Source organism: Callithrix jacchus, chromosome 3 (assembly GCF_049354715.1).
Source record: "Callithrix jacchus isolate 240 chromosome 3, calJac240_pri, whole genome shotgun sequence".
NCBI lineage: Eukaryota > Metazoa > Chordata > Mammalia > Primates > Cebidae > Callithrix > Callithrix jacchus.
Window position 1 is genome coordinate 7,872,433 of NC_133504.1, and position 142,138 is coordinate 8,014,570.

A 142,138-nucleotide genomic window follows, 5' to 3' on the forward strand; every position below is an offset into this window, starting at 1 on the left:
AGCCACAATTCCCATTGTCTAACGGTTAGTTCTCTGTGCTCATCTTCCCTGAACTGCACCTGAATGAGCTGACGACTCCCTTCTGGAAACACTGTCTCACAATACCGAGAGCTCTCAGGTTCCTTTGCTAGCTCCTCCCCGTTTTAGATGTCAGAGTGACACAGGGCTGACCTCTTCCAGATCTACTTGGTTGCTCTTCAAGTGATGCTGATGCCGCTGGGCCAGGACACTGAGCAGCTTGCTAGAAGTGCAGACGCTCAGCCAGGCGCGGTGGCTCACACTTGTAATCCCAGCACTTTGAGAGGCCAAGGCAGGTGGATCAGGAGGTCAGGAGTTCCAGACCAGCCTGGCCAACACAGTGAAACTGTTTCTACTAAAAATACAAAAATTAGCTGGCGTGGTGGCAGGCGCCTGCAATCCCAGCTACTCAGGCAGCTGAGATAAGAGAATGGCTTGAACTGGGAGGCAGAGGTTGCAGTGAGCCGAGATCACGCCACTGCGCTCCAGGCTGGGTGACAGAGCTAGACTGTCTCAAAAAAAAAATGAAATGCAGACCCTCAGGCCCCACACCAGATCTCCCGAAGCAGAATCTGTATTTTAACCCGATGTATTAACACATGCTTATTAACATTTGAGAAGCTCTAATTTCCTAATTGCAGTCACATGGCTTCAACCTGCGTAGACTGATGCCCCCAAATGTTTACCTCCTATTACCCTAATGGCCATATGCAGGGCTCCATGCTGGATTCTACTAGAAATCTACTAGGCATCTCAAAGCCAAGTGCAAAACACAAATCTTGATTTTTTTCCCCCTCAGGCCAACAACTCGAGTCACCCTTGTCATCTCCTTGACTTCCAACCAAGCCCTGGGCCCAAGTTCTGTTGGCTGTAGCTTTAGAACACCGAGTCCCACCACCAGACGCTGCTGCTGTTGCCAACATCCTAGGCTAAGCCACCGACGCTCGACGTGAAGGTTTCTGAGTTGCTTCTCCTAAATCTCCCTGTTTTCACCTGTAATACTGTGTACACAGTATCCAGAGTGATCTTTAAATATGTCAGACCATGGCTCAAAACCCTTCAATGGCTTCCCAAATTCCCTGCCATGGCTTCCAACAGTCCCCAGTTCCTAGCCCATCGAACACTGTGCTCTAATGCTCTGCTTTCGTCAAATTGCCAAGCGTGTTCCTCTTTTCTCCTCAAATCTTTGTCTGCTTGCTTATTTCTGCTCTTAGCGCTACGAATTACTTCCTTAGAGACACCTTTTAAAATCACCATAATTAAAAGACTCACCACCCCATTACCATTCATTTCCAGCCCTTTACCTGGCTTTCATTTTAGCATTTACCTGACATTATATTTATCTGACTCCTCCACTAGAACGTATTGTTCACAGGCAGGGATATTTTTCTACCACAACTGCTTAAAACAGTGCCGGCACATGAAGAAGCGCTAAGATGCTGATTATTCGAGCACTGGTGGTGGAGCCACTGGGGGCAGGGGACACACTCTCGAGTGTGTATAAGCATCTATACATGCTTCAGATTTGCATAAATCTGGATGTAGAGAATCCACAGCAGCTTTCAGTAAGTTGAAAACTGTGAAACGTGACAGCGGTTCCAAAGCATTTCTTTACATTAGAATAAAGATCTTTAAAAAAATTCTAATGCTTAAGCGACCTTCCAAATGAATTCGATCACAGTTGCTGAGGGTAGGGCACAGGTATCAGTATTTGTTGAAACTCCCAGGTAATTCCAATGTGAGGTAAGTCTGAGAACCACGGGTATATGAGTTGGTAACTAGGATATGAGATGGTGCATGAGATCCAGAATATTCAACAGAAGGAATTCCCATCATAATGCTATGCCTGCTTAAGACTTCTATTTCCAAGAGGCATAGAGAACAAAACAAAAAAGTCATAAACTTAAAACTGTTTCAGATATTAGGCCTTCAAGAGAGCACAACTTCCAGGATTTTCCAGGTTCATTTTCCTGTCACTTCTAATCCAAACTTGGGCATTTCTATGAGGAAGTTTATTCTTTTCTCCCATCTGCCGAGGCAGATTTATGCATGAAAAAGAGAAGGCTCTGGGGGTTTTGTTCCTACTGCTGTTTGTAATGGTGTCAAGTAAAAAGCTCCATTCTGGTAACAAGGTTGTAATCACAAAAACATAATGTCATATTCTCATGAGAGAGAAAGGATTTCCTTATAACTCAAATAAGTGATTACGATGAGAAAGGAGCTCCTGGATTCTTAATCATGCCACCCAACGTTTCTCACCCAAAAGGCAATAGAACCAACTAGCTCCAGTTATGAATCAAAATAGCCACAGAGCAGAAGCTAACAAACACTGCGCATTTACCCATCTCCAAACTCACCTTTAAACTATCTTTACACCTCAGAATGAAGGACAAAATCAATGAAAGAGAAGTCATGTCATTATTAAAATCCTCACTGCAGTGCAAATGCTGGACATTTCTGAGGAATCTTGGAGATAGTTAAGCCAACTCATTTTACAGGTCAATGACCTGACACAGGATAAGGTGAAATGACAGGCCTCAAAGTCACACAGGAGAGCTAGAAGAGAAAAAGCTTTTTTTTTCCCCCCCAAAACAAGCATACAGGATTTTTCATGTTAATCAAAAAGAGATCAAGATCATCAGATCAGGAAGAAATGAGGAATACAACATATGCTACACACAGATTTAGAGAACTACTCAATTTGCTGCCCCCCAACCAAAAACTTCTCTAAACATATGGACATATATCCATCAAGCAGCTTACCCTTAAAATATCAGAATCTTGGAAAAATTCAATTTACAAATACATGATTAATTGCATTGCTATGAAGAGTTCATTAAAGTGAAAATGTCAAACAGCACCAATAGCAGAAGTTAATATTTAAAATAATGTATAGTCACTGATTGGGACAGAAATAAACTATAACCACTAGCAAAACCATTTAAAACAACTCTCTGACATAAAGGCAATATGTAAAGACCACTATCTGCCCTTTTCCACTGATAGCCTGTGGCTAAGCATCCTGGCAGTGGGTCACATGGAAAACACTATTAAGATGCATTTTTAAATTGTTCAACTTTGAACCGTAACCCAAAGTTTGCCAATGTAAGCCAATGGCTGCTAACTACTCTTACCTGTCCCAATTAAAACAAAACACAAAACAACTCCCTTATTAAGCACTAGATTAAATATATCTACAAAGTAGCAGCAAGGCATTTACAAACGGGCTACTGACAGAGTATCAAAATACTATGAAGGAAAAGACAGCAGCAAGTCCTCTCACAGAGCGCATTATTCCACATGGAATCCCAAATTACTTTTATTTCCAGTTCCTTAAAGTCCTGGAAGACTAGAGAGGAACAAGCTCTATAGAAACAGGGCTAGGGAAAAAGAAGCTCAAATGGCAGAGTATTTGTATTTTAAAGTACCCAAGATCATTTGATGCTTACAGAGAAATCCTACTGTATCTAAAATTTTTTAAAGCATGTAGAACCAAAATGCTAGTGAAACTTTTGTTTACCCAAAAAATCACACTGCAGTTTTAAGTGAAATGAAATAAGCATGGTTTGTGAAGTTTTTTAGAATGTTTATACCACCCTCTTCTTCCTGTTCCCTACTCCTTTCATCAGGTGATCCAAAGACTACCTGGTTTAAAATATTTGGTAATTCAGTGCAGAAAATTAAGGTCACAGACAAAGTACAACAACTTTTAATACACCGTTAATACTAATGATCAAAAATTATTGCATAGTCTTATGCGTTTACCCTAAAACATTTTCTCAAAGTAAACGAATTATAGAAAAGACAAATAATCCTGATGTGGATGGCCTTTACTACCTCGATCTTCTGTCCTTTTTTGTCTTTTCAGTACTTTTGTCCATTGTTTTCTCATTATCTCCCCTGCACTTTGGGCAATACCATTTCCCCTTTGGTTTATAGGTAAGTGAAACACATGAAAAGTGAAACCATTCAATTGGACACTGTTCGTTGTCACATCCTATCATCTCCCCATAAGACACTTGGTTGCATAAGCAGTATGTAGGTTCATTAGGATCTATGGCAAACTCAACAGGTGAAGCTTCCCTTTCCTGCTTGGCCTTGGAGCGTTTCTTTTTCTTTGCTGATTTGGATTTCTTTTCTTTAGGTGGCTGATCATCACAGTCTTCAATCCCGTTTGTCATGTGACATAAATCACGGCTTTCGCTGGTCCGCTGCCTGCGGGGTCTTCTTGAAGATCTTTCTGGTTGGCTGGAATCCACCTTTGCTTTATCTGAGGCCCTTTCACTTTCAGCTGGATCTTGGAAACACTGTGAGTGTAGCTCCATTTGTCTTGCCCGGTTTTCCACCAGTTCGAGCATTTGTGTAACAATCTGGATTTTTTCGTCTCCTAATTCTTGACTATTAATGAGTGCTCTCTGGAGAAGCTGCTGCAGACGTTTTTTCTGGTTTAAATCATCTTCTTTCTTATATTTTTCATAGACATCATCAATTTCCTTTAACGTTTCTAAAAAAGGAAAAGAAAAATGAGAATGTTATCATGGGTTAGCATACATAACATTTACAAGTTAGTTATTTTTTACAGAATTGAAGTCAGAACCCAAACCACACTCCTCTTTGGTATGTATACAATAAAAACTACTTCCCATACAAATACCACATTATCTAATATGAAACTATACTTAGAAATAAGGTAATAACAAGAAAGAGCACAAAACTAATACTCATTAATCCATATTAAAAAGAATAAGAGATGTGTGGCTAATTAACGATCAAAAATATTTCTCATGGGCAGGAACACTGTATGCCACTTGAGTCTACTTAGTGCTAGAACCCCTTCAAGATAACCGTAGATATAAAATTTGCAGGCTGGGGTCCAGCTCTACAACTTGAAAAGGTTATAGGACTAGGCTACAGATTACTGCCCAGCTGTGTTTACAGAATTTACAGTCCAGTCGATGACTTGTGACATGGCTCCAGAGATGCTACAGCTTCACTTTCACACCAAACAGTCTGAACACTCTTAGCTTCCCATCATCTTAGTTTTAATGGCTCTATTTTAGCCTCATATGGGAAACTCAGAAAATGAAACTATTTCCAGAGTAGGTTCTAGTTCTGACATCAACTGACCAAACCACTAACGAAATTACAGTAAAGCCAGCACTGGACCATTCTGCCTTTGTAGATAAATTGTAATTGATTCTAAGCTTTCTGAACTGCTGATTTAGTCACACGGCACATGGAACACACTTATTTAAATCAAATAAAAATAGCTGAGACACTAGAAGGTATCCAAAAATCTCAAAATATAATTTCATATGTCACCAGAAATTTACTTAAGATTAGTTTTGTTCAAATCTGCTTAATTTCTTATTCTTACAAGATGTAATTCTATCTGAAAGAGTTCTGTCTGCATGGTATTTTTCATGCCACATGGCATACCAGTTTTATATTCCAGTATTATAATTACTAAAAACAGAAATGTTAGAGGAGTAAATATATACATTGGGGCTGTCTGCAAGTAAGGCACACAAAAGCAAATATCGAACACAACTCACTAATTAAAGTACTCAGACTTGAGGTACAACTGTCTAACCTGGAATACATAACAAAGTGCCACCACACAATTGAGAGTACTTATACCTGCATAGCATATTTCTGAACAAAGTTCGTAACTATTCCATTTGCTTAGCTAGGCATCTAGGCAGATTTCTTAAGAACCTAATTTCCCTACAAGAAAAATAAGGAAACTGGTTCATTCAGACACACAAAAAAAACAAGGATTAAAAATGAAGAGGTAATTCTCATTTCAAATATTCTGTACCTAATAATCAGGTGCTAGAGCTAAGTATAGTATATATCATACCAGCACACTAATACCATACGTGAGATAAAAAAGTTTTCAAGACATCTTATTATATAGTGAAATAAGACAAGAAATTAACATTTACTCAGTGCTTTCTATGCAGTAAAGATTTTCCCAGTTAATCCCCACAGCAACCCCACAAGGAAGCCATCATCACTTCTGCATGTGAAAAAACTGCAACTGAAGAGATAAGAACACCAGACTTTGAACTGTGCCAGATCTGTAAGTCTGACCCTGCAGTGTAAGCCCTTTTCTATCAATTACATGAACAGCACTTGAAATTAAGTATCAAATTTTAGTTTGAAGGTTATTTAAGAAACTAGATAAATAATTTCTTTGTTCTAGAACAAAAAAGTTCTCTAATAACACTATCTCATGATAAGTACTTCAATTGTTAAATTGTTTTCTTCATTTATCTTCTTTATAGGTTTTTCAGCAGCTCTTAAAATAGCTCAAGTAGATGGGAAATTTCTTTGACTGCCTATATAATTTATATCACTAAATATTGCTAGAAATACTAGATCCAAAACCAAAGAATACTTATTAGCTAGTGAAGAAATAAAAAAACATGAAATCAGCCGGGCGCAGTGGCTCACCCCTGTAATCCCAGCACTTTGGGAGGCCGAGGTGGGTGGATCACGAGGTCAAGAGATCAAGACCATCCTGGTCAACAAGGTGAAACCCCGTCTCTACTAAAAATACAAAAATTAGCTGGGCATGGTGGTGTGCGCCTGTAGTCCCAGCTACTTGGTAGGCTGAGGCAGGAGAATTGCTTGAACCCAGGAGGCGGAGGTTGCGGTGAGCCGAGATTGTGCCATTGCACTCCAGCCTGGGTAACAAAAGCGAAACTCCACCTCAAAAAAAAAAAAAAAAACATGAAATCTGAACCCAGAACACAAAATATATATAAACATAACACCGTGAAAGCTGAGCTCAGTAACCACGCGCAGAGTCTCAAAATTGGATGAGTTAGTATTATTAATTATTAAATTAATCAGTCTTCATAGAGCTAAGAATTTTTATAATGTCTCAATCTTGTAAAGCATACTATATTGTTACCAGAACTATTAATACAGGACAATTATAGATGATCCGGAAGCAGATTTCCCTGTCAACAAATTATAGCATCCCTCACCAACTTCAAACAGCTTAACTCTCGTGAAAGGAAACATGTGCCTTCAAACAATGTAAAAACCTGCAAGCTTTACAAACTTAAGAGTTATTTGAAAAACTAGAAAGGTTCAATGTACAATTATTAAACATATATCACGTTTAGGTTACCATTCATGTATGTACTCCATACCTCTAGAAATCCCCTTGGGCAGTTCCAATGTTTTTTTTGTTTGTTTGTTTGTTTGTTTTTGAGACAGAGTTTCGCTCTTGTTACCCAGGCTGGAGTGCAATGGCGCGATCTCGGCTCACCGCAACCTCCGCCTCCTGGGTTCAGGCAATTCTCCTGCCTCAGCCTCCTGAGTAGCTGGGATTACAGGCACGCGCCACCATGCCCAGCTAATTTTTTGTATTTTTAGTAGAGACGGGATTTCACCATGTTTACCAGGATGGTCTCGATCTCTTGACCTCGTGATCCACCCGCCTCGGCCTCCCAAAGTGCTGAAATTACACACCTGAGCCACCGCGCCCGGCCCCTATTTTTTAAAGTTTAAATTGTTTGAAAACAAGGATGTGCATCTAAAGTAGCAGGCTTTGGAGCCATATAGTCTACATCTAATTAACTGGACGAGTTACTTAAACTCTCTGTAAATATTATCTGTAAAAGAAATACTTATATGATGGTCTGTTCCTGGCGTATCAGTATTAATTCCCTTCCCCGCCCCCTGCAACACAGGATTCGGGCCTTACGAATCCTACGGATTCAGAAAACAGATAAATTTATAAACTAAAAAATCAGAGACACTTAAATTTCTAACATGCTACAGGTCAGAAAATGTCACCCAAGAAGCTGATTCCTCAGAGACTTTTAAACTATAGGATTACTGACGTGTCTACAAAAATAGAGAATGGGTTCAGAAAGTTATCTTTAAAGTCCATATGGCTGTTTCCATACTATGTTCAAGGTCTGTTCCTCGACTCAGGGTTATTAGGCGCAACACATTTCCCCTTTTAAACTGCCCTTCTAGGGGCACAACCGATAGTAGATGATAAGGCTATAAGGAAGGTCGATTCTGTCCCGGCTTCCCGGGTCGGCCCGCAAAGGGTGGTTTCGCCTCATCACTGAAGTACAAGGAGGAGGGGCTCGGGGACGCCAGGCGGTTGCCCAGTCAACCAACCCACATCCTCCAGAGGCCCGGAAGTGACACATGTCCCGGAACTTACGCGGAGCCAGGATCCGCGACCGTCCGAGCTGCCGATCCCCGTCCTGACTCACGGGTTGGAAGAGCCTGGAAATATCGCCGCAAACATGCTACAACCCCCGACTCGGACGCTGCTAGGGCCGAACCAACGCCCCGCACCGCCCCGATTCCCTCCTCAGCAGCCGGCACGCTACTGCCCTTCTCGCTACCAGCCAAGTTCCAGGCCCGCGAGAATCCGCGCCGCGCCCCTCCCACGCCTACGTCACGCCCGCAGGCCCCGCCCCCGGCGCGGGCCCTCCCCGCCACACACGCCCCTCTCTTCCTCCCGGGCGGGGGACCCCTCCCCTCTTAACCATTGGCCGGAGGAGCTGGGCCAGGGCTGCGGCGCTAGGCGATCCGGAACTTTCCCGGGGCGGGAGAGCGGAACGGACCGCGCTCCTCCGGGCCGGGGCTGGGGCGCCGAGGGAGGCCCCCTCAGTCCGCCTCCACGGCCTCTCGCCCCCTCCCCCGGCACGTTCCAAAGCACCCGCGCTCCCGGGTGGGGGCGAGTCGGGTGGGGAAGCGCGCCCGGCAGATCAGCGGGAGCCCGGCCGCTCACTCCCTCTGGCCCCTGCCCGGCTGCACAATCCCGGGCCGGGGCGGCAAGGTCTGCGGCACGGGGCGGGCGAGCGCCAGAACAAATGCTTGCTGCTTAAAATGGCTGATTCCCCTCCCCGGCAGCTGCAGCCGCTGGGTCTGCAGCGGGGGCTGACGAGCGGCCCCCACCCCCAATCCGGGGACCCCAGAGAAGTCTTAGCCCACCGCGGGGCAGGGGAGGGCCCGAACCCGGTCTCCAGTCCTCCCCGTCCCGCTCAGCAGACCCTCGGTGCGCTCGGCGAGACTGTCACGGGAGAAAGGGAGGTGGCACTCCCCCGGGCAGGCTCCCCGCCACCGGCTCCGAGGCCGGTAGCCCCGCGGCCCCTACCTTGATATTTGTTGTCCAGCTCTCGCAGCACAGACACGTTCCTCTGCATGTCGTGGGGCAGCGACTCCACGCACTCAAGGTAGTCCTGCACGTAGCAGGTGAGCAGCCGGCTCCGCTCCCCGGTCAGGAGGGCGGCCGACGAGTACAGTTGCTGCTGCTGCCCTAACATCCTGCCGCTCAGCGCCGCCGCCGCCGCCTCCGCATCCAGCAGCCGTACATGCACCGGCCGCGGCCGCCGCGGGCCCTTCGCTCCGCAGCCCGGCGCCGCGGGGACCCCGCAGCCGCTCGAGAGGGCACGGCCGCGCTCCCCGACCTCCGCTCCCCCCCAAAGCAGCCCTCACTCTCCGCCCCCGCGGCACCAGCCCAGGGGCGGGGCGAAACTCCAGGCTCGGAGCAGCCGGGATCCCCTCGGCGGGGCCGGCGCCGGAGTCACGGGCGCTGACACTTCCTGTCCCTCTCGGAGTCCCCAGATGCTACCAGTGCCGTCTCGCAGCCCGGATCCCCATGACAAGCCCGTCGCCGCCCGCCAGTCCCCAGGCACCCTCCGTGCCTGACGGGGAGCCTCCCGCTGGCCTGCCCCCGCCCCTCCGCCCGCGGCCGCCTCTGCGCCTGCGCACGGCTCGCTCCAAATGAGGCGGGGCCCCGCCCCTACCGCCTACCGAAGGGTTCGCATTCTCCCGCCTTCGCTCCGCCGCCCGGGCGATTGGTCTGCTGGCTCAAGGCTAGCGGGGAGGGCGCGAGGGGGGCGGCCAAACGGCAGGCCGCGCCCCGCCTCCCTTAAAGGGGAAGCCCGGGGAGCCCGCCTCTGCGCCCCAAGTCTGAATGGGACCCGACAGGGGAGGTGGCTTGGTCCTTCTTGCGGTCCTCCCCAAAGGGAGGGGCAGCTCTTCCCGGCTCGCTCCGCCTGGCCTCACGGGCTTTTTCCCCATCCGGCGGTCCGAGCGCGGGTCCGAGCGAGCCTGCAAAGGAGCAGCAAGCGGCCCCTTTTCTGACTACCCGGAGCGAGGCCTGCGGGACTGCGCGCCCCGGCGGGCGGCTCCCAGCATGCGCGGCGGCTGCGTTCCCGCCGCCTCTGAGCTCGCCTGGGGCTGCCGCCCGCCTCCTGCCGGGCCCTCGGGCTCGCCCGGCCCTGCGGAGCTGATCGGAGAGGTAGACCGTGCTCCCTCCGGCCCCGGCGGCGTCGTGTGCCCTGCGGGTTTCCTGGCCCTTGCCCTGCGCGGGAATCTACTGTGTCATTTAGGGGGAAGAGACGCGGGGCGGCCTCTGCCTGCCAACGCATTGGTCCCTAAAAACAACTACGTTTGGGGGTGTCAGATCATGTAAGCATGGGACGTCGGCGAGGCTTCCAGGGGCACACGGCAGCTTTACGGGAGTCTTTGCTCAATCCTGTCCCGTGACTACAACCGGAGGGGACCGGGGCGGTGGAGACGCTAGTAGATACCTAGTCAGCGGGCGGGCCCTCGGCCCCGCGATCTGCGGGGTCTAGTGGGGTTTCACTTCGGTGTAGTGTAAACCAGATGCCCGGCGGAGGAGCTGATTTTACTTAGATAGACTTTTTTGAGAGAAATGGTGTCAGTAGAACGAATGCCTGGAGAATTTTGATGGATGCCGATGTAAACAAGCCCTATTGTGAGTACTACCTTGGAGTTAAAAAGAAAATGTGAGTGAGTGGCGACAAATTTGGATCTTAGATGCAGTTTGCAGCGTGGGTGCACCGGAATGGTGACCTATTTAGAGCACTTTTGAAACAGCTGGGAATAGTAACTAGCCTTCGGCTTGCAAGAGAAATCTAGCTCTTTATCGAGAGGAAATTTTACATGTCAAACAGAAATAAAGCACTCCAGGCATCTTGACGTCTTGGGACGTCAACTATTGCAAAGGACTGGGAAATTGTCTTGGGTTATTATCCTGGGACACTGAGCTTTGGGCCAGTATTAATTCAACCCAGACAGTACAATATATTGTATTTCTGAGAACGTTTGGGAATGTTATAGTTCTTTAAACTTTTCGGCCGTGTCTCGTCAAAAAAACGGCCTCTGGAGAACTGAATTGTACTGGTTTTTACTTGAACCCTACAATTTTTGTTTTCTCACAAATTTGAATAAGCTAGTGTTTTTCAAAGGCCCAAAATAATGCATGGTGCCTTATTACAGGTCAAACACAGAATGCACCTATGGATTTTATTTAGCCTGATAAGTGATCTGCAGGTATCTCTGTGTTTAGAAACTGGAAGGGAGGGCCGGGCGCGGTGGTTCACGCCTGTAATCCCAGCACTTTGGGAGGCCGAGGCGGGTGGATCACGAGGTCAAGAGATCAAGACCATCCTGGTCAACATGGTGAAACCCCATTTCTACTAAAAATACAAAAAATTAGCTGGGCATCGTGGCGCGTGCCTGTAATCCCAGCTACTCAGGAGGCTGAGGCAGGAGAATTGCCTGAACCCAGGAGGCGGAGGTTGTGGTGAGCCGAGATCGCGCCATTGCACTCCAACCTGGGTAACGAGCGAAACTCCGACTCAAAAAAAAAAAAAAAATTTATATATATACACACCAAAAAAAATTAGCGGGGTGTGGTGGCGGGGGCTGAGGCAGGAGAATCGCTTGAACCCGGGAGGCGGAGGTTGCAGTGAGCGAGATCATGCCGTTGCACTCCAGCCTGGGTGAAAGTGGGAGACTATATCTCAAAAAAAGAAAGTAACTAGAAGGAGAAAACAAAGATGCGGAATACCTAGAGCACTCCCTCTAGAAGCAGAGCAAGGTGAGAGGAGGGATGAGCATGGGCCAGAAGGCATTTTAGGGCATTGTTTTCACCCTTTATAATTGTGTTGAACAGGCTGGAAAAAAGCAAAAACATCCAAAGAATATTTGAGCTGATACGGCCCTAAAACTATAAAACACTGTAACATGATAATATATGTATACGCATGAATTATTGCAGACATGCTTTTCTTGCTGTGTTTATTTTAAAAGGTTAATCTAAGGCTTATTCTTGCCACCCTGTGAAAGCAGCCTGTCGGGAGAGCACTTCAGTGGAAAAAAAATTAAAAATCACCACAATCCCTAAACCCAACTCTTGACATTGGTTGTTCAGTGCTGTCCTTCCCTTCTGAGTGGTCACTTAACTGGAAATATGGGGCCTCTTCAGATTGAATTTCTTGTCTTCCAAACGCAAAATTAAAAATCTCCCATTCTTAGCGACTGAAGTTAATTGATGATAGTTAATCCTGTGAGTAAAGCAAAAAGGAATTTTATTTGCTCCACAGTGTATTATAAGCAGCCCTAAGAAAAAGATAAGTCACTGGTCTCCCCAAATTAGTCTGAAATTACCTTGAATTTCTAAGTCGGTGACTTGAAGAGGTCCCTGGCAGGAAACACATATGCCTCCATACCTGTCTCTTGGGAAGAGCAACAACTTCCAAATGATGGAAGAAAACTGGCAAGTCAGTGTGAGAGAGTCATAAAGATGGCTGCTGAGAAAATTCAGCTTCTGTCGAGTCAGACCAAATACATTTGAAATCCTTTTCTTTTTTCCACTTTTTAATATTTTTAAACTTCATTATGGAAATTTTCAGACAAAGGCAAAAGTAAAAGTAATAGCATAATAATTCCTTAATATACCATTTACCCAGTTTCAACAGTTAGCAACATATGGCTAAGATTATTTAATACATATCCCTTCACACTCCCTCACCCTTGCTGGACTTTTATCATTTTATCTGTAAATACTTTAATATGAACAGGTAAAAGTAACAGTTATTTGTCGCTGCTGTTGTTGTTTTTGAGACAGTTTTGCTTTTGCCACCCAGGCTGGAGTACAATGGTGCAGTGATCTCGTCTCACTGTAAACTCCACCTCCCAGGTTCACGCGATTCTCCTGCCTCAGCTTCCCAAGTAGCTGGGATTAAAGGTGTGCGCCACCACTCCCAGCTAATTTTTGTATTTTTAGTAGAGACAGGGTTTCACCATGTTGGTCAGGCCAGTGTCAAACTCTTGACCTCCAGTGATCAGCCTGCCTCAGCCTCCCAAACTACTGTGATTACAGGCGTGAGCTACTGCACCCAGCCAAGGTAACAGTTTTTTAAACATATCCATAATACCATTTATTCTACCTCCCCAAATTTTCTTACTATCATTAAATACTACACAATTCAGATTTTCCTATTGTCTCATTAAATCTTTTACATTTGGTTTAACATCCCTTGCTTTTTATTTGGTTAACAAGGTCTTTTCCAAACCAGTAAGAGGCAGTTAATTCCCTGTTTAGTTCAGTGAAGCAGAGAGCAGTGTTTTCCTGAGGAAGAAATTTGAGTAGTTGAAAATCACTGCTATAAAGATGGAGACATTCAAGAAGTCTTCATATGAAAAGGTCACCAATTGATAGCATGTCGTAAGAAATGTCATTGTACCTGATGCAAAGAAATAAATCCTTACTAGTTGTCAGGGCTCTATATGCAAGCCTGAAGCCTGAAGCCTGAAAGGCTGAAGTCCTGCTTGTCTCCGGTGAAGTCTCCCACCCCCCGCCTGCGTTTGCCGTTGTCCTGATCACCCACCGGAGCTTCCCACAAGCCCCTCACCCAACCCTGCCACCTTAACTGTTTTTATGATAATCTAAATACCGCTTACCCAACTTGCCATTGTAACTGAACTTGTATACTCCTTGCTCCTACCCCCCACCACTATAACAACTTACTCTGCAACACCCCTGCCCCCGAAAAACTACCTAAACCTATAAAACCAACTCCTATCACACTGCCCTTTGCCAATGCCCTTTTCGGCCTTAGCCCACCTGCACTGAGGTGAATAAACAGCCCTGTTGCTCACACAAAGCCTGTTTGGAAGGTCTCTTCATTCAAAGCCCATGTTTTTCAACATTTGGTGCCGAAACCCGGGATGGGGGAACTTCCATGGGAGACCAAACCCCTGTTCCTGTTCTTGTGCGCCCTCCATGAAGAGATCTACCTACCGACCGGGCTCATCAGACTGGCCCATAGACACACACCACTGGCTGTTGTGGTAAGCAGTCTCTCTTTTTTGCTTTCCCATCCTTTTGTCTTTTCCACTTCCTCCCCCTTTCTGTTTCATCCTTTTTCCACCACAAAGACAAGGAAAATCAGGTAAACCAGGTTCTTCTGTGAGGTTCATGACCAGAAAATCCTACATAGGTCACAGATCCCAGGACCCAGTATCCTCAGAGGTCTGACTGTTGTGGAGACGTTCACCCTAGTCACTCGCCCACCAGCCTCATGGCCGATACTGGTGGCAGGTCAACAGAGAGGATGCGCTCTGACCGCCCACTGACAATGAGGTTCAACCCAGGCTCAGCTGGGGACGCCTTTTGAGCAGCTGGGTTTGCGTGCCTATTTTCCTTGTCTCTGCTGCCTTTGCAGAACCGTGGGCAATCGTCCCTCCTCTATCCCTCCCTCCTCTCGGCTGGCCTGTGTTCTAAAAAACCTCAAACCTCTTCAACTGTCTCCGGACCTAAAACCCAAACGTCTCATCTTCTTCTGTAACTCTACATGGCTACAATACAAGTTAAACAACGGCTCCAATTGGCCAAAAATGGTACTGTCAACCTCTCTATTTTACAAAATTTAGACAATTTTTGTGGCAACATGGGCAAATGGTCTGAAATTCCCTACGTCCAGGCTTTTTTTACACACCAATCCCTCCCTAATCTCTACTGCCAGTTTACAGTTTAGTTCCTCAGCTACCTCCTATGCCCCTCCCCAGTGATCCCCCCTTCCAGAGGTGGCTGCAGCCAAAGGCATAGTTAGGGCACACATTCCTTTTCCTTTACCCAACCTTCCCAAATTGGTCACCGGTTAGGCTCCTTTCCATCAAATCCTCCAGTACATAACCCAGTCCTATAATCTCACCTGGAGTGACTTAAGCGTCACCCTTACTTCTACTCTCACCCCTAAAAAACGCTTAATATGCATTTTATCAGCCAATCAGCCTGACATTACAAAGAGGTACAGAAATTAAGATCTGGCCCTCAAACCCCACACCGGAATTAAGCAACCTCACCTTCAAGGTGTTCAATAATAGGGGAAAATCTGCCCGGCGACAGTGCATCTCAGAACTACAAATGCTTGCCTGTTCTGTAAGACAAACCCCAGCCACACCACCGGCTCACAAAGACTTCAAAGCACCCAGACTGCAGCGCTTCCAGCCGCCCCTCCTGGACCTTGCTTCAAGTGTTGGAAACCTGGCCACTGGACTAAGGAATGCCCGTAGCCCAGGACTTCTCTTAAGCCCTGCCCTGTCTGTTTGGGCGCCCCCACAGAAAGTCAACTGTCTGACTCAGGTCACTGCTCCCAGAGCTCCTGAAGCTCTCATCCTCGGCTTGGCGGGTAAAGACTGACGCTGAGGCCTGGCGCGGTGGCTCAAGCCTGTAATCCCAGCACTTTGGGAGGCCGAGACAGGTGGATCACGAGGTCAAGAGATCGAGACCATCCTGGTCAACATGGTGAAACCCCATCTCTATTAAAAATACAAAAAATTAGCTGGGCATGGTGGCACGTGCCTGTAATCCCACCTAATCAGGAGGCTGAGGCAGGAGAATTGCCTGAACCCAGGAGGCAGAGGTTGCGGTGAGCCGAGATGGCGCCATTGCACTCCAGCCTGGGTAACAAGAGCGAAACTCTGTCTCAAAAAAAAAAAAAAAAAGACTGACACTGCCTGAGCATCTCAGAAGACTCTGGACCATCATGGACAGCAAACTTTGGGTAACTCCTATGTGGAGGGTAAGTCCATCCGCTTCTTAATCAACATGGGGGCCACCCACCCCACGCTGCCTTCTTTTCAAGGACCTGACTCCTTGGCCTCCATAACTGTTGTGGGAATTGACAGCAAGGCAAATCTTGTGTCAATTAGGCCAGCACCCCTTTCCACATGCTTTCCTAATCATCCCCACTTGTCCAGTTCCCTTGTGAGGCCAAGATATCCTAGCAAAATTGTCTGCCTCCTTCACTATTCCTGGGCTACACTTCATTGCCACCCTCCTCCGGGAACCGTACCTCCCTCAATAGTCCCCCTTCGTCTCTTCATTCAAAGCGCACGCTTTTCAACACTAATCTAGGAGTTTGTGTTAATTTAGAGTGTAATTTGTTCTAGAAGGTCCAGTGAAGCATCTGAAATTATAGTGAAGAAAATCTAAAACTTTAAATCAATTCATGAGTACAAAAGGCAACTAAAAACTAATAGTTTGCATCGCCACTGAATTCAGTTTTAAAGCATTTTAATTATTACATAAGTAATACACACTATTGTAGAAAAATATTTTAGTAGAGAGAAAAAGAAGATATATAAAAGGCACCACAAACTGGTGATAACTCTTCTCAATATCTAAATATACTCCAAGATGTAATTCAATTTTAGCAGTTCTTTTGCTTTAAGAAAACACTTTGACTAGGATTAAAAGACAAAGTTAAGAAACTATCAGATTCTCCAGAAGGAATATTAGAAATCTGAGCAATGTTATCCTGTACGTGGAGTTTATGTGATAGACCGCACAGATGTAACTGGTGTATACAGTCAATCCTATTGCTTTAGGTTATAGTACTATTCAGCATTCAGGATGACTACCGAAAGCAAAAAAATGATTCTAAAACATTTTAACGAAGGGACTGTGAATGACTGGGACTGTAGTGAGGAGGAAATCCGGTCTAATAAAGTATCATATTTTCCATAACCAAGAAAAAAGGCAAACATAATCTCGCCTGAGCTATGCCAAAGAGAAAAAAATAACGCATATGGTATACTTTGCATATTGCTGACCAGAAAAACGTTCAGTTTTCCCTAGATGGGTTACCATAGTTACATGAGCCCTTTATAACATCAAGAGGGGGAACTAGGTCACAGTATTGAAGGAGTTTGAATTATGCAGTTATGTTTTCCAAAAACAGGGGAAAGGGTTTTTAATTTAGAGAAGAGAGATTTATATTCTGTTCAAAATTGAAATTTTGGTCTAATTTTGCCAGTGAAACCTAAAAATTTGTCCAAAATTAAATAGTGGATATAGTACATATAAATTATTCAGCCTATACAGTTAATGTAATAGCTGGGTCCAAGACGCCAACATGCTCTGTCTTTGTAGAGATGCCTTTTTCTTAGTGAGCTGTGTTACGCTAAAATGTTTTTGCAGGTGATCAGTAAACACGACAATTGCCTAGCATCTGAGAGCAGCCAGACCACATGTAAACCAAAGCCTTGAACTCTTCCAGTCTTTGAAAGTGTGGGGTGAAGGCTGGCACAGTGCCTGTCAGATGCCACTCTTTGTTGTACAGTAATATTCCTGTGAATTTCATCAAATGGAAGTGAATGGTAGGAAGGGAATATATTGAAAGTTGTAGCATAGCCTTCACCTTTCCCTTATATGTATTATTATTATAATTATTTTTACTAAGAAACTTACGGAAAAGGTGTTTTTATTAAAAAAGAAAAAATAAAGGCCCTCCCTTGTGGCTCACCTGTAACCCCACCTCTTTGGGAGGCCAAGGTAGGAGGATCACTTAAGGATAGGAATGTGAGAGGAGCCTGAGCAGCATAGGGAGATGCTGTCTTTACAAAAACTTTAAAAATTAGCCTGGTACAGTGGTGTGTACCTATAGTCCAAGCTACTTGGGAGGCTGAGGCAGGAGGATCCCTTGAGCCCATGAGTTTGAGGCTGCAGTGAGCTAGGATCGCACCACTGCACTCCAGCCTGGGCAACAGAGTGAGACACTGTCTCAAAAAGAAAATGCATCTCAAGGTTGCATGATTTCAAATGGTTGTTTTCAATCTCATGATAATTGTATACTTGTAAATTTTTTAATGCCGATGTAATCTTGGAGAAATCAATGATTTCTCCAAAGTAAGGAAGAGCAGGCAACAGGTAGCCCCACTGAGTAGCTGGAGGAGCCAGTGCTGCTGATGGTAGTTTATCCTAACCATCATCTATGTAGGGATGGGGAAGAGGATGGAGATCACTATTATAGGTCACCTACAGACTAGCTTTTTTACAAGTGACAATATTGGAACCCAGAGAAGTTAACTTGCCCAGTGTCATAGAACAATCCATAAAATAAGTATACACCTACAAGTTTTAAGAGTAAAACAAATAATTATCCTTTTTTTCTGGCTAATTGTTGTTGAAGGGAGGAGAGGGCCCATGGGAAAAAATTAAGAACTCGGGATATCATAAAATATTTTTCTGTGAAGTCTTGCAGCAAATTTAACAACGTCTCCTCTGAAGGAAAATTAGAATTTCCTGAAGAATAATGTTTGAGGTAATTACTAAGTCAAAGGTACTAGAAACTGTGTATCCTTTAGACTTACTTGAAAGGATCAATCCCTTATGCCTTTAGCACTAGCTAAAGAATGGTGTTTTAAAAATGAAACTAATGCTATTGGCTAGGTGCTTTTTGCTAAGTCTGTTGTTTCTTTGAAGTACTCGATTATTTAATGAGGTCATATTGGAGCTAATGTTACATTAATTGCTCTTAGCATGGTTAATTTAATCTAACATTTGGTAAGTATTGATTATCTTTTATGGGTAACAGATTTTTAAAAATTATTTATTTCCTTAAATCAACATTCTCTGACTCTTTTATACATGAAACCAGTGTATCTCGCTTTACAATTGTGTATTGACATGTTTCTGGAAAGTTGTATTTAAACTATCTGATTTTCTTTCTTTTTCTCCATTGTTACCTTGAGAAAACATAGGTGGTGTTTATCATGTGAGCACAGTCTAGGCGTAGTTTCGTGTTCCTGTCCTAACTGTAGTTTACATTGCAGACATTCTAGTACAACGTCTTTTCAGCGTAGAAATGATATCTTCAGGGAAAAGACTTTGAAAAAGTGCCTGAGGTGACAGAACACACGTTTTTTTCTGGTATCTGGCTAAAGTAAGTACCAGATTTAAAAAGACAGATATAAAAGATATGGGGGAAAATTATATGGAAAGTATTAGAAGTTAAAAAGCTATATATTAAGAGAAAATAGAAGAATCAGAAAAAGAAATGATTATTTGAGCCCTTACTGACGGTGGTAGAGTATTAAAATTAAAATTTAGTGACTGAGATAAAGTTTATTTATGGAGACTATTTGTGAGACTTTTTTGTAATAACAAAAAATATAGTTGCTGGCCAGGTGCAGTGGCTCATGCCTGTAATCCCAGCACTTTGAGAGGTCAAGGTGGGCCGATCACTTGAAGTTAGGAGTTTGAGACCAGCCTGGACAACATGACCAAACCTCGTCTCTATTAAAATACAAAAAGTAGCTGGGTGTGGTGGCGGGCTCCTCTAATCCCAGCTACTCAGGAGGCTGAGGCAGGAGAATTGCTTGAGCCCAGGAGGCAGAGGTTGCCATGAGCTGAGATCACACCACTGCACTCCAGCCTGGGCAACAGAGTGAGACCCTGTCTCAAAAAACAAAACAAAACAAAACAAAAAAGATGTGCGCGTGTGTGTGTGTGTGTGTGTGTGTGTAGATATGTGTGTGTATACGTGTGTGAGTATATATGTGTGTGTATATAGATGTGTGTGTATAGATATATGTGTATATGTGTGTGTGTATAGATGTGTGTGTGTGTGTGTTGTAATGCAGGATTAGAGCAATAGCATATCTAACCTAGTTTTGATAATTGGCATGTCGATTCAAAAATAGTTTCAAAAAGCCAAGTGACTTCCTTATATGACATCTGTAGGAATCCTAAATAATGTTAACTTCACATTCAGGTTAAGTATCTCTGGAAAAATAGTCCAGCAATATCTAGAGGCTTCATTTATCCTTTTGCACATTTGGCTGTTGTTTTTTTTCTTTTTTTTGGTATGTGTATTATTTTAACAAAATTGTATGCTTCATCTTATGTATGAAAGAAACAAAGAACTGGCCGGGCGGTGGCTCATGCCTGTAATCCCAGCACTTTGCGAGGCCAAGGCAGGTGGATCACAAGGTCGGGAGATTAAGACAATCCTGGCCAAAACGGTGAAACCCCATTTCTACTAAAAAAAAAAAAATACAGAAGATTAGCCGGGCATGGTGGCACGCACCTGTAGTCCCAGCTACTTGGGAGGCTGAGGCAGGGCAATTGCTTAAACCCGGGAGGCAGAGGTTGCAGTGAGCTAAGATCATGCTACTGCACTCCAGCCTGGATGACAGAACAAGCCTCTGTCTCAAAAAAAAAAAAAAAAAGAAAGAAAAGAAAAAAGAAACAAAAAACTTTATGCACCTTCTGGAATAACAAGATGCAAATGTTATATTATCTACCAGGAAAAGAGTAAATAAGTAGATACACTAAATATTTAGATTTAGTTCACTTTTATGATAACTTTTTTTTTATTTTTTATTTTTTTAATTGCATTTTAGGTTTTGGGGTACATGTGCAGAACATGCAAGACAGTTGCTTAGGTACACACATGGCAGTGTGTTTTGCTGCCTTCCTCCCCTTCACCCACATTTGGCATTTCTCCCCAGGCTATCCCTCCCCGCTGTCCCTCCCCTATTCCCCCAATAGACCCCAGTGTTTAGTACTCCCTTCCCTGTGTCCATGTGTTCGCATTTTTCATCACCCGCCTATGAGTAAGACTATGCAGTATTTCATTTTCTGTTCTTGTGTCAGTTTGCTGAGAATGATGTTCTCCAGATTCATCCATGTCCCTACAAATGACATGAACTCATCATTTTTGATGGCTGCATAATATTCCATGGTGTATATGTGCCACATTTTCCCAATCCAGGCTATCATCGATGGGCATTTGGGTTGATTCCAGGTCTTTGCTATTGTAAACAGTGCTGCAGTGAACATTCATGTGCATGTGTCCTTATAGTAGAATGATTTATAGTCCTTTGGATATATACCCAGTAATGGGATTGCTGGGTCAAATGGAATTTCTATTTCTAAGGCCTTGAGGAATCGCCACACTGTCTTCCACAATGGTTGAACTAATTTACACTCCCACCAACAGTGTAAAAGAGTTCCTTTTTCTCCACATCCTCTCCAGCATCTGTTGTCTCCAGATTTTTTAATGATCACCATTCTAACTGGCCTGAGATGGTATTTCAATGTGGTTTTGATTTGCATTTCTCTAATGACCAGTGATGATGAGCATGTTTCATATGTTTGTTGGCCTCATGTATGTCTTCTTTTGTAAAGTGTCTGTTCATGTCCTTTGCCCATTTTTGAATGGGCTTGTTTGTTTTTTTCCTGTAAATCTGTTTGAGTTCTTTGTAAATTCTGGATATCAGCCCTTTGTCAGATGGGTAAACTGCAAAAATTTTTTCCCATTCTGTTGGTTGCCGATCCACTCTGGTGACTGTTTCTTTTGCCATGCAGAAGCTGTGGAGTTTGATTAGGTCCCATTTGTCTATTTTGGCTTTTGCTGCCAATGCTTTTGGTGTTTTGGTAATGAAGTCCTTGCCTACTCCTATGTCCTAAATGGTTTTGCCTAGATTTTCTTCTAGGGTTTTTATGGTGCCAGGTCTTATGTTTAAGTCTTTAATCCATCTGGAGTTAATTTTAGTGTAAGGTGTCAGGAAGGGGTCCAGTTTCTGCTTTCTGCACATGGCTAGCCAGTTTTCCCAACACCATTTATTAAACAGGGAATCCTTTCCCCATTGCTTGTTTTTGTCAGGTTTATCAAAGATTGTATGGTTGTAGATATGTTGTGTTGCCTCCAATGCCTCTGTTTTGTTCCATTGGTCTATAGCTCTGTTTTGGTACCAGTACCATGCTGTTTTGATTACTGTAGCCTTGTAGTATAGTTTGAAATCTGGTAGTGTGATGCCCCCCGCTGTGTTCTTTTTGCTTAGAATTGACTTGGCTATGCGGGCTCTCTTTTGGTTCCATATGAAGTTCATGGTGGTTTTTTCCAGTTCTGTGAAGAAAGTCAATGGTAGCTTGATGGGAATAGCATTGATTCTGTAAATTACTTTGGGCAGTATCGCCATTTTCATGATATTAATTCTTCCTAACCATGAACATGGAATGTTTCTCCATCTGTTTGTGTCCTCTCTTTTTTCAATGAGCAGTGGTTTGTAGTTTTCCTTGAAGAGGTCCCTTATGTTCCTTGTGAGTTGTATTCCTCGGTATTTTATTCTTTTTGTAGCAATTGTGAATGGCAGTTTGTTCTTGATTTGGCTCTCTTTAAGTCTGTTATTGGTGTATAGGAATGCTTTTGATTTTTGCACATTGATTTTATATCCTGAGACTTTGCTGAAGTTGCTTATCAGTTTCAGGAGGTTTTGGGCTGAGGCGATGGGGTCTTCGAGGTATACTATCATGCCGTCTGCAAATAGAGACAATTTGGCTTCCACCTTTCCTATTTGAATATCCTTTATTTCTTTTTCTTGCCTGATTGCTCTGGCTAGAACTTCCAGTACTATATTGAATAGGAGTGGTGAAAGAGGGCATGCTTGTCTAGTGCCAGATTTCAAAGGGAATGCTTCCAGTTTTTGTCCATTCAGTATGATATTGGCTATAGGTTTGTCATAAATAGCTTTTATTATTTTGTGATATGTTCCATCAATACCGAGTTTATTGAGGGTTTTTAGCATAAAGGGCTGTTGAATTTTGTCAAATGCCTTCTCTGCATCAATTGAGATAATCCTGTGGTTTTTGTTTTTGGTTCTGTTTATGTGGTGAATTACGTTTATAGACTCATATATGTTGAACCAGCCTTGCATCCCTGGGATGAATCCTACTTGATCATGATGGGTAAGTTTTTTGATGTGCTGTTGCAATCAGCTTGCCAGTATTTTATTGAAGATTTTTGCATCTATGTTCATCATGGATATTGGCCTGAAGTTTTCTTTTCTTGTTGGGTCTCTGCCGGGTTTTGGTAACAGGATGATGTTGGTCTCATAAAATGATTTGGGAAGGATTCCCTCTTTTTGGATTATTTGGAATAGTTTCAGAAGGAATGGTACCAGCTCCTCTTTGCGTGTCTGGTAGAATTCGGCTGTGAACCCATCTGGACCTGGGCTTTTTTTGTGTGGTAGGCTCTTAATTGCTGCCTCGACTTCAGACCTTGTATTGGTCTATTCATAGTTTCAGCTTCCTCCTGGTTTAGGCTTGGGAGGACACAGGTGTCCAGGAATTTATCCATTTCTTCCAGGTTTACTAGTTTATGTGCATAGAGTTGTTTGTAATATTCTCTGATGATGGTCTGAATTTCTGTGGAATCTGTGGTGATTTCCCCTTTATCATTTTTTATTGCATCTATTTGGTTGTTCTCTCTTTTCTTTTTTATCAGTCTGGCTAGTGGTCTGTCTATTTTGTTGATCTTTCAAAAAAACCAGCTCTTGGATTTATTAATTTTTTGAAGGGTTTTTTGTGTCTCTATCTCCTTCAGTTCTGCTCTGATCTTAGTTATTTCTTGTCTTCTGCTAGGTTTTGAGTTTTTTTTTTATCTTGCTCCTCTAGCTCTTTCAATTTTGACTATAAGGTGTCAATTTTGGATCTCTCCATTCTTCTCATATGGGCACTTATTGCTATATATTTTCCTCTAGAGACTGCTTTAAACGTGTCCCAGAGATTCCGGCATGTTGTGTCTTCGTTCTCATTGCTTTCGAAGAACTTCTTTATTTCTGCCTTCATTTCATTGTTTATCCAGTCAACATTCAAGAGCCAGTTGTTCAGTTTCCATGAAGCTGTGCGGTTCTGGGTTAGTTTCTGAATTTTGAGTTCTAACTTGATTGCACTATGGTTTGAGAGACTGTTTGTTATGATTTCAGTTGTTTTGCATTTGCTAAGGAGTGCTTTACTTCCAATTATGTGGTCAATTTTAGAGTAGGTGTGATGTGGTGCTGAGAAGAATGTATATTCTGTGGATTTGGGGTGGAGAGTTCTGTAAATGTCTATCAGGTTTGCTTGTTCCAGGTCTGAGTTCAAGCCCTGAATATCCTTGTTAATTTTCTGTCTGTTTGATCTGTCTAATATTGACAGTGGAGTGTTAAAGTCTCCCACTATTATTGTGTGGGAGTCTAAGTCTCTTTGTAAGTCATTAAGAACTTGCCTTATATATCTGGGTGCTCCTGTATTGGGTCCATATATATTTAGGATCGTTAGCTCTTCTTGTTGTATAGATCATTTTACCATTATGTAATGACCTTCTTTGTCTCTTTTGATCTTTGTTGCTTTAAAGTCTATTTTATCAGAGATGAGAATTGCAACTCCTGCTTTTTTTTGCTCTCCATTTGCTTGGTAAATCTTCCTCCACCCCTTTATTTTGAGCCTTTGTGTATCCTTGCATGTGAGATGGGTTTCCTGGATACAGCACACCAATGGGTTTTGGTTTTTTATCCAATTTGCCAGTCTGTGTCTTTTGATTGGTGCATTTAGCTCATTTACATTTAGGGTTAATATTGTTATGTGTGAATTTGATACTGCCATTTTGATGCTAGCTGGCTGTTTTGCCCATTAGTTGATGTAGATTCTTCATTTTGTTGATGTTTTTTAGCATTTAGTGTGTTTTTGGAATGGCTGGTACTGTTGTTCCTTTCAATGTGTAGTGCCTCTTTCCAGAGCTCTTGTAAAGCAGGCCTGGTGGTGACAAAATCTCTGAGTACTTGCTTGTTCGCAAAGGATTTTATTTTTCCTTCACTTATGAAGCTCAGTTTGGCTGGATATGTAATTCTGGGTTGAAAGTTCTTTTCTTTAAGGATGTTGAATATTCGCCCCCACTCTCCTCTGGCTTGTAGAGTTTCTGCCGAGAGATCTGCTGTGAGTCTGATGGGCTTCCCTTTGTGGGTGACCCGACCTTTCTCTCTGGCTGCCTTTAGTATTTTCTCCTTCTTTTCAACCCTGGTGAATCTGATGATTATGTGCCTTGGGGTTGCTCTTCTTGTGGAGTATCTTTGTGGTGTTCTCTGTATTTTCTGGATTTGAGTGTTGGCCTCCCTTGCTAGGTTGGGGAAATTTTCCTGGATAATATCCTGAAGAGTATTTTCCAGCTTGAATTCGTTTTCTTCATCCCCTTCTGGTACACCTATCAAATGTAGGTTAGGTCTCTTCACATAGTCCCACATTTCTTGGAGACTTTGTTCATTCCTTTTTGCGTTTATTTCTCTAATCTTGGTTTCTCGTTTTATTTCATTGAGTTGATCTTCGACTTCTGATATTCTTTCTTCTGCTTGGTCAATTCGGCTGTTGAAACTTGTGCATGCTTCGCGAAGTTCTCGTGTTGTGTTTTTCAGCTCCTTCAGTTCATTCATATTCCTCTCTAAGTTATCCATTCCTGTTATCATTTCCTCGAATCTTTTTTCAAATCCTTTTTCAAGGTTCTTAGTTTCTTTGCATTGATTTAGAACATCTTCTTTTAGCTCACAGAAGTTTCTCATTACCCACCTTCTGAAGTCTAATTCCATCATTTTGTCACAGTCATTCTCCATCCAGCTTTGTTCCCTTGCTGGTGAGAGTTTTGGTCCTTTGTAGGAGGTGAGGTGTTCTTGTTTCGGGTGTTTTCCTCCTTTTTGCACTGGTTTCTTCCCATCTTTGTGGATTTATCCACCTGTTGTCTGTGTAGTTGCTGACTTTTCGATTGGGTCTCTGAGTGGATGCCCAGATTGTTGATGATGAGGTATTTCTGTTACTTGGTTTTCCTTCTACCAGTCTAGCCCCTCTGCTGTATGACTGCTGAGGTCCACTCCAGGCCCTGCTTGTCTGGGGTACACCTATAGCAGCTGTGGAACAGTAAGGGATGCTACCAGTTTCTTCTGCTGCTATCTTTGTCCCAGGGTGATGCCCGCCAAATGTCAGTCTGATCAGTCCTTTTTGAGGTGACTCTTTGGATATACAGGGGTCAGGGAGCTGCTTTATAGGAGCTCAAGTGCTGAGCTGTGAGCTCCGTTGTTCATTCAGGGCTGTTAGCCTGCTGCGTTTAAGTCTGCTGCAGCAGAACTCATAAATCCCCTTTTTTTCCCCAGATGCTCTGTCTCCGGGAGTTAGGGCTTACTTTATGAGTGTCCATTGCTCTATCCTGCCCAGCTAGGAGGCAGTCTAGTCACTATTTGCCTGCCGAGGCTCCACCCTGCTGGCATGGGGTCCGCCCTGCTGCCATGGGCTCCACCCTGCAGCAGAGTCTCTTTGTTACAGCGGGTTGCCTTAGCAACAGCAGGCTGCGTCAGCAATAGCAGTGTACCTCAGTAGGGGCAGATTGCCTCGGTAATGGCGGACACTTCTCCCCCACCGAGCTGCACTGTCCTGGGTTCAGCTGTGCCCGCAGTGAAACTCTCCACCTGGAGTGTTTTGAATTGCTGTTTTGTTTGTCCCTGTGGGGGTGAAACCCACCGAGCCTGCTCACCTGGCTCCCTGCCTCAGAGTGCCTTTTTTTTTTTTTTTTTAAGTTGAACGGTTGGCTCTCTCCCAGGTGTTTCAGTCACCTGCTGTTAGGGCACCGGGATCTGTGTGATTTCCCATGCAGCGAGTCACTGTGCTGGCTCAAACGCCACTTCCCAGGAATCTCCTGGTCTGGCTCACTGTCCAAGTCCCATTTAATCAGATGGATATGCTAACCTGCCCTCCCAAATCTCAGATTGCCGGTTTAACAGGGCACCCGGACCAGCGTGTTTTGTGCGGAGTGTTGCGGAGTGCCGCTGCGCTGCAGCGCTGGCCAAAGTGGCCAAAACAGCTGCGCTGGCATCCCGTGTCTCTCCTACACCTGGAGATTTCCCCATTCTGTGGGCAACAAAGATCCATCTGGAAATGCAGCTTTGACTCACCCTCTGTGTGTTCACTGAGAGCTGCAATCCTGAGTTGTTCTTATCGCGCCATCTTGAATCCCCCTCCGTATGACTTTTTTTACTTCTCTTATTAGTAATGTCTGTTCTTTGTATACCAGCATTCTAATACCACATAAATTATTACACAAATTAAAGCCAAGAAGTACCACAATTGGTAAATTTGAAGCTTTTTATGACTTCTCACTTAACAATTAATCTTGGCAGTTTTGGCTTAGAAACACATTTTTTGTGAAAAATTTTTAGCACTATAAGAGAAGTTTTCTCATTCCATATAGCCCTCAACTTGCTGCTAAGAGCTTTTAACAATTTTTCCAGGATCTCACTTGAGATCAGGTGGAATACTTCTTGTCATTTTTATAAATCAGTTAGAATTCATATTTAGATCAATGTTATATGTTAACACCATCTGTAACGTCTGCCTACAACCTCAGAAGGGACCTATGAAATATTAACTAGCCGAGGAATCCTTTTCTGAAGTCTTCTATTGCACTGTGGTCTTTTCCATAGGAATGAAATTTGGCAGAAATGTTTAATGAGGAATCTGAAGACTCCAGATGTCATAAAGCAGAGAGGACGAGGCACAGGAAGCAGCGCTTACTATTCCTGCTGCGTGGCTCAGAGAACACCAAGAGGTTGAGTCTATCTTAAGGATATATAGTTTTTTTCAATTTGTGATGTAATTAATTTGTTTTCCAGTAAAACAGATGTTAGTAGATCTATAACATACAGGAAACAATTGAAAATAGAGACAAGTAATTATAATACCTCATTACATAAGACAGAAACCCTTTTCAGAAAATTATTCTTCAGTGTGTGGTGCTTGCCTTCCAGGAAAGAATAGGAGGGAGAACCCTGCTGAAATGCCTAACGGCCTGCATGGAGAGCGAAAGAGAAGCAAAAAAGGAGTAATTAGCAGGAAAATGAGGTCACATGGAAAGAAGGAAATAGATCAGGGCATTTTTAGGAGGTAATATCAATTGGGTTTACTGACTGTATTTAGAGGATGAGAGAGAAAAGGTATCATGTAGGGTTTGGCTTGGGCCACAGGTAGATCTTGTTAAGGCTGTATGAAATCAAAAATCCAGGAGGTAACTCAGGTTTGTGGGGAAATGATACAAATTTAAATCATATAAGGATATGAACCCTGTAGATTTTACAACTTACAGCCATATCCTTCTTAGGCCTCCTCTTCTGAGCAGCACAAACTACTGCTTCCTAAGTTTCCTGTTCATAAAGAACAGCTAGCTATAGAAATTGGAGGTTAGAGTATGTTGGGTAGGGAAGAGAAACTAGAGGGAATGATTTAGTAATAAAACAGGTCTAACTATCTTCTCACATTCCCAGACTCCATAGCTTTGTGTTATTCCTATTAGTAAGCCAGGAATTGGGACTAGGTGATGAGCAAGGATTCGCAGGGCCTTGTGAGGAAAAGTTACTGTAGCTCTTCTGGTGGCTTACCCCTTGCATGTCTCCAGGGCACCCCTGGAATGCAGCTCTCAAAGTCTTCTTTATGTTCCTGATGATGACTTTGTTATATATGCCTGGAGCAATGGACCATTCCACACTGGCTCGCCAAGCTGCATTGTACAAATAACAAGATTGATAATATGCTTCTGGCTTTGTTCTTGGGCCCCTGAGTTTTGGTTGCCATAGCCAGTTCCATAGCAGAGTATGCATACATGGACAGCCTCCCGCAAAAGCCTTAGAGCCTGAGACTCAAGTGGGCTTCTGTGGGCAGAGACATTCCATACATGTCTATAGTTTGCTGAGAAAGAGAGAGAGGGGGAGAGAGGGAGAAAAATTCCTGTGTAGTTATAGAAAAGGACAACAGAATCCTATGTTGGACCTCTCTGGACTCCACTGATACATCTTTTTTTTTTTTTTTTTTTTGAGACGGAGTTTCGCTCTTGTTACCCAGGCTGGAGTGCAATGGCGCGATCTCGGCTCACCGCAACCTCCGCCTCCTGGGTTCAGGCAATTCTCCTGCCTCAGCCTACCAAGTAGCTGGGATTACAGGCACGCGCCACCATGCCCAGCTAATTTTTTGTATTTTTAGTAGAGACGGGGTTTCACCATGTTGACCCGGATGGTCTCGATCTCTTGACCTCGTGATCCACCCGCCTCAGCCTCCCAAAGTGCTGGGATTACAGGTGTGAGCCACCGTGCCCGGCCCTGATACATCTTTTCATGTCGCTTTTGCTCTGTATCCTTTGCTGTCATAAATCTTAGCCATGCATTACTATAAAACCTGCCATTGAGTCTTGTGAGGCCTTCGGGGACCACCAACGGAAACAACCACATACCTCGTTCTCAAGAGATTTAAAACCCAATTTGTTTATCTGAGTCTTGATAGGATTCACTAGAAGAGAATAATCAACATGTGAGTATCTGCTGCGTGGGGGTTTAAACGAAATGAAGGCTTCGGTCTTTGTCCATAAGACATCTACCGTCTTTATAGGGACATGACACATGTTAGGGAAGTGCTTATGGGTTATGAGTATAAATAAAGGCAAATTGGCAATGATGGCAGAATGAAAGAGGTTCAATTGTAAAAGCCCAGCAAGGGTAATGAAACACGGTGGGTATTTAAGGAGGGACACAGGACTGCATTATCAAATGATAGCCATACTTTTTCCCCATATGTACTTTAGCAGTATGTAAAAACTATAAAATGGCTGGGCGCGGTGGCTCAAGCCTGTAATCCCAGCACTTTGGGAGGCCGAGGCGGGTGGATCATGAGGTCAACAGATCGAGACCATCCTGGTCAACATGGTGAAACCCCGTCTCTACTAAAATTACAAAAAATTAGCTGGGCACGGTGGTGCGTGCCTGTAATCCCAGCTGCTCAGGAGGCTGAGGCAGGAGAATTGCCTGAACCCAGGAGGCGGAGGTTGCGGTGAGCCGAGATCGCGCCATTGCACTCCAGCCTGGGTAGCAAGAGCGAAACTCCGTCTCAAAAAAAAAAAAAAAAAACTATAAAATAAAAAAACCTTTTTCCATAGATTTTATCCAATATATTCCAAGCTCAAGTTTGATGAATTATTTGTATGGAATCAAAATTTGTACTAAACCAGCATATAAGTGTTTTATGTAACACTTGTTAATGAGCCTGCCAGTTCTGGCTTTCAGCTGTGAGATAATGTTCTCATGTGTTATTATCCCAAAGACTCCACACCCGTTCCTGTTACAATTAGTCACACCTGGTAATTCCTTCTGCTGTGTGGTTAAGCTGCTTGTGTCCAAAGCAGTTCACCTGAACTACCCATGTGTGGGGCAGACCCTCAGCAGCCCAGATTAAGAGGGAACTTTGGAAGTTCTGCTTCCTGTAATGGCCAGATAGCTCCTATCAGATCAGCGTTCCTGCAAATAACAGCTCTAAATTCTTAACAGAATTTAAAAATCCACCAAAAGGCAATGGAGAACAAGAAACAGAAGGCAAATCCTGGACAGGAGTTTGTAGGGGGGAGACCCCATAAGTGCCGAGGCAGGAGTCAGAAGCCTCAGCCTGTTTCCATATAAATAATGAAGAAGAAAACAACTAGAGATACAGCTGTAATAGTTATTCACAGGTAATCTTTGTTATTCATAGTTCTATGCCTTTCAGGTCTGGAAGTGTGAACCTGGGGTGACCTTAAGGTCATTCCTTTAAACCCTCTGTCACACCTCTGTAAGGGCTGCCGGAGGGTGTGCGGCAGTGCCAGAGCTGGGAAAGCACCTGCTGTTTAGCCAGCTAGGGAAGGAGACGTCCAAGATGGCCGAGACGTCTCCTTCCTCGGGGGATTTAGGAGAAAACTCCACTCCTCCAAGCTCTTGCGGTAGGCCTGATGCTGTCAGGATGGCCTGCAGCCGTCTGGGGGCTTAATTGTCTCTATGTGATGCTGTGCTTCAGTGGTCATGTTCCATGTCTACTCTCATGTTCCGCTTCTGCACCTGGTTTCTTTTTTCTTAGAAGAGATAATCAGTAAAGGTAATATAAATCTTAATGTCTTTGTTCTTTCTTGACAAGTATGGAAAAGTGCTCCTTACCTCATCTCGGCTATCTGAAAGTCTTGGGCCCCTACCTATATGACATGTGATGTACTTGACCCAATCACTGACCATCAATGCCACACTCTACCTACCCTGCCCCCAGCTTTGCACCATGCCCTACCTACCCAGCCCCCAGCTTTGCACCATGCCCTACCTACCCAGCCCCCAGCTTTGCACCACGCCCTACCTACCCAGCCCCCAGCTTTGCACCACGCCCTACCTACCCAGCCCCCAGCTTTGCACCATGCCCTACCCACCCTGCCCCTAGCTTGTTACTCAGTAAAAGAGCGTCCAGGCACTCGGGGCCACTGCCGGACTCTGAGCTTCGGTTGGCGGGGGATCCCTGGGCCCAGACTCTCTTCTCTTTTTTTTTTTTTTTTGAGGCCTCACTCTATCACCCAGTCTGGAGAACTGTGCTAAGATCATAGCTCACTGTAACCTTAAAATATTTCTTTTTTTTTTTTTTTGAGTAGAGGTGAGGAACTAGGATGTTGAAAAGTAAAAAAAGGAGAGAAGGAGAGGAAGAAAGAGGAAGAAAAAGAGGGAGAGAGAACAGGAATATTGCTTCATTCTAAAAATGGGTATTAATAATGGCCGATCAATATTTTGTGTATTTAAAATGGAGAACTCTATAAATATTTATTGAGTTTACTTGTTCCAGATCTGAGTTGAAGTCCTGAATATCCTTATTAGTTTTCTGTCTCGTTGAGTCTAAATCTCGTTATGGGTCTTATGTATCTGGGTATTAAGATCTCTTATTGTTGCATTGATCCTTTTACCACTGTATCTTTGTTGCTTTGAAATCTATTTTATCAAATGTGAGAATTGCAACTCCTGCTTTTTGTTTATTTATTTATTTTTGCTCTCCATTTGGTTGGTAAATTTTTCTCTAACCCTTTGTTTTGAGTCTTTGTGTATCTTTGGATATACCGTTAGGTTTTGGCTGTATCTTTTGATTGGGGGATTTAGTTGATTTAAATTTAGGGTTACTGCCATTTGATGTTAACTGGCTATTTTATCCATTCATTGATGTAAACTCTTCTTTATGTTGATACTCTTTACTTTTTGTATATTTTTAGAAAGGCTCATACTGGTTGTTCCTTTCTATGTATAATGCTTCTTTCAGAAGTTCTTGTAAAGCAGGCCTGGTGGTAATAAAATCTCTGAGTACTTGCTTGTTCATAAAATATTTTATTTGTCCTTCAATTGTGAAGCTTAGTTTGGCAGGATATGAGATTCTAGGCTGAAAGTTCTGTTCTTTAAGTATGTTGAATATTCGCCCCCACTCTCTTCTGGCTTGTAGGGTTTCCGCTGAGAGATCTCCTGTAAGTCTAATAGGCTTCCCTTTATGGGTAAGCTGGCCTTTCTCTCTGGCTGCCCTTAGTATTTTCTCCTTCGTTTCGATCCTGGTGAATCTAACGATTATGTGCCTTGGGGTTTCTCTTCTTGAGGAATATCTTTGTGGTGTTCTCTGTATTACCTGGGGTTGAATAGTGTCCTGCTTTGCTAGATTGGGAAAATTTTCCTGGATAATATCCTGAAGAGTATTTTCCAGCTTGGATTCATTCTCTCCATCACATTCAGGTACACCTATCAAACGTAGATTGGGTCTTTTCACATAGTCCCACATTTCTTGGAGACTTTGCTCATTCCTTTTCATCCTTTTTTTCTCTATTCTTGTCTTGTCGTTTTATTTCATTAAGTTGGTCTTTGACCTCTGATATCCTTTCTTCTGCTTGATCCATTCTGCTATTTAAACTTGTGCATATTTCACTAAGTTCTCGTGTTGTATTTTTCAACTCCGTTAGTGCATTTATATTCCTCTCTATATTGTCTATTTTTTTCAGCATTTCGTCAAACCTTTTTTCAAAGTTCTTAGTTTCTTTACATTGGGTTAGAACAAGTTCTTTTAATTCCCAGAAGTTTCTTATCATCCACCTTCTGAAGCCTACTTCTGTTAATGGAACACAGTCCTTTTCCATCAGGGCTTGTTCCGTTGCTGATGAGGAACTGCAATCCCCTGTAGAGGGAGAGGGGGTCTGATTTTGGGTATGCTCGGCCTTAGGCTGGTTTTTTTCCCTTTATTATAAATTTATCCATCTGTTGTCAACCCACTGCGCCAGCCAAAACAGCAGCGATAAGACTGATGGTGCTCTTCTGCCCGGGAATCTCTGGTCTGGCTTCCTTCTTGAGTCTGCAACAAGCGGCTCTGCCTTCCCGGAGCTCCAAACACCGGTCAGTAAGGGAACCAGTCCCGTTTTCTCTGCATGAAGAGCTGCCGCGCCAAGGCGCCGACAAAACCGCTGCACTGGCCACAAGAGTCGCGCTGGTGACCCGTGGGGCTCCTCCACTAGAAATCTGCTGGTCCGTGAGCGACAAAAATTCGTCTGAAAGTGTGGTGTCCTCTCGTTCTCTGAGCTTTCACTGGGAGCTACAATCCTGAGCTGTTAGTGATCAGCCATCTTGGATCAACTCTCTTCTCTTTATCTCTGTGTCTTGTACCTTATTTCTACAGTTTCTCATCTCCACACGAGCAGAGAGGGGCTCAAGGGACCCTGTAGGGCTGGACCCTACAAGAGTTCACACTTGGAAGAAGGGAATGGCAGTTCATGAGTTTCATATAAAAATGTCATTTAGCCTTTGGGCAGGCCCTCATCAGTACCATGTAGAATGACTATAACTTTCAAACCTGCAGACTTACTGGCTTGAAGAGCCAGAGATTGTAGTCCAGGCCAACCACAGGGTGGTGCATGCTCTAAAGTTAATACCATGTATTGCCTTAATATCTGGTAGAGTCAGGAGGCCCCTGAATGGCCTAACTACAAGTTCCTGTCCATACTCTGCTCCTTAACTCAGGGATCAGGCACATTTCCTGCTTATTTCTGAGTCACAGGGTTTTGTTCCCTGACAGCTCATGGAATTATTCATCCACACCAGTCATGTCCTGCCTCAGGAACCAGAAGTGACCTCATCCTCTTGATACTACAAAGCCTGTGCCTGTGGTGGTTCACTACTTCCAAGCGCAGGCTCCACCTGGACCTGCGTGAAGTGGGTGTTCTCCTCTGCTAGCCTGTGAGTATATATGACTAGTACCGGGCTGTCAGTCCCATCTGTGTAGTGTCTAGTGTCATGTTTAGCCTATTCCCATAACCTTATAGTAGAAATCCCTCCCTCACCAAAGACGCGAGGAGGAAGGATGCAAACACATAGCAACGTGAAGTAGAGGGGAAATCACAGAAAACAGAGATCCACAAAGGAGGAAACTTAAAGACTATATAGAAACCTCCAGAGGGGCGGGCGCAGTGGCTCACACCTGTAATCCCGGCACTCTGGGAGGCCGAGGCGGGTGGATCACGAGGTCAAGAGATTGAGACCATCCTGGTCAACAAAGTGAAACCCCATCTCTACTAAAAATACAAATATTAGCTGGGCATGGTGGCACATTCCTGTAATCCCAGCTACTCAGGAGGCTGAGGCAGGAGAATTGCCTGAACCCAGGAGGTGGAGGTTGTGGTGAGCCGAGATCGTGCCATTGCACTCCAGCCTGGGTAACGAGTGAAACTCCATCTCACACACAAAAAAAAGAAACCGCCAGAATCTCTTGCTGAACCTACACAACACATATGGAGAGCAGACCCCCAAGCAGCCCACATAAGGCTTAAATAACTGAACTGAGAAGTTTGAGTTCATCAAAGTGTTCAGGATAGATTCTAAAATTTCCAGGCATGTGGAAAAATAAGAAAATGTGCCTCAAAGTCAATCAGTTACCCCAGGATGAACCAGATGGGAGAATTAGAGACAAAAATTTTAAAGCAGCTGCAAAACTATGCCCAAGGATTTAGAGGAAAATATACTCATAATGAATGAAAAGATAGAAAATCACAGAAGAGAAAAAGAAACCATAAAAAGGAACCACAGGTTAATACTAACATTGAAAATATAATATTTGAAATGAAGTTTTGCTGGGCAGCCTTAAGATCAGAATAGAGGCCAGGCGCAGTGGCTCACACCTGTAATCCCAGCACTTTGTGAGGGCGAGGTGGGCAAATCACCTGAGGTCAGGAGTTTGAGACCAGGCTGACCAACATGGAGAAACCCATCTCTACTAAAAATAGCCAGGCATGGCAGTGCACATCTGTAATCCCAACTATTCAGGACGCTGAGGCAGGAGAATTGCTTGATCCCAGGAGGTGGAGGTTGCAGTGAGCCAAAAATCACACCATTGCACTCTAGCCTGGGCAACAGAGCAAAACTCCATCTCAAAAAAAAAAAAAAAATCAGAATAGAATAACAGAAGAAAGTATCTGTGAATTTGAAGGTAAAGTAATAGAAATTATTCAATCTGAAGATCAGAGAGGAAAATAAAATAAGAAACAGTGCCTAAGAGACAGCAGGACAATGCAAAAAGATCTAATATGTGTAGGGTTCCAGAAAGGAGAGAGAAAATAGATGCTTATTATTTGCTGCTGACATGACATGGGGGTACCCCTGTCCCCAGACAAATTGTGCCCAAAAGGCAACATAGAGGAGACTGAGGAGGAGCTGGAAGAGGACAGCCACAAAGAGCTACATGAGACCCGTCATGACAATGGCGTCTAATGGAGATGATCCCAGAGAGGTCTGATCTGTAGCTGGATCCATTTGTGATCTCTCCCTCTTCATGGCTCGAAAGATACCCAGATTTTCCAGAGCAGCCTTGTGGATTGCAACCACTTTTTTTATACTCCTGGTTCTTCTGTTGTCTTTGAGACTAGCTCACAAATGGAACAACAGCAGCAACCAAAGCAGCAGGAGATACTTTCCAGGGCCTGCCAGGCCTGCCACAGGCCCTCCCTTCAGTCGTGGAGAGGTCTAGATTCTTCCTGCCATATATGAGCCATCTTGGTGGGAGGTGTTTGAAATTCAAGTCTCTAGATTGCTGATTATTTGGATTTTTTGTTTTGTTTTGTTTTCTTTGGCACATTAATCTATCTAAAACAGGTGAGGAGAATCCCCCCGCAGTGTTTCACAGAGAGATTCCCAACCTGCAACTGTGCCCCCCATGCCTCTCTGCCTTATTTTGTGTCTCCTCACTCAGATCCCACGTGCATCAGTGCAGAGGGTCACTCCACCCCCAGCCACCCTACTCCTTTTCTAGATTCTTCCTAACTGGTTGACCTCCTCACTGTCCCATTGCAGGGCGGGAACTGATGCTGGTGGAGGGATGTACCCTTGACCATCAGTCAGAATGAAGAAGGATGTGCACACAGCATGAAGCAGACGAAATGCATTCCAGCTGTCATGTAAAGTGGGTGCTGTGGATTCCTGTGTGTGTTGTAAAGGAGGAAGGTCAGCAGCAGCTGCAACCACAGAATGGGAACCTTGGAGGACAGAGTAGGAAGCAGCTCATTTCCTCTGCGCATTTTGGCTGTTAGACTTGTGTGTGTTTTATTTGTTTGTTTTTTGAGATGGAGTCTCACTCTCTCACCCATGCTGGAGTACAGTGGTGCAGTCTTGGCTCACTGCAACCTCCACCTCCCAAGTTCAAGCAATTCTCCTGCCTCAGCCTCCCAAGTAACTGGGATTACAGGCACCCGCCACCATGCTCAGCTAATTTTTTGCATTTTTAATAAAGATGGGGTTTTGCTTCCTTGACATGTACAGAGAAAGAGAGAGAGAGAGACACAGAGGAGAGAGAGAGAGAGAGAGAGAGAGAGAGAGAGAGAGAGGAGAGAGAGAGAGAGAGAGAAAGAAAGGAAAGAAAGAAAGGAAAGAAAAGAAAAATGGGGTTTTACAGTGGCATGCCCCTGTAGTCCCAGGTACTCAGGAGACTGAGGTAGGAGGGTCACTTGAGCCCAGGAGTTTGAGACCAGCCTGGCTAATATAGCAAGACTTCATCTCAGAAACAAAAACAAAATCAAAACAGAGCCAAACTATTGACAAGAAAACATAAAAATAACATGTTTAGAGTAGCCAAAGGAAAATGACATATGAGGGGAACAAAGATTTGAAATGCCTTTGACTTCTCATCAGAATACAAGTGAGATGACATATTTAAAGTTCTGAAAAAAAGGAAACGTCAACCCTTTGCCTGGAAATAACCTTACAGGTGAAATGAAAATATCATGCAATAGTGAAGGCAAGTTAAAGACATTTTTACTTAAAACATAGACTGTCACTAGCAGACCTGTGCTACAAGAAATGCTAAATGAAGTTCTTTAAACAGAGGGAAATAATACCGGATGGAAACCTGGATGTTCAGGAAGGAAGGAGGAGCCTCAGAAAGGTAAATATGTGGGTAAATATAAAAGACTCCTTTTCCTCATAATTTCTTTAAAACATATGACTATTCAAAGGAAAAATTATAGCACTCTGTAATGAAATTTATAACATGAAAATGTGATGCATTTGACAACTATAGCTTAAAGTACAAGTAGAGTGCAAGGTTCTTGTATTTTATGTAATGTGGCACGATACTAACTTTAAAAACACTATGAAACACCAGGCATGGTGGCTCACGGCTGTAATACCAGCACTTTGGGAGGCCGAGGCGGATGGATCACGAGGTCAGGAGTTCGAGACCAATCTGGCCAACTTAGTGAAATCCTGTCTCTACTAAAAATACAAAAATTAGCCAGGTGTGGTGGCACGTGCCTATAGTCCCAGCTACTTGGGAGGCTGAGGTGGAAAGATCACTTGAGCCCAGGAGATCGAGGCTGCAATGAGCTATGAGAGTACCACTGCCCCCCAGTATGGGTGACAGAGTGAGACTGTCTCAAAAACCAGACTAACAATAGTCCTCGAGGTCCAAGCCAGGGTTCTCTCTACCACGCTATAAGGTACAGAATTTTTCTTTTTTTATCTTTTAGAGAGAGGGTCTCTTTCTGATGCCCAGGCTGGAGTGCAATGGCACAATCATAGCTCAGAGCAGCCTCCGATTCCTGGGCTCAAGCCATCCTTCTGCCTCAGCCTTCCAAAAACACAGGCCACCACGCCTGGCTAATTTTTAAATATTTTATAGAGATGGGGGCCTCACTATGTTACCCAGGCCGGTCTCAAACTCCTAACCTCAATCCATCCTCTCTCTTTGGCTTACCAAAGTGCTGGGATTACAGGTGTGAGCCACCACCCCTGTTAGGTACAAAAGGTTGAGGGCTGTAGTCAAGAACTTTTTTTGCTCAATACAGTAGATCTAAACCTATTATTGAAAGCACGGCTGGGTGCAGTGGCTCACGCCTGTAACATCAGTACTTTGGGAGGCCAAGGCAGCAGATCCCTTGAGCCCAGGAGTTCAAGACCAGCCTGGGCAACATGGAGAAACCCCATATCTAATAAAAATACAAAAATTAGCCAGGTGTGGCACATGCCCATAATCCCAGTTACTTGGGAGGCAGAGGTATGAGAGCCACTTGAACCCAAGAAGTGGAGGTTGCTGTGAGCCAAGATCGTGCTGCATTCCAGCCTGAGAGACAAAGTGAGACTATCTCAAAAAAAAAAAAAAAAAAAAAAAAGGCCGTTTTGTCTCTTTTGCAATCCCTCTGCAGTCTTCTTCCATGTGGAGCCATGCAGGCCTTCCACCCAGCAGGAAACACAAATTTCAAGCCCTTTAATTTACATAAAGAAATTTCCTGCCAGGCGCAGTGGCTCATGCCTGTAATCCCAGCACTTAGGGAGGCTGAGGCAAGTGGATCACCTGAGGTCAGCAGTTCGAGATAAGATTGGCCAACATGGTAAAAACCCCATCTCCACTAAAAATTACCTGGGCACGGTGGCAGGTACCTGTAGTCCCAGCTACTCAGGAGGCACTGGAGAATCTCTTGAACCCAGGAGGAGGAGGCTGCAGTTAGCCAAGATTATGCCACTGCACTCCAGCCTGGGAGACGAGAACGAAACTCCATCTCAAAAAAAAAAAAGAAAGAAATTTCCATCTTGCCACCTACAAATCTGAAACCTGAAATGATTAGATCTCCTTTTAATCAATTCAGATATTTTCCATGCATTTATTTTTTAATGACTTTTTGTTATGTTGATCTTTTTTGTCAGTATTTTTTTTTTTTTTAAAGATGGGGTTTCACCATAATGGCCAGGCTGGTTTTGAACTCCTGACCTCAGGTGATCCACCCACCTTGGACTCCCAAAGTGCTAGGATTACAGGCATGAGCCACCACGCCCAGCTGATTTTTTTTGGGGGGGGGGGTGGGTAGAGAGATCATAAAAATGGTATTGGTTATGGGTAGAAATCTTCAAAATAGGAACTAAAATGAATATTGAAATTCCACAGTTATAATTCATCACGCAAAAATTAAGTACTTGTAATGCTGTTTTGTATTTCTTTCTAGTCTTTTTTCATCTGTATCCTTTTTAAAAAACATAATTGAGTTGATAATGTATATACTAAGTTGTATTATTTATAATGGCTAAATAATATCTCATGGCCACCTATGTGCTTGTTTTTATGTATTTAGGATTATTTCCTTAGCATAGGCCCCTTAACGCAGAGTTATTGGGTAGAAGCTCTTGCTACATATTAAGAATCAGCCAGGGCTGGGCACGGTGGCTCACACCTGTAATCCAGCACTTTGGGAGGCTGGGGCAGGCAGATCACGAGATCAAGAGCTTGAGACCATTCTGGCCACACGGTGAAATCCTGTCTCTACTAAAATTACAAAAATTAAGTGGGTGTGGTGGCGCAGGCCTGTAATCTCAGTTACTCGGAAGGCTAAGGCAGGAGAATCGCTTGAACCTAGGAGGTGGAGGTCGCAGTGAGCGGAGATACCGCCACTGCACTACAGCCTGGTGACAGAGTGAGACTCCGTCTCAAAAGAAAAAGTATCAGGCAGATTCTGCTCCTTCCCTTCCCGCTTTCTGCCCTCTGAATCCTTCAGCAACATCCACAATGCTAATTGCCTCCTTCTGTGCTTTTATTTTATACTGATTGGGATCTTATATTTTTCTCAAATTCCTCTTTTGGCTGCAAAATCTTGTGCAAAGCCTGCCAGCTAGCACGATGGGACCCCTGGATACACCTATGGCACCACCACCTAAAGGAAAAGAGAAAAACGCAAGACTTACGTTTTGTCCATCCAGCTTTCTAAGTGCATCTCTTTCTAACAGTCTTAGCCACAGAGATATGCATCACAATTCAGGAACTAAATGTTACTGATCTTCAACTTTGTGCTAAGTATTTTACATGTTTCATTTTACTGAACCTTCAATAGCTGTTAAAATAAATGGGCCTCATCTTTGTTTTACAGATGCAGAAATTGAGGCACAGATTTAAATAACTTGCATTAAATAATACATTTGAGATTTCATTCCAGGTTTGTCTAACTTCAGAGTCCTTTCTCCTACACCAGTATCCCTTTATAGTTAAAAGAAACTGTGGTTGGGTGCAATAGTTCATGCTTGTAGTCCCAGCACTTTGGGAGGCCGAGGCTGGAGGATTGCTTGAGCTCAGGAGTTTGAGATCAGCCTGGACAATACAATGGGACCCCATCTCTACAAAAAAATTAAATAAAAATAAATTAGACAGGCATGGTGGCATGCACATGTAGTCCCAGCTACTCAGGAGGCTGAGGCAGAAGGATTGCTTAAGCCTGGGAGATTGAGGCTGCGGTGAGCTATGATTGCACTGGACTGCAGGGCAGCCTGGGTGACACAGCAAGATCTTGGGGGAAAAAAAGAAAAGAAAAGAAAAAGGGAGAGGAGAGGAGAGAGAAAGGAGGGAGGGAGATAGGGAAGGAAGGAAGAAAGGAAGGAAGGAAGGAAGGAAGGAAGGAAGGAAGGAAGGAAGGAAGGAAGGAAGGAAGGAAGGGACAGAGGGAGGGAAAGAAGGAAGGAAGGGACGGAGGGAGGGAAGGAAAGACTGAGCAAATGCCCAGTGGATTAAGTTCTCAAACAATATTGTAGGGGAGGAAAAACTTTTCCTGTGTCCTCTTAAGTTCGGTAACTGGCCTGTGAAATAAACTGGCAAAAGACACAGGCATACGAACTTATTTGATGTTAATATTTCAGTTGGTTTTTATGTGCTCAAAAGCATTCATACAAAGTAAAGACCCAAAGAAGTGGTTAAACTCGGGGCACTTCAGTACCATCTTTAAAAGGGCAGTAAGATGTGGAGAAATGGTAAGACAAAGGAAAGGGGAGCTGAGCTTCTAGGGTGACAAATTATGGGAAGGTAAAATGTGGGGGAAACTCATGGGAAGATAAGGTTAATTCATGCAGCTGCGTCTCGGGACAGCTCCATCTCCAGAGATAAAGGCTGTTTTTTCCCTTCCCGGTACAATGGCGGGGGATACTTTCACAAGGGAAAACTTGTGCCCTGCCTTTAGGTAAAAAGGGGGAGGACAGAGCGGATTTCCTGTACCTGCTGCATCACAGTGCTGTCAGTTCAAGATGATGCTTTCACCAAGCGGCGTATCTTGGGATGCCAATTCTGCGCTTCTTAAATTTATGGCTTTTGCGGGGGGGGGTTATGGGGTGATTTTTGTTTGTTCGTTTTTGTTTTTTTTTTTTTTTTTTGAGACAGAGTTTTCTCTTGTCACCTAGGCTAGAGAGCAATGGTGCTATCCTGGCTCACTGCAACCTCCACCTCCCAGGTTCAAGTGATTCTCCTGCCTCAGCCTCCTGAATAGCTGGGATTACAGGTACGTGGGACCACGGCCAGCTAATTTTTGTATTTTTAGCAGAGACGGGGTTTCGCCATGTTGGCCAGGCAGGTCTGGAACTCCTGATCTCAGGTGATCCACCCACCTTGGCCTCCCAAAGTGCTGGGATTACAGGCGTGAGCCACCCCGCCTGGCCTATCGCTGTTCTTTAATGTGCTTCAATAAAGAACTCAGATCCGGCTTCCTCTTATTCTTTGCTTTCTTGTATTACATTTTCCTCATATTCAGGTCACTTATTCTTGAGGTTGTCCCTTTAGCTTTAGCTCTATCACTGTGAAATTGAAGCTTGAATTGATAGCATAAAATAATTTTCTAAGAAGATTGCTGTTAATTGCTGTTAATTAATAAAAAGCATTGCTGAGGTAGGTGCTGTTTTTAAATTAAGAAGCCGCAGGCAAATTGTGTTTGTGTCCCAGCAGTAAACAAGCTGATGCAAAAGAAATGACTCTTACCAAGACGGATCATATTTTCTCACATTTTCTTCATCCTCAGTAGTATCAAATAGTCACTGTATCATTATAAACTGCTCAGGCCGATGCCATCTGATTTTAATGATACCATTCATTGCTCCTGGAAACCGACAAAGGAATCAGAATCTACAAAGACCATGAAAACAGATCATAACCACAAGTGAGACAACAGAACAACATATGATAACGAAAGCGCCTGGGGAGAGTGTGTATCATCAAGGCCTAGAACGAAAAGAAAGGCCGTGTGGGGTGATGGTGTATTTATCTGGTTGGTACATGAAAATCTTTACTGAAGAAAGGCCAAATGTTAAATGGCCACATCCAGGGAGCAAATTACGGCCAAACTTAGAAAAAGGGTTTTCAGCCAGTGCTGCCCCCAGTGGGGTCTCAGACCACCTGCATCAATCAGAGTCACCATCAGCACTTACTAGAAGTGCATGTTCCTGAACCTCAGCCCAGACCTAGCCTGAAATCTCCACAAATGAGGCCCAGGAACCTACTTTTTAAACAAGCTTATTCTGGGCCTGGCATGGTGGCTCGTGCCTGTAATCCCAGCACTTTGGGAGGCTGAGGCAGGAAGATCACTTAAACCCAGGAGTTCGAGACCAGCCTGGGCAACATGGTGAAACCCCGTCTCTACAAAAAATCAAAAAATTAGCCTTGTGTGGTGTGCACCTGTAGTCCAAGCTACTCAGGAGGCTGAGGTGGGAGAATCGTTTGAGCCCAGAAAGTGGAGCCACTGCACTCCAGCCTGGGTGACAGAGGGAGACCCTGTCTCAAAAACTAACAGAGTTCCTTGCGATTCTTTCACCAACTGGAGAACCATGGGCACAGTCCCTGCGTCGCTACCAGTTACTGAAAGAAGTATAGTCACCTCCTAGCCCAACAGTTTTTATCTTGTTAGTGGCTAAATCTTGACAAATATTTTCCTTCAAACTTTGCATTCTTGAAATAATCAGACATTTAAAAATCCTTCTAAAATATTTAATTTAAAATTTGTATTATTAATGAAATGCTTTCTACCATATTATATGACAGATTTGCAGATATGAATCTGATACCAAAGTCAGCTAAGAAAATTCTTCCTCATAAAATGTTAAGACATTCAAACCATTTACTGATCTGTTGGGAAGACATTTGAAATACAGACAACATGATATTCTTTCTTCACAATGAACTGACCATTGCTAAGCTGGGTGATGATTATACAGGGGTATGATGTATCGTATTATATATATATATATATATATATATTTGATATACTCCATAATTTAAAAGTAAAAAAAAACAAGCTGTCCACCGGAAAGCATAAAGACTCTCTCATTAAGAAATACAATGTACCTGGTATTTGTTATTACTCCCTTTGTTTTGCTAGTTAGTAGGTATTTTGGCTAGAAAATTAAGCACATACTAACTGAACATTGATTGTAATTGTTAAGTTCAGTTAAGCCAAATGGCATTTAAAAGCCCCAGTGAATGTTTACAATTGATAAGATTGTAATTATTATTATTTTGAGACAGGGTTTTATTCCATCACCCAGGCCAGAGCACAGTGGCGTCATCATGGCTTAGACATGTAGCCTCCGTCCCTGGACTCAGGCAATCCTCCCTCCTCAGCCTCCTGAGTAGCTGGGACCACAGGTGCACAACGCTGCGCCCAGCTAATTTACGTATTGATTTTACTTTATGTATTCTTCATTTTCTATTGTTGTTGGTACATCCTTGTAGAACACTGGCTAATTTTGTTTTTAACTTTTTTTGTGGAGAGAGGGTCCCATTATATTGCCCCAGCTGGTCTCACACTCCTGGGCTCACACAACCTCCAATGTCAGCCTCCCCGAGTGCTAATCCTGAAGTGAGATTACTGGTGTGAGCCATTGCATATGGTCAATTTGTTTTTTGGGGTGGGGACAGGGTCTCACTCTATTGCCCAGGCTGGAGTGCAGTGGCATGATCTCAGCTTATTGCAACCTCCACCTCCAGTTCAAATGATTCTCCTGCCTCCCAAGTAGCTGGGATTACAGGCGTGCGCCACTATGCCCAGCTAATTTTTGCATTTGTAGTAGAGACAGTGTTTCACCATGTTGGGCAGGCTGGTCTCAAACTCCTGACCTCAAATAATCCACCCACCTCGGCCTCCCAAAGTGCTGGGATTACAGGCATGAGCCACCACACCCAGCCCAAGATTATTTTTTAATACTAAGAAAGTCTTACAGTGTCCACTGACAGATGAATGGATAAACCAAATGTCGTATGTACATAAAAAGGAATATTACTCAGTCTTAAAGAGAGAGTAAAGTCTGATACATGCTATAACACAGATAAACCTTGAGGATATGATGCTAAGGAAAATAGGCCAGTTGCAAAAGGACATCTATTGTATGACTTCACCTGCGTGAGGGACATAAAGTAGCCAAATTCATAGAGTGTAGAATGATGGTCACCCGGGTAGGTTGGGAAGGATGCAATTGGAAGTTATTGTTTAATAGATTGAGAGCTTTAGTTCGGAAAGATGAAAAGTTCTGGAGACGGGCCAGGCATGGTGGCTCACACCTGTGATCCTAGCACTTTGGAGGCTGAGACAGGCAGATCACCAGGTCAGCAGTTCCAGACCAGCCCGACCAACATGGTGAAACCGCATCTCCACTAAAACTACAAAAATTAGCCGGGAATGGTGGCACGTGCCTGTAATCCCAGCTACTCAGGAGGCTGAAGCAGGAGAAACACTTGAACCCAGGAGGTGGATGGAGGTTGCAGTGAGCCGAGATTGTGCCATTGCACTCCAGCCTGGGTGACAGAGCAAGACTCTGTCTCAAAAAACAAAAACAAAAAACTTCGGGAGATGAATGGTGGTGACAGTTGCATAACAACTTGAAAGTACATAATGCCACTCGCTGAATCATACGCTTAAAATAGTAACTTTTGTTATGTACATTTCACCACAATTTAAAAAATATGTCGAGCACCTGTTAATGCGCCAGTCACTGTTGAAAAAGACAGTGAGGTGCCTGAGCTCATGGATCTTCCATTCTGATGAAGGAAATAGATAAGGGTTAAGTAAAAGATAAATAAATGAGATAATTATGAAGGAAATAAAGAGGGCGATTTTGCGACAGAGTAAGTAGAGAGGGGGATATTTACTCTAGATAGCCGTGTTTGAGATGAGATTTAAGGGATGAGAATGAGCCTCTAGAGGCATTCCAGATAAAGGATGCAGCAAGTATAAAAGTCCCGAGGAGGCCGGGCTCGGTGGCTCATGCCTGTAATCCCAGCACTTTGGGAGGCCGAGGCAGGTGGATCACGAGGTCAAGAGATCGAGACCATCCTGGTCAACATGGTGAAACCCCGTCTCTACTAAAAATACAAAAATTAGCTGGGCATGATGGCGCGCGCCTGTAATACCAGCTACTCAGGAGGCTGAGGCAGGAGAATTGCCTGAACCCAGGAGGTGGAGGTTGCGGAGAGCTGGGATCGCGCCATTGCACTCCAGCCTGGGTAACAAGAGCGAAACTCCGTCTCAAAAAAAAAAAAAAAAAAAGTCCCGAGGAAGGGAAAGGCTGTATCTTAGGGTGAGAAAAGAGGCCAGGAGGTTGAAGAAGCAGACACAGCGTCTCGAATCTTCTCCTGTGCAAAGAAGAGAAGATGGTGGGGCAGATCAAGGGGTGGGCAAGCTTTTTCTGTAAAGGACCAGATGGTAAATAATTTAGGTTTTGCAGGCCAAGAGAAAAAAAAAAAAAAAAAGGAAATTTCCATAATGACATCGGTAGGAAAAAAGTCTGCCAAGTGTCTATCATTTTGAGAAAGGAGTGGCCAGGAGTGACAGTTATTTGCTCCACTTAGGAAATGATCAGAGCCTCACTTGAACTATTATCTATCCAAAAGTGGGATTAATAACAGGGAGAGGGACTAGACGTGAGAAAGAAGTTAAAAATATGTTTGTTGGAAGACTACCATAAGTATTAGGAAAAGGTAATGCTACTGAGGTATTCGTAAAATTGGAGGTGCGCAACTTTGCTTTTGATACCAGTTATCCATGCCCCCGTAAATGTAAATTCCTTAAGGGTTTGGCACATAAGACATCCAATACATATTTGTTGAATAAGATGCTATCTTTTTTCCTTCTTTTTGTTTATTTCCTGAGAAATAAGTGCCCTGGTGCTGCCCCCTGGTGGCTAAAAGATCCCTTCATTGGCCCTTGCTCCTGAGCCTAAACCCTCCTTGGCAACGCTGGGCTGGGGAACCGTGGCTCTGTTTCACAGTGTAGTTCCCCTTCCCCACAAAGGATATTAAGGATGTTAAAGGTTATCAGTAGTATATATAAGAGAGTACGATTTTCCTTCTTTTAAAGTTTATATTTGACTTTAAAAAACTTTATCCAAGTGGGTCTGAAAGTCTGAATAAAAATTTCTACTAACAAAAGCGTTAATGGATATGTACAAGAGCAGTTCCTCCTTCCATTTAAAACTAAAAATTACTTTTTAGCCAAACTTCCTTTTTTTTTTTTGAGACGGAGTTTCACTCTTGTTACCCAGGCTGGAGTGCAATGGCGCAATCTCGACTCACCACAACCTCCGCCTCCTGGGTTCAGGCAATTCTCCTGCCTCAGCCTCCTGAGTAGCTGGTATTACAGGTGCCCACCACCGCTCCTGGCTAATTTTGTATTTTTAATAGAAGGGTTTCAACATGCTGGTCAGATTGGTCTTGAACTCCCGACCTCAGGCGAGCCGCCCACTTTGGCCTCCCAAAGTGCTGGGATTACAGGTGTGAGCCACCTCGCCCAGGAGGGATTTAATTGTTTAAGGGTAGTCTTGGTAGACGGAATTAAATTAAGGTTGTAAATTGACTTAAATTACTGTTATTGGCAATGTTGAACAGTAGAGCTACTAAAACCGTAAGTCAAAGCAATACTAAAAAGTGAATTCTAAAACTCAATTTTATATTACTTTGAAAAGCATTTTCTATTGAGTGACATTATCAGACCCACACATAAGCCCATCCATTACAAAGTTATTGTTTCTTGATCTCTTTTCTAGGCCTGTTTATGCATGAAACATGACTTTTGAGATTAAAAATAAAGAATAAAGTTTGCCTCTTTGATACCTGCGCTTAGTTTTGGTAGCACACATACTGGATCCTGGGATGAATCTGAGCTGAGCACCCACAGGTTCCATTTTCAATTGAAGTGAGGATTTCCGTCTGTGCTCTTCATGCCTGTTAAACTGGAAAGAGCTTGCTTATATAAGAAATTGAGCATTGCGGCAAACCTTTCATTTTATGCATATGAGTAGCAGGATACTCTTCCTTGTCAGAAACCCGGAACTTGCCTCAGGAGAGATCGCGGAATCTCATCTTGACTGTACTATCAGATTGCAGTTTACAACGTTTTCTCTTCTCCCAACGTCAAGTTCTCAAGCTGAGTAGGTTTAAAGGAAAGGTCCCTCAGCCGGTCATTCTTTGGTGTTGAAAGGGAGAGAAAATGCTCTTTCATTTTGTCCCAAAGTTTCTCCAGGAGGTTTTCAGTAAGATGTGAGACTTACTGATATCTTGCCTTACTCAAAGGGCCAAGCAACATTGGAAGCATTTTAAAGATTTGTTCAGCATGATTTTTTCAAAAATTCAGTTTCCTTTTAAATCCAAGAATCTCATGACTTGGAGTCAAAACATTTTCTCCTGGGGCCTAAAAGATACTTGTTCAACTAGTTTACGTGATGAAGATTTGCTGAATAGGCTAGTTCCTGACGGCATTCTTATCTTCAAAGCACTCAGAAAAATCTGGCTTTCCATTTTCTTGAAAGTACTTCTGCAAGTCACCTTTTAGCTCAGGCACTGAAGGACTCTGAGAACTCTTCCTCTGTTAAGCCACACGATTTCTCTATGTACTGGGAGACTCATGTACTGCTGTCCAGGTTTTCATAGTTTTTAAAGCATACTGAAGTGAACTGTGCTTTTTAAAATGTAGTTTATCATGTTTGAAAATCACTCAGAACTTTTGTCACTTCACCTCCAACTTCAATTCCTTTCTATAAAGAAAGTAATGTGTTGTGACATTGTCAGAGTTTGCTTTTCTTGACAAGAGGTGAAAATTCTTTTTTGTTTTTTTGTTGAGACAGAGTCTTGCTCTGTTGCCCAAGCTGGAGTGCAATGGTGCAATCTTGGCTCATGCAACCTCTGCCTCCGGGTTCAGGCGATTCTCTTGCCCCAGCCTCCGGAGTAACTGATATTACAGGTGGCCGTCACCATGCCCAGCTAATTTTTGTATTTTTAATAGAGACAGGGTTTCACTATGTTGGTCAGGATGGCCTCAAACTCCTGACTTCAGGTGTTCCTCCCACCTTGGCCTCCCAAAGTGCTGGGATTGTGGGTGTGAGCCACCACGCCTGGCCAAGAGGTGAAAATTCTTATGGAACCATCCATGCATGGTACCCTACGGGCCACACTGAGCACAGTTCCTCCAAGAAAGAACTTTTGTTTCCAGTAGAAAGACAGAACATTAAAGGTATCTTGGCCTTGAGGTAAGTTTTCACAGCAGGAAAAAGGTTGCTTGAGATTCATCATTACTTACAAATCTTCCCAGTGATACCCAGTGATATTCATTGGTGACGTCTGTTGACTCATCAACCTGAATAAAGAAGCTATTGTTTTTCAGTACATTACACAAAATTCTTCAGCATTGTAGGGAAGGAATATAAACTTTTTCCTCTATTCCTTTAGGTTCATCATCTGGGGCCCTGAAGATTATACAGATGAAAGATTAACAGGAAAAAAGACATACAAATCTCATTTGATCTTAATCTTTATATATAAAGGCCTTCCTGGAAAAGAATGGAAGAGCCAAAGAAGCAGACAGATCTGAGAGCATATATACCATCTTCAACAAAGAACAATAAATTGTGGAAAAGGGACAAGACAAAGGACATTTTTTTAAACAGAGATGGAGTCTTGCTATGTTGCCCAGGTTGGCCTAGAACTTCTGGACTCAAGTGATCCTTCCACGTCAGACTCCCAAGTAGCTGGGACTACAGGTATAGCCACCACCTGCAGGAAAAGGGTTTTAAGCTTCTAGGGGCTGCACTCTGTAGGATCATAGACATATGGGGGAAACTAATGGAAGTTCAGGGTTAATTTAGTAAGGTTGGTTTGTGCAGGTCCATCTCGGTGTCAACGTTCTGTTTTCGTCGTCATAAAACATCCCTGGGAGAGATTCATGGCAGTCCTCATTTCTCAGGCATTTCTGCTTTTAGTCGGATAAGGAAAGCCCCAGGAAGGTTCTCTCTGCATCTGTTAATTCTCAAATGCCTTCCGCTCGAAATAATTCGTATGCCAAAGTGGCACATCTTGGGGTAGCATGTTCTAATCCCCTTCCGCATCACGTGACAGGTCATCACTATGTTGATATATACTGCCGAAAGCGGAACCTGTTAACTTCTCATACTGCGTCTCAGCTTGTCATTTTACTCACTGTAATTTTACATGCTGGCCTAATGAGATTCTCCCCAATGTGTGTCATTTCCTTTTTTGAGCAATTAGTCCAGCCAGTAAATAAATTGCTGTGAGCCTTTCCACTGAATGTGATTTTCTTTTCTTTCTTTCTTTTTTTTATTTTTATTTTTTGCAAGAGCTTTCCCTGTTTGGAATTTCCAATAGCCATTTTTTTAAAAAATCAGCACTTTTACTATCAAATGGCTGTGATTTGTAGGTAGGTGCTTTTCCAATTTTTGGAGCCACTGCTGTATTTGTAAGATGACACACAACGTATAACAGACTAGGCCAACTTGAATTACCAGTCCACCTAAACTCACTGACAGGTAACTTCCACTGCTACTTTTTGGTACATCCTTGATCATATTAATGCTGAATCATGAAATGACTCAGAAGGTTTTAATTAGCTTTAATCAGAATAATCCACAGGCATAAGCCTATGAATACTGCTCTTCCTTTTAATATCTTTGCCTTTAAAACTGCCACTTTGAGCCATCAGACTTTAAAAAACACCAATAAATATGAGGAGAGGGCATAACAAATACTAGAGGAGAGATTTGAAAGCAAAAGTTAAAAAGTAGCAATACAGCTCACTTCTACCCTGCACAATCAGCAGCAGGAATAGGCAGCTGAGTCACAGTGCATTAAAATTCTCTTAGAGTGAAAACTTCACTCCAGTTTTCCAACTCGGAGAGCTTACTTACTGCTGTGAGTCTTGGCATCCGAGAGGAGATTCGGGGACAGAGGTGATTTGGGATGAAGAGGGTCTCTGTGTCTCAGCCTACTGTAGCACATGCATTCTGGAGCTCCTCTGACCCATAGAGACTTCAGACATTTACTGTCCACCCCCTACACTGGAACATAAGGTTTGGTGATGTGCAAAACAGGTCATCCCTGTCCATAGACACTTAACACTTAGTGTACTTGTGTATTTTAAACTCGATCTTTTAAAATGCTACAATTTTTTATCCACAAAGACAGAGGTAGACACTCTGTCAAAAGATTTTTCCTTACACATTTTTTTCTATGTAAGCAGATGTGTTTGTCTGTATTCAGACTGCTAAAAAGACATACCCAAGACTGGGAAGAGAAAGAGGTTTAATTAGACTTAGAGATCCACATGGCTGGGAGGCCTCAGAATCATGGCAGGAGACTTCTTACATGGCAGCGGCAAGAGAAAATGAGGAAGAAATAAAAGCAGAAACCCCAGTAAACCCATCAGATCTCATGAGACTTATTCACCATCATGAGAATAGCACAAGAAAGGCTGACCCCATGATTCAATTACCTCCCCTTGGCTCCCTCCCACAACATGCAGGAATTCTGGGAGATATAAATCAAGTTGAGATTTGGGTAGGGACACAGCCAAACCATATCAGTCCGCCCCTGGCCCCTCTAAATTTCATATCTTCACATTTCAAAACCAATCATGCCCTCCCAACGGTCGCCTCAAAGTCTTAACTCATTTCAGCATTAACTCCAAAGTCCGCAGTCCAAAGTCTCATCTGAGACAAGGCAGGTCCCTTCCACCTTTGAGCCTGTAAAATTAAAAGCAAGCTAATTACTTTATAGATACTGTGGGGTTATAGGTATTGGGTAAATACAGTCATTTCAAATGGGAGAAATTGGCCAAAACAAAGGGATTACAAGGCCCATGCAAGTCTAAAATCCAGTGGGGCAGTCAAATTTTTAAGCTCCCAAATGATCTAAGACTGCAAGTCTCACATCCAGGTCACGCTGCAGCAAGAGGTGGATTTCATGGTCTTGAGCAGCTCCACCCCTGTGGCTTTGCAGCACAGAGCCTCTCCCCATTGCTTTCACGGGCTGGTGTTGTCTGAGGCTTTTCCAGGCACACAGTGTAAGCTGTCAGTGGATCTACCATTTTGGGCTGTGGAGGACAGTGGCCTCTTCTCACAGCTCCACTAGGCAGTGCCCCAGTAAGGACTATGTGTGGGGGCTCTGACCTCACTTTTCCCTTCTGCACTGTGCTAGCAGAGGTTCTCCATGAGGGCCCCACCACAGTAGCAAACTTTTGCCTGGGCATCTGGGCATTTGCACACATCTGAAATCTAGGCGCAGGTTCCTAAGCCTCGGTTCTTGACTTCTGTGCACTTGCAGGCTCAACGCCACATGAAAGCTGCCAAGCCTTGGGGCTTCCACCCTCTGAAGCCACAGCCCAAGCTGTATGTTGGCCCCTTTCAGCCACGTCTGGAGGGGCTGAGACACATGGCACCAAGTCCCTAGGCTTCACACAGCACAGGGACCCTGGCCCTGGCCCACAGAACCACTTTTTCCTCCAGGGCCTCTGGGCCTGTGACGAGAGGGGCTGCCATGAAGGTCTCTGACATGGCCTGAAGACATTTTCCCCATGGTCTTGGGAATTAACATTAGGCTCCTTGCTGCTTATGCAAATTTCTGCAGCTGGCTTGAATTTCTCCCCAGAAAATGGAGGTTTTTCTTTTCTATCACACAGGCTACACATTTTCTGAACGTTTATGCTCGGCTTCCCTTACAAAACTGGATGCCTTTAGCGGTACCCAAGTCACCTCTTGAATGCTTTGCTGCTTGGAAATGTCTTCCACCAGATACCCTAAATCATCTTTCTCAAGTTGAAAGTTCCACAGCTCTCTAGGGCAGGGGCAAAATGTCGCCAGTCTCTTTGCTAAAGCATAGCAAGAATCACCTTTATTCCAGTTCCCAACAAGTTCCTCATCTCCATCTGAGACCACCTTGGCCTGGACCTTATCGTCCATATCACTACCAGCATTTTGGGAAAAGCCATTCAACAAGTCTCTAGGAGGTCCCAAACTTTTCCACATTTTCCTGTCTTCTTCTGAGCCCTCCAAACTGTTCCAGCCTCTGCCTGTTACCCAGCTCCAAAGTCGCTTCCACATTTTTGGGTGTCTTTTCAGCAATGCCCCACTGTAATGATGCCATTACTGGATTAGTCTGTTTTCATGCTGCTGATAAAGGCATACTTGAGACTAGGAAGAAAAAGAGGTTTGATTGGACTTGCAGTGCCTCATGGCTGGGGAGGCCTCACAGTCATGGCAGGAGATAAAGGCACTTCTTACGTGGCAGCGGCAAGAGAAAATGAGGAAGAAGCAAACATTTTATATTGAAAATGTAAAACTTTGCATTTCTCCTGACATAAGCTGGAAAGCAGAGATGGATCTTAATTTCATTTCCAGTTTGCTCCTTAGTTTAGTTATTAAACCATCTTTTCCTCACAGTTCAAAATGTGCTTTTATCATATTTCATGTTCCCTAGAAAATCTGGATTATTTCTGAACTTTCTCTTTTGTTCCATTTATCTCCTGTCTTGCTGTGCTCCAGTGCTACACCATTTTAACTTTTATAGGGCTAAAATATGTTTTAATATCAGGTAGTGATAATACCCCTTCATTATTCAATTTTTTTTCAGAGTTTTCCTGACTACTTATATTTTTTTCCTACAAACTTTTGAATCAGCATATCTAGTATAAAAATCCTCTTGGTATTTTTCTTGGGATCATGTTAAAATATAGATAAACAAACATAACGGTTACACTTAGGAAGTTAGTTTTGTATAAGAGCATTATGTGTTTTCCTGTTTGTTGAAAATTCCTTTTTGTCCCTAGCATTTAAAAGTTTCCTGAATGTAGGGTTTAAATGCTTCATCACTAAATGTTTTATTTTCTGTTGCTGTTATAAATAAGGCCTCCTCTATCTTCTACTCGGTTATTTGTATATTCTAAAGCACCAGATTTGTGTTGGTGTTTGGCTTTAATTTCATACCGAGGTACATTACTGAGTTCACTTATTTATTTATTTAGATTTTTAACTGATTGGGGATGGGAACTCTAGCATACAATTATATCTAAATAACAATGAGTTTATCTTCTTTCCAATGTTTAAACATACACTGAATTCTTTTTTTTTTGAGACAGAGTTTCACTCTTGTTGCTCAGTCTGGAGTTCAATGGTGCAGTCTCAGCTCACTGCAACCTCTGCCTCTCTGGTTCAAGCGATTCTCCTGCCTGGGCCTCCCAAGTAGCTGGGATTACAGGCACCCGCCACCATGCTCGGCTAATTTTTGTTTATTAGTAGACACAGGGTTTCACCATGTCGGCCAGGCTGGTCTCCTCTCATTGAATTCTATTGTTTAAGACAGTACTTACCTTTAACGGGAGTGTTTCAATAGTACATCCATGCTGTTTCCATATTAAACAGCTTCTTTGTGGTTGAGATGAATATACGTCACTATGCTAAGAACGTATCTGTATACTCCTGTTAAGAACTTATATCAAGCATGAATATGGAATTTTTCCCTTTTTTGATGGCTTTTTTAGACACGGATACAGTTATGTGCCACATAATGATGTTTTGGTCAACGGTGGACCACGGATACCATGGTGGTCCCATGTAATGAAGCTGAAGAATGCCTACCGCCTGATGACGTCATAGCCGTCACAATACAGTAGTGCAACGCAGCCCTCACGTCGTAGCCGTCACAGTGTGTTAGTGCAACGCGGTCCTCACGTCGTAGCCGTCACAGTGTGTTAGTGCAACGCAGTCCTCACGTCGTAGCCGTCACAGTGTGTTAGTGCAACACCGCCCTCACGTCGTAGCCGTCACAGTGTGTTAGTGCAACGCAGCCCTCACGTCGTAGCCATCACAGTGTGTTAGTGCAACGCAGTCCTCACGTCGTAGCCGTCACAGTGTGTTAGTGCAACGCGGTCCCCACGTCGTAGCCGTCACAGTGTGTTTGTTAGTGCAACGCAGTCCTCACGTTGTAACCGTCACAGTGTGTTAGTGCAACGCGGTCCTCACGTCGTAGCCGTCACAGTGTGTTAGTGCAACGCGGTCCTCACGTCGTAGCCGTCACAGTGTGTTAGTGCAACGCGGTCCTCACGTCGTAGCCGTCACAGTGTGTTAGTGCAACGCGGTCCTCACGTCGTAGCCGTCACAGTGTGTTAGTGCAACGCGGTCCTCACGTCGTAGCCGTCACAGTGTGTTAGTGCAACGCAGCCTTCACGTCGCAGCCGTCACAGTGTGTTAGTGCAACGCGGCCCTCACGTCGTAGCCGTCACAGTGTGTTAGTGCAACGCGGTCCTCACGTCGTAGCCGTCACAGTGTGTTAGTGCAACGCAGCCTTCACGTCGCAGCCGTCACAGTGTGTTAGTGCAACGCAGCCTTCACGTCGCAGCCGTCACAGTGTGTTAGTGCAACGCGGTCCTCACGTTGTAGCCGTCACAGTGTGTTAGTGCAACGCAGCCCTCACGTCGTAGCCGTCACAGTGTGTTAGTGCAACGTGGTCCTCACGTCGTAGCCGTCACAGTGTGTTAGTGCAACGCAGCCCTCACGTTTGTGAAGATGTGGCTGTAAAGAAACCTGCTGAGCTGCCGCTCGTCTAAAAGTATAGCACATAAAAAAGGGCTTGATAATAAAGGGCTGTTGCTGGCTTATATATTTACTATCCTATAGTTTTCATTGTTATTTTAGAGAGCTCCTGCTTTGCATGGGTCATGCCTGTAATCCTAGCACTTGGGGAGGCCAAGGCGGGTGGATCACCTTCAGTCAGAAGTTCAAGATCAACCTGGCCAACATGGCGAAACCCCATCTCTATTAAAAATACAAAAATTAGCTGGGTGTGGTGGTGTGTGCCTGTAGTCCCAGCTACTTGGAAGGCTGAGGCAGACGAATCACTTGAACCCAGGAGGTGGAGGTTGCTGTAAGCTGAGATCACACCACTACACTCCAGCCTGGGCAACAGAGCAAGACGAGGTCTTAAAAAAAAAACTCTGTGAAATAGCCTCAGGCAGGTCCTTGAGGAGTTACTCCGGAAGAAGCCACGTTATTACAGGAGATGACAAGATGAAGGAGTGAAAGACAGAGATACTGATCATTCTGGTCCCATATAGGCCTAGGCTAATATGTGCATTTGTCTTAGTTTTTAACCAAAAAAATACTTAAAGAGTAAAAAAAGAAAATTTTTAAAAACATGAAAAAGCTTATAGAATAAGCATATACTTTTCCACAGCTATGCAGTGTTTTTATGTTTTAAGCTCTTATTTAAAGAGTCTAAAAAATTAAGCTTTGTAAAGTAAGTTACAGTAGCCTGAGGTTCATTTATTATTGAAGAAAGAAAAATTATTTTTTATAAATGTAGCCTAAGTGTCCAGTGTTTATAAAGTCTGTAGCAGCAAACAGCAATGTCCCAGCCTTCACAGTCACTCCCCACTCACTCACAGACCCACCCAGAGCCACGTCCAGCCCTGCAGGCTCCCTTCACACTGAGTGCCCTGTGCAGGCTTCTGTATCACATTTCTACTGCACCTTTTCTATGTTCAGCTATGTTTAGATATACAAATACTTACCGTTGTATTACTGTTGGTGACAGTATTCAGCACAGCAACACGTCACACAGCTTTGTAGTCTAGGAGGAGTAGGCCATACCTACAGGCATGCCATATGTCCTAGGTGTGTAGAAGGCCCTACCCATCTCGGTGTGTGTAAGTACATGCTGTGATGTCTGCACAATGACAGAATTGCCTAACACATTTCTCAGAGCGTATCTCCATCATTAATGATACATATCTGTATATAATTTTTCTTCTTATACCCATTAATAATAATATTTCTGTAGAAATAGATTTCCTAATATTGGGCCATGCTAGCAATCTAAGAACTCCACTGGGTCATGATGTATTTATTCTTTTAATGTGCTGCTGGAGTTTCTTCGTTAGTATTTCATCTAGAATCTTTACATTGATATTTATAACCAATTCTATGGGTTAGGGTGTTCTTTGTGCAGTCTTTGTGGCATTCATATAAGTTATATACTTGGTTCATTAACAAAACACTGGAAATGTTATCTCTTTTTATATCCTCTGGAGAAATTAAAATAAGATATTGGAGTTGTCTTTAAATGTTTTACAGAATTCCTCTGTAACTGCTGAAATTTGAGGGGTTCTTTTTTTTTTTTTAACAATTTCCTATTTCTTTTGCTGTAATTGACCTGTTTAAATTTTTTTCTCTTCTAAATCGATTATGGGCCCAGCGCGGTGGTTCACACTATAATCCCAGCACTTTGGAAGGCCAAGGCTGGTGGATCACTTGAGGTCAGGAGTTCGAGACCAGCCTGGACAACATGGCAAAACCCTGACTCTACTAAAAATACAAAAATTAGCCAGGCATAGTAGCACATGCCTATAATCCCTGCTGCTTCGGTGGCTAAAGCAGGAGAATCACCTGAACCCAGAAAGCGGAGGTTGCAGTGAGCTGAGACGGTACCACTGAACTCCAGCCTGGGCAACAGAGGGAGGCAAAAAAATAAATCAATTATGGTAAATGATACTTTTCTAGAAAACAATTTTATTCATTTTTATATGAGATTTCCTCTGTATTTGTGGTTATTTTCCTCTTATCAATAAGTTTCTTTTTTGGAGATGGAGTCTTGCTCTGTCACCCAGGCTGGAGTGTAGTGGAGTAATCTCAGCTCACTGCAACCTCCGCCACCCAGGTTCAAGAGATTCTCCTGCCTCAGCCTCCTGAGGAGCTGGAACTACAGGCATGCACCACCACGCCCAACTAATTTTTCATATTTTCAGTAGAGACAGGGTTTCACCATGATAGACATGCTGATCTCAAACTCCTGACCTCAGGTGACCTGCCCACCTGGTCCTCCCGAAGTGCTGGGATTACATGCGTGGGCCACCATGCCTGGCCTCAATAAATTCTTATTTGCATACTTGTTTTTCTCCTTCATTAGGTTAGGCAATGGCTTGTCCATTTTATTGTTTTTTTGTTTTGGTTTGTCTGGCTCTGTTACCCAGGCTGGAGTAGGGTGGAGCAATCATAGCTCACTGTAGCCTCAACCTCCCAGGCTCAAGTAATTCCCCTGCTTCAGCCTCCTGAATAGCTGGGACTACAGGCATGTGCCACCATGTCCAGCTAATTTCGCTTTCCTTTTTCTTTTTTCTTTTTTTTGAGACAGAGTCTTGCTCTGTCACCCAGACTGGAGTGCAGTGACACGATCTCGGCTCACTGCAACCTCTGCCTCCTGGATTCAAGCCATTCTCCTGCTTCAGTTTCCCCAGTAGCTGGGATTACTGGTGCACACTACCATGCCCTGCCGATTTTTGTATTTTAGTAGAGATCAGGTTTCATCATAATAGCCAGTTTGGTCTCGAACTCCTGACCTTGTGATCCACCTGCCTCGCCCTCCCAAAATGCTGGGATTACAGGCATGAGCCACCAAGCCCGGCAGCTAATTTCTTAAAATGCATTTTGTAGAGACAGGATCTCACCATGTTGCCCAAGCTGGTCTTGAACTCCTGGGCTCAGGCAATCCACCCACCTCAGCCTCCCAAAGTGCTGGGATTACAGGTATCAGACACTGCACCTAGCCTATATTATTGTTTAAAATAAGATTTTGAATTTATTTTCCAGTTCTATGCATTTAAAAAATTGTTCTACTTCATCAACTTCTGATTTTGTCATTATTAATTTCTTTCTTCTGCTTTCCTTACATTTTTTATCTTCTAGTTTATATTTTCCCTTATTTACGTTGACTCTGTAGCTAAGCTTCATACCCCATACATTCAAACATGTAATATTTTCTATTATTTTATTTGCTAAAGATCTTGCAGTTTCTACTTTGATTTCTTCTTTAATTCCAGAACTGTATTTTAAAGTTTCCAGATGGCAGATAGTTTTTGTTTGGGGTGATGTTATTACTTCCTGATTTCACTGCATTGTGATTGAGATTGTTGTCTATACAGTATATCATTTTTATGAATGTTCCATGAGCGGTTGTAAAAACAGACTGTTGCCCTTTTTCAGCAATCAACATTGGATATATATCTGGATATCTGAGATGTGTTTCATTAACTACATTATCTAGCTCCTCCGTGGCCTTAATTTTTGTCCAGTTGATGTGTCATGGACCTTGAGAGGCGACTGAAAGTCATCAGTGCACTGATGTCTGTTTTTCTGCTATCTCTTAGAATTTTTCCTTACGAATGTTGAAAGTTCATGCTCTACTCTTTGACGCTTAACTGTTATAGCTATTAGATGCGTATTGGGAATTATGTCCTTTGCCATTATGAAGCGCCACTTTGATTCTTTGGATCTGAACTCAACCTTGTCTGATAGTGAGAGCTCAACTCCTGCTTCTCTTTGGGTGGTTTGCCTATTTCTGGTCAATATTTTAATACTACGTGTTAGGGGCAAGGCAATGTCGTAAGCACTCGACACGTTACCTCTTTTAATACTTTTCACTCATTGATAAGTTTTTGCTTATCCTTTTATTTTCAGACTTTTTTTGCAGACTTTTGTGTTCCCTGAATGCAGCATAAAGTTGTATTTTTCTTTGTGATTCAATCTGAAAATAGTTTTCTGTATATGTAAGTGTATTGATTTATACTTTTGATGAGCCACATATGTTTGATGTTGATACTGTCCTATTACTTTATTTTGTGCTTTCTCTTTTCACATCTTTCAAAAGCGTATGACCTATTTTCTATGCTGTGTGTGTGTGTTTTTCTTTTGATAGGTAGTAAGATTTGGGTTTTTCCTCCCAGAGGTTACTCTTATAAATGTGACTTTATACTGTGCCTTTAATCTCTCACTTCTTTAGATAGTATCCGTTTATTTATTCTTGCATTTGTGATAAAGGAATACATGAGGCTGGATAATTTATAAAGAAAAGAGGTTTAAGGCTGGGCATAGTGGCTCATGCCTGTAATCCCAGCACTTTGGGAGACCGAGGTGGGCACATGACCTGAGATCAGGAGTTTGAGACCAGTCTGGCCAACATGATGAAACCCCATCTCAACTAAAAATACAAAAATTAGCTAGGTGTGATGGTGGGCTCCTGTAATCCCAGCTACTCAGAGGCTGAGGCAGGAGAATCGCTTGAACCTGAGAGACAGGGTTGCAGTGAGCTGAGATGGCACCACTGCACTCCAGCCTGGGCAACAGAGCAAGTCCGCCTGAAAAAAAAGAAAGAGAGAAAGAGGAAAGAAAGGAAAAGGAAAGAATGGGTTTAATTGGCTCCTGGTTCTGCAGGCTGCACAGGAAGCATGGTGCTGGCACCTGCTTCGGGGGAGGCCTCAGGTGGCTTGCTATCATGGCCGAAGGTGAAAAGGAGTCAGTGTGTCACATGGTGAGAGAGGGGACAAGAGCGAGAGGGGGCAGTGTCACACTTTTAAACAACCAGATCTCATGTGAACTCAGGCCCCACTTCTAAGACCGGGGGTCACATTTCAACATGACATTGGGAGAGGCCAAACATCCAAACCATATCATACTATTCCCAAATGTAGTTGATTGTCTTTCTCAGTATCTACCTTTCAGTGTGTTTTTTAAAAACCTAAAACGTCTTTGACTTGCCAGCATTGAATGGTAAATGCTGACCCCATCTGTGAAAGATGAGTAAATTTGCACACGTATTTCTACCTTTCTTTTCTGCTGCAACTTTTATTAATTATATCATTTCTACATTATCAGAAAACATGATATTGACTTTCTGTCACTTTAGTCCCTGAGTTTGCTTTCATCTTGGTTATACTGTTGAACAGAGTCAATGATTGCTTCCCATCCCTTTGCTTCTGCTGGCTAAAACTTCCTTCCTTATGCAGAGTTCATGGGACAATACCCTTGAGTTCTTGGGTGTTAAAAATTGTGTCTGTATTGGAATCATTGTTTGCTTGGATATAAAATTCTTCTTCACATTTTTTTCGTAGTGTCTTCTGGTGCTTCGTGTTGCTATGAAGTTTGAGGTTACCCAGAGTTTTTTCTTATACACGGCTTGATCTTTTTGCCCCGACACCCAAAGGATCCCTTCTAAAAATCTGTGAAGTCCAATCACTTTATTAAGTTATATGTAAATATATAGAGCTGGTGTGATGGCATGCATATATAAATATTCATATATATACATGAATATATAGTATTTTAGGCCAGTTTTCCCTGGAATATGGCACGCTCTTGCAGTATGTTGATCCTCCTTTTTTTTTTTTTTTTTATACAATTTTTTTGGCCGGGCGCAGTGGCTCATGCATGTAATCCCAGCATTTTGGGAGGTTGAGGTGGGCAGATCACCGGAGGTTGGGAGTTCGAAACCAGCCTGATCAACATAGAGAAACCCCATCTCTACGAAAAATACAAAATTAGCTGGGCGTGGTGGCACATGCCTATAATCCCAGCTACTCGGGAGGCTGAGGCAGGAGAATTGCTCAAACCCAGGAGCTGGAGGTTGCAGTGAGCCAAGATCGTGCCATTGCACTCCAGCCTGGGCAACAAGAGCGAAACTCTGTCTAAAAAAAAAAAAAGGAAATATCATTAAATACATTTCAACCTTCTTGAGACTCCAGTTATGCTGTTCATCTCCTCTATTTTCACTCTGACCTTAAAATCCCATATTGACATTTCCTTGGATCCACTTTTACGCTTTCTACTCCCTGCTCCTGTGTCGCCAGCAGCATCTTTTCTGCTGGTGCTTCTTACCATCTCGTTGTCAATTCTACGCTGACTTGACTTCTTCCTCTCAGTTCCTGAGTTGCTCCAGCCTATGTTTTATGTATTCCTGTTGCGCTTTCTTTCCTTCCCTGAGCCACCGCACTTCTGCTTTAAGCTCTTGCTTCGTAGGACTGATTGCTGTTTTAAGTTGCTGCTGTGTTGTTTTTAATTCATGAAGTAATGTTTGGCCCCAATTTTCAGACTGACGTTGTTGGCGTATGATGTGACCCATAGGTTAGAAGAATATAGGACTGCCTGCTCTATATACCTCAGGGCTCTGCAGGCTCCTAGGCTTCTGGGATTTTGGAGGACATGAGTGACTATGCCTGATGTTAGGACAGGCACCCTGTGCTCACTTAGGAGGTGCTAGCATGCCATGAGCATCATTAACACTCAAGACTGGTCTGTTTCTGCCTGTTTAGTATTCCAGCCAGCTCCTGAAAACAGTGTTGCTAGAATACTTAACCATGTCTCCTGCAGGGTGGAAGAAAACCGGAGTTACGCTGCTACAGACTCTCCTGAGACAGACTTTGTCTAATAATGTTGTGAGTCTGGCTCTCTCACCTCTGGAGGCAGCAGTGTTCATTTTCATCAGTGTGACACCCATTGGCTGTGAGTGACAGCACAAGTAATTTTTTGCTAATGATAGAATAAGGGAGATTGAACAATCTATTCTTTTTATGGATTACATCAGATTTAGAGGCACGTACTGTATTTGTGATGACCATCTATCTAACTGTTGGAAGAAACAAAACATTAGATTATCTTAGTGGAAACAGCTGTCCCAGGAAGGGAGTGATAACCAAAAAATTAGAGCAGGGAACTAAGAGAGACCAAGTCAACTGTAAGACAGTTGTCGGCATTGTTGAGCGGCTGTTTGTCCACCTTGAGTCATTCTATGGGACAGCTATTTTGGTCTATCCAGCACACTTTTCTTTTAATGATTAAAAAATCCCTCTGGAAAATCATCCCTGAGGCAATAAGAACTTTGAGAAACTCTCCCCACCACCACTACTGCCCAGCCACCAACACCCAGGTCATATGGTCTCACTGGGGATGGCAGTCAAAGTGCCCAGCTCAGGATGGGCACTTGAGCTGGTTCGAAGGTATGCTGTCCAACTCTCAGGGACAGATAAGTTAACCAACCTTTGTTCTGGTCCTATAGCTTTGAATTCAAGTATGTTCTTGGCTCAGGCCATGTTATATTGGGAAAGCTAAGAGCAATAGTTGAAAATGAAACTGAGCAAGAGATGGTGGATTTACACCAAATGTTCAGAAACAAGGGATGTGATAAATTAAGGGACATTACCTATTTGTAAGAGAGAACACAAAGCAGACACCCAAGTTTTACTCCATGGCTGAGCCAACACAACTGTTCATCCGCCTAGTTCCTGAATTTCCCCCAAGGTTTGGGTATAGAAAACAAAAGAAACATAACATAACCCAAGCAGCCTCCCATTATCTCACATCCTTTGATTTTAGGACTAACTTGAAATAATCCCTCCTGTAGAAGAATGTGTTGGGCAACGTAATTCATGACCAAGTATAAATAGTGCCCCCAGCATCAGCGTGTAACAAGCATATGCTACTTCCAAGAGTTTATTAGAATTAATGTGCTATCAATGCTGCATAGACCATTTAGACTATTTTTTTTCAAATTCTTTTCTTTAACAGCTCTTTCCATACTACAGAATCAAATTTCTTTTTAAAGTAAGGTTTTAAAAAAAGTTCACCATATACAGCAATCACAGGGATTCCACTCATTGTAGTAAATGACGTCTATTATATTGCCTGAGAATGGCTCCCCCTGGTGGACAGCTCAGTGGCTTTGTATTTAAGGTCCTGATGCTTTCACTATTTCTTACTCAAGCCCTTTTTGCTTTGCTCTCTTGGACCCTCCTAAGAAGTGATGCATTCTTTAATTATAGCCCGGGAATAAAAGCAGCAGTCTCATTGGATGAAAATTGTCTTTATCCCCATCTCTGCAATATTGACACAGGTAAAATTCATGCTATACCATAGAGCAGGGGAGAGCGGGGGAGGACAGGGCCCAACCCCCAAGCCTCTGGTGCCAGTCTGTGGCCTGTTAGGAACGGGGCCACCCAGGCAGGTGAGTGAGCAAAGCTTCATCTGTATTTACTGCTGCTCCTCCTTGTTCACATTACTGCCTGAGCTCTGCCTCCTCTCATATCAGCGGTGGCATGAGATTCTCACAGGAGCACAAACCCTATTCTAAACTGCACATAACAAGGCATCTAGATTGCACACTCCTTATGAGAATCTAATGCCTGATGATCTGTCACTGTCTCCCATCACCCTCAGATGGGACCGTTTAGTTGCAGGAAAACAAGCTCAAGGCTCCTGCTGATTCTGTATTATGGTGAGTTGTATAATTATTTCATTATATATTACAAAGTCATAATGAGGGAATGTGTTCTCTTCCTGGGTCCACAAGGGAGCGTAGTTTTAAGGGCAAGAACTTCCCAGCGCCATGTCCCCCTCCCATCTCTCTCCATCTGGGAGATTTAACGGTTTATGTTTAAATTTCACAGGTGCTGGAAGAAACTAAGTCAGTCATCCAGTGGAAATTCTAAGGAACTCCTTTCATTGGCCAGGGGTCTTAGAGAAGGTGGGGGTTCCTCCCAGGTTAAAAGTCCCCTTCTTCCACACCCCTTTGGACTCCATGTTTGGGTCCCCTTCCACGAACACTCCCTTCGTGGAAGCCATCTTTCTCTCTCCTGGATTTCCCCTCTGGAGTCCCCTTCCACACTCTCTTGTGGAAGCCTGTCGTCCCCTCCTAAACCCCATCTCTATTCCCTTCCACTCAAGGGTGGAAGCTGCTTTCCTCTCCTGGATTCCATCTTTCTGGATTCTCTCACTCAGTTTGAGAGTTAGCTGTTTCTCTCTCCTTCTCCGGTTTCTCTCTCTCTCTAAATAAATCACTTTCTACAAACACTTTTGAGTCTAGCATTTACTGAGGACTGTGCTGTGGTCCCCTCTCTCATTCTTGAGAGGGCAGGAGACCAAGAACCTGGAAAAACATCCTCTCAGGGAAGCTGAGGACACCCTGAACCCCAACATAACAATAATAATAGAAATAAAATGTACAGGCTGAGCACGATGGCTCAAGCCTGTAATCCCAACACTTGGGAGGCTGAGGCAGGTGGGTAATGTGAATTCAGGAGTTCAATCAAGACCAGCCTGACCCCAACATGGTAAAACCCCGTCTCTAATAAATAAACAAAAATTAGCCAGGTATGGTGGCTTGTGCCTGTAATTCCAGCTACTCAGGAGGCTGAGGCAGGGAAACTGCTTGAATCTGGGAAGCAGAATTTGCAGTGAGCTGAGATGGCGCCACTGTACTCCAGCCTGGACAACAGAACGAGACTCTGTCTCAAAAAAAAAAAAAAAAAGTGCACAATAAGTGTAATGTGCAGTGTAACGTGCTTGAATCATTCCAAAACTATCCCCCACCCACCGTCCGTGGAAAAATTGTCTTCCCTGAAACCAGTCCCTGGTGCCAAAATGGTTGGGAACCACTGTCACAGAGCTCAGGATCCACAGGACTCAAATGCCTGCCTCTTTAACCTCCTAGACACCCTTCCCTATGAGAACCACTGTGTCAGAAGGACTGCTAGAGAATGCAAATCACGGGGGAGTGGAATGGATATTTTCAAAATAGGATCCTTATTTTACCCCTATCTTATTTCGCTTGTTAACCACATTTAATGTTGTTTTAAAGACAGAAATGTGCACATATTTCTTCCCCATACTGGTTTCCAGACTGCAGGCTGAGCACGCATGATAAACTCCTGCATTAAGTATATATGATCTGCTATCAGCGCACACAGGTAAGATACACTAGAAATGCATCCCAGGAACTCTGCTAGATTTTATTTCATGAGAATCATTTTTTCCTTAGCTATTATAGAAATTTAATAATATGCAAATGGTGAAGAGGAACAGACAGCATTCGTAAGACACATCATACATCTGGATGCATCGGTTCTTTCACTGCCTCTGTAAATTGTCCCTGAATTCTACAAATAGAATGTCTAGAAAAGTTTTCTAATGACTCAGATAATATTTTTCTTTAAAGTTTACTTTTTTAAAAGCTTCCTAAAGAGTTGAACATAACATTTCTCAGATTTTCCTCTAAGTGTGAATTCCACTTACTATTTTCTGGAATACAGGAAACAAATATCATGGGACAGCATGTCTCACTGGCATTCACATTCAATGCCCCAAATGAGAACCACACCGCGGCTTAGGTCTTCTAACACTGGATGTGAGTCCCTGCAGTGCTGAGAGTTTTATTTTCTGGTCTACATAATGATTACGTGGGTAACAACTGTTGGACTTTATATGTGTGGACTTTATAGTGGTTTTTTCCTGCAATTGTATTTCACAATAAAAAGAAATAAAAGGAAGTTATTTTCAGTATTACTTAAATGTTAATTTATGTAATAATCAATTAAACCTGACCTGAGTCCCCACTCAGCTAAATTTTAATATGGCATACTACTTGGAAAACTAATTAGTTCCATTTTGTAGTGAACTGGCAGCTTCGACCCACATCCACTCTAGGATCTGTTGGAGGAGGCTGGCTGCTTACACTAAGCCTCTCAGTTGCTGCATCCCATCTGCTCGTAGTCCAAGGAGGTAGCTCAGAAACTGGGGGCAGTGGCTCACACCTGTAATCCCAACACTTTGGGAGGCTGAGGCAGGAGGATCACCTGAGGTCAGGAGTTTGAGACCAGCCTGGCTAACATGGTGAAACCCCATCTTAACTAAAAATACAAAAATTAGCTAGGTATGGTAGTGCGCACGTAATCCCAGCCACTCGGGAGGCTGAGGCAGGAGAATTGCTTGAACCCAGAGGTGGAGGTTGCAGCGAGTCACTACACTCCAGCCTGGGTAACCGAACATATAACTGAGTTGTGGGGTGTGGCCATCCTCTTTTGACCAAAGTAGTTCCTTTGTTTTACATATACAATGTCCCCATTTTTCTTTCAAGAAATATGACTAAAATAAAGTTTGAAAACCACTGATCACATGGTCAGAACTTGGGTTTCATCATTTTTAAGTGTCCAAGCCCTGGTACACTGAAAACAGTATAAGGAAATCACTAGGTGATTCTTAACCTTCTAAACCACCGTCTTGTACATTCGTCTTCAGATTCAAGTTATATACATTGCACATAATAGTCCCACTTCAATACAATGATAGTCTTTAGCGTATTTACTGTTTGTATTGTTTAGTTTGGTTGCTTCCTAAGACTTCCAAGGATTCTGATTCTATTCAATAGTTTCAGTCACCAAGTATTTCCGATTGCTTCTTGTTAAGCATTAGCATATAAAATTTCTAGTTTTTACTAAAAAGAATGTCCTGTATCCAGCCCTTTGTGTTTAGTATTACTTTTTTTTGACACGGAGTCTCACTCTATTGCCCAGACTGGAGTGCAGTGACGTGATCTCGGCTTACTGCCACCTCTACCTCCCAGGTTTAGCAATTCTCCTGTTTCAGCCTCCCGAGTAGCTGAGATTACAGGCATGAGCCACCACGCCCAGCTAATTTTTGTGGTTTTATTAGAGATGACGTTTCACCATTTTGGCCAGGCTGGTCTCCAACTCCTGACCTCAGGTGATCCGCCCACCTCGTTCTCCCCAAGTCCTGGGATTACAGGCCTAAGCTACCATGTCTGGCCTAATACTACTTTTCTTTTTTCCCTTCATAAAGTCCATTTAGTTTGAGGCCTTGTCTATTATTTTTCTGGCTGAAGAGCCAAGGAACAAAAAAAGAACTTTAAAAACTAATAATTTTCAGATAATGACCTTCCTTTTTTTAAAGGAGGAAAATCGAGAGAGATTAAAGTTGGTAATAAGAAATGGTTCTAACTGGCGAGAGATATTAAAGTTGGTAATAAGAAATGGTTCTAACTGGCGAGAGATATTAAAGTTGGTAATAAGAAATGGTTCTAACTGGCGAGAGATATTAAAGTTGGTAATAAGAAATGGTTCTAACTGGATAGCAACACTAAGCTGTGTTTAGGGACGCCAAGGAAATGTGATAGGTAATTTTCTTGGGGAAGAGCAGTTGGACAATAAATGGCTTGACTTCACTCAACTTGAACATTTTGTTCTAGTAGAAAGTGAAATAATCTACTCATCAATAACAGAAAATATTAAAAATAATGCAAGAATGGATAACCAATGCCTAGATTTGCCCATGTCTAGAAAGTAGGTCAATATAGGACTTTAGCACAATTTTTGAGGACAAAGTAGTAACAGTACTTACAGGACTGACCTGTTCCCAACTGCTGCTTGCTTTCGTGACTTTCTCTCTGCTGTTACTCAAAAATCTAAAGAGCAAGGAGAAATGTGTACCAAGAAAAGCTGCATTTGGCAGTGAAAACAACGGCCCTGTCACACATAATTCAAATTGGAACAGGCTCTTGATAATACACATCAATGGCCTTAAGGTTACACATATCCCTATGACAATTATCCTAGCCAGTGACAGCAGTGACAGGTTCCAAAAAGTTAGGGCAAAAACTCATGACAATACCATTCTTCAAAGTCAACTAATTTTGCCATTAAAAAAAATTGATTTTAGCCTCAAGAAAAATCTTGATGTCAAAGAATATTATCTCACCTCACTGATCTAAAAAAACATTATTTTGCATCTCAGTAACCAACTTTATTCACTAAACTTGATTATACGCTATTTTGGGCAAGTGTGTTTGGTTTTTTTGGTTGGGGGGGCGGTTTGTGCGGATTGTGTGTGTGTGGTCCTTTTACAAACTTCCACTGCATCCATATGGGATGATTCACTAGTTGGGAATATTCAACATCTGCAAGTATTAGAAGCAACAATAAAGACTCCGAAGTGACCCATTTCAAGGAGGCTTCACAAAGATACAATCACTTAATCTGGTAGAAAACCATGTTCTGAGGGGGATTTTCAGAAATTTCAGCATAGAGAGAGGTGATAAAGATAATAAGCAATACAACACACTTGGGCTTGAATTCTTTGACCAAATTACTTGGTGTGCTTTAGTTTCTCCATCTGAAAAGTAGGCCAAATGAGAAAAGCTCCTCCTAAGGTGGCGAGGAAATGAGAATATATCAATAAACTATGGGATACTTGCACCGTGCTGGGCACTTGAAATGTATCATCTCATCTGACTGCCATAGCTCTATGAGACAGCTATTAGTCCTATTCCACAGATGAAGTAAGGTTAAAAGGTGAAATTCCCAGGTTACATGTCTGGTAAGAGGCAGAGCCAAGATTCACTCTCAATAAAAAAAACTCTAAAATATGCACTTCTCTTAAATCAGGATTCTTTAAATGTTATACACAGAGCATTTTTGTAGGTTTTTAAATAGGATCACTATAAATTTACACAAACAATTTCCTCCACACTAAAGATCACTATAAAATATTTTCAATAACCACTGTACTAACTTGAAACAAGCCAATTTAGGAAATCACCAAACCACCTAATTATATTACATAAATGTATTTGTTCTTTGTAATTTTTTGCTTTTCTGATAATCGTTATTCCACAAAAACACATTCCAAGACTGTGGCAAGTGAGGTAACTAAAAGTACGGTCACAACACATTCCTGTTACTGCGTCCAGTGACCAGAGGAACCCACTTACGGTAGATGGGATTTGGGCTTCGGTATCCAATTAAATATCCTCAAAAATCAATCACTTTTAAAGGTTATAGGGTAAAATAAAAACATCTCTGGTTATTTCATTCAAGCATAAAAAACTAAAGTATCTTGTTTTTATTCCTAGAATACAAAATAGGAATAACTTCTACATGCTTAAATTGCGCTTACGTTCAATTTTCCTATTCCAACACAATTGGCCCAGAAAAGGTCACTCCTGTCCTCTGTATAGTATCACCATTATTGCTCATTATGCAGGAACTAAAAATAGAATCTAGAAAGCCAGAAACCACAAAAATAACATCTTGGGGCCAGAAGCAAAACAAACAGAATATACAACAGACAAACACAGACAGAATCAATCACCTAAGACAAAATCAAAATTCCACTTCATTACTAATGAATGTAGTTCAATTGAATAGGCTCATTACTGAGGGCTGAACATGGCTCTCTATTCTTTCCAGTCTCCTACAAGATTTGTAAACACAAAAACCATCCAGTTCTAGATTTGAAAATTAAAGGGAATCTCTTTGAGTCTGTTCTGGTTCAGGGGCTGCTGTAAAATAAATAAAGGTGTATACCACACAATGACTTGGTTGTCTGATTTATCATGACAAGTCATGGGAAGCCTATTTGCAGGAACTGGTTCTGACTTGGGGGAGAAAAAAAACACAACTTCTTGAAAAGGTAAAATAGCTTAAAGCATTTAATATCTAAACAAATCAATCTGTTAATAGTAGTCACAAAATATGCTTAATATAGAAACCCACATTCATGTCTTTAAGAAAAAGTGTAAATTGTATTCCACCTCAAAACATAAATTAATCCGCCTACAGAATCTGCAGCGGTCAAAGTCATGGTGAATTTTAAACAACTTCAGAATAAAATAACAATAAGTACTTTATACTGCTTTATCTCTAAAAAATGCTTACAACTTCTCATAAAAATAGTCTGAATCAACTATTTTTCTTTTATTTTTTTAACAGACATGTTCAACAATACAGTCAACATTTTTAAAACCTTAAGCTTTACAGACTTTCAAACATTCAAATACTGTGGTCCCTTTTCTTTGATGTGGTTTATTCAGCTAGAAAAGAAAACATGGTAGACAACTTAATAGGTTTTCACCAAATTGAAAGTAGTACAAAAATTTTAGGACTCTACCGAACTACACATCGTACCTAAGGTATCATTAAAAATAGAACACAGTATTTTCCCCAGCAAATAAAACAGCATACTGATATGCTATTAATGCATACCTTGTAATGTGTACTGTCGTTCATACATTATTTACAACTTCTACTGTGTGAGAACTAGAATGTAAATTTTCTGCAAAACTGGAAAAAAGCAATACAAAATTTGTGAAAGCCTGTGTTTTATACTGTACAAAAGTCAGTTTTTCTCTTCAAATACCAGACACTGTATGCAGTGATACTGTGGACACATTACAGTAATTCTTGAGGATGTTTTAACGCTGGAGGTAAGTTTACAGGCCTTGATTCTTCATCAAGGAGTACTAGATCTTCTATTTCACTGCCTCTGTATTTCCTTTTACATATTTTTACCACCACCTTTTTCTTGAGAAATAACTTCAATGCTTCTCTTGATGCAACTGCTTTTGCATTTTCTTTGCTTTTTCCACAGCCCGTGCCCAAATACACAGACTTGCACCTCAATTCACAAACAATACTTTCTTGAGAGCTCTTATTTTGAGGCAGATCTGCCAATTCTTTTAGTGGGACAAAAAATACATCCAGTGTTGCTTTCAGAGCCTCAATAGCTGCATTTAGGAGCTCTCCATGATTCACATTGGGACTAAAGCCCCCGACAGCCACCAACTTCCATGCCACCGTTTTATACAGTCTATTGAAAAAAGGCTGCTTCTGTTTCACATCTTCATTGGTTAACTTGCAAGAGAATTTCACAGAACTCTCACTTGACTGTGAAGTACTTTTAGAAGGCAACTGTGAGGTGCTAGTCTGAGAACTACTCTTAGAAGCCAACTGGGACACACTTGCTAAGGAAGTGCTTTTGGAAACCAGAGATCCACTGGTCTGGGAGCTGCTCTTGGAAGCTAATAGTGACGCAGCTACCTGGGAAGTGCTTTTGGAAGTTAGCAGCGATGTATTTGTTGAAGAGCTGCTCTTGGGAGTCAGTAAGGATGTGCCTGATGAGGAACTGTTTTTAGAAACAGATGATGAAACACTTGCCTCTGAACTAGTTTTGGAAGTTAACCCACTTGAAGCTGTCTCTACACTAGGTTTGGAAGACAATAGTGGCAACTCTACTTCTGAGCTTCCTGAGGAGCCCAACAAGGGCACCTCAATCTCTGAGCTGCTTTGAGAAGCTGGGGCTGAAGAGCTTTCCAAAGCACTCTTTTTAGGTGATCCACTTTGTTGTCTAGAATCAGTGGATTGAATCATGTGACTATTCACACTGGATTTCAGCAAGGAAACAAATGATGCAGAACTGTGTTTATCTGGAGCTTCTGCTTCAGAAGCTTTCCCAGATCCTGCCGTTGTTACCTGAGAGGAAACACTGCTGCTGCTGCTGCTGCTGCTTTGGCTGGAAACAGACCGATCTCCATCACCTGTAGAGCTATTCCCACTGGAGATGCCAGAGCTCCGAGCTGAGTTCCCACTCTCTGATTTGGCGGCCGACCCTGTACACGCTGAACTGTTTTCCTGCTGAGCTGATGCACGTTCTGTCTTGGCAGGAGTTTTTGTGTGATCTTGCTCAACTGCCGAACTGTTTTTTCCTTCTAGAACTCGTTTTTTGGATGGCTCTTCTACCCCTTCTAAAAAGAAGAAAAACATAGATATGTGACCAAGAATACCTTGTACAAAATAGGTGATGAGACAAATACACATTAAAATAAAGGCACAAGGTGAAAATATTTCAGGACTAATCGTTTCTTTAAAAAGTGTCGAGTCATTAACTTCTTAAAACAGTGTTGAGTAACATCATGAATGTCTAATTTTAGAAAAATTAACAGCACCAGACAACAGTAGACACTTCAAAATCTAAAGCAGTCAAAGCAAACTATCAAATTCAAAGCCTAAAGACACAGATATATAGTTTAGGTTTAATGTTCCAACTTTATTAATAACATTATAAAAATTCTAGCTTGTTAAAAAAATTAGTAACAATCATTCCTAATTACATCAAACTTATGCTCTAAACTCCTATGTATGTTCACATCTATGATCTGCTAACCATTGCTACTCGATATCCCTCTTTTCTTCACCTTGGCAACCAGTTCGTCTCTTGTTGTATAGGTTGGAGCATCTGTCACTTTGATGCCTTCAGCCATACTAAGTATTTTATCCATAACTTTTTGAGGGTATCTGAAAAAGAAGGAAAAGTCACTTTAACAACGTGCTTTCTCTAAGGTACTACTTGCGCTGTGCAAATACAGGCCGCAGGAACTGCATTTCCCGGCTGCAATCTCGAAAGGGTACCAACCGCCAGGAAGGGATTCCTGAACCCCATCAACAAGGGCCCTAGGGTCTGGGAGGCAGGGTACCTCCCCACTCATCTGAAACCCAGCGCCCGTCCCCAAGAGCACGGTCAGCCAACACCAGCAACCCTACCAGCAGCCCCCCACGCCGCGGGGCACACAGACGTCCGGGAATCCCGTCGGCTCCTCGCAGGGACGCCCTTCTCACCCTTAAAGGGCAGCCGGGCCTGCGGATTCCCGCGCTTCACAACTTCCCCTTCCCCGCCCAAGCCGGTCCCGCCGAGGGCGCGACGGGCCCCGGTCCGCAGGTGGCAGACAATACGGGGCGTGCTGTTTGGGGACGCTGCCTCACTCACCGGCAGCCGAGGAAGACGTGGTTCGCCCAGGCCATGGAAAAGGAGATGAGCTGCTGCAGCTGCCGGCTCCGGGTCCCGCTCTCGGCGTCGGCAGCTTCATCCGTGCCAGCGGGGGCCAGGTCCCCGGCGTTGCGGAGCAAAAAATCCCGGCGATGGCGCCAGTGTTTGTCAGTCTCGCCGTCGCAGCGCAGCGCCTCCACCCAGGCGGCCACCCGCGGGTTCTGGCTCAGGTACTCCGACACGTCCTGCGCCATGTTGGGCCTGCAGGTCGCGAGCACAGCTGCACCGGGAGACAGGCGCGGCGCGCGGGAGCGAGCGGCCCTGTCACTGCGGCCTGCACCGGCGGCCCTCTAGAGAACGCCCCTCCGGTGGCCCAAACACCAAACAACAGCGCTCGGAGCAGCCGAACCGCCCACTTCCGCCCGCCGCGGGCTTCCTCCCTTTTATAACCTCGCCGCCGCCGCGCGCCCTCGCGTTCTTCCGGCGCGGGCCGGCGCTCCCAGGACGCTTTGCGGCGTCGGGGCCGCCGCGACGCTGTGTCCTAGCCTGGCCAGGGAGGGGATCCGGGGGTGGGCGGAGTAGGCGGGCGTGGGGCGCCTCCCTTCCCCCGAGGGGGGGGGCTGCAGATCTGGCTGGCCCCGGACGCCCGAGTCAGTCTCGGCGGAACCCCAAGCGTTCTGGCCTCGCTTTGTGACGCCGCGCGCTCCTGCCGCCCTCCCCCCCCGCCCCCCACGCCGGGCCAACTGCGGCGTCGCGAGCAGAGGAGAGCGGGGCTGGGCCCGGGCAAGCGAGGCAGCCGGGCGTGGCGGGCAAAGTCCTCCTGGGCGGCGTCCCGGGAGACCTTGAGCCGCCGGCAGCCGCGGGGCCTGTGGTCTCCGCCCTGAGACGCCTGTGTGTGGACTGGGCCAAAACACACAAAAGCCGGCCTCCATGTTTATAGTGTTGGGTACGGCGTGCCGCGCTGCTTTGAGTGAGAGCGCGAAGCGTTCCGAGGCCGTCGGGGTCTCGGCGCAGTGGGGAGGGCGGGGGTGCCGGTCCCCTTACATAGCAGCCGTAGACAGTAAGGTCCCAACGGGACCTGCTCGGTGCTGCCGTGAGGCTTGCAGCTTGTGAGGCCGTCCCTGGCCCCGCAGTGGTTGCGCTCGTTCTCGCAGTTTCTTGGGTCTCTGGTTAACGCCGGCATCGCCTTCCCGTTGTGGTCAGTAGCAGAACAGCTCCACTCCGACGGCGTTGTCTCTAGGATTTCCTAACATCGACAGCTTTGCCTCCAACCGGCAGACGTCCGGAGGTGGAGTGGAAATGCGCCTGTTTATCTGTGGGGCCCCAACCTCTCCCTCTTACAGCTGTTTTTCCCTTCCGTGTGTATTTTTAACGCCATGCATTTCCCACAGTTATCTACTCTTACTGCTTGCGTATTGTTACGTCTTCCTATTCCGGGTATTCGTGCGCTCTAAGATTAATTTTAATACATTAAGTGATATAAATGAGGAAATTTTTCTTTCAATAAATGTAGACTGATGTAAAAATGCTTGAATCAGAATAATCAAGCAAGAAAACTCTCTTTAGGTAAGATCAGAGAAGATTAACCGGGTAATTTACGTGCATTCTGGAACAATCATAATACAGCTACCATAGAAAAACAGTATTGCCTAGTTTACTGCCATACCAAAAGAAAATGCATAAAAAATGGAGGCACAAAGAAATTTTGAAGCTTACGATTTTTGCCTGTAGTTTGCTGTTCTTTCCTCCTTTTCACAGATAATTGCAAATCTAGAGGGGTGGGACGGATTGCAGAAATCTGGCTGTTTAAAAGGTGGGGGAATCATGGTTTCTCCTTTCATGAATCCATTTGCAAGGGGACCATAGCAAGTAAAGAAGCTATGATCACACACCTACATGATACATGTGAGTTTTAGATCAAGGATGTTCTCACGGCTGGGCACCGTGGCTCACGCCTGTAATCCCAGCACTTTGGGAGGCCGAAGCGGATCACGAGGTCAGTAGTTCGAGACCAGCCTGGCCAACGTAGTGAAACCCCATCTCTACTAAAAATAAGAAGTATTAGCCAGGTGTGGCGGCACGCGCCTGTAGTCCCAGCTGCTAAGGAGGCTGAGGTGGGAGAATCGCTTGAACCTAAGAGGCAGAGGTTGCAGTGAGCCCAGACCATGCCATTGCACTCTAGCCTGGGTGACAGAGACTGTCTCAAAAAAAAAAAATGTTCTCACCTGTTTTCTTGTTGCCCTATAGTCTTCCTCCCACTCGTGAGCTTCATTGCCTTGAAGGGAGAACAAATAGAGCCTGAATTTCAGAATATTTTTTTAATAGAGACGGGGTTTCACTGTGTTGGCCAGGCTGGTCTCGAACTCCTGACCTCATGATCCACCCGCCTCGGCCTCCCAAAGTGCTGGGATTAAAGGCGGGAGCCACCACGCCCTGCCCTCAGCTTCTTAAAGTGCTGGGATTATAGGCATGAGTCACTGTGCCTGGCCTCATTTTTTTTTTAACCTCTTTTTTTTTTTTTTTTTTTTTTTTAAAAAGACCTTCTGGGCCAGGCATGGTGGCTTCCGCCTGTAATCCCAGCACTTTGGGAGGCTGAGGTCAAGGTTATGACTTGCGGTGAGACGCGCTTCATGGTGAGGGGAAATCCGTTACCAAATGACGTGTGAGGACAAAACCTGCCAAATTCCAGTGATAAGGTGTGAGGGCCTGAAAGTTAAAGCAAGATGATGTTTTAAAAGTGTGATGCCCTGCGCCAGAAGCTTCGAGAAGTCAGCTAGGAGGAAGATTGGTACTGACAGTCTGATTAGGCATTGGAGCCACCTGTGAGCTTGGCAAAAGCAGTTTTACTGCAGTGGTGAAGACAGACTCCATATCAGAGTGAGTTCAGGAGCCAAATGGAGATATTTGGCTGTAAAGGGGAGAAGAGAGAGGAAGCTGGACAGGGTCATGGGGTCAAGGTGGCTTTTCAATTTCTCATGGGAATAGCCTCAACATGTGCCCCACTGCTTGAGGGCAGCTCACAGAGAAGGGGAGTTTGAGGATCCTGAAGAGAAAGAAGGTAATCAGCAATTTCTGAAGACATAGGTGTGGCTGGGATCCACACACAGGCGGAGAGATTAACCTTAGGTGGGCAGACACTTCCTCTATTTTAAAGAGAAGAGGTTTGTGGCCTGTAATTCTAGCACTTTGGGAGGCCAAGGTTAGTGGATCACCTGAGGTCAGGAGGTCGAGATCAGCCTGGCCAACATGATGAAACCACATCTCTACTAAAAATACAAAAATTACCTGGGTGTGGTGATGTATGCCTGTAATCTCACTACCAAGGAGGCTGAGGCAGGAGAATCAGTTGAACCCAGGAGGTGGAGGTTGCAGTGAGCCAAGATCACTCCACTGCACTCCAGCCTGTGTGATGGGAGCCCCAAAACCGCCCCGGGACCGCCCCTCAGCCTGCCCCGGGACCGCCCCCAGCACACCCCAGGACTGCCCCAGCACCGCCCCCCAGCCCGCCCAGCACCGCCCCTCAGCCCGCCCTGGGACTGCCCCCAGCCCACCCCCGACGCACCCCAGGACCGCCCCAGCACCGCCCCTCAGCCCACCCAGGACCACCCCCAGCCCGCCCCAGCACCGCCCTTCAGCCCACCCAGGACCGGCCCCAGCCCACCCTGGAACTGCGCCCAGACCGCCCCTCAGCCCACCCGGCACCGCCCCCAGCCCGCCCAGCACCGCCCCCAGCCCGCCCTGGGACCGCCCCCAGCCCGCCCCGGGACCGCCCCCAGCCCGCCCCGGCACCGCCCCTCAGCGCACCCGGCACCGCCCCCAGCCCGCCCCGGGACCGCCCCTCAGCCCGCCCGGGACCGCCCCCAGCCTGCCCCGGGACCGCCCCTTAGCTCGTCCCGGGACCGCCCCTCAGCCCGGACACTCTCCGAAGTCTGCTTACGGTTCACTTCTGCTTCTCTAATGACACTTAATCACCTTTTAAAGCACGGTGTGGTTTTGTTTCCATTGTGCTTCTGATGTACATAATTGCTCATTACAGAGTCTGGCTCTTGGAGCTTGAAGGCAGGCGGGCCACATTTGTGTGTGTTTTCATGTTTGTTCCCTCCAGCACCTGGCTGTGCATGCTCAGTGAAGAAATGACTGAAGTGTGCAGTGATCTATTTTCAGTTGTCTAATAAATGCCATTTACGGTGGTGGAGAATCCTAAAATATATATTAAAATACACGGTGCTGTGATCAGATTTCCCTTCTAAAATAACCCGTGCAAGGTGTTCACACTTTTACACCAACGCTGACATTGTCATTCTTTAGAACCTTAACATTTTATGTCTGTGACTAACAAACATGAACATGCAAACCTGTGGAAGAGGCTGTTTCTACCTTCTGCTACCAGAAGCGGGAAGAGCGTATCGCGTGCGATATTCAGCGTACCCTTACCACGTGCCGGTGCTGTAGAAGGCCCTGGCGTCATGCAGTGCGGCTTTTCCTCTTTCCTGGTTGGGTGGCAGCTGGGTTTCATCCATCACGCTGGGAGCGTCTTTGCACATTAACGCACCGTCTCCTGCACCTGAAGAAGGCTGCTTCATCTTTCTTCTTATTCTTTTTTTTTCATAAACGCCATTTGCTCTTCTTGTTTTCAGCTTCTCCTTTTGCTCTTCCTTTGCTGTTTCCTGATGACTCCGTGTCTCTGGTGGCAGAGTCTGAGACGTGTTCATTGTTAGAGAAACTGACCTTCGCCCTCTCCTCACTTAGAGCGTCCAGTGGTCAAACGGATCCTTTGTGAGAGCTCCAGTCTTAAACACATCACATAATCGGAAGGTATTTTTGACAGTCACAGTCCATGTATTGCGGGGGATCTCCTTTTATTAATTTAAATGATTTATTCGCCAGCTTCAGCTTTGTAGGTTCTTACTGGAAAATGCACAGCAGACCCCTTGTTTTAGGGAAACAGCCGTGTCTTTGCCACTGAAATAGGAGCTACTGAGTTCTAAACATCCTTTCTCCTCCCCTGGGTTTACCCCACAGTCATGCAGGACTGCTCCTTACCACTTTTGTTTGGGATAGTCCTGACCTCAAATTGGATTCAACCTTCACAATTGGACAGTTGAATTCTGGATGCTGAATCCTGCAATTTAGGAAAGGAATTTTTTTTTTTTTTTTTTTTTTTTTTTTTTTTTTTTGAGACGGAGTCTCTCACTGTCACCCAGCCTGCAGTGCTGTGGCGCGATCTCGGCTCACTACAACCTCCGCCTCGTGGGTTCAAGCAATTCTCCTGCCTCAGCCTCCAAAGTAGCTGGGACTGCAAGTGTGTGCCACCACACCCACCTAGTTTTTTCGTATTTTTAGCAGAGACGGGGTTTCACCACATTGGCCAGGATGGTCTCGATTTCCTGACCTCGTGATCTGCCTACCCCAGCCTCCCAAAGTGCGGGCATTACAGGCACGAGCCACAGCACCCAGCCTAGGAAAGTCATTCTATCTCTTGTGTTAAAATCCTGTTTAGGCCTCTTCGGCATCAGCGTCAGACTTACCCGCTCTCCTGTTTCCTGTTTTGGCCCCTTTCCTACTTAAGAAGGTCATTTTCCTTGTGTCGTCCTTTTTGAGGGGAGTTCGCGTCTTCTATCCACTATCCTGCAGCCAGCTCATCCTGCAGCCTCCCAGCTCTCTGTCTGCCAGATGCGTTTGTTTGAACAGAAGTGCCTGTTCTTTTGCAGACTTCTTGAATTTATCTAAACTTGGGACCTTCCATCACCCTCTCTATCACAAATATCCAACTAGACATCTTCATCTGCTCTTATATTAATGCCAGGAAATTTTGCTGTCATTTGTTTAGCACTCTTAATTTTTTTTTTTTTTTTTGAGACAGCGTCTCGCTCTGTTGCCCAGGTTGGAGTGCAAGGGCACCATCTCAGCTCCCTGCAACCTCCGCCTCCCAGGTTCAAGTGACTCTTGTGCCTCAGCCTCCAGAGTAGCTGGGATTACAGGATCGTGCCACTGCGCCCGGCAATGTTTGTATTTTTAGGAGAGATGGGGTTTGCCACGTTGGACAGGCTGGTCTCAAACTCCTGACCTCAGGTGATCTGTCCACCTAGGCCATTCCAAGTGCTGGGACTACAGGTGTGAGCCACTGCACCCAGCCTTAAAATAATTTTTCTTTTCTGTGTTATACTTCAGCAATTCACTGAGCCTCTTCTGGTAGTAAATAGAAACTAAACATTCTTTCTTATGTCCCTCTTCCAGCGTCTTAGTCACAATCTCTGGTATTTCAAGGTAATATTTCCACTGGGTTAATAGATGTCACAAAGCACAAGTCATGCCAATAGGAGGATTTATTTTTATTTTCCTCATTTCCAGTGGGGCTTCACCCACCCGTTTCACAGCAGTCTTCTAGCAATCACTTGCTTTGCTTCTCTGATTCTCAGAGGCATCTTTTTTACCTTTTCCAAACGCATCTCACTGAGCCTGGTGACGATTTGCGCTGATTGCTTCCACCTCTCTGGGCCAGCTCCCGTTACATGTGGACAGTCAGGTGAGTCCTCCAAAGGGAAGACACCGCCTGCCCTAGCCTGTCCCAAAGGCTCCTTTACCTCCTGGTGGGCACCTTCGGAGGCTTGACAGATTTATCGAATAAAAACACAGGATGCTCAGTTATATTTGAATTTCAGACAAACCCTTTTTTAAAGTATAAGTATGTCCCGGTATTACTTAATATGATTCATAGGCTTGACAGATTTATCGAATAAAAACACAGGATGCTCAGTTATGTTTGAATTTCAGATAAACAAACCCTTTTTTAAAGTATAAGTATGCCCCGGTATTACTTAATATGACTTCCTAAAATTCAGATTTAACTGGGCGGGTGTTTAATTTTGTAAATGACCCCTTTGACTCTCGTCCCTAAGACTTGGGATCCAGCTCCGTGTCTCTGGACTGTGACAGGACAGATCCGTGCGATCTCCGCCCGCATAATCAGAGTGTCGTTTCGCATTCAGCTCTCTCCGATTGTGGATTATTTTCCAGGACCATCATCACAAAGTACCACTAAGTAGGTGGCTTAGAGCAACAGCAATTTATCACCTCTCCGTTGTGGAGGTGCCGGAAGTCCAAGCTCCAGGGGTCAGCAGGGCCGTGTTGCCTCTGAGGATCCAGGGGCAGGGTCTCTGCCGAGCCTCCCTCCTGGCTTCTGGCAGTGCCTGGGCCGGAGGCAGCATAACTGCAGTCCTTGCAGGGGTCTTGCCGTGTACGTCTCTGTCTCTTCTCACACCTTCTCTTTCTAAATAAGGATGCAAATTATTAGATTGGTTTAAGGGCCTACCCCTACACCAGTATGAACTCATCTTAACTAATCTCCAATGACGCTGCTTCTAAATAAGGTCACATTCGCGGGTACTCGGGTTAAGACTTCAACATACCTTTTTCAGGGACATAATTCAACCCATAACATATTAGGAGAGACTTTAAAAAATTCAATTTCGGGGTCCAAAGTGGCTCCTGCTGGAGGTCGTGGCGCTTGCGAAGGTGAGGTCATGAGTTCAAGGCTAACCTGAGCAACCTTATAAGCTCAAACTGGCAAAAAAAAAAAAAAAAATTCAATTTTGATGTTATTTATGCTGAGGCCAGATGGCAGCCCAGGGACCTAACAAATCCCCGTGAGTTAAAGATTTAAGCAAACAGGAACTTTTTTGTGTAGAATAAAAATTTGTTCTGGAAACTTGGAAGAACTTCGTTAGTCAACAATAAGACGTTGCAACTATACAAAAGTGTGGAACACAGAAGTTTAGTGATACGAGAAGTACTCATATTACAGTAAGCGAAGAAAGCTTACAGAACTATAGTAATTTAACTAAAGTATCTTCTGGCATCTCAGTTATGTGCTGAGCGTTCGAGCACTCGATCTGCACACAGGAGCTTACAGTCTATAAGAAAAGACAAAGATAATTATTCCAATTATTAATTTGCTATAACTGTAACTATAATTAATTAGGTAAAGAAACAGAGTATTATAAAATATAGGTACTTGGGAGGATTCACAGTGAAAGAATCTCAAGTATTTTAAGAAAATGAAAACCAGAGCTGTTTGCATTTGGGAAAAATACATTAATAGGTGTAAATTAGGTCGGGCATGGTGGCTCACCCCTGTAATCCCAGCACTTTGGAAGGCCGAGGTGGGCAGATCACCTGAGGTCAGGAGTTTGAGACCAGCATGACCAATATGATAAAAGCCTGTCTCTACTAAAAATACAAAATTTTGCTGGGAGTGGTGGCATGCACCTGTAATCCGAGCTACACGGGAGGCTGAGATAGAATTGCTCTAACCTGGGAGGTGGAGGTGGCAGTGAGCTGAGATCGTGCCACTGCACTCCAGCCTGGGTGACAAGAGCGAGACTCCATCTCAAAAAAAAAAAAAAAAAAAAAAGGCCAGGCACAGTGGCTCATACCTGTCATCCCAGCACTTTGGGAGGCCAAGGCAGGTGGATCCCCAGAGGTCAGGAATTTGAGACCACCCTGACCAACATGGAGAAACCCTGTCTCTACTAAAAATACAGAATTAGCGAGGCGTGGTGGCACATGCCTGTAATCCCAGCTACTCGGGAGGCTGGGCAGGAGAATCGCTTGAACCCAGGAGGCAGAGGTTGCACTCCAGCCTGGGCAACAAGAGCAAAACTCCATCTCAAAAAAAAAAAAAAAAAACAGGCATTAATTTATTTATGTAAAAAGTAAACAGTGGATATAAGCTGCTTCACAAACTTTCTGGGGACAATATATTCACTTAAAAATGTTCCCAGTTAATTACTTCCACATCCCTTTCAGTGCCTTCCCATGGCCCTCAGCATAAAGTCTCAACCCCAGGCTATGACTTGTAAGTCCTCCCTCTCTAGTTCTTGTCTGTCTTCAGCATCTCCCGCCACAGTCCTGCGCTCTGGCATAGTTTGCTATCCTCCGGCCGGAGGTTCCCGAAATGTGCCCAGCTCCTTCTGGCCTCAGGGCCTTGCACCCCCGGCTTCCTTTATGTAGAAAGCTGTCCACGCAGACCTTGGACAGGGCAAGCCTCTGCTTATCATCTGAGAGGGCATCCGTGACAATGACGACAGCCCTCTGTGCCAAACCCACTCTCTCTCTATTGCATTTTTTAGTGGTTTTGTAGCAGTTGCAGTGTTAGAAATTACCACATTTTAAAACTGGTTTTTTTTATTCTCTGTCTCTCCCCATGTAATGGCGGCATTGTGACAGCCAGCACTGGGAATGTAATCAGATGGGAGTGCACGTGTTGCAAAAGGCTCACCTCCTCCACAAATGTAAGGTGTTTTGCTGACGTGATGTTTGTTTTAAGACTTTGATGAAAGGGGGAGGACCTCGGCTGATGTGAGCCAGGGCCGGATTGCAGCTCCCACTCGGGCGGACAGAGCAGTGTGTGGAGCCTTGCACTGTGAACTTCTGCTCCAGAAGTCAGGAAAGCCGAGAGAGCCCACAGACCCTCTGGAGGAAGGGGATTGGTCCTGCACGACCTGGGAGACACCCCAAACGCTGTGAGTGGGAAAGGGGGGTTGTCTGCCCTTACATATAAACCTTCACTGGGAAACCTGGAGGTGTAGATCACAGAAGATTCTGACCTTACCTGGAGCTGAATCAATTTAGAGAGTCAGTGAAATACGGGGGTAGAGGAGGCAGCCGGAAGAATGCTGTGGGCTTGCTGGGTCCCCTCACAAGCCAACTCTGCCTCGCCTCACAGGGGTCCTTGAGGGGGGCTGCCAGAGGCACTGGGAAAGGCCACCAGGAGAAGGAAGCCTCCAGCTGAACTTTTAACAATTTGAGCTGCTGGAGTCATGTCCTGGCCAGAACTCGGGGGAGGGCAGGAATCCGACTCCACAGGTAGGGAAAGCACGAATGCCTTACTCGCCTACGCAGCTGGGAGGTGGGAGCCTGGGGCAGGTTCTTAGCCCTGATGCCCACTGCTAGAAACAGACTTGGTGCTCTTGATGGGGGCATGGGGGGAGTAAGACTGGCCCTTTGGGTTGCATGAGAGACTGTGCTTTCCCCCACTTCTCCGATGACCTGCATGGCACAGCAGAGGCAGCCATAATCCTCCTAGTAACATAACCCCCTTCAGCTGGGAGTCTCAACCCATCCCCCACAGCCGCCATGGCAAGACTCTCCCAAGGAGAATCTGAGCCCAGACGTGTCTAGCCCTGCACCCACCTAATCGTCCTCCCTACCCACTTCAGATAGCTGAAGACAAAGGGCAGATCCTCTTGGGGTTTCTAGAGCCCTGCCCACCACATGCCCCCCCATACAACTGCCTGTCCCCCCATACGATGGCCTGTTCCCCCATACGACCACCTGTCCCCCTCACACGACCTCCTGTTCCCCCCTCAGGTGACCGCCTGTTCCCCCCCATATGACCGCCTGTTCCCCCCATACGACCGCCTGTTCCCCCCATACGACCGCCTGTTCCCCCATATGACCACCTGTTCCTCCCATACAACCACCTGTTCCCCCCATACGACCACCTGTCCCCCTCACACGACCTCCTGTTCCCCCCTCAGGTGACCGCCTGTTCCCCCCCATATGACCGCCTGTTCCCCCCATACGACCGCCTGTTCCCCCCATACGACCGCCTGTTCCCCCATACGACCACCTGTTCCTCCCATACGACCACCTGTTCCCCCCATACGACCACCTGTCCCCCTCACACGACCTCCTGTTCCCCCCTCAGGTGACCGCCTGTTCCCCCCCATATGACCGCCTGTTCCCCCCATACGACCGCCTGTTCCCCCCATACGACCGCCTGTTCCCCCATATGACCACCTGTTCCTCCCATACGACCACCTGTTCCCCCCATACGACCACCTGTCCCCCTCACACGACCTCCTGTTCCCCCCTCAGGTGACCGCCTGTTCCCCCCCATATGACCGCCTGTTCCCCCATACATCTGCCTGTTCCCCCCATACGACCGCCTGTTCCCCCCATACGACCGCCTGTTCCCCCATATGACCACCTGTTGCTCCCATACGACCACCTGTTCCCCCATACGACTGCCTGTTCCCCCCATACGACCACCTGTTCCCCCCATACGACCACCTGTTCCCCCATATGACCGCCTGTTCCCCCATATGACCACCTGTTCCTCCCATACGACCGCCTGTTCCCCCATATGACCACCTGTTCCTCCCATACGACCGCCTGTTCCCCCTCATATGGCCGCCTGTTCCCCCATATGATGGCCTATTCCCCCATACTACCACCTGTTCCCCCATACAACCGCCTGTTCCCCCTCATACGACCTCCTGTTCCCCCTCATACGACCTCCTGTTCCCCCTCATACGGCCACCTGTTCCCCCATACTACCACCTGTTCCCCCATACAACTGCCTGTTCCCCCATACGACCTCCTGTTCCCCCCATACGACCACCTGTTCCCCCTCATACGACCTCCTGTTCCCCCTTAAGACTGCCTGCTCCTCCCCATACGACCATCTGTTCCCCCATACGACCTCCTGTTCCCCCTCATACGACCTCCTGTTCCCCCTTAAGACTGCCTGCTCCTCCCCATACGACCACCTGTTCCCCCTCTTATGACTGCCTGTTCCTCCCCATATGACCACCTGTTCCCCCTCTTATGACTGCCTGTTCCTCCCCATATGACCACCTGTTCCCCCTCTTATGACGGCCTGTTCCCCCCATACGACCACCTATTCCCCCTCTTATGACGGCCTGTTCCCCCCATACGACCACCTGTTCCCCCTCTTATGACTGCCTGTTCCTCCCCATATGACCACCTGTTCCCCCTCTTATGACTGCCTGTTCCTCCCCATATGACCACCTGTTCCCCCTCTTATGACGGCCTGTTCCCCCCATACGACCACCTATTCCCCCTCTTATGACGGCCTGTTCCCCCCATACGACCACCTGTTCCCCCTCTTATGACTGCCTGTTCCTCCCCATATGACCACCTGTTCCCCCATATGACTGCCTGTTCCCCCTCATACGACCATCTGTTCCCCCATACAACCACCTGTTCCCCCTCATACGACAGCCTGTTCCCCCCATATGACTGCAGCTGATGCTCTCTTGAATGGGCCACCTCCTGGCAGAAGCCCAACCAGCACAAAAATAGTGCATTAAGCAACCAAAGCTAAGAACCCTCACAGAGTCCCTTTCACCCCCTGCCATGTCCACCAGAGCAGGTGCTGGTGTTCATGCCTGGGAGACTTAGAGATAATTCACATCACAGGACTCTGTGCAGACAACTCCCAGGACCAGCCCAGAGCCGGGTAGACTTGCTGGGTGGCTGGATCCAGAAGAGAGGTGACAATCACCACAGCTCGGCTCCCAGGAAGCCACAGCCCTAGGGAAAGGGGGAAAACACCACAGCCAGGGAACACCCATGGGATAAAAGCCTCTGAACAACAGCCTTCAACCCTAGACCTTCCTCTGAGAGAGCCTGACAGAGCCTACCAAATGAGAAGGAACTAGAAAACCTGGTAACATGGAGGGAGTGAAGCGTTTCGGGCCAATGGGGAGCCTTTTGGAAATCCTAGCGTGGGAAAAGCTCAAACAGTACTTCTCCTACACCAGGAGGCTGTGCTCGAAGTGTCGGTCAGCTGTTCAACCACATTCCCATACTGCTTGCGACTTCAATAGAAACTAGGAAGCAAACACCAGGAGGAGAGATTCCGCTCATGGTCACAAGCCCCTCCCCACCCAGGACTGGGGCGGACCCCCCGCAATTCCGAATCACCTGGGGAGAGAAGCCCAGGCCTCCCTGGCCATCGGCGACAACCCTCTGGGGCCCTCCACCCCTCCATGCTGTGGAAGCTGTGACTTTCTCGCTCAGTAAACTGCGTGGCTGCTCACTCTGTCCACGAACGCGTTTGGGGCTGGAACACTCGCCGTGGGGGTAAGGCTCTCTGCTCCATTCTTCAGCAAGGGAAGCCGGGAACCTGAGCCCGGAGCCCAAGCTGCACATGCGGTCACAATATGACAAAATGAGGTTCTTCAGTAGCCCCCAGAATCACACTAGCTCTCCGGCAACGCATCCAAACCGAGGAGAAATCCCGGATTCACCTGAAGAACATTCCAGAAGCTCAGCTATGAAGCTAATCTAGGAGGCACCAGAGGAAGGTGCAGCGCAATTTAAGGAACTCATGCAGGAAACGAGGGCAGGAGTGTTCAGTGAAACCGCATAAATAAAAACAGCAGAAACGTCGGGAAGCAACGGGCACACTCACAGAAAGGCAAACGCTCTGGAAAGTCCACCAGTAGACTCAAACATGCAGAAGAAAGAAACTCAGAGCTTGAAGACAAGGCTTTCAAATGAACCCAATCCTAGAGGACAAAGAAAAAGGAGTAAGAAAATCTGAACAGTCTCCAGGGAGCTGGGATTATGTTACACAACCAGACCTGAGAATCATTGGCGTTCCTGAGGAAGAAGAGAAATCCAGAAGTTTCTAAAACATATTTGAGGAATAATTGAGGAAAACTTCCCTGGCCTTGCTAGAGATCTAGACATCCAAATACAAGAAGCACAAGGAACACCCAGGAAATACGTCACAAACAGATGATCACCTAGGCACATTGTCATCAGCTTATCTAAAGTTAAGATGACGGAAAGAATCTTAAGTTATCCTGGCAAGAGTGCCAGGTAACCTAGAAAGGAATCCCTATCGGATGAACAGCAGATTTCTCAGCAGAAACCCTACAAGCTAGAAGGACCTGTGGCCCTGTCTTCAGCCTTCTTAAGCAAAAGCAATTATCAGCCAAGAATTTTGTATCCACTGAAACTAAACTTAGTAAATGGAGGAAAGATACAGTCTTTTTCAGACAAATAAATGCTGAGAGAATTCACCGCTACCAAGCCGGCACTGCAAGAATTGCTAAAAGGAGCTCTAAATCTCTAAACAAATCCTGGAAACACATCGAAATAGAAGCTCTTTAAAGCATAAATCTCACAGGACCTATGAAGCAAAAATACAATTAAAAAAAAAACAACCGAGCTGTACAGGCAACAAATAGCACAAAGAATGGAAGGACCTCGCATCTCCATACTAACGTTTAATGTAAACGGCCTGAGTGCTCCACTGAAAAGACGCAGAGTGGATGAGACCTCACCAACCATCAGCCGCCTTCAGGAGACTCACCCAACAGAGAAGGACCTCACCAACCATCAGCCGCCTTCAGGAGACTCACCCAACAGAGAAGGACCTCACCAACCATCAGCCGCCTTCAGGAGACTCACCCAACAGAGAAGGACCTCACCAACCATCAGCCGCCTTCAGGAGACTCACCCAACAGAGAAGGACCTCACCAACCATCAGCCGCCTTCAGGAGACTCACCCAACAGAGAAGGACCTCACCAACCATCAGCCGCCTTCAGGAGACTCACCCAACAGAGAAGGACCTCACCAACCATCAGCCGCCTTCAGGAGACTCACCCAACAGAGAAGGACCTCACCAACCATCAGCCGCCTTCAGGAGACTCACCCAACAGAGAAGGACCTCACCAACCATCAGCCGCCTTCAGGAGACTCACCCAACAGAGAAGGACCTCACCAACCATCAGCCGCCTTCAGGAGACTCACCCAACAGAGAAGGACCTCACCAACCATCAGCCGCCTTCAGGAGACTCACCCAACAGAGAAGGACCTCACCAACCATCAGCCGCCTTCAGGAGACTCACCCAACAGAGAAGGACCTCACCAACCATCAGCCGCCTTCAGGAGACTCACCCAACAGAGAAGGACCTCACCAACCATCAGCCGCCTTCAGGAGACTCACCCAACAGAGAAGGACCTCACCAACCATCAGCCGCCTTCAGGAGACTCACCCAACAGAGAAGGACCTCACCAACCATCAGCCGCCTTCAGGAGACTCACCCAACAGAGAAGGACCTCACCAACCATCAGCCGCCTTCAGGAGACTCACCCAACAGATAAGGACTCACATAAACTTAAGGTAAATGGGTGGGAAAAACATTCCATGCAAATGGACACCAAAAGTGAGCAGGAGTAGCTATTCTTTTTTCATGAGACAGAGTCTTGCACTGTCGCCCAGGCTGGAGTGCTGTGGTGCGATCTCAGCTCACTGCAACCTCCACCTCTGGGTTCGAGCAATTCTTCTGCCTCAGCCTCCTGAGTAGCTGAGACTACGCCTGCATGCCACTACACCTGGCTAAGTTTTGTATTTTTAGTAGAGGTGGGGTTTTACCATCTTGGCCAGGACGGTCTCAATCTCCTGACCTCGTGTTCCACCCATCTCAGCCTCCCATAGTGCCAGGATTACAGACATGAGCCACCCCCTCAGCCTAGGAGTAGCTATTCTTACATCAGACAAAACAAACTTTAAAGCAACAGCAATTTAAAAAAACAAAGAGGGGTATTACATAATGCTGAAAGACCTTGTCCAACAGAAAAATGTCACAATCCTAAATATATATGCACCTAACACTGGAGCTCTTAAGTTTATAAAACAATTACTAATGGACCTAAGAGATAAGAAAGATAGTAACACAATAATAGTGTGGGACTTCAATACTCCACTGACAGCACGAGACAGGTCATCAAGATGGAAAGTCAGATAAAGCACAGTGGCTCATGCCTATACTCTCAGCATCTTGGGAGGCCAAGACAAGAGGATTACCTGAGGTCAGATCAGTCTGGCCAACATTGGGAAACCCTGTCTCTACTAAAAATGCAAAAACTAGCCAGATGTGGTGATGCATGCCTGTGATCTCAGCTACTTGAGAGGTGGAGGCAGGAGAATCACTTGAACCTAGGAGGTGGAGGTTGCAGTGAGCCCAGATCACACCACTGCATTCCAGCCTGGGTGACAGAGCAAGGCTCCATCTCAAAAAAAACAAAAAACAAAAAAAGGTAGAAAGTCAACAATGAAACAACGGATTTAAACTATATCCTGGAACAAATAATCTTAACAGACATTTATAGAACATTCTGTGCAACAGCTGCAGAAGGTGCATTTTCTTCATGAGCACACGGAACTTCCTCCAAGACAGAATGTATGACAGGCCACAAAATGAGCCTTAATAATTTAAGAAAATTGAAATGATGGTCAGGCACAGTGGTTCGTGCCTGTAATCCCAGCATCTTGGGAGTCTGAGGGAGGCAGATCATGACCATCCTGGACAACATGGTGAAATCCCGTCTCTACTAAAAATTAAAAAATTAGCCAAGCGTGGTGGTGCACACCTATAATCCCAGCTACTCGGGAGGCTGAGGCAGGAGAATTGCTTGAACCCGGCAGGTGGAGGTTGCAGTGAGCTGAAATCATGCCATTGCACTCCAGCCTGGTGAAAGAGAGAGACTCCATCTCAAAAAAGAAAAGGAAAATTGAAATTATATCAAGCATTCTCTCAGATTACAATGGAATAAAACTGGAAATCAACTCCAAAAGGAACCTTTGAAACCATGCAAATACATGGAAATTAAATAACCTACTTCTGGATGAGCATTGGGTCAAAATGAAATCAACATGGAAATTAAAAAATTCTTCAAACTGAATGACGGTGGGGACACAACCTATCAGAACCTCTGGGATGTAGCAAAGGCAGTGCTAGGAGGAAAGTTCATAGCCCTAAATGCCTGCATCAAAAAGTCTAAAAGAGCACAAACACACATTCTAAGGTGACACCTCAAGCAGCTAGGGAAACAAGAACAAACGAAACTCAAACCCAGAAGAAGAAAGGAAATAACCAGGATCAGAGCAGAACTAAATGAAAATGAAGCAAAAACAAACAACACACACACACACACACACACACACACACGATAAATAAAACAAAAAGCTGGTTATTGAAAAAGATGAATCAAACTGATAGACAATTAGCAGGATTAGCCAAGAAAAGAAGAGAGAAAATCCAAATAAGCTCAATAAGAAATGAAACAGGAGATATTACAACTGACACCACTGAAATACCAAAGATCATTCGAGGCGACTTTAAACACCTTTACACACATAAACCAGAAAACCTAGAGATGGATAAATTCCTGGAAAGATACAACCTGCCTAGCTTAAATAAGGAAGAATTAGATTCCCTGAACAGACCAATAAGAAGGACACTATTCCATAAGATAAAGAGGGAATCCTCCTTAAATCATTCTGTAAAGTCAGTATCACCCTAATACCAAAACTAGGAAAGCACATAACCAGAAAAGAAAACTACAGACCAATATCTTTGATAAACACATCTGTAAAAATGCTTAACAAAATACTAGCTAACGAAATCCAACAACATATCACAAAGATAATGCACCATGATCAAGTGCGTTTCATGTCAGTATGCAGGGATGGCTTAACAGATGCAAGTCAGTAAATGTGATACACCACATAAACAGAATTCAAAACAAACACATGAACATATCAATAGATGCAGAAAAAAGCATTTGACAAAATCCATGTCTAAGCTCAGTTAGGGGATTTAATCATAAAGCATCCCTTTAAGATTAAAACTGTCAGCAAAATTGGCACACAAAGGACATACTTCAATGTAATAAAAACCATCTATGACAAACCCACAGTCAACATAATACTGAATGGGAAAAAGTTGAACGCTTTCTCCTTGAGACCTAGAACAAGACAAGGACGCCCACCTCATCACTCCTCTTCAACATAGTACTGGAAGTCCCAGCCAGAGCAGTCAGACAAGAGAAAGAAATAAAGGGCACCCAATTCAGTGAAGAGGAAGTCACAATTCACTGTTTGCTGACGGGTATGATTGTTTACCTAGAAAACCCTAAAGACTTCTCCAGAAAGCTCCTAGAACTGATAAAATAATTTAGGAAAGTTTCCAGATACAAGATTAATGTACACAAATCAGTAACTCTCATATACACCAACAACCACCAAGCAGAGAATCAATTGAGAACTCAACCCTTTTTACAATAGCAGCAAAAAACAATAAAATTCTTAGAAATACACCTAACCAAGGAGGTGAAAGACCCCTACAAGGAAAACTACAAAACATGGCTGAAAGAAATCACAGATGACACAAACAAATGGAAACACACCCCATGCTCATCAATCGGTAAAATCTACTGTGAAAATGACCATACTGCCAAAAGCAATCTACAAATTCAATGCAACTTCCATCAAAATACCACCATCATTCTTCACAGAACTAGAAGAAACCATTCTAAAATTCACATGGAACCAAAAAAGAGCCCACATACTCCAAGTAAGACTAAGTAAAAGGAACAAATCTGGAGGCATCACACTGCCTGATTTCAAACTATACTATAAGGCCATAGTCACCAAAACAGCATGGTACTGGCATAAAAATGGGCACATAGACCAATGGAACAGAACAGAGAATACATAAATAAACCCAAATACTTATAGGCAACTGATCTTTGACAAAGCAAACAAAAACAGAAAGTGGGGAAAGGGCACCCTATTCAACAAATGGTGGTGGAAAAATTGGCTAGCCACATGTAGGAGAATGAAACATGTAGGCTCTTCATCTCTCACCTTAAATGAAAATCAACTCAAGATGGATCAAGGACTTAAATCTATGGCCTGAGACTATAAAAATTCTAGAAGATAACATAGGAGAAACCCTTCTAGATACTGGCTTAGGCAAGGACTTCATGAGCAAGAACACCAAGGCAAATGCAATAAAAACAAGTACAAATGTCTGGGACTTGACTGAACGAAGGAGTTTTGCCTGGCAAAAGGAATAGTCAGCAGAGTAAACAGACGACCCACAGACTGGGAGTAAATCTTCACAATCTACGCATCTGACAAAGGACTGATATCCAGAATCTACAGTGAACTCAAACAAATTAGCAAGAAAGAAACAAATAATCCCATCGAAAAGTGGGCTAAGGACATGAACAGACAATTCTCAAAAGAAGATACATAAATGGCCAAGAAACACATGAACAAATGCACTAATGATCAGGGCAATGCAAACCAAAACCACAATGTGATACCAGCTTACTCCTGCAAGGATGGCCATAATCAAAAATAAAAAAATAATAGATGTTGGCCTGGATGAGGTGAAGAGGGAACACTTCTACACTGCTGGTGGGAACGTAAACTAGTACAACCACTGTGAAAAACTGTGTGGAGATTCCTTAAATAACTATAAATAGAACTATCATTTGATCCAACAATTTCACTAGTTGGTATCTACACGAGGAAACAGTCATATGAATAGGATACTTGGACATGCATGTGGATGGCAGCACAATTTGCAAGTGCAGAAAAGTGGAACCAACCCAAATACCCATCAATCAATGAGTGGATAAGGAAACTGTGATATAGATACATGATGGAATACTATTCAGCCACAGAAAGGAATGAATTAACGGCATTCACAGTGACCTCAATAAGACTGGAGACTACTATTCTAAGTGAAGTAATTCAGGAATGGAAAACAAAACATTCTATGCTCTCATTCATAAGTGGGAGCTAAGCTATGGACTTTGGGGATTTAGAAGGCAAGTGTGGGAAGGGAATGAGGGATTAAAGACAACAAATAGTGTACAGTACATACTGCTTGGGTGATGGGTGAACCAAAATCTCACAAATCACCAAGAAAGAGCTTACTCATGTGGCCAAACACCACCTGTTTCCCAGTAACCTATGGTAATAAAAATTGTTTTTAAAAAGACGCTGATGAAAGATGGTAAGAGCAAACTGTGGAAACAAGGCCAGAAACACGTCGAGAGGATAGAAAAGTGATCTGTCACCAACAGTGACCCAGGCCCTGCCGGACTTCTAACTTTGAAGGTTCCAGCCTGGTTATGCCTCTATTTGAATGAATGAGTAAAGGAAGGAAGGAATGGAAATGCTTATTTATATTCTTTAGAAGGAATGAGTTGAGTTTTTTTTTCTTGAAATCATCCTGCCTCATTCCCATTCATTTTAGAGCCCTTTATAGTTCCTCTGTCCAAGTGTGTCTATCTTCTGTCTGAAGTCCTACTTCTAAACCCTGAGAATCCGACAGCTTCCTTTTCCATACTGAACAAGCTTCTGCTCTGCTGTAAGAAGTAACCCTAACAGTAATAATTCTGTTTAAGGGTTAACATAGCATTTATTTCAAGTCCTTGTTGTAGCCTAATTCAGAAAGTCTGCCGAGGAGACATTTTGTCAATCAAACAAAGGCAAAGGGAGGACTGAAGGCTGAAGTAGAGGGGTTTGTGCACACGCGGTGTTTATAGTTTGACAAACGTTCCATGCACACACAGAAGGAATCTGTTTGATTTCCTTCTCTTTTCCTTACTCACTGAAACCTAAATATTTAATGCCTGAGATTCTGCTCGGAAGAAAGTGGCTGGGTGCCAGTTCTGGGTTAGTGCCCTGCCTGAGGACACGCATGTGAGCTATGTATACACAGTGTTGTCAGTACAAGCTGTAATAATCAATAGGCTTTTTATTTTATTCCAGTACTTAAGCCAGCATCTGCTATATCCTCATAATAAAAATAAATGTTTTTTCAAACTGTATTTTATTATCTGTTCAGCTTTGTGTTTGAAGATCAATATTGCTGCACACTTGACTGATTTCATCATTACCAGTCAGTTTTCCCCGTAGGCTCTTTTTAATTTGCTGAAATTAGCTGCAATCAGAGCTTCTTATTCTTGCCTATAAAGCCCACATTTACATTAAAAATGAGTTCTTCTCCAAAAATAGTTTGTTGCTCCTGGCTGTGTTCTGCTCACTATCAACACACATGTATATATACACACATACAGAGGAAGAAAAGAAAACACCCAGGCAGATAAATGCACCGTTGAACTGAGAAAAGTAAATCAGAGTCTGTTTCGTAAACAGTCACTTTACAAACTCCTGAATATTGCCCCTCAGAATGTGTGAGGTTAAGTGGGGACGGATGTGAGCCTAGCATGAGATAGTCTGATGCTGTGCACGAGGAATCTCTCCTGTATATTTTTCTCTTGGCATCCATTAGCGCATCTTATTTTTATTCAACTTTAATAAAAGATAAAAGGAAGAAATACGTAGTATTTAATACTATTTTAATCTTGGTCCACATCTCATTTAGATAGGTCAAATGAACAGGAGGGAGTTTGACCAAGAAACTCCAGAAGGCTTTGATTTCTAAGTTTAAAATATTTCTTATGCTTTTGTAGATAGACTCCTCCCCTTACTGCTAATTAGATTCTTCATTCTGATCAGCGTCTAACCAATTATGTTCTAAGTATATTTAAAAATTCATGTTGGAAACATTTAGCCTTTTCCACATTTATCTGAAGGTGTTTATTTGACAGTATGTCTTGCCTGTAGCTACCTATAATTCGTCTCCAAACATTTGTCTAAAACTTGAACTTCTTAACCTTTAATTCCAGGAGAAAATGTGAATGTTTTCTCTACATTTTAATATACGTATTAACCCTTGTTTATAGATCAGGGACAAGAAATGTCAGCTTCAAAGAATAGTCCTTTACCAGGAAGTGAAAACAGTTAGAAGAGAAAACCATGTCTAAGCTCCATTAGGGGATTTATTGCCATAAACCAAAGAATGAGAACAAGTTATATTTGCCTTTTATAGTTTCAATCTTAATTACAAGAGTAAATTGCAATTATGCCAGTTTTCATAATACGTCAACAAGCCTTTGTCAAAATGATGACATCAACAGTATTTTTCAGGAAAGGTCCTTGAAAAAAAGAAATCAGAATACCAATGGGATGGACAGTCACAGAATCGGGTGACGTGCAACTTACCTGGAACTACTTTGAGAAATGTCTTCTGTTGTTGCTGTTCATTTAGCCAACACCACAGTGCCTGTTAGGGTAACGAACCACTTTCTGGCTAGTCACAAACGCTTTTCATCATTACGAGATGCTACACCCGGCACAGTCGCCATCTATATTGATGCCTCTAAATTCACACATGTAGTTAACATAATCATACCAAGTGTGACGGTCCTATAGCAGTTTTATAACAATATTTGTTGCCGACATTGATTGAACACTTACTATGGGATGGGCACTATATAACTTCACTTCTTTATTTCAACTACTCTATGTGACCGGGACTCCCATGCTGCATTTATTACCGCAGAGCCATTACATTAACTTTGTTCTGGGCTGTATCTATACAGATGCTGAAATTTGAAATCCGACAGTATTAATATAAAGACAGCAGGCTTGAACACTAGGCTATTCCTGCTTGAAGTGGCGACTGAATGAAATGTGCTTACACTGTTTTCTTAGTCTATCGTGGTAGATATTACACAAATATTTGCTGAACGTATGATGAGAATGGAAAGAAGACACAATTTTGTAAAGGGAAGAGGCACAGGATTGGCTTTGCACTCAAATTTGAATTACCATTTGCCTGTTGAAGCTTTGGTTGATTCATTATCAACCAAAGGTCAACATGGCAGCCCTGTCTCTACAAAAAATACAAAACTTAGTTGGGTGTGTTGGTACATACTTGTAGTCCCAGCTACTCGAGAGGCTAAGGTGGGAGGATCACTTGAACCCACGAGGTCGACGTTGCGGTGAGCTATGATGGCACCACTGCACTCCAGCCTGGGGAACAGAGGGAGACTCTGTCTCAAAAAATAAATAAAATAAAATAAATGTGCACACAAAAATGAAACATCTACATAGAAAAAAAAAAAGCATAAATCAAAGTAAACCATCTCTCTCACTTGCCCTAGTCTCACTCTGTGGACATCAGCACTCATGTCATTTCTATCTTTATTTCTTTGGGTGATTATTGTCATAACTCCAAATTAAATGCTTATACATCAATCTCTTAATTTTTAATTATTTATTTATTTAGAGACAGACTCTTGCTCTGTCGCCAGGCTGGAGTGCAGTGGTGCCATCTCGGCTCACCGTAACCTCTGCCTCCCAGGTTCAAGCCATTCTCCTGCCTCAGCCTCCCAAGTAGCTGGGACTACAGGCATGTGCCACAAGGCTGAGCTAATTTTTTGTATTTTTAGTAGAGATGGGGTTTCACCCTATTAGCCAGGATGGTCTTGATCACCTAACCTCATGATCCACCCACCTTAGCCTCCCAAAGTGCTGGGATTACAGACATGAACCACCGTGCCTGGTCCACTTCTTCTTAACTTTTCAACTTTAAGCGTACTTATTTCACTCCGGTATGTTGAAGCTGAGAAATTCATATCATTTATACTACCCTTTTTTCTCGTAATTTTGTTATCTTTTGTTGTTTTCCTGTTGGCTACCTGCCATAAATTCAAATATTATACTTAATCATCAGTTTTTAATCTTATCAACTTAAGGCAGGTAGCTCTTGATTTCCACATCATATAAGAAAATTTTGAAAGAGAGACCATATTACAGATATTTGGATATTCCAAAAATATGCCTTTAGGATAAAATCTAATCTCTGGTGATAAATTGACAGCAGATGGATAATTCTAAAGTTTCCCTACTTTCCTGCAGGATTTATGCCATTGTTTTTCATTAAGCCTTAACATTAATAAATGTTAATAAATTTGTTATTGAGAGTCCGGAGGTGAAGATTAAGTAGATTGTGAAGTCAAACCTTTCATGGGGCTTAGATTCTAAAACCAGCATGTAAATGGAAGTCAGATGTGACTCCACTTTACCTTCTTTTCCTGTAGTGCAGCAGTTGACCTCTACGTGGTGGCTTATGCCTGTAATCCCAGCACTTTGGGAGGCCAGGGAGGGTGGACCACTTGAGGTCAGGAGTTCGAGTCCAGCCTGGCTAACATGGTAAAACCCTGTCTCTACTAAAAAAGTACAAAGATTAGCCAGGCATGGTGGCACGCACCTATAATCCCAGCTACTCGGGAGACTGAGGCAGAAGAATCACTTGAACCTGAGAGGCGGATATTGCAGCGAGCTAAGATCGCTCCACTGCACTCCAGCCTGGGCAACAGAGCAAGACTCAGTTTCAAACAAATAAACAAACAAAAACAACAACAACAAAACCCAGAAAGGTCCCTTGGGCATCTACTGATGAGAAGTTTGAGAACTATGGGCTTTTTCTACAGGTTGAATTAATCAAAATCTCATTCGATTAATTTCAGTTGCTAGTAACAAAAAATTATGGTTTAACATGGCTTCTGCTAAAACACTCAGGGAATTTACTGGCTGTGTTATTGAGAGTCCGGAGGTAGACTGTGGGATCCAGCAACACAAACAATATAATCAGGAAACCTGTTTCTCTCGTCTCTACAGTCTCAGGCAAGCTCTTCCTATATCGTGGCAAAATGGTTCCTATTAGCTCACAGCATACATTTTTCATAGCTCAGCAACTTAATAGCGAGAGAGCTGCTCTTCCTGATAGTTTGCAAGGTTCTGTTGGGAGTTCTTCGGTCCTGTTGAGTAATGTATCTATCCCTCACATAAACTCTCTAGCCAGGTGTGTGAAATAATTGTACAGGTCTGACTCATGCATTTGCCCTGAGAATGATAAAACATCTGAGTAACGTCAGTGTCTTGCGAGGAAAATAACAAACTCAATAAATAAAAGAATTTACACTTAAGGAAATGAAGATAACAGCAATATGAACAGAAGGATGACCAAATACCAGAAAAGAAGTTAAAGAAAGGTTGGTAGTAAGGTTTAAATGACACAAGACAATTTTTTTTTTCTTTGTTTTGAAACGGAGTCGCACTCTGTGGCCCAGGCTGGAATGCTCAATCTTGGCTCACTGCAACCTCCACCTCCCAAGTTCAAGCGATTCTCCTTCCTCAGCCTCCTGAATAGCTGGGATTACGGGCGCGCACCATCACGCCCGGCTAATTTTTGTATTTTTAGTAGAGACGCGGTTTCGCCATGTTGGTCAGGCTGGTCTCGAACTCCTGACCTCATGATCTGCCCGCCTTGGCCTCCCAAAGTGCTGGGATTACAGCATGAGCCACGGTCCTGGGCGAGACACAAGACAATGCTAAGAGGTGTTGCTGTCAGGATGGCTTACTTATCCCCACATTTTAGCCAAAGTGAAAAACCTCTTTATAGCAGTTTTTACATTTTTATGTAGTGTTTCATAGACCCTTACTGGAGACAATTTCATCTTTTTGGTCTTCATGTTTCTCCTAACGCCAAGGTGGGGTATTATTAGATTTCATTTTCCCATCCTTTTGTGAAGCTCTACACCTGTCCCTTATGCCAGAATGTAGGAGAGAGATGGAGTCCAGACATGAGCTGGTGTTTGGAGAACAGCAGTTCACCTCCCATAAAACAATAAACTTGATCCTGACTCTTCAGAATATGGAAAGTTTGAGCTGGAGGGGGACCTTACAGATTGCATGTATTTTATAGGCAAAGAAACCTGGGTTCAGAATGGTTAACTTATTGGCCAAGGTGAAACAATTGGTTAATGGCAGAGCAAGAATAAGAAACCGAAGAACATAGTCGTTCTACTGACCTCTGCTCTAGAACTCTCTCCTATCACATACTGCTTGGCCAAGTTTAATGAGTTTTGATTAACTCATGAGGTGTGGTGACTGGAAGATAAATAGGAACTGAGCCAAGACTTGTTAAATCCAAAAACGAAGATTATGACCACAACCATCCACTTCATTATTGGACCCTTTGGAAATTAGGAACAGGAAGGGTAAAAAATCCGTGCTTCTTTGTACCCAGGGCTCCCACTCATGAATGTGTCGTTGCCTTGTAAATGAGCCTAATTTCGTGCACAAAAATAGCAACTTAGGAGTCAGACATTTCTAAGTCGGAGTTCTGGTTCTACTATTTCCCACCACTGTGGCTATGGGCAAATTATTCCTGTTTTCTGGATCTTCATTTCCTTACCTGTCAAACGGGATATGAGCACCTATGAATCATAAGAAATAAATTAGAGATGTATATAAAGTCACACAGTTTAAATCTAATTAACTCTAATTAATGTTTAGAAACACCTTAGGTTTTATTTGGTAATACTGACAAAATTTAACAATTGTTTCTGTTTCATTTCCGCAGAGAACATGTTTTTTCAAATGAATTCTGACTACAGTAGGTACAAATTTCTGTACGTAATTTCAAGGTATGAAAACAAATGTCGCTACAATATTTTTCTCTGATTTAATTTGTTTTCTATTTTAAGGTCCAATTCTACCAAATGGTGGAAACTTAATTTCTGTCACCTAGGATCTTTCCTCCTTCTCTATGAATTTGAGTACCCATTCCAAGGAGCGGACACAGTGTTGAGACACAGGGCAGGGGCAGGGCCAAGGAAGGAGCTCCCAGCATCCCCTGACATAGCCATTTTTCCACCAGGTTTCCGTCCACGTAGGCCCACGCGGGCCACTTTCCACCAGGTTTCCGTCCACGTAGGCCCACGCGGGCCACTTTCCACCAGGTTTCCGTCCACGTAGGCCCACGAGGGCCGCTTTCCACCAGGTTTCTGTCCACGTAGGCCCACGCGGGCGGCTTTCCACCAGGTTTCCGTCCACGTAGGCCCACGCGGGCCGCTTTCCACCAGGTTTCCGTCCACGTAGGCCCACGAGGGCCGCTTTCCACCAGGTTTCGGTCCACGTAGGCCCACGCGGGCCGCTTTCCACCAGGTTTCGGTCCACGTAGGCCCACGCGGGCCGCTGCTGCTCCCTCCGCATTCCTGTAGCCCGGCCTCTCTAGGTCAGGCGACTCTCTCTGCTGTGCCTATGCCTCTTTCCGGCACAGCGAATGTTCCATAACCTACTGTGCCATGCTGGGGAGTGTGGGTTCTCCGTGAGGCCCTCTCAGTCCACTTGCCCAGACATGGCCCACCGTCCTTTCTAGTCTGCTCCTCCCTGCCATACCAGGAAGAGGGAATGTGCTAGTCTTGCAGCTTCGCTGGCTGCTACTGGGAATGGGCTTTGTCACCTTCCTCACGGATCCCCCAGACCTTCTAAGGTTGCCGTCATCCTTCCTCACCTCTCTGTTTCCCTTTCTTCTCCCCTCCCGTTGCAATTCAGCCTTGGAGGTGCAGGTAGACAGGACATGGGGCCTCTCTTCAGGGAACCATATCAGCAGCGGATTCCCTAGCTTCCCCCTCACCCTTCAAGTTTTCCTTTCCATTGGGTCATTTCCTATCTGGATATGAGGCAGCCTGGGTCTTCATTTGTTCTTTGAAACTACTCTATGCCCATAAAAGTCAGGGCTCTGCTTCTCTTGCCTTCTGTATTCTGCTGCGACTTGCAAAAGGCAGTGGCCATAGAACACCTGTGTCTCAAGCAGAGGCAGGCAGTTTTAAAGGTTAGAGCCGCCTCTGGAACCCCCTGAGGAAATGAGGGAAGGGGGCATCATTAGCCATATCTGCCAAAGCCCCCTTAAATATTAATACTGCAGACCGATTTTAACTTTTTGTAAGTTTCTTTAACCTTAGAGAATAGGTAGAGCAGCCTTGTGGAAAATTTGCAAGCTAATAAAGAATATGTGGATGAGGCCGGGCGCGGTGGCTCACACCTGTAATTCCAGCACTTTGGGAGACCGAGGTGGGCAGATCACCTGAGGTCAGGAGTTCACGACCAGCCTGGCCAATATGGTGAAAACCCATCTCTACTAAAAATACAAAAATTAGTGGGTGTGATGGTGTGTGTCTGTAGTCCCAGCTACCCAGGAGGCTGAGGCAGGAGAATTGCTTGAACCCGGAAGGCACAGATAGAGGGGAGCCCAGATCACACCAATGGACCCCAGCCTGGGTGACAGGGCAAGACTCCATCTTAAAAAAAAAAAAAAGAATATGTGGATCAATGTAGTCATTCCTTCATTCCTCCATGCATCCTAGCAAGGATCTCATGATTAGCTCCCTTCCAAGGACTACACCGAGCTTCTCAGGCCATTTCCCCGTTAGCCTTCTACATTGCATCTCAAAAGGAGAAGTTAAAAGTCAGCCAGAGGAGGGACCAGTTGGCACCTCCAGTCAGGTCTCAGGGAGTAAACCCCCTAGTGCTAACCACAATCCTCTCTCTAGATGACGGATTTGAAGTGGAGGAATTTTCCCCAGAAGGTACTGTTCTCGCTAATCATGATTAGACCCCCCACCTAAGTCACGTGCTCCACTTACCTCTTCGATCACGACCCTCCCGCATGTAACCTCTAAGACTGTGAGCCTTTAAAAGAGGACAGGATTTTCTAGTCGGGGAGCTTGGTGGTTTTGGCATCTGTGCTGCTGCAGCTCCCGGCCGATTAAAATTACCACTTCCTTCCCGGCTCAGTGTTCCAGAGGTTTGTTTGCAGCCCTCCTGCTTCACAGGGAGGCCGAGGTTATAAAATACAAGGGGGAACTTGAAGCAAAGGAGAAGAAGTGGTCTAAACAGGAAGAATGCGCTCATGGTGTTTGATGGGCCACCAAAGGCAGCTTTTTAAAATCCCATTTTCGCCTCTTCTCCCCTTTATGTGACTGTTGGTTGAATAAGGAGAAGTTTTTTAAAACCTCAATTAATTTTAAGGAAGGAAACAAAGCAAGTGTTTTTCTTCCCACCAGGGAAGGCAATTTTGGTGTTAAACACCTCATTGATAGTGGTAATACTATGCAGTTCGTTTTAAAAATGGGAACAAAAGCAGTGTTTTCGTTCTCACTAGGGAAGGCAGTTTTAAACACCTCACTGAGGGTAGTGCTGCCAGGCTCATTTGGGACTTGGTAATAGCTCCTCTTGACAAGACGATACTGAGAACGCAGGGTGAAACCTACATCTCTCAGACGAGTTTTCACCCCACCTACTAGCAAAGGCACATTTTCTCTGTTTCCTGAAAGGAGTGTTGGAGTGCAATGCCATCCAATGATTTCCACAATGCCAAGTCCCATGGAAATGAATGCAGGAGCTCACGCTGTCGGCTTCAGTGAGTCTGGGTGTGGTAGCATGGATTTCCCAGGGCTTTGATACAGAATGAAGAGCGGGGGATGTCTATTCGCATTCATTTATTTTTCTGATCTAGAGTTTAAGAGGAGGAGAACACTCCTTTTATCACTGCCACCTGAAACTAGAACTAGTAGAAAGGAAGGGAAAAGAACATGGTTATGTCACCTGCAAGGCTGTGAATTTACTCCTTATCGTGGGGGAAGTCCTTGGTGGCATGTTTTAGTAAGCAAGTCGGTAGAGTCAGACACTGCGGCTGAAGGCGTCAGCTTAGACTCACGAGAAGAGCTTGATGTGTGTGGGCTGTGTGCTGCTCACGGGGCGTTGGCCTGGCCTCGGTGGCTCTGGGTCACAGCTTTATGGACTTAGCATCATCTCTGGCTGTCTTGCAAGACAGAGATCATATATGCTTGAGTTACTGGTTCAGAGAGAGGAGACGTAATATACCCACTGGGGGATGGGAGGAAGAACTATTAGGAAAACAGTGAAAGTAATTCAGATCTAATTATTCCATTCTGAATACTTCAATTCTCTTCTAGCAGGGGTCTGCCCCTCCCTGCCACCCCGGGCCACACACACAGCAGGTGTTGAGCTTCAGGCAAGTGAGCAAAGCTTCATCTGTATTCACAGCCACTCCCCCGAGTGCTCCCATTCCCACTGGAGCTCCGTCAGATCAGCGGTGGCCGTGGAGTCTCATAGCCCCCAGAACCCTATTGTGAACTGCGAATGTGAGGGATCTAGGCTGCGTGCTGCTTATGAGAATCTAATGCCAGATGATCTGTCACTGACTCCCATCACCCCCAGATGGGACCATCTAGTTGTAGAAAAACAAGCTCAAGACTCCCACTTATTCTACATTATGGTGAGTTGTATCATTATTTCATTATATGTTACAATGTAGTCATAACGGAAATGAAGTACTCAACAAATGTGATGCGCTTGAATCCTTCCCACACCACCCCTCACCCCATCCATGGAAAAATTACCTTCCGTGAAACCTGGTCCATGGTGCCAAAAAGGTTGGGGACTGCTGTCTTATGACATCATAGATTCATGGAATTCTTTTATAGGCAGGTTCCTTAGGGGAAACTGAAGCTGTTTCCTCATTTTCAGGAAATGTAGGAAAGATTAGGAAATCGAGGCTCAGGCCATTAGCAGTGGCTAACACAAGTTCCAGGTCAGTATTGCTTCTATAAGCCCTGGTCTCCACAAGAGAAAAGGCTAGTCAAGTCTACCACTTGAAGTCCCCTAGTCAGATACAAAGAAAGGATCCAAGATCCAAGCTGATTTACGGTTAACTCATTTGGGGAATTCACAATGCTCGAAAAAGCAAGGAGAAAGCAACGCAAGACTGTACACACTACAGCAGAGTCTTAACGAACAGCAGCACCTTCTTCAGAGTCTCACTGGCCACTGATGTGTGACTCCCTCCCCTGGCTTCCCCCATCCCAAGCTTTCAGCATGGAGACCCACGTGAGACCCGTGGGAGAGCTGCGTGGAGCCTGGGAACAGTATTTAGTCTCCTTCCTGTTGGGGCTTTTACATTTAAAAATGCAATTTCAGCTGGCACAGTGGCTCACTTCTGTAATCGCAGCACTTTGGGAGGTCAAGGCGGGCATATCACCGAGATCAGCAGTTTGAGACCAGCTTGGCCAACAAGGTGAAACCCAGTCTGTACTAAAAAAAAAAAAAAATACGCACACATGCACATATATATACACACACACACGCGCGCGCACACACACACACACACATTAGCCGGGTGCGGTGGCAGGTGCCTGTAATCCCAGCTACTCAGGAGGCTGAGGCAGGAGAATAGCTTGAACTCAGGAGGTGGAGGTTGCAGTGAGCTGAGATAGTGCCACTGCACTCCAGCCTGGGCAACATGGTGAGAGCTTGTCTCTATTTTAAAAAGATGAAAAAGGCCGGGCGTGGTGGCTCACACCTGTAATCCCAGCACTTTGGGAGGCCGAGGCGGGTGGATCATGAGGTCAAGAGATTGAGACCATCCTGGCCAACATGGTGAAACCCCATCTTTACTAAAAATACAAAAATTCTGGGTGTGGTGGCACACGCCCATAGTCCCAGCTACTCAGGAGGCTGAGGCAGAAGAATTGCTTGAACTCAGGAGGCGGAGGTTGCGGTGAGCCGAGATCGCGCCATTGCACTCCAGCCTGGGTGACAGAGTGAGACTCCGTCAAAAAAAAAAAAAAAGAAATGCAATTTTATTCTTACAACGTTCTGGAAGCAAGAAGGTGGTTCTGAGCATACAAAGGAAAATGTTTTATAAAGAAAACACGAGAAAGCAACAAGATGTTGGCCGCTTTGCGACTGCAACCCTTAACAAGTTTCAGTTATATATTCATATATATATATATTCAGAAATATAAGGTATATTATTCTACTTATTTTGTTCCAGAATAATATGCATGCCATTATGTTAGCTTTTTCCATAGCAGGCCATTTTTCTCTGGGTATGGTGATACCTCTCCCACTGCAGCTGAGCCTGAGCCTCAGTAGCTTCGAATGTGAATATAACATTTTTGTGAACTTGGTCACACTACTGCGTATAGAATCTGCTTTCGTTTCTCCCAGGGTTAGCAAGAGACTTTAATTGCTTCTTTGCACTCTCCCCATGCTCAGGAATCACAGGGAAGCCGTATCGTTGTAGGCGTTAGTTCTTTATAAGCGCTCGATCTGCTTCACACTCCACTTGTGTGCCGCCTTTGAAGTCTCGAGAAATCTCCTAACTGGCAGGAACTGCCAGGCCCGAACAGTGCAAAGGAAATCACACCCACCGTGGCCCCACCAAAGCACAGGCCTGGTGCTCACTCCATTTCTCCTGGTGTTTCTTACAATTCTGAATTGAGATGGGAGGAGAGAGGCGGTGGAAGGCGCTGTGTATTCCTAAGAGATTGCATTCAGGTCTGCTGACCAGGGCCTGAGCTCCCCCAAGGCCAGTAAATCCCTGCTCCTGGGGGACTGAGAAAGCTCTCCTTGGTGCAGACCCTACCGAGCCCTGCCTTAAGAGTTTCTTCTCTTGGCTGGGAACGGTGGCTGACGCCTGTAATCTCAGCACTTTGGGAGCCGAGGCGGGCAGATCACCTGAGGTCAGGAGTTTGAGACCAGCCTGAACAACATGGAGAAACTCTGTCCAACATGGAGAAACCCTGTCTCTACTAAAAATACAAAAAAAAATAGCTGGTCATGGTGGCACATGCCTGTAATTCCAGCTACTTGGGGGGCTGAAGCAGGAGAGTCGCTTGAACCCGGGAGGCGGAATTTGCAGTGAGCCGAGGTCGCATCACTGAACTCCAGCCTGGGCAACAAGAAAGAAACTATCTCAAAAAAAAAAAGTCTTTACTCTCTGCTGTTCACACTCAGGCCAGCCCTGCCCCACCCTGCTCTGCCCTGCCCAAGCCTACAAGGAACTCCTCAGCATGCCAGCTGTTTGACCTCAAGGGAGTTACTTAACCTTTCTGAACCTTGCTTGCTTCATCTGTAAAATGGGACAATAGTGGTGACTACCTCATAGGATTGTTGTGAAGATAAAACGAGATAATCCAAAAACTAGCCAGGTGTTGTGGCATACACCGATAGTCCCAGCTGCTCGGGAGGCTGAGGTGAGAGGACCGCTCAAGCCCAGGTGTCAACTACAGTGCACCTTGATGGCACCACTGCACTCCAGGTGGGTGACAGAGTGAGCCCCTGTCTCAAAACAAAAATAAAACAAATTTAAAAACGAGATAATCCACATAAATGTCTTAGCATTATGCCTAGCATTTTGTGAATGATCGATAAATAGTGCTACTTTTTTTTTTTTTTTTTTGAGACAGAGTCTTGCTCTGTGGCCCAGGCTGGAATCCAGTGATGTGACTTTGGCTGACTGCAAACGTCACCTCCTGGGTACGAGTAATTCTCTGCTTCAGCCTCCCAGGTAGCTGGGATTACAGGCACCCACCACCACACCCAGCTAATTTTTATATTTTTAGTAGGGACAGGGTTTCACCATCTTGGCCAGGCTGGTCTTGAGCTCCTGACCTCCTGATCCACCCGCCTCGGCCTCCCAAAGTGTTGGGATTACAGGCGTGAGCCACTGCACTTGGCCAATAGTGCCACTATTAATAATAAACAATTTTTATTAGATTAAGGAATGTGTATTGATGAGAGCTGGACTTAGGAGATCACGGTGAGAAAGAAACATCTAGAACATTTGCAAACGAAGGAATCATTGGTGAAGTACGTGGCCCCCCAGTGGTCGTGCTTTCTCCAGTTTGCTTCACCATACCACTTGTCATATGTGAATTCTGGGGTTTTTTTGAGATGGAGTCTCACTTTTGTTGTGCAGGCTGCAGTGCAGTGGTGAAATCTTGGTTCACCGCAACCTCCACTTCCCAGGTTCAAGCAGTTCTCCTGCCTCAGCCTCCCGAGTAGCTGTGATTACAGGTATGCACCACCACATCTGGCTAATGTTTGTCTTTTTAATAGAGACAGGGTTTCTCCATATTGTCCAGGCTGGTCTCAAACTCCTGACCTCAGGTGATCCACCCGCCTCGGCCTCCCAAAGTGCTGGGATTACAGGCGTGAGCCACCACGCCCAGCCAATCACATGTGAGCTCTTACAGCTCTCAGTGTGTCTGTGTCTATAATTTCCTTGACCTCTTCCTAAATGATTAAAGCTGACCAAATAGAATGGATTTGTGTTACTATCCCCCCTTGGTCTGACAACAGTTCCCTGATTTCCTCTGGATTCCGCTCCTTTCCCCCTTGCAGTCCCTGTGGTCTGTATGGGCTGGCCCCAGTCCCTGGATCCAGGGGACGCATCACCCAGGCCTGGCCACTGAAAGCCAATTGTGAGACTTTTGCTGGAGCAACCAGGAAAAGAATGTGTGTATCCTTTGGATGCATAGGATGCAGAGCATGGAATGCAATCTGAAGGAGCAGGCAGCTACAGAACCCAGAAATGGAGAGAGAGAGGGTCAGTCCTCAGCATCTGCTCTGTGCAGGCACCAGGATTCAGCAGTGAACAAGTCCCTGTCCTTGTGAAGCTCTGGTGGAGAAAACGTCGAGACATAGTGATAGGTGGGTGGGTGGATAGATGCGTGCACGCATGGGTGGATGGACCCATGGATGGATGTGTAGCCCTATAGATCATTCCAGTAGTGCCACGAATGAGAAACACATTAGGGGCCGGGTGCAATGGCCCATGCCTTAATCCCAGCACTTTGGGAGGCCAAGGCAGGTGGATCACCTGAGGCCAGCAGTTTGAGACCAACCCGGTCAACATGGTGAAACCCTGTCTCTACTAAAAATATGAAAATTAGCCGGGCATGCTGGCAGCCTCCTGTGATCCCAGCTACTCAGGAGGCTGAGGCAGGAGAATCACTTGAACCTGGGAGGTGGAGGTTGCAGTGACCCGAGATCGCACCACTGCACCCCAGCCTGGGTGACAAAAGCAAAACTCGGCTACAAAAAAAAAAAACCAAAAAAAAACCAAAAAACAAAAAACATACATTAGGGCAGTACTATTTTAGATAGTGTCATTGTTGAATACAGTGATTTCCAAATTTCTCTGCAGTGACTCAGTAGGCCAGTGTGTTCAGCTTCTGCGTTCTTTGTTCTCCATTTTAAAGTTTAACTTCCTCATTCTTTTCCCCTCCTTGCCTCTAGTTTCGGTAAGCAACCTTCCTGCCAGCTCTAATCAGTAGTTCATATCTGTACCTCTGGTCACCTGCTCCGTCCTGAGTCACTCCTGGTCACCTGCTCTGTCCTGAATCATCCCTGCTCACCTGTTTCATCCTGAGTCACCTCTGGTCACCTGCTCTGACCTGAGTCACGTTTAGTCACCTGTTCCATAACCATCATTTCCGCCAAAACTGCTCACCCCATCACTCTGACTCGTATCCCTGCTGTCTTTAAAATAGCCAATCAGAATTAGCTTAGACTGTGCAGTCCAACCCTAGCCAACAGGGGAACAACCCAGCAGTAGGGACAGCTTGTGTCAGGGATAAGAATTCTTTCCCCGAGGCCGGGCGCGGTGGCTCAAGCCTATAATCCCAGCACTTTGGGAGGCCAAGGCGGGTGGATCACAAAGTTGAGAGTTCAAGACCATCCTGGTCAACAAGGTGAAACCCCGTCTCTACTAAAAATACAAAAAATTAGCTGGGTATGGTGGTGCGTGCCTGTAATCCCAGCTACTCGGGAGGCTGAGGCAGGAGAATTGCCTGAACCCAGGAGGCAGAGGTTGCGGTGAGCCGAGATCGCGCCATTGCACTCCAGCCTGGGTAACAAGAGCGAAACTCTGTCTCAAAAAAAAAAAAAAGAAAGAAAGAAAGAAAAGAAAGAACTCTTTCCCCTCCGCTGCTCACTTGTGCTCTCACCATTGCTCCATCCATGAGACACACCCTTTTATAGAAGCAAAAATTGTCTTGCTGAGAAAATTTATGTTCGAGTGCTTTTCTCAGCACTGAAACTTTGTTTCTAACAGTCATAATGATCTTGTTGGCCTAAAGAAAGAAACTGAGGCAAAATTAATATAAGTAGAGAGTTTATTTGGGTCAAATTTGAGGACTGCAACCTGGGAGACACAGCTGGAAGTTGCCCTGAATGTTTGCTCTGATTAGCAGCAGTTGCCAGTAAGTTTTTAAAGAAAAAAAAGAAGGGGCAGTTCTTACATTGGTTCATTAAAATAACGTAAGCTATTGATTTGCTACCTATTGTTCTTTGTATCACAAATTCTAGGAACAAGAAGATGATAGGTGAGGGTCACATTGTGCAACTTGTAATACATTTTTTTTTTTTTTTTTTGAGACTGAGTCTCCTCTGTTGCCCAGGCTGGAGTGCAGTGGCATGATCTCAGCTCACTACAACCTCCACCTCCCAGGCAATCTCTGTAGGTATCAGTCCCTGCACAAGTGTCAGCCATCCAGCACCTTGTCCTGTCTGAGAATGTAACTGGGCCTAGGATGGTTAGCCACAGTCAAACGGTGGGAGGAATAGGCCCAGCCCTTGACAAAGACCCTCACACTGAGATGGGTCAGGCCCTCGAAAAACAATGAATCTTCACTGGTAGGGACCACAGGGAAATTTGGTCCAGCAGACTAAATATTTGAAACCCACCTGCCTGGAAAGCAGCTGGTATGGTAGGCAAGCAGTCAGTGGGGAAACGGAGGGGGTTTATTAACTATCTGATGGGTCCCAGTACAAATAGTGTCCCATCAGACAGTGGGACAGAGGAGTGGGGCTTGCAGGATGGGTAATTTCAGGGAGGACCTTCTGGGGTCAGGCAGCCTTTAGGCGAGATGTCAGCTCAAGTTCAGGCACAGGCAACCACTCCTAGGTAGAGGCATCACGCTTTCATCAAATGTGTGTGGAGCACCTTCCCTGAGCCCACAGGCAGGCAGGGGCGAGCCGGTGCTCACCATGGCGATGACCTGGCTGGAGCCTGGGGCAGGGCCCTGCATCCTGGACTACTCAGTGCTGAATGCCAGAGCGTGCCTCCTGTCCAAAGGCAGGATTCAAATCACAATGATCATTGCTAACTTTCTGCCACTTAACTTCTCTGAGTCTCAGTGTTCCTGTTTCAAAAATAAAAATGATGAATCCCGGCTCGCGGGGTTGCCAGAGTGTTCGTGACTAGTCCCATGTACTGAGCAGGCACTGGACCATGCAGTGAGCTCATTGCTTGCACTGTGGGCCCCTGAGGTGTGGGAGGTGAACGGGTTTCCTGTGGAGTAACCGGTTTCGGAGAATGCCTGTGAGTCCTTTGGAGACTTGAATAGCTCACACTCTGGGCCTGAGGGCAATCTCCAGATCTGACTTAGAATATTTCAAGAAAGGGGAAAAAAAGAGACATCTGAAGCCGTTGAAACATCCTGTTAGCCTGCCATATACGTGGAGTGAGAGAGAAAGAGGGCTCTTCCAGGCTCCCAGGCCTTTTGGACTTTGGCAAATTCCAGCACAAACAGGGAAGGAAAATGCTGAGGGCTTTCCCTTGCAAGCGAAGGGCGTATAAACAATAGTGCTTCTTTATCTGGGCCTTCTGATCTCAGGATTTCAAAGAATGCTAGACAAGTACCTAGTGGTAGATAAGATTTTTCTCTATTTTCTAGATGGGTAATTGGAGGCTCAGTTGATAGGCAGGAACAGAACCAGGAATGCAACGTAGGTCAGATGCTTTAGAGCCCAGAAAAGGTGTTGTAGATGCAGGAATGCAGTGGCTTAGAATTTAAATGTTCATCAAAATACCTGAGACTATCTCAAAATGCACACTCCTGGGCCCCACCCTAAGAAACTGGGATTCAGGAAATCTGGGCGTGGGCCTTGGATTTTGAACCTTAACGCTGGCTCTCAGGTGCTGTGTTTATCATACTCTGAGAAACTCTGGTCTAGGGAGAGTCGGAAGGCTGTGCCTTCTGTTTAGGGCTTGGACCCTGAGTGAGGCGCATCTCTGGGTGTTTTCTCCAGGGATAGAGATCTGTAACAATTATACTAACAAATTTTATCTTCTAGAGGGAAAGGTATGACAGAATACACACTCAAGAGGCTTAGGCTAACTCAGTGTTTCTTTATCTTTTCTATTTGATTTGAGACAGGGTCTCACTCTGTCTCCCAGGCTGCAGTGCTGTGACATCATCACAGTTCACTGCAGCCTGGAAGTCCTGGGCCTCCTGGGCCCAAGTGATCCTCCCACCTCAGCCTCCCAAGTGACTTGAGTCTACAGGTGTGCACCACCACGCCCAGCTAATTTTTCTTATTTATTTATTTATTTTGAGACGGAGTTTCGCTGTTTTTACCCAGACTGGAGTACAATGGCTCGATCTCAGCTCACCGCAACCTCCGCCTTCTGGGTTCAAGCAATTCTCCTGCCTCAGCCTCCCAAGTAGCTGGGACTACAAGCGTGCACCACCATGCCCAGCTAATTTTTGTATTTTTAGTAGAGACGGGGTTTCACCTTGTTGACCAGGATGGTCTCAATCTCTTGACCTCGTGATCCACCCACCTCAGCCTCCCGACGTTTCTTATTTATTTTTTTTAGAGATGGGATCCTGCTATATTGCCAGGCTGGCCTCAAACTCCTTGGCTCAACTGATCCTTAGCCTCCCCACATATCGGGACTTACAGGTGGCTACTCCCATTGCACCCAGCCAAGACTCTTTTCATAAGGCCACATTCACAGGTCTCAGGTGCATAATTTTTTTTTTTTTTTGAGACAGAATCTTGCTCTTGTCACCCAGGCTGGAGTGCAATGGCATGATCTCAACTCACTGCAACCTCTGCCTCCCCGCTTCAAGTGATTCTCCTGCCTCAGCCTCCCAAGTAGCTGGGATTACAGGTGCCCACCATCATGCCGAGCTAATTTTTGTAGTTTTAGTAGAGATGAGGTTCTGCCATATTGGTCAGGCTGGTCTCGAACTCCTGACCTCAGATGATCTGCCCACCTGAGCCTCCCAAAGTGCTGGGATTACAGGTGTGAGCCTGTACAGATCTTTTGGGGGGACACCGTTCAACCCATTACACCTCCCTCAACTCCCCGTCACTATAATCAGTAGTTCCTGCAGCGTCCCTGAGGACGCTCAGTCTCTGTGCCATAACCACACGGCAGGAATCACATGGAGAGGTGAGTTCTGTGGCGCCCAGTACCTGAAACATATCACATACTCAATTTTCATTCAATAAGTGAATACATTTTATTCCACTGCTTGACTTGTTGGCTAATGCAACGGTACTACTGTTTATTATTTGTGTAGTTTAAGAACATGTGTTACTAACAGTAGCACTTACTGAATTTAGTTACTCCTGAAATAGCTACTACAGTATTCTTTAAAAGACACACTGTACTGCTTATGCTGGCATATGTCTCTCCTCAGTACTCTTGTTTTTACTACTGTCTTTAATGCTTTCCCACGTGCAAAAGCCCCAGATTTGTGGAGTTGTGGATTCTGGAACGGCACAAGTCAGGGCTGACCATGAAGCCTGGTTCCAGTCCCTGGCTTCAGCAGCTGAGGGGGTGTTCATGACCATGACAGGGGTGGTGGGGTCGAGGAGGCTTTGGAGAAGGCCAAGGTCCAGGTGGAGGAGAATTAGGAGATGGAGAAAATGAAGGAGGAGAAAGAGGTGTCTGGGGAGGAGGAGGAAGAGGTGGTGGAGGAGGAGGAAGATGTGATGGGGAGGAGAAAGAGGTGATGGGGAGGAGGAAGAGGTAATGGGGAGGAGGAAGAGGTGGTGGGGGAGGAGGAAGAGGTGATGGGGAGGAGGAAGAGGTGATGGGAGGAGGAAGAGGTGATGGGGAGGAGGAAGAGGTGATGGGGAGGAGGAAGAGGTGATGGGGAGGAGAAAGAGGTGGTGGAGAGGAGGAAGAGTGATGAGGAGGGAGAGGTGATGGGGAGGAGAAAGAGGTGGTGGGGGAGGAGGAAGCAGTGGGGAGGAGGAGGAAGAGGTGATTGGGAGGAGGAAGAGGTGATTGGGAGGAGGAAGAGGTGGTGGGGGAGGAGGAAGAGGTGATGGAGAGGAGGAAGAGATAATGGGGAGGAGGAAGAGGTAGTGGGGGAGGAGGAAGAGGTGATGGGAGGAGGAAGAGGTGGTGGGGGAGGAGGAAGAGGTGATGGGGAGGAGGAAGAGGTGATGGGGAGGAGGAAGAGGTGGTGGAGAGGAGGAAGAGTGATAAGGAGGAGGGAGAGGTGATGGGGAGGAGAAAGAGGTGGTGGGGGAGGAGGAAGCAGTGGGGAGGAGGAGGAAGAGGTGATTGGGAGGAGGAAGAGGTGATGAGGGAGGAGGAAGAGGTGGCGGGGGAGGAGGAAGAGGTGATGGAGAGGAGGAAGAGGTGGTGAGGGAGGAGGAAGATGTGATGGGGAGGAGGAAGAGGTGATGGGGAGGAGGAAGAGGTGGTGGGGGAGGAGGAAGAGGTGATGGGGAGGAGGAAGAGGTGATGGGGAGGCGGAAGTGGTGATGGGGAGGAGAAAGAGGTGGTGGAGAGGAGGAAGAGTGATGAGGAGGAGGGAGAGGTGACAGGGAGGAGAAAGAGGTGGTGGGGGAGGAGGAAGCAGTGGGGAGGAGGAGGAAGAGGTGATTGGGAGGAGGAAGAGGTGATGAGGGAGGAGGAAGAGGTGGTGGGGGAGGAGGAAGAGGTGATGGGGAGGAGGAAGAGGTGATGGGGAGGAGGAAGAGGTGATGGGGAGGAGAAAGAGGTGGTGGAGAGGAGGAAGAGTGATGAGGAGGAGGGAGAGGTGATGGGGAGGAAAAAGAGGTGGTGGGGGAGGAGGAAGCAGTGGGAAGGAGGAGGAAGAGGTGATTGGGAAGAGGAAGAGGTGATGAGGGAGGAGAAAGAGGTGGCGGGGGAGGAGGAAGAGGTGATGGAGAGGAGGAAGAGGTGGTGGGGAGGAGGAAGAGGTGGTGGGGGAGGAGGAAGAGGTGATGGGGAGGAGGAAGAGGTGATGGGGAGGAGGAAGAGGTAGGGAGGAGGAGGAAGAGGTGGTGGAGGAGGAGGAAGATGTGATGGGGAGGAGGAAGAGCTGGTGGGGGAGGAGGAAGAGGTGATGGGGAGGAGGAAGAGGTGGTGGGGAGGAGGAAGAGGTGGTGGGGGAGGAGGAAGAGGTGATGGGGAGGAGGAAGAGGTGGTGGGGGAGGAGGAAGAGGTGATGGGGAGGAGAAAGAGGTGGTGGGGGAGGAGGAAGAGGTGATGGGGAGGAGGAAGAGGTGATGGGGAGGAGGAAGAGGTGGTGGGGGAGGAGGACGAGGTGGTGGAGAGGAGGAAGAGTGATGAGGAGGAGGGAGAGGTGATGGGGAGGAGAAAGAGGTGGTGGGGGAGGAGGAATCAGTGGGGAGGAGGAGGAAGAGGTGATTGGGAGGAGGAAGAGGTGATGAGGGAGGAGGAAGAGGTGATCGAGAGGAGGAAGAGGTGGTGGGGGAGGAGGAAGAGGTGGTGGGGGAGGAGGAAGAGGTGATGGGGAGGAGGAAGAGGTGGGGAGGAGGAGGAAGAGGTGGTGGAGGAGGAGGAAGAGGTGGTGGGGGAGGAGGAAGAGGTGATGGGGAGGAGGAAGACGTGGGGAGGAGGAGGAAGAGGTGGTGGAGGAGGAGGAAGATGTGATGGGGAGGAGGAAGAGGTGGTGGGGAGGAGGAAGAGGTGATGGGAAGGAGGAAGAGGTGATGGGGGAGGAGGAAGAGGTGGGGAGGAGGAGGAAGAGGTGATGGGGAGGAGGAAGAGTGATGATGAGGAGGGAGAGGTGATGGGGAGGAGGAAGAGGTGGTGGGGGAGGAGGAAGCTGTGGGGAGGAGGAGGAAGAGGTGATGGGGAGGAGGCAGAGCTGATGGGGAGGAGGAAGAGGTGATGGGGAGGAGGAAGATGTGATGGGGAGGAGGAAGATGTGATGGGGAGGAGGAAGAGGTGGTGGGGAGGAGGAAGATGTGATGGGGAGGAGAAAGAGGTGATGGGGAAAAGGAAGAGGGGATGGGGAGGAGGTAGAGGTGATGGGGGAGGAGGAAGAGGTGGGGAGGAGGAGGAAGAGGTGGTGGGGAGGAGGAGGAAGAGGTGGTGGGGAGGAGGAAGAGGTGGTGGGGAGGAGGAAGAGTTGATGGGGAGGAGGAAGAGGTGATGCGGAGGAGGAAGAGGTGATGGGGAGGAGGAAGAGGTGGTAGGGGAGGAGAAAGAGGTGATGGGGAGGAGGAGGTGACGGGAGAGGAGGAGGAAGAGGTTATGGGGGAGGAGGGAGATGTAATGGGGAGGAGGAAGAGGTGGTGGGGAGGATGAAGAGGTAGTGGGGGGGAGGAAGCAGTGGGGAGGAGGAGGAAGAGGTGATTGTGAGGAGGAAGAGGTGATGGGGAGGAGGAAGAGGTGATGGGGAGGAGGAAGAGGTGATGGGGAGGAGGAAGTGGTGATGGGGAGGTCGAAGAGGTGATGGGGAGGAGGAAGTGGTAGTGGGGGGGAGGAAGCAGTGGGGAGGAGGAGGAAGAGGTGATTGGGAGGAGGAAGAGGTGATGGGGAGGAGGAAGAGGTGATGGGGAGGAGGAAGAGGTGATGGGGAGGAGGAAGTGGTGATGGGGAGGAGGAAGTGGTGGTGGGGGAGGAGGAAGTGGTGATGGGGAGGTGGAAGAAGAGATAGCAGAGGAGGAAGAGGTTGTGGTGGAGGAGGAAGAAGTGATGGTGTAGGAGGAAGAGGTGGTGGGGGAGGAGGAAGATTTGATGTGGGAGGAGGAAGATGTGATGGGGAGGAAGAAGATGTGATGGGGAGGTGGAAGAGGCGATAGCAGAGGAGGAAGAGGTTGTGGTGGAGGAGGAAGAAGTGGTGGTGTAGGAGGAAGAGGTGGTGGGGGAGGAGGAAGATTTGATGGGGAGGAGGAAGATGTGATGGGGAGGAGGGAGAGGTGGTGGGGAAGGAGGGAGAGGTGGTAGGGGAGGAGAAAGAGGAGGTGGGGGGAGGAGGAAGAGGTGGTGGGGGGAGGAGGAAGAGGTGATGTGGAGGAGGAAGAGGTGATGGGGAGGAGGAAGAGGTGATGGGGGAGGAGGAAGAGGTGATGGGGGAGGAGGAAGACGTGGTGGGGGAGGAAGAGGAGGTGGTGGGAGGAGGAAGAGGTGGTGGGAGGAGGAGGAAGAGGTGGCGGAAGATTCTCTGCTGGTGGCCCCCAGGGTGGTGGTCCAGGTAGAAAAGGAGGAAAGCGGTCTGGGAATAATGTGACGGTGGATCTGTATGGGCTGCGGTGTCTTCATTGCAGGGGAAAGAAGGATGCACCAGTCACTGAGAACCTGGTCCCTGGAGAATCAGTTATGGAGAGGAGAGACGCCCCACTTCGCAGGGAGATGACAGTATGGAGTCCCAAGCGTGGAACCCCTTCCCCATCAAGCCAGGGTGCAGGTGCTCTCCCTCAGGGCTGCCTCAGGCACCACCATGTCCCTTTTCTGTGACATCAGAGACCAGAAGGTCTAGTCTAGGCCATGAGTTCTCCCACACTCTGGCCGTGCCTCATCAACTTGACCTAGAAGAGGACCAACATCCTTCCTGGGTGGGAGCGTGCTTGGCACCCGCACAGGTACCCCGTGCTCATGGCCATGGTGGATTAGACTATTGCTGACGTGGCCCTGCCCGGCCAAACGCAGACTGTGGCCCTGAATACCCACCCTTTCCTGCTGATTGGAGGACACTGTGGTTTCCACTGAGGCCAATTGCATGGAGTCCACAGCCCAGCAGAGGCCGAGTTTGCATGCGGTGTGTAAAGGGTGCAGCCAGAGAGCAGCCGGCCCTGGAGCCACACCAAAGAGACCACCCTGTGATCCTGGGAGCGGAGAGGCTGCTGGAGCTGAAGTTCAGCACACCCTGGATTGTGGCCAAGTGTGTCGATGGTGTTGCAAGGGGGTTTTTCTTTTTAATTTTTAAGGGTGGGAGTGGGAGGGGCTGGATTGAGAGATTCACAAGGCAGGGTTTTCTATAAAAAGACTCATCCATCCCAAAACGTCTTCCAGGCCAGGCATAGTGGTTCATGTCTGGAATCCCAGCTCTCTGGGAGGCTGAGGTAGGAGGATCACTTGAGGCCAGGAGTTCAGGGCCTCAACTTATAAACAATTTCCATTGTTTGTAAATTACTCAGTACAAGCTATTTTGTTACAGCAGTGGGAACAGACCAAGACAGGACCCATTTACACCATTTTTCACTCTTGCTCAAGATATGTTTGCCAGTAGTATTTATTTACTTATTGAGACGGAGTCTGGCTCTGTCACCCAGGCTGGAGTGCAGCGGTGTGATTTCAGCTCACTGCAACTTCTGCCTCCAAAGCTCAATGGATTCTCCTGCCTCAGCCTCCTGAATAACTGGGATTACAGGCATGCACTACCATACCCAACTAATTTTTTTGTATTTTTAGGAGAGACAGGGTTTCACCATGTTGTCCAGGCCGGTCTCAAACTCCTGACCTCAGGTGATCTATCCTCCTTGGCCTCCCAAAGTGCTGGGATTACAGGAATAAACCACCACGCCCGGCCTAGTATTTTATTTCGAATGTGTGCATCTATCATAAGGAGTATTGGTCTTGTGTGGGTATGCCTGCTGCCAGGGATCTGGCAGATGTGCTGGTGCCTGGGTTGTTTTGACATCAAGCAGTGAACCGGAAAGGCTTCTTCCGTTTTCTGTGTGCTGGTGTGGTGGTTAGTCTGAACTATCAGTGATAACTACTTAAGCCGGCCTCACTGAGCGTGTGCAAAGACAGCTCATAAAAGGAACAACTAGAACTACTGCTTAGGGGTAGATTTTGCACTGGTGGACAGATCGTCTTGCTTCCAGATGTCTGAAAAGCAAAATAGACTGTGTCTCTGCTTCCCCTCTGACGTGGAGGTCGGTGCCACTGGCCTCAGCTGGCTTGTGGGAATTTTGCAGCAGCAGGCGCCCATGCCATCCCTCCTGAGCTGTCTCCTTCGGCAGCACAGCCTGGAAGGTGGAGGAGAATGCAGGGTGGATAGAGAAGGGCCTCAATTCACCTCCTTCAAATCACTTCATTTGCCAGGACCGAGGGAGGTGAGCGAGGCTGTGATTGAAAGACAGTGGTATCTGTGTGTTTGAAGGCCTGGGTTGTATTGTGAAAGTGCGGAGTTTCAGTGTTGGCTTTAAAAATAATGTTCACAGTGGCTCTTAAAAAAAAAGAAGGTTATAAGAGGCAAGGAGATGAGACTCTGAATCTAGTTTTCTTTATCTTTGCAGAAAAGGTTTTGTGTGAAAGGTTTTATCACCAGCAGGTTGACAGGCTATTGCAGTCACTAGCTCCAATTAGAACGGGGCTGGAAAGTAATAAAAACCTCTTCCTATTTTAGAGTTGCACCTGTGCCCGCCGGATGGACTAGACGTCGTGGACTGTGGGGTGATGGGAATAAATGGAGAAAGGAATCAGAACCCCAGGTGACTTGTGACAGCCCCTCTCTTTTCAGCTAGAGCCTGACAATCCATACTTTAACATGTAACATGACAAATGTATGTAAGAGAAAGCGAGGAGATGTCATTCCATGCAATAAACACTGAACACTGTTCATTTCAGTATATGGACATGGACTTTTTCTTTCTTTCTTTCTTTCTTTTTAAGAAGAGTCTCACTCTGTTGCCCAGACAGTTCATGCAATGGCGTGATCTCGGCTCACTGCAACCTCCGCCTCCCAGGTGTAAGTGATTCTTCTGCCTCAGCCTCCCGAGTAGCTGGGACTACAGGTGTGTGCCACCATGCCTGGCTCATTTTTGTATTTTTAGTAGAGACCAAGTTTCACCATCTTAGCCAAGCTGGTCTTGAACTCCTGACCTCATAATTTGCCTGCCTCGGCCTCCCAAAGTGTTGGGATTACAGGCATGAGCCACTGTCCCTGGTCGATACATGGACATTTTAAATTAAATTACAGGAAGCTTTTTCCTCCTGAATTTCACCTCAGGGATTATGCATTAAATCTCATTCTGACATCGTTTTAAATGACCAGGTAAAGATTATCATCAGATTATCATGTGGCGGGAATCATACTGACAGTACCCTGGCAGTTTCCTGATTCAACCTACAAATTCGGTGCCAGCAAGTCATTCATACCCCCCTCTGCGGGCCCTCAATGAAGATTCCAGCTTCTGAGATGCCAACTTCTCGAAGCTTAGCGACTTTAACAGTGAGTAACCAAGGGTGTCTGACAAAGACTGTCCTATTGCCTTTCCAGCAACACAGCACCCATGTCGTATAGAGCCATCTTTAGTTGCAAATGAGACTAGAGGGTGAAATGAATGTTCTTAATCTTTTAATGCTGTACAAATGAAGGAACAGAGTGACAAAGTCTTGTGAATTAAAAAAGAAAAAAAAATACGGCTGGGTATAGTGGCTCATCCCAGCACTTTAGGAGGCCAAGGCCAGCGATCACCTGAGGTCAGGAGTTCAAGACCAGCCTGGAGAACATGGTGAAACCTCATCTCTGCTAAAAATACAAAAATTAGCCGGGTGTGGTGGCAGGCACCTGTAATCCCAGCTGCTCAGGAGGCTGAGACAGGAGAATCACTTGAACCCAGGAGGTACAGGTTGCAATGAGCCAAGATCTCACCATTACACTCCGACCTGGGAGACAAGAACAAAACTCCATCTATAAATAAATAAATAATCTCTCTCAGGATGTCGACAACACGTAAGTGAGCAATGCACTCTCTAGCAGACTGCGCCCTGGAAAGGTTCTGTTCCGGCTGCAGGACAGCTAGCTCCCAGCCGTGAGAAAGCGTGCACACGCGGACAGCAGCTGCCCCGCAAAGACCGGTGAGCAGGGCAGTGAACATTTGCATGGGTTCGCGAATTCTGGGAGTATTCATGGAAAATGCCTGTGCGTCGGGCACTCTTCCAGGTGCGAGGGATACAGCACTGAACAGAACAGACACAAACGCCTGCTTTCTTGGAGTCTTTGTTCCATGGGGGATACAGACAGTAATCAGTAAGAATGTGGGGTGTGTGACACAGCGGTCTGTGCTCAGGAGGGAAGGGAGGGGGCTCGAGGGCACATGGGTGGCAGTTTTAGCTGAGGTGTCCAGGAAAGGCCTCAAGGGAGGCAACGTTTGAACAAAGACATGCAGGAGATGGTGGGCAACTCTCAGGGACAAAGGCCACCAAGGCTGGGGCATGTCTGGGGCACTGGAGGAAGTGGGGCAAGAGAACCAAGAGGTGGAGGAAGAAGGTTCAGAGATGTATCGATGGCCCAGGTGCCGTGGGCCTGAGAGGTTGCTTTTTTTTTTTTCCAAAGATGGGGTTTCACCATGCTGGCGAGGCTGGTCTTGAACTCCTGACCTCAGGTGATCCCCCCACCTCGGCCTCCCAAAGTGCTAGGATTACAGGCGTGAGCCACCACACCCGGGCAGGACTGAGAGTCTTATATGGCCTTGGATGTAATTTCAGTGAGAGAGGAAGCTCTATTGGAGGGTTTGGAGCTGAGGAATCCTGCGATCAATCATATCTGAACGGAGTCGCTTGGCTTGAGTTGAGGCGACCGCAGCAGGCAAAGGAGGAAGCGGGTGAGCAGCCAGGAGGACCGTGGGAGCCGGGGAGAGGGTGAGCAGCCAGGAGGACCGTGGGAGCCGGGGAGAGGGTGAGCAGCCAGGAGGACCGTGGGAGCCGGGGAGAGGGTGAGCAGCCAGGAGGACCGTGGGAGCCGGGGAGAGGGTGAGCAGCCAGGAGGACCGTGGGAGCCGGGGAGAGGGTGAGCAGGGGGTAGATTCTGGACACATTCTGAAGACTGGAAGTGGGAGTGAGAGAAAAAAGAAACGTTGAAGATGACTATATAGAATATATCTCTTGAGATATTTTATCATGTATATATGTATGTTTTGTCCGAGCTTGAAGAATAAAGTTATTTGCAAAAAAAGCCCAGAGGAGCAGTGGAGGGATCAGGGGAGAGTTGATAGAAATGGCTAATTGGCCAGGTGTGGTGGCCGACGCCTGTAAACCCAACACTTTGGGAGGCTGAGGCAGGAGGATCACTTGAGGCCAGGAGCTGGAGACCAGACTGGGCAGCATAACAAGATGTTTCTCTACAGAAACATTATTAAATGTACCCATCTTTTAAATAGAGATGGAGTTTCACCGTGTTGCCCAGGCTGGTCAAAACTTTTGGGCTCAAGCAACCCGCCTTCTTCAACCTCCCAAAGTGCTGGGATTACAGGCGTGAGCGACTACACCTGGCCTAAATTTTTTAATGTACAAAAATTAAACTAAACTTAGAAATGGATGTCAGGAGTTTGGTCACTTTAGGCTTCGGATGAGTGTTAGACACAGAGTGGAAAGTCAGCAGCGGGGAGTCTGGAGCTGGAGTTCAGCGGGGGCCGGGAGCAGGCGTGAATTCCAGTCATCAGCATGGAGACGGTATTCAAAGCGATCAGACCAGTGACGCTGATGAGGGAATCAAGGAACCTGCAGCCCTGGATTAGGGACCGATAAAGGGAGGAGCCGAAGAGTGAAGGAGACCGAGAAAGGGGCTGCCAGGAGAATCAGGCATCGCAGGCGCGTGTGGTGTGGCGTCCGGGACCGAGCTTCCTCCAGGAAGAGGAGACAGCTGGTCGGATGCCCAAGGAAAGCCAGGGAGAACCAGGCCTGGGAATTGGCCATCGGACTCAATAACACAGAGGACCTCGGTGACCCCGAGTAGAACAGATGAACTGATGAACGACCCCAGATAGAGAGGCAGAGGAAAGGCTCCTGCGCGCTGGGCTGTTGTCTTGGATGCGTCTGTTACAGCCTTTGCCGCGCTCAGCCTGGTTCCTGAAACAGCTGCACCTGCGCAGGCTGAGGCTGCTGCCCGCATGTGGTGTCTCAGTCGGGCCACGTGCTACGCTTGTCATTGGCCCTGCAGGGGACCGACCCGGAGAGCTCTGCCGCTGTCCACCGGGTCACCTCTCTGGAATACGCAGAGGCAGGCTGGCAGCAATGGTATCTGACTTTGCCGAGAGGTCGCACAGGAGAGGCGATGAGGTAGGAGGGCCAAGAGGGACCAGGGCAGGATGAGGCTTCCCGTGGGCAGGAGGCATAGACAGTGACGCAGATCACAGCGCAGCAGCTGCCTCGGGGCAGTAGAAGTGAGAAGCATCACAAGAAAAAGACATGGAGACAGGGTGACGTCACGTGAATGGTGGGGCCCTAGAGTCGTTAGTTTCCAGAACCACCCGCCAGCCCCAGATCCCCCAGGCTCCTCCAGATCTTTGCTCCCCTGTGGCCATGTGTCTGCACTTGAAAGCCCCAGTACTTGAGCTAAACTCGAGGGCAAGGAAAACACCCGAACGCCACAACTGCCACTATTTTACTAATGCAGAGCGTGATCTGGGCATGATGTGATCACAGAGTCCTGAATTAAAGCAAAAGGACATAAACAAAACAGTGACTGCCTCGGGATGACTTGGGACCACGGAGAAGGCGTCAGGATTGATTTAGAGTGTGATCACAAACGTGGTCTTCCTGGTTGTCTCACAGGAATGTCAGTGTCTCACTGACCTTCCTTCCTGCCTTGCCTGATCATGTGATGAAGGGATGAGAATGATGGGAAGGCCGGTTGTTCACAGTGACGTTATGGAACAATTTTTTGCTCTTTTAGAGAGACCAGGTAGATGTAACCCTCAAACTGTGAGCCCTGAGCGAGCTGGGGCCTTGGATTCCTGAGGGTTAGTGACTGGGTAGCAGGCAGTTTTTAAAGATACCCTGGTGTCACTAGACCTTTGACTGGGGTTGTTATTTTTGTTGAGGTCAGTGGTAAAATTTGTTTTTTTCACATTTCCTGTACAAAATGCAGAATTTATTATGTCTCTGAGCACTGGGGTCAGCTATCAGGAAGATTCCACAAGGGATAAGGAAACTCCCCACACTAAAGCATCTTGGTTTTTTAGGATCTCTCTTTTAGGGCACCAAACAGGAAGAAGTTTCTCGTTCCATTCCTGAACCACGGATGTTAAAAACATATAAACTGTGGCCCCTAGATTTTCGTTGTGTGCTCTGTGTGCTAAGTTGGAGACTTACTATGATGATATTTATTTAATTTTAATTTTTTTTTTTGAGACAGAGTCTCACTCTGTCACCCAGGCTGGAGTGCAGTGGCATGATCTTGGCTCACCGCAACCTCTGCCTCCTGGGTTCAAGCGATTCTCCTGCCTCAGCCTCCCAGGTAGCTGGGATTACAAGCACGTGCCACCACGCCGGGCTGATTTTCGTATTTTTAGTAGAGACTGGGGGTTTCACCGTGTTGTCCAGGCTGGTCTTGAAGTCTGGACTTCAGGTGATCCATCCAGCTTGGCCTCCCAAAGTGTTGGGATCACAGGAGCGAGTCACCGTGTCTGGCCTTACAATGATGTTGATCGAACACCTATTTGTACCAGGTTTCTAACAATAATGGGATGGCACATGAGTCAGTGGTAATGCTATTCCAGTCAGGGAGTGTGGCGTAGGAACGCAGCGCCTCACGACACAATTCGAAACGCTCATACGCTCCGCAGTAGAGCCACCCGGGAATTATGCTGGTTTACAGCCTATTGTAAGTTCCACCACTGCCTTAACACAAAGAGAATTTTATTACCAATTTACCCAGCGGGTTAAATTCATATTTACAAGAGTCGTGGAGGCTGAGAAGTCTTGTGAGATTTCTAGATGTGCCTTGTCGATGCTGGATTTTTCTTTGTCATCTTGTGGCCTCTCAGTGGTGTTAGATTAACGTAAACTTGGCCTGAGGATGCCTCCGCACTTGAGTCCTGACATGACAGACTGCGGCCTGGCTTAGTTCAGAAACTGAAAGCCCAACATGGGAGTACACTTCTGTGACGAACAGCTGCGCCTCAGCCCATTACAGCAGCTGAGCTTCAGTCAGCCGTGGGTGGTCAGCGGAGTCAGCTTAGGCAAATGCCCAGCTGCAACCATTCAGTGCTGGACTACCCTTCCCCCCCTCCCTCCCTCCCTCCCTTCCTTCCTTCCTTCCTCCCACCCTCCATCCCTTCCTCCGTCCCTCCCTCCCTCCCTCCCTCCCTCCTTCCTCCCTCCCTCCTTCCTTCCTTCCTCCGTCCCTCCCTCCCTCCCTCCCTCCTTCCTCCCTCCCTCCTTCCTTCCTTCCTCCCTCCCTCCCTCCATCCCTTCCTCCGTCCCTCCCTCCCTCCCTCCTTCCTCCATCCCTCCCTCCTTCCTCCCTCCCTCCTTCCTCCCTCCCTCCCTCCCTCCTTCCTCCATCCCTCCCTCCTTCCTCCCTCCCTCCTCCCTCCCTCCCTCCTTCCTCCATCCCTCCCTCCTTCCTCCCTCCCTCCCTCCTTCCTCCCTCCCTCCCTCCTTCCCTCCCTCCCTTCCTCCTCCCCCCCTTTTTCCTTCCTTCCCTCCCTCCCTCCTTCCTCCCTCCCTCCCTCCCTCCTTCCTTCCTTCCCCTGACTTTTTTTTGAGACAGAGTCTCACTCTTCTTGCCCAAGATGGAGTGCAATGGCACCATCTCGGCTCACTGCAACCTCCGCCTCCCAGGTTCAAGTGATTCTCCTGCCTCAGCCTCCCGAGTAGCTGGGATTACAAGTGCCCACCACCACGCCAGGCTAATTTTGCATTTTTAGTAGAGATGGGGTTTCTCCATGTTGGTCAGGCTGGTCTCAAACTCCCACCCTCAAGTGATCCACCCACCTCGGCCTCCCAAAGTGCTGAGATTATAAGCATGAGCCACTGTGCCCGGCCCTGCTCTTCCATTTTCTATCCTCAGCTCCTGCCTGACCATGGTGCTGGCTGGACATGGTGCTTTGAACCTGAAACTCCTTCAGTACAGGGGCTGCCTGATTCTGGAATCATGAATAATAATCAATTAAGATTTTTTTTTTTTGAGACAGAGTGACAGAGTGCAGTGGCAGGATCTCAGCTCACTGCAACCTCCGCCTCCCAGGTTCAAGCGATTCTCCTGCCTCAGCCTCCTGAGTAGCCAGGATTACCTGCACACGCCATCACACCCGGCTAATTTTTGTATTTTTAATAGAGACAGGGTTTCCAGTGTTGGCCAGGCTGGTCATGAACTCCTGACCTCTAGTGACCCACCTGCCTTGCTGGGATTACAGGCATGAGCCACCACGCCTGGCCACAATTAAGATAATTAAACTAAACTTGTCATTTTGTCTTTTGACATTTGTGACAAAAAAATACTTATTATACTTTCTTTATTTAAATAGAACCAATGGGAGCCACTCTTGGGGCCACCGTGTCCCCAAAGCATCTGCAGACAGCTGGTCTGCTTAGCCAGGTGGCTTACTTTTGGGCTGGGAAAACTCTTCAGAGGTGACTAAGCGTCCCCAGTTCTGTTTCGCCCACACTCTGTGGCCAAGCTGGGAATCAGTCCCTTTAGGAGAGGCAGAGAATGGGGTGGAAACCTGGGCTTCAGAGCCCCTGTGGCACTCCAGCACTGCAGAGACAGGCGCTAGGGCCCAAGGTGCAGCGTCTTGTTCTGTGCCTTCTTAGCTGTGTGAACTGGGCACCAGGCTGAACACATTACTGAGCCTCAGTTACCTCATCTGTAAAAATGAACAGGCCAGCCAGGCACGGTGGCTCACGCCTGTAATCCCAGCACTTTGCGAGACCGAGGCAGGCAGATCACAAGGTCGGGAGTTTGAGACCAGCCTCGCCAACCTTCACCATGTTGGCGAGGCTGGTCTCAAACTCCCGACCTTGTGATCCCCATCTCCACTAAAGATACAAACAATTAGCCGGGTGTGGTGGCACATGCCTGTAATCCCAGCTACTCAGGAGGCTGAGGAAGGAGAATCACGTGAACCTGGAAGGTTGAGGCTGCAGTGAGCCGAGATTGTGCCATTTCACTCCAGCCTGGGAGACAGGGCAAGATGCTGTGAAAAGAAAAGAAAAGAAAAGAAAAGAAAAGAAAAGAAAAGAAAAGAAAAGAAAAAGCAAAGGCCTGCGTCAGAGGGTTGCACGAGGACTGGTGAGACGAAGCAGCTCATGATGCACGTTCATGAAATGCCGGCTTTCTTTCTGCTCGGCTCAGCCCTCTCTCCCCTGCTGTAGTGATCAGTGAGGAGGGGCCCGGGCTGCCGCAAGCAGGGGCCCAGCAAGCCGGGGGGTGGTGTGCAAGAGGAAAGAGGTGGGATAGAGACAGGTCGAGAGGCCCCAAGGGATGGGTCCACAGCCCCCACTCGGCAAGTGGCAGGAGGCCGGGAGTAGATGACCCAGGTGGTTGTCCCCGTCACGCCCCATGGAAGAATGCAAGTGTCAGGCCCGAAAGCCGCACGGGCTCTGGGTTTCTGCCTCGCCTGGGTATCAGGCCAGCATGAAGCTGTTTTGTGACACGGAGAATTTCAGGAATCGGCATTTCTCTGCTCACACTATTACTTGAAATATAATAACCTCTTCTGACAAGTGTTTTCCAGGGTGTGTCCACTGAATATCCTGGGACCTCCTTTGATCCCAGGGAAGGTGGGATCCCCTGCCCCCACCCCCATCTCCATCATAGGTGAGAAACCTGATAGTGAACTTCAAGGTCGCAGTGCAGAGGCTGAGCACGGAGCCACTGTGAGCTGAAGGACAGCACAGTCCTGACCCGATGCCACTCTCTCCCGTGGAGCACAGTTGTCTCCCTGCGGTTGAAAGATCACGTCTGCAGTGAGGGCTCACCAAGGGCAGGTCACTTACACAGCACAATTTGTTTGAACTCACAAGCAAAGGCTTAGGCAGGTCCCTGAGTGGGCTCTGATTGAGCTGCTGTCTGCCATCCAGAGCCTAGGTCCAGGCCAGTGGGGCACCAACGGGTGGGTGCACACGGCCACAGGAACAGCCGCGTGGGCCTCAGCACCGCAGTCATATAGTGCTAATGTCAACCGTCTATGTGTCCCCAGTCCAGCCTCTGCCATGGATGACACCTCCCACTTACTGAGGGCTTGCCTTGCATGCGTGCTGTGCTTTCACAGGCCAGTCCGCTGAGGAACGAGCCTGTGTTTTCCACGCTGTCGTGACTGCTGCTGTTTTTGTTTCTCCTTTGCAAAGAAAGGCTCTGCAGCTCACGTTGGGGACTGTGTGAAATGTCTCCTTCAGCGCACAGGACAGAGCCCCTGGAGGGCACGAGGTGGAGGGTGCAGAGTGCCAGAGGCTTGGAGACATCTCCCAGGGCTGGCAGTGGAATAGTGTGTGTGTGTGTGTGTGTGTGTGTGTGTGTGTGTGTGTGTTTGCTGGTAAAGACAAACCCTGAGTGTGTGTGTGTGTGTGTTCTGCTGGTTATAAGGACACGCCCTGAGTGTGTGTGTGTGTGTATTCTGCTGGTAATAAGGACAAGCCCTGACTCTGTGTGTGTGTGTGTATGTATGTATTCTGCTGGTAATAAGGACAAGCCCTGAGTGTGTGTGTTCTGCTGGTTATAAGGACACGCCCTGAGTGTGTGTGTGTGTGTGTGTATTCTGCTGGTAATAAGGACAAGCCCTGACTCTGTGTGTGTGTGTGTATGTATGTATTCTGCTGGTAATAAGGACAAGCCCTGAGTGTGTGTATGTGTGTGTGTGTGTATTCTGCTGGTGTAAAGACAAGCCCTGACTCTGTGTGTGTATGTGTGTGTGTGTGTATTCTGCTGGTGTAAAGACAAGCCCTGACTCTGTGTGTGTATGTGTGTGTGTGTGTGTGTATTCTGCTGGTGTAAAGACAAGCCCTGACTCTGTGTGTGTATGTGTGTGTGTGTGTGTGTATTCTGCTGGTAATAAGGACAAGCCCTGAGTGTGTGTGTGTGTGTGTGTGTGTATGTGTATTCTGCTGGTAATAAGGACAAGCCCTGAGTGTGTGTGTGTGTGTGTGTGTGTGTATGTATTCTGCTGGTAATAAGGACAAGCCCTGAGTGTGTGTGTATGTGTGTGTGTGTATGTGTGTATGTGTATTCTGCTGGTAATAAGGACAATCCCTGAGTGTGTGTGTGTGTGTGTGTGTGTTCTGCTGGTAATAAGGACAAGCCCTGAGTGTGTGTGTGTGTGTGTGTTCTGCTGGTAATAAGGACAAGCCCTGAGTGTGTGTGTGTGTGTGTGTGTGTGTTCTGCTGGTAATAAGGACAAGCCCTGAGTGTGTGTGTGTGTGTGTTCTGCTGGTAATAAGGACAAGCCCTGAGTGTGTATGTGTGTGTGTTCTGCTAGTAATAAAGACAAGCCTGCCCCATCAGCCCACACTCAGCTCCCCAAGGGGGAGGAAGTAACCCAGAGGACTTGGCTGGAAGGGGGCCCTGCAAGGCCTGGCCCTGCCCTCCATGGCTGCCAGTCTCAGGGACCAGGCTGGCTGGGCGCTGCGGGGGCTGGGCATCACACTGATGGACTTAGACTAAAGGCCCAGCACCGGCTTTCTGGACACCACAGGGTTACCAGCGACTCTCATGTGACCCTAGAGACCAGAAGCACCCCTCAAATTCAAGGACTGAATTTCTCACCACAGAGGCAAGCTGATGACATGATTTGGGAACATTCTGAAAGGGAGGGAGGAAGGGAGGGGAAGGGAGAGGGGAAGGGAAAGAAAGAAGGAAAAAAGGAAAGGAAGGAGGGAGAAAGAAAAGAAGAACGGAGAGAAATAGGAAAGAGAGAAAAAGGAAGGAAGGAGGGAGGGAGGGAGGGAGGGAGGGGAGGAGGAAAATAGAGAAAGGGAGGGAAGGAGGGAGGGAGGGAGGGAGGGAGGGAGGAGGAAAATAGAGAAAGGGAGGGAAGGAAAGAGCCACAGAGCGTTCCTTGTGAGTTTGGTAGCCCGAACATGAACACCTTTGCAGATGCCCTGAGAGCGCTTAACTCTTTCTCCTCTCTCTGGAGGGGGATGGCAGCGGGTCAGCCCCGAAGCTAGAGGACCCGCATCGGCACAGCCTGGCCCTGGAGGAAGGAGGTGGGGTCTGGTTTCCCGGTGGCTGTGACAAGTCGGGGCTTTGTTTCTCAGGGCGCTCCTCGGCAGCGGTAAAGCCCGGCGCTCGGTTCAGCGCCGTCGGAAGACAAAGGGTCGTTGGACCCGCGCCGCGCCGGAGCCCCTCCGAGCTCGCCCGAGGTTCCGCCGCGAGGCCGCCAGGTGGCGCCCGAGGAGCCGAGACTGCGCTGGAGGACGTCGCTGGCCGCGTCTGCGGGCCCGGCTAGGCCCGGCTGTCCCAGGGGTAAGGCGGGAGGAGACTGCGCGGAAGGCGGCCGGGCCAGCCCCGCCCACAGCCACTTGCACGTGGACACTCCAGGTTTGCTCTCTCTTACACAAAGAAGGAATAAAGCACATCTTTTTAAAAACTGCTTCTTGTGGAGCGGGGCTACCCCATCCATAGGCGGTGTGCCCAGAGTAGCCAAAAACTATTTTCTATGATTGATTGATTGCTTGAGATGGAGCCTCGCTCTTCATTGATTGTTGGTCAGGCTGGTCTCGAACCCCTGACCTCAGATGATCCATGAGCCTCGATCTTCCAAAGTGCTGGGATTACAGGTGTGAGCCGCCGGGCCAGGCAATTTTTGTATTTTTAGTAGAGACAGGGTTTCGCCATGTTGGCCAGGCTGGTCTCTAACTCCTGACCATGTTGGCCGCTGGCTCTAACTCGGGTGATCTGCCTGCCTCGGCCTCCCAAACTGCTGGGATTACAGGCATAGGCCACCGTGCCCGGCAAAAAGCACATCTTTTGAAAAGATGTTTTCACAGGTTGAGCACCCTTAGTCCCCAAATCCCAAATCCAAAATACTACAAAATCTGTAATTTTTGGAGTGCCAACATGGTGCCGCAAATGGAAAATTTCACACCTAACTACTTAACAGGAAATTATTCATTTTAGGCGGGCGCGGTGACTCACTCCTGTAATCCCAGTACTTTGGGAGGCTGAGGCAGGGGGATCACTTGAGTTCAGGAGTTCAAGATCAGCCTGCCAACATGATGAAAATACAAAACTTAGCTGGGCATGGTGGCAAACACATGTAATCTCAGCTACTCAGGAGGCTGAGGCAGGAGAATGCTTGAATCCAGGAGGCAGAAGTTGCAGTGAGCCAGGTCACACCACTGTACTCCAGCCTGAGTGACAGAACATGACTCTGTCTCAAAAGTTATAGATATATTTATTTTTTGACTCTTTTGTAATTTTAATTGAAGCAATTCCTATTCATTTTTTAACTCTCTCTTATAAGCACCAAATTTTAATATCTAAGTCAATTTTGGGGGAAAGAAATACCATCAAGATCTTCCCTCCAGCACAAAACAATGATGTTCATTCCTCCAAACATCCAAATTGACGATCTACCAAAACAAAAATGAAAAAAAGCCCATAGAGAAATAAAACGGAACAAAAATCACATTCTGGGGGTGAGGGGGTCAGTGCATTTAGCAGTCTTCACTGTGCTGTCTAACCGTCCTTCAGCTGACTTCCAAAAAAATAACACCCTAACATCATCAAAATATACATTTTCCATTTGCTTTTTTAAATTAAAAATAATAATTTAAAAAAAGGAGAACTTTAAGGAATTCACAATCCATTGCCTGACTCATTTCGATGTCATGTACAGCATACAGAGGTCAGGAAGGCTATTTGCAGCACATGTGATTAGGGGATATTCATCTTCAAGGTTTAGCTTTCTTCCAAACAGTGTAAAATACCCACAATTCCAAGTATGAAGGGACACAGCCGATCTCCTTTGAGAATTCCACAGGACAATACAGGCACCCCAGCTGTTCTTCACAGAGCGACAGCGCTTCCGTCAGATTGACAGAGTTCCCCTGTGTAAAATATTTCCCATCCTCTTTCAATACTTTCATTGAGAGGTCAAGAATCAGTCTGAGAAACTCCCACGTGGAATCTTCTGGAGACGTGGAGATTGGAACAGCTGTCAAATCACTGATCACATAATCAAATTCTCTCCCTTCTTTGGCGCACCTCTTCAGTACTGAATAGTCTTCTATTAGAACCTGATAACAGTCTCCTTAGATTGCCTAAGACATCACCACACGTTTTTCGCATATATTTCTTACATCCATCCATCACCATTTGGTTAATCTCTACCATAGTGACCATCTTTGGTTTTAGTTTGACTATTTCACACAATATGCCCCCATCTCCGCCTCCCAGAATGAGTACATCTTTGCCAGTGTAATCTTCTTTGCCGCTGCCCACGTTGGCCCGGGTATACGCCAAATCACTCTCTGCCAAATTAACATCCCCACTGAGGATGAGAATATTTCCAAACTGTTTTGAGTGTAGAATTTTTATGTTTTGATAACGCAAATCTTTGTCATACACCACTTCATCTATGTCATATTCCACCAGGCGACCATCAGCGGTGGGCCAATATCTGTCGATGGCTCCTCCTAGAACTATGGGTGGTAATCATTTCACCCATCCAGTACTATCCTGACTCAATTCTTTCATTCTTTCTTCTACTTTGTTCAAAATACTGTCGATCTCTTCTTTGCCTTTCGCGTCACCGTCGTAACTCTGAAGGTCCAGCAACACCAATCCATGTGGGTAAATTCTCAAATTGGCAAAGCTGCCATTCTTGTTTGTGTAGGTTGCTAAATAGCCACGGTCCTGCCAGGTGTGCACTGACTCCGCCATGCCCTGCTCCTGGAAAATGGACTGGGGGCCTTTTAGAATGGTCTCACTGTCAGCTTTGGCGCCGAGCATGAAATCGAGCGTGCTGTGCCATAGTGAGGCGAGGCCCTGTGCCATGGGGCCTCGGTCGTGGGAGACTGGGGGGCCGCGAGGCGTGTCAGGCTGCGGCCGGCCATATATATTTATTTTTAATTAAAAATATTTATTATTCTTATTTTTGGAAATGAGTTCTCATATATTGTCTAGGCTCATCCTCCCAAAGTGCTGGGATTACAGGCGTGAGCCATCATGCCTGGCCTACACAAAATTATTTTAAAATATTTTATAAAATTACCTTCAGGTGATGTGTATAAGGCGAACATAAAACATAAATGAATTTTGAGCTTAGACTTGGGTCCCACCCCCAAGATATCTCATTATGTATATGCAAATATTTAAAAATCCAAAAAACATCCAAAATCCAAAACACGTCTGGCTCCAGGCATTCTAGACAAGGGATAATCAACCTGTATTGGGAAAATGCTGTTTTTATTGGTCTGTAGATGACTATCGGAGTTAAGAGTGCAAGGTCAGCTGCAGGCAGATGTAGCTTTCAGGTTCGTGGCCTGGCGGCAGGCTTGCTGCCTCACAGCGCCTCCTGCGCACACACGCATGCACTCACGCACACATGCATGCACTCACACACACACGCATGCACTCACGCACACACGCATGCACTCACGCACACACGCAAGGAGCTGGTGCGGTCCTTTGATTATGCACTTCCTTCCTTGCTTGTTTTCCTGTGCGCCCCTTCAGCCCCCTGCATGACCACAGTTGCTCAGGGACATCTGCATTCTGGCCCAGGAGATGGTCCAGGGACCAGGCCTGAGGGTCAGCCCTTCTCTTGGCTGCTCTCTTGAATAAACTTGCTTAGCAACTTCATTCTTAAAAACCAACCTACCTGGCTGGGTGCGGTGGCCCATGCCTATAATCCCAGCACTTTGGGAGGCTAAGGCGGGCCAATCACGTGATCACGAGGTCAGGAGATTGAGACCATCCTGGCCAACATGGTGAAACCCCGTCTCTACTAAAAATACAAAAATTAGCTGGGCATGGTGGTGCGCGCCTGTAGTCCCAGCTACTCGGGAGGCTGAGGCAGAAGAATCCCTTGAACCTGGGAGGCAGAGGTTGCAGTGAGCCAAGATCGGGCCATTGCACTCCAGCCTGGCAACAGAATAAGACTCCCTCTTCCCCCCACCCCCCAAAAACACTACCCTGGAAACTAGAGATTACTAGCCTCCACTTTCTCCCTTAGCTACATACCTTTTCCCTTCCCTTCCCAGCAAACTTGAGGCTGGGCTTGCCTGCGAGCATCCACAGGCTCTACCTCCTCCCTCCTACTCACTCGAAGCAACCCCAAGTTAGTTTCTGTCTCTCCGGCTCCTGTACCTCATGTCCATCCTCCTGAATCCAGAAGACGCTTCAGTCTCTTCTCTTGCATGGCCTCTCTGTTGTATTTGATGCTGATGGTCCTGATCTCCTTGAACTCCCTCCTGCCTTGGCTCCTGCCACACTCATATCCCTTGGATTTCCTCCTAGACCCCAAACCCTCCTTGTTTCCACTGTGGGATCCGTTTTCCACAAAGCACCGTGCTGAGTGTGGAAGGGAGCCCGCACAAGGCTCCACCACACTGGGGGTAATGGACTTGCACTTGGGAGAAAAGGCGACTGGGGTTCTTACTCCCCATTTACATTCATTAAGTTACAGCAACCCTGGTCAAGTGTCCCAGGCTCTGAGCAGGTTCCCAAGATCAAAGAATACATGTGAGGGGTAGCAGGAGAGGAGGGCGGAAAGCGTGGAAGGTGTTCAGTGCTGGGCTTGCAGTTCGGATGCCATCTCACAGGCTCCTATCATCTCGCCTGTGCGAGGCTAGCCAGTGGCCCCTTCCTGGGGAATGCTGAGTGGTCAGCGTCCCCCTGGGCTCCCTCGGGGAATGCTGGAACCCTGGTGCTCCCGTTATCCGTTGCTGCATAACAAGCCATCCTAAAGCTTCACCAAATCATCATCAGATCTGTAGCTGGAACACGGCTTTGGGTGGGGGAAGGCTCATCTCAGCTCCACATGGCATTGGCTGGGCCCCAGGGCAGCCCCACTGGGGGCTGGAGGATCCATTTATAAGATGGGTCATTCACCTGGCTGGGAAATTGGAGTTGGCTGTTGGCTGGGAGCTCAAGCAAGGCTGAGGGCCAAGGGCCTTGGTCCCTGTCCCCGAGGGCTTTTTTATGATCTGCTTGGCTTTTCTCAGGCCAGGCCTGTTCAGGTTGGGGCTGGGTGGGGACAGACACTAGAGTTGAGCCCAGAAGGTTCTGAGCATGGCTTACACCCTCCTTTCTTTCTCCATCCCAGCTTTGGGATGACTTCCCTTTGGACGTGGCCATGCTTGCAGAGGAAAGAAAGGCTGTTAGGAATTTGACTCATTGCCCCACCAGGAGGGTGGACAGGAGAGTAGAAAGACTGAATGCCTGAACTTCAACGAGTTTTCAGCAACCTGACACTTGCATTTGGGGGCAGGAGGATTCGCTGGTGACAGGAGAGCGATGAGCGGCCGGCTGAGCTCCGGAGCCCGTGTTTCTGAGCGCCCGCCCAGCTGCCTGCTTCCCTGCTGTCCTCAGGGGTCCATTCTAGGTACTGGGCCGATTTTAAGCTTCTTTTTCTAGTTCTTTTACTGTGTTTCAAAAGTAATGGAAATTGAGCTGGGCGAGGTGGCTCAGGCCTGTAAGGCCGAGGTGGGTGGATCACCTGAGGTCAGGAGTTCAAGACCAACGTGGCCAATATGATGAAACCCCGTCTCTTCTAAAAATACAAAAAATTGGCTGGGTGTGGTTGCTCATGCCTGTAATCCCAGCACTTTAGGAGGCCAAGGTGGGGAGATTACGAGGTCAGGAGATGGAGACCATCCTGGTTAACACAGTAAAACCCTGTCTCTACTAAAAATACAAAAAATTAGCAGAGCATGGTGGCACGCGCCTGTAGTCCCAGCTACTCAGGAGGCTGAGTCAGGAGAATCCGTTGACCATGGGAAGCAGAGGTTGCAGTGAGCAAAGATCACACACACCACTGCACTCCAGCTTGGGCAACAGAGCGAGATGCCATCATACACCCACAACAAAGTACAAAAAATTACCCAGGTGTGATAATGGCCACCTGTAATCCCAGCTTCTCTGGAGGCTGAGACAGGAGAATTGCTTGAACCCAGGAGGTGGAGGTTGCAGTGAGCCGAGAACACGCCACTGCACTCCAGCCTGGGAGACAGAGTGAGACTCCATCTAAAAAAAAAAAAAAGTTATGGAAATGTTTTTGCCATGAGGGCCAGCCAGTCCAGGCATTTTTCTCTGAGAGGGTGACGAGGAAGTGGGATGTCATGCCACTAAGGTGGACATCTGTACAGGAAGTCCTCAACTGAAGCCACTAATTCACCTTCCACAGGCTGCCAAGCAGCTCTCAGGGAAATGACACTGTCTCACTGCAGACCCAGACCAGTTCTGAGCCCTTGGCCCTGAGTGACACTGTACCTCCCATGGCTCTTCCACAAAGGGGAGAAAGATGGTGAGCCTGTGGAGTGAGTCCTTCCAATTAGTAAGGTGACAAAGGACATAAATGCACTAAGCACTGAGGCTGGCCCCGAGCCAGCAACCACAGTGGCCTTTTACACAAGTTAGGTCCATTTCCTGATGAAATCTTCTTCCTTTTGCGAGCATGAATTTCTTTTTCACACACACCCCTTCCTGTCCCCATCAGACCAGGAGCTCCACATGGCCTTCACCCAGGGAGAATTTGTAAAGTCCAGTGAATAAGGTGAACATTTGTTTTAAAAGAGTTTCCACCCAGAGGAGCAAGTGGCTCTGGGGATGTTGCTAGAAGTCAGCTTGGGGTCCAGGAATTATTCCTTTGGAGATTCCATCAATCTCCATCAAAAACTTGCCCGATGACTTTGTGAAAAGTCTACCAGAGGCTGTGATTCAGCTTCCCTGGTGGAATCCCAGCCAGGAGGATTTGGGAAATCTCGTGGGTTTTTCAGCCCAACCCTGATGTATGAATAGGACCTAGATAAACCAAGAGGCAGGCACTGGGCAGAGAGGGAGGACAGTCCTTGCAGGAAGAAGAGGAGGACATGGAGGAGAAGGATGCCGTGGCAGTGAGGCTGCCCATGGCAAGGGAAGGAGATCGAGACCACCCTGGCTAACACAGTAAAACTCCGTCTCTACTAAAAACACAAAAATTATTCGGGCGTGTTTGGGGTCTGACTTCCCTAGGTTCAACTTTCTGCCCCATTTTTTTTTTTTTTTTTTTCTGAGACAAAGTCTCGCTCTGTCACCCAGGCTGGAGTACAACGGCACGATCTTGGCTCACTGTAACCTCCACCTCCCGAGTTCAAGCAATTCTCCTGCCTCAGCCTCCCAAGTAGCTGAGATTACAGGGTGCACCACATGCCTGGCTAATTTTTTGTATCTTTAATAGAGACAGGGTTTCTCCATGTTGGCCAGGCTGGTCTCGAACTCCTGACTCCTGACCTTGTGATTCGTCCTCCCAAAGTGTTAAAATTACAGGCATGAGCCACTGTGCCCGGCCTCTGACCCATTTGAAGACTTTTGGCAAGATCATCTTTGAAGTTTGTGTCAATATCTAAGAAGGGGGATGAAAGTAACTGCCTCATCGGAGGCACTTACTGCTGTGAGGGTTAATTGAGAAAACCTATTCGTGCAGCCGTTTGCGGAGTGGGAGGGTTCTGATAAGATAGGCCAGCAGTAGTGGCCACAGTGTGTTTGTGTATTTGAAGGTCAGGTGGGAGCACAGGGCTTGTGTGGGGGAGGAGAGCGAGGTCAGTTTAAAGGCTGGTGGCGTGTGATTGTGGAGTCACCCTGAACATCAGCACTAGAAGATTTGGGATGCACTGTTTGCTGGATGCATGAACCGAACCCCAGACAGTGTTAGTTCTTATCAAATGAACGCTGTATTCATCATATATCATATAGATATCCAGCCTTTTCAAGACTACAAGAGCTGGCTGAACGTAGTGGCTCATGCCTGTAATGCAAGCACTTTGGAGGCCAAGGCGGGCAGATCACCTGAGGTCGGGAGTTCAAGGCCAGCCTGACCAACATGGTGAAACCCCCGTCTTTAAAAAATAAATAAATAAATAATAAGAATACAAGAGCTTTGAGGGCAGAGACTGTAACTTACACATCTTTCCCAGCTGTAAAACCCAGCACATCATACCGCTGCTCAGTCACTGCTTTTTGAATGAGGGGAGCATGAGCTCGTTAAAGGACTGGGTGTGGGACTCACGCCTGTAATCCCAGCACTTTGGGAGGCCGAGGTGGGCAGATCATGAGGTCAAGAGATCAAGACCATCCTGGCCAACATGGTGAAACTCCATCTCTACTAAAAATACAAATATTAGCTGGGCATGGTGGCACGCACCTGTAGTCCCAGCTACTCCGAAGGCTGAGGTGGAAGAATCGCTTGGACCCAGGGGGAGGAGGTTGCAGTCACTGCACTCCAGCCTGGTGACAGAGCAGAATTCGTCTCAAAAAAGAAAAGAAAAGTGGTAACTATACCAATGGTTTAGTACCCTACAGTTCACCAGTTAATCAGATCAAAGCCGGTGATCAAAACTAACCAGATGGCTTAGGTATGGACGCAGGTGAGTCAGGCAGCTGGACGAGATGGCTCCATAGAAAGCTCTGGGATTCGTTCTGTCCTGGGCACAGCCATCATGAAAGAAATCAAAAGAAAAAGGGACTGGAAACATAGAGAAAACGTCCACTGCCAGCAAAGGTGTCGTTAAGCAGGCACTCAGATGTGATTCTCAGCGCAGGATAAATTGGCACAAACACTTGGGAAAGAAATTTGGCAATGTGTGTTCAAAGATGTATGCCTTTGAGCCAACCATTCCACACACGTGGATTTGTCTTTAAGCAATCTCTGAATTAAAGGAGGGGCCAAGCAGGGTGGGCATCTGCGTGGAACGGGTGTAGAGCCAACGGTGTCCAGGCAGGTGTCCGTGTGGGGGCAGGGGAGAGAGGACACAGTAGGGTGGCAGAATCCACGTGGGTAGAGGGGCATCTGTGTAGGGGCAGTGGAGGCAGTGGCCAGAGAAGGGTACCCAAGTCCAAGCATAGGATAGTGGGGCAGAGAGAACGGGAGACTGCATACATGGAGGAGGAGGTGGGGGTGGGGGTGCTGGTGGGGTGGGGTGGGGTGGGGGGTAAGGGTGGGGGTGGGGGGCAGGAGTGGGGGTGGGGTGGTGGCGGGGTGGGGTGGGGGTGGGGGCAAGGTGTGGGGGTGTGGTGGGTGGGGTGGGGCAGGTGTGGTGGGGGTGGGGCCGGGTTCCCCGGAGCCGGGGCTAGGCTCGCCCTCCTCCCTGGGAGGCTCTGTGGCCGCTGGGACCTTGCTCGATCGCCGACTTCAGGGCTTCCGGCCGGTTCTCACAATTCCATCTCTCGCGCCCGGCGGCCTCTTTCGGCACCGCCGTCCCAGTGTGCTCGGCGTGCTTTTTAATAAAGGAAATTACACACACATGCTCGCTCTCTCGCACACAGAGTGCTTAAATAATTAACAAATGGAGGCTTAAGAACAGAGATTTCCTGGCTTTGTCCGGGTGGAAGCCAGCCACGTAAGGCGGGGCTGCTGAGCGGCTCCCGGAGGGGCTAGGGGCGCACGCTCGGGCCTGCACCCTGCTCGGGAGACCTGGGCTGCCCAGGACCCGGCCAACTGGCACTTCCTCCGAGTTTAGGGTGCGCCGAGTCAGCTGCGGTGGCCCTCGGGGGCCAGTTAGGGGTCTGCAAACCAGCGGTTCCCGGCCTGTCCTGACACTCGCAGCCTCTGCCCACGTGGCCACCGTTGCCCCAGGTTTTCTGGGTGCATGGCCAGCACCTCGCCTTTTTTTTTTTTTTTTTTTTTTTTTTAAATAGAGACAGGGTCTCGCTATGTTGGCCAGGCTGGTCTCAAAAACTCTTGGCCTCAAGTAATCCTCCCACCTCTAGCCCTTCTTTTTTTGCAGCGACCTATGGAAGCAACCAGTGACCTCCCTTCCTCTTCCCCACTTGGTTTGGATAGTAAAGTGCATCCTCTGGAGGCAGCCTGGTTTCCCATGCCTCCCTGGCTCCCGCGGCTGCCAAGCCCCCTCGGAGAACTTGCCTGCCAGTTCTGCCTCATCCTGAGCCTTCGCAGCGGGCTGGGGTCCCCCCCTCCCCTCTTTGCCGAGCAGCAAACTTCTCTGCTCTTCCCCGGACGCCCCAGTCTAACATGCTTGGCTCTGTTTCTGTCTCCACTTTCTGTGTCCTACTTTCTTCTTCCAGTTCAGTTAGTTCTCTCCTCCTATCATACAGGTAATTCTTCTTGATTAATTAAGATAATAGTTTCAGGCCGGGCTCGGAGGCTCATGCCTGTAATCCCAGCACTTTGGGAAGCCGAAGCAGGTGGATCACCTGAGATCAGGAGTTCGAGACCAGACCAGCCAACATGGTGAAACTCCGCCTCTACTAAAAATACGAAAATTAGCTGGGTGTGGTGGCAGGCGCCTGTAATCTCAGCTACTTGGGAAGCTGAGGCAGGAGAATTGCTGGAACCTGGGAGGCAGAAGTTCCAGTGAGCCCAGATCGTGCCATTGTACTCCAGCCCGGGCAACAAACAGCGAGACTCCACCTCAAAAAGAAAAAAGATAATAGTTAAGGTTTGGTTCTGAAATGCATGATCTCATTTTCTTACTTAGTCTATTTACAATATTATCTTTAGGCTAATATTGAAATTGGTCTAAGGAAACTATGCCAGCCTATTCTCCCACGCAGCCATGCCTTTCTCCTGCTGCAGAAACTCCCATGCACAGAGACAAGGACGACCACTATGCAGAAGTGCCAGGACCCATTCTGGGCTTCATGGCGGGTGCTACACCTGTTCTGGGGACTGACGATGGAATGCGCCTCTGGTCTGCTTTGCCTTGATTTGTTTTTTAGACATGTTCAACAGCTGGACAAGATCCCTGTTATCAATTAGGTGCTGTGTCGTTGAAACAGACGCTCACACAAATAGCTGGAGCCTCTGCGCCCCTCATGGCGGTCCTTAGGAAACTCGCCTTTCCCATGAGCAGACATCTAGAAACAGAATAAGTGAGGCAGGGGAGGCGGATGGAATAAGAAGTGAAAGGAAGATTCTTTTTTTTTTTTTTTTTAAAGACGGGGTTTCACCATTTGATCAGGCTGGTCTTGAACTCCCGACCTCAGGTGATCCACTCACCTTGGCCTCCAAAGTGCTTGGATTACAGGTGTGAGCCACCGCGCCCAGCCGGATGATTCTAAACATAAAGAAAAAAGAGAGCCCAAGGCCAGGCACCGTATTTGGTCCTGGAGATACAGAGATCAATAATATAGTGAGGTATCTTACTAAGGTCAAAAAATAAGTAAGACATGGGATCTTAGAGTCTAGAAAATGGAAGAGACAAGTGACTCAATAATTACTAGTTTAATACAATAATAGTGTGTAGAGAACAAATTTAACCTGCACTTCAAGTAACTTTCAGGACTCAGGTGGATTTAACCACTTGTTTACGGGTTACCTATGACTTGTCCTTTGAAATCCATATTCTCATAGGTCTGTGATATGGCGGCATGAAACTCCCTCCATCAAGACACAGTGCTAGCCTGCCCATGCAGCTAGCCTGACTCAGAAAGTACCAGAACATTCTACACTTCCTCGGTTTTCAGGGACAGTTCTCATTGAGAGAAAATCCTCGCTCTAAGCTGTCAGTGTTACTGTCTTGAATACATTTGTGTCTTCTTTTCTTCCTTTTCTTTTTGAGACGGAGTCTCGCTGTGTCATCCAGGCTGGAGTGCAAGGGCACGGTCTTGGTTCACTGCAACCTCCACCTCCAGGGTTCAAGAGATTCTCCTGCCTCAGCCTTCTGAGTAGCTGGGATTACAGGTGCAGGTCCCTACACCTGGCTAAGTTTTGTATTTTTAGTAGAGGCAGGGTTTCACCATGTTAGTCAGGCTGGTCTCGAACTCCTGACCTCAGGTGATCTACCTGTCTCGGCCACCGAAAGTGCTAGGATTACAGGCGTGAGCTACCGTGCCTGGCCTGTATCTTTAAATTCAATGCTTTATGAGAATTTTCCTTTTGCTATGAAACTCAAACAGCATTTAAAATAACTAAAAACAGGTTGGGCGGCCGGGCGTGATGGCTCAAGCCTGTAATCCCAGCACTTTGGTAGGCCGAGGCGGCTGGATCACGAGGTCAAGAGATCAGACCATCCTGGTCAACATGGTGAAACCCCATCTCTACTAAAAATAAAAAAATTAGCCGGGCATGGTAGCGCGTGCCTGTAATCCCAGCTACTCAGGAGGCTGAGGCGGGAGAATTGCTTGAACCCAGGAGGCGGAAGCTGCGGTGAGCCAAGATCGTGCCATTGCACTCCAGCCTGGGTAACAAGAGCGAAACTCCGTCTCAAAAAAAAAAAAACAGGTTGGGTGTGGTGGCTCACGCCTGTAATCCCAGCACTTAGGGAGGCTGAAGTGGGAGGATCACTTGAGATCAGGAGTTTGAGATCATCCTGGCCAACATGGTGAAACCCCATCTTTACTAAGAATACAAAAAATTAGCGGGGCGTGGTTGCAGGTGCCTATAATCTCAGCTACTTGGGAGACTGGGGCAGGATAATTGTTTGAACCTGGGAGGTGGAGGTTGCAGGGAGCTGAGATCGAGCCACTGTACTCCGGCCTGGGTGACAGAACGAAACTCTGTCTCCAAAAAATAAAATAAAATAACTAAAAACAAACAAAACAGAACGAAATCAAGCACCCGTCCCTTACTACAGCGCTTGCTATCTGTGAACTCGTATCACATAACCAGACTAGAGATCTGTTTGTTTGTACTGTGTTTTGTTTTGATTTTTGCATGGATTTCCAAATTCAGAATTTTTGACATTTCTCATGAACATCAGGATATCTGACTTCTCTGGACAAATTGAAAGGCCTTGTGTCACTGCACCCGAGCCTGAATGGCAGGAGTTGGCCGGTGCTGGCTGAGTGGCTGCTGCCCCCGAAGCTTGTCTTCAGTTTACCGCCTCCACTGGTCTTATTGTCTGTTCTGCTTGCTCATTCGTTTATGTAACTGGCCTGTTGCTTGTCACTGGGAGATTTTATTCAATCAGTAATTCTCTAGCTACTTTTTGCCAGGTAAAAATATCCTTATGCAAATGCTTTATTTAATTGTGGATTATAAACGAGAACATGGGTTAAGGAAAAAATAAAGGTGAAACCAGGCTCTGCTACAATTAGAATCAAATCTCTGACGGGACCTCCTTTTCACAGCGGCATGCCTGTGAATGCACACACTCATGCCAGACACGTGTTCTCTCTCCTACGTTTCGCCACTGTATTCATGTGCTGGAATTTGAAGTTTTGATTAACTAAACTACTCCTGCTTGCAAATCTGGAGGGTTGAAGTTAGGAGAAGGACTTTCCAAATTTGAAAATAAAAATGTGAGCATCCTGAGCTTTTGAAACCTCTGTATTTATGGCCAAGAGCTATGTTTGTATTGTATTGAACTATATCTTGGTTTGGTGAACTAGGACAGCATTAGGTTCCACTAGCCGCATTCCCCATGTAGCACTTTCTGCTTCCTACGGCGATTTGTAAGGGAGCAGGGGGAATAGAGACATTTTGAAAGTCTTAAGTTATTCATGGCCTGGCTCCCAAGCCAAGAACCCAAGAGACCCTGAAATTTCACATCGGCCACTTGGAATACGAAGCCTAAATCTCCCTCTTACCTTGGAGAACGGTCGTTTTGCTATCTTGTGCCACTGCCAAGGCAGGACTGAGCCACATTGAAATACCACCCCGGAGGGTAGCATTTACCCGGCGCGGGGGGGATTCCTGAAGAAGCCAAGGCAGAAGGATTAAACACGCATGGGGTATGGGTTGTTTTCCACAAGACTGTGGGAGGAATGCTAGCAAGATTTCCTAGTTTTCATTCATTGCTTGGGAGTTTAAGGAGACCTTCTGTCAGGGCTTTTTCCTTTGCTTCTTACTGGCTCAAGAGACAGGCCAGGTGGGAGTTGATTAGGACTTGGTGAATCATCCAGGTGAGTTCAGGAAGTCAGCGGCAAGTCCCACAGCGCAATGCATTTGGGCGTCACAAATAAAGACCCACCCCACGTCCACAGAATAATGAGAAGTGAGAGTTTCCTGATTCTGAATTCTCCCCCAGCTTCCGCACTCAGAGTCGGCTCAAAGGAGAGATTTGCTGCCTCTAGGGTGAGGGCAGTTGCTGTAAAGCTTCCACCAGTCCTGCACAGAGGCAGCGCTCCTGCTGGCCTGCGGCGAGTGGGTTTTTCCTCCAGTCCCGGCACAGCTGCCCTTTGGTAGATTCAGCTCTGTGCCACCTTGAAAGGAGAGCCGTAATCACGGCTGTTTTATTGAGAGCTGCCCCACTGCGCAGGCACTGTCCTGAGCACTTTGCTCCCCACCCCTATGAGAGGGATACTACTTTAATCCGCAATCTATAGATGAGGAAGCAGAGGCACAGAGAGGGCAAGTGACCTGTCCAAGGTCATGCAGGTCTTACATGGAGGAGCCGGGAATCCCAAACCAGGCACTGGCCGGGGAGCCTGGAACCCCAGATGGGGGCCAGGGATGGCAAGTCCTGGCTGAAGGGTGTGGACAGGGAAGCCAGTGATGGCAAAGGTCTGATGCAGTGAATAGGGGGGAGGCTGGGCTCCCAGGGGCTGATACAGGATCTAGGTTCCGATTGCAGAATGAAGACCAGACTTGGCGAAGCACCACACAGGGGTTGATTAGGTGCTCAGGTTTTCTTTCTTTCTTTCTTTCTTTTTTTTTGAGAC

At 46.2% G+C, this 142,138-nt stretch overlaps 3 protein-coding genes, 3 long non-coding RNA genes and 1 pseudogene across 20 annotated transcripts; 2 read left to right on the plus strand and 5 right to left on the minus strand.

Moving 5' to 3' along the window:
- Positions 1–3,712: 3,712 nt before the first annotated feature.
- ING2 (inhibitor of growth family member 2) lies at positions 3,713–9,761 on the minus strand. The gene is made up of 2 exons (XM_002745185.6): positions 9,158–9,761; positions 3,713–4,522 (listed from the first exon to the last, which is right to left on the minus strand). The coding sequence occupies exons 1-2, from the start codon at positions 9,324–9,326 to the stop codon at positions 3,852–3,854; spliced, it is 840 nt and encodes a 279-aa protein (XP_002745231.1). The 5' UTR covers positions 9,327–9,761; the 3' UTR covers positions 3,713–3,851.
- Positions 9,762–9,964: 203 nt separating this feature from the next.
- Positions 9,965–49,585, plus strand: LOC108590761 (uncharacterized). 4 transcript variants are annotated; one of them, XM_078367801.1, is made up of 6 exons: positions 9,965–10,306; positions 33,821–33,981; positions 36,088–37,174; positions 40,143–40,208; positions 41,437–41,534; positions 48,737–49,585. In XM_078367801.1, exons 1-2 carry the CDS (start codon positions 9,980–9,982, stop codon positions 33,887–33,889), a joined length of 396 nt encoding a protein of 131 aa, XP_078223927.1. In that variant the 5' UTR covers positions 9,965–9,979; the 3' UTR covers positions 33,890–33,981; positions 36,088–37,174; positions 40,143–40,208; positions 41,437–41,534; positions 48,737–49,585. The 4 variants fall into 4 exon arrangements, 1 of the variants encoding a protein (XP_078223927.1); XR_013533314.1 differs by having other exon boundaries at positions 9,965–10,786; positions 36,088–40,208; XR_013533315.1 differs by having other exon boundaries at positions 9,965–10,786; positions 41,437–49,585.
- Positions 12,098–72,921, minus strand: CDKN2AIP (CDKN2A interacting protein). 10 transcript variants are annotated; one of them, XM_054252742.2, is made up of 8 exons: positions 72,505–72,921; positions 71,905–72,035; positions 71,214–71,485; positions 50,967–51,042; positions 50,209–50,353; positions 42,008–42,125; positions 28,339–28,457; positions 12,098–12,380 (listed from the first exon to the last, which is right to left on the minus strand). In XM_054252742.2, exons 1-5 carry the CDS (start codon positions 72,756–72,758, stop codon positions 50,340–50,342), a joined length of 747 nt encoding a protein of 248 aa, XP_054108717.1. In that variant the 5' UTR covers positions 72,759–72,921; the 3' UTR covers positions 12,098–12,380; positions 28,339–28,457; positions 42,008–42,125; positions 50,209–50,339. The 10 variants fall into 10 exon arrangements, with proteins under 10 accessions (XP_054108717.1, XP_078223926.1, XP_054108719.1 ...); XM_078367800.1 differs by lacking the exons at positions 50,209–50,353; positions 50,967–51,042 and adding an exon at positions 67,306–67,369 and having other exon boundaries at positions 71,936–72,035; XM_054252744.2 differs by lacking the exons at positions 12,098–12,380; positions 28,339–28,457; positions 50,209–50,353; positions 50,967–51,042 and adding exons at positions 39,793–39,929; positions 67,306–67,369.
- Positions 72,922–80,259: 7,338 nt separating this feature from the next.
- LOC128931530 (uncharacterized) lies at positions 80,260–101,744 on the minus strand. 2 transcript variants are annotated; one of them, XR_013533312.1, is made up of 4 exons: positions 101,436–101,744; positions 98,242–98,263; positions 94,915–95,012; positions 80,260–80,417 (listed from the first exon to the last, which is right to left on the minus strand). It is a non-coding gene; the product is annotated as an uncharacterized LOC128931530 (long non-coding RNA). The 2 variants fall into 2 exon arrangements; XR_008479958.2 differs by lacking the exon at positions 98,242–98,263 and having other exon boundaries at positions 101,436–101,740.
- A 14,734-nt stretch (positions 101,745–116,478) lies between these two features.
- On the plus strand, positions 116,479–117,278 carry LOC128931470 (uncharacterized). The gene is made up of 2 exons (XR_008479876.2): positions 116,479–116,765; positions 117,059–117,278. It is a non-coding gene; the product is annotated as an uncharacterized LOC128931470 (long non-coding RNA).
- A 4,584-nt stretch (positions 117,279–121,862) lies between these two features.
- On the minus strand, positions 121,863–127,683 carry LOC144581903 (uncharacterized). Of its 2 annotated transcripts, none has more exons than XR_013533317.1 (4): positions 127,461–127,683; positions 125,207–125,321; positions 123,373–123,524; positions 121,863–122,508 (listed from the first exon to the last, which is right to left on the minus strand). It is a non-coding gene; the product is annotated as an uncharacterized LOC144581903 (long non-coding RNA). The 2 variants fall into 2 exon arrangements; XR_013533316.1 differs by having other exon boundaries at positions 121,866–122,508; positions 127,489–127,683.
- A 1,489-nt stretch (positions 127,684–129,172) lies between these two features.
- LOC144581902 (spermine synthase pseudogene) lies at positions 129,173–130,428 on the minus strand (annotated as a pseudogene).
- Positions 130,429–142,138: the final 11,710 nt, after the last annotated feature.

What these genes read in the sequence shown, in the direction of transcription:
- ING2 (XM_002745185.6), bottom strand. Translation starts at nt 9,326, where the DNA reads ATGTTAGGGCAGCAGCAGCAACTGTACTCGTCGGCCGCCCTCCTGACC. An exon ending in GCTGGACAACAAATATCAAG is followed by an intron (nt 4,523 to 9,157) that starts GTAGGGGCCGCG and finishes TTCCTTTTTTAG; the next exon opens with AAACGTTAAAGGAAATTGAT.
- LOC108590761 (XM_078367801.1), top strand. Translation starts at nt 9,980, where the DNA reads ATGGGACCCGACAGGGGAGGTGGCTTGGTCCTTCTTGCGGTCCTCCCC. An exon ending in CTGCGGAGCTGATCGGAGAG is followed by an intron (nt 10,307 to 33,820) that starts GTAGACCGTGCT and finishes GTTCCCTGACAG; the next exon opens with CTCATGGAATTATTCATCCA.
- CDKN2AIP (XM_054252740.2), bottom strand. Translation starts at nt 72,758, where the DNA reads ATGGCGCAGGACGTGTCGGAGTACCTGAGCCAGAACCCGCGGGTGGCC. An exon ending in CACGTCTTCCTCGGCTGCCG is followed by an intron (nt 72,036 to 72,504) that starts GTGAGTGAGGCA and finishes CTTCTTTTTCAG; the next exon opens with ATACCCTCAAAAAGTTATGG. An exon ending in AGGGATATCGAGTAGCAATG is followed by an intron (nt 71,486 to 71,904) that starts GTTAGCAGATCA and finishes TCTTCTTTTTAG; the next exon opens with AAGGGGTAGAAGAGCCATCC.